General features: G+C 40.9%; 1 protein-coding gene across 4 annotated transcripts; it reads left to right on the forward strand.

Moving 5' to 3' along the window:
* The first annotated feature begins 3,252 nt into the window (after positions 1-3,252).
* Positions 3,253-113,265, forward strand: TBL1XR1 (TBL1X/Y related 1). 4 transcript variants are annotated; one of them, XM_058843827.1, is made up of 17 exons: positions 3,253-3,498; positions 51,119-51,187; positions 73,968-74,035; positions 90,585-90,687; positions 92,832-92,977; positions 94,478-94,697; positions 96,672-96,804; positions 97,805-97,946; positions 98,234-98,297; positions 98,399-98,496; positions 100,228-100,288; positions 101,464-101,585; positions 102,068-102,142; positions 104,599-104,726; positions 104,902-105,067; positions 105,956-106,057; positions 107,758-113,265. In XM_058843827.1, the coding sequence occupies exons 4-17, from the start codon at positions 90,630-90,632 to the stop codon at positions 107,782-107,784; spliced, it is 1,542 nt and encodes a 513-aa protein (XP_058699810.1). In that variant the 5' UTR covers positions 3,253-3,498; positions 51,119-51,187; positions 73,968-74,035; positions 90,585-90,629; the 3' UTR covers positions 107,785-113,265. The 4 variants fall into 4 exon arrangements, with proteins under 4 accessions (XP_058699810.1, XP_058699809.1, XP_058699812.1 ...); XM_058843828.1 differs by lacking the exon at positions 3,253-3,498 and adding an exon at positions 4,512-4,528; XM_058843826.1 differs by lacking the exon at positions 73,968-74,035.
* Positions 113,266-144,179: the final 30,914 nt, after the last annotated feature.

Genomic DNA, 144,179 nt, shown 5'->3' on the forward strand with positions numbered 1-144,179 from the left:
AGTAGAATGCATGAATTATTAATTGTTGTTATTGTTATTATTGCAGTGCATACATACCTCACAGGGCATTGTGAGGATTAATTAATTCTTGTAAAGATGTAAAAGGCCGTATAGGTGTCAAGGGTTATGACTAAAGTGCTTTGAAAATGGAAACCACTCTGCAAGTGCCAAGTATTATTATTTATGGAGTCCAGGCAGTGTGCTTGGTGCTGTGCAAACACTGGGCCAGTTGTTGCAAATATTTGCTTATATGTGCTTGGTAGGCTGAGCACTCCCTGTTACAAGTCATTTCAACTATTTTAAGGATGCGTCTTAAAAGTATGGGTGTGAGAAGACTTTCCTGTCATTGGGATGACGGAGCCACTGGCCGTGAGCAGCTGTGTCACTGAAGAACTTCAGAAGAGTGCTTTTATTCAAACACGGGGATGAACCAAGACCTCAGATCTGCTCCAGTTATACATCTTAAAGTTATGGTATTGTCCAATCTTTCTTGCTACTTTCGAAAGGGAAATGTAACAAGAGTTATTGTTTAGAAGCGGCTCTCCCAGGAGGCAAAGCCAACTCCCTGAGCCCAGCTTGCTCACCAAACAATCTGCTGTAAACCACAGCCTGCTCAACTGCCCTGTGTTACCCAACATCCGTTCTTGGAAACCTCGGAAAGCGAGAACCTCCTTCCCATACGCTCTGGAAGTGTCCCCTGTAGCTCAGAGTCCAGCTGCACGTTTGGGCAAGAGAACTGCAAAGGCTAAAGTTCAGCACAGAGAGTGAGAGGCTTTTGTGCAGTCCTGCAGGGTGTTCACCTTCATGAAAAAAAGGGAAACCAGAATAAAACAGAGTGGGGACAACCATTAAAGCATAGATCTGCCAGAATGCACTTTGCAGATCCTGCAGAGCAGAACTTCTCCTCGGGAAATAGCCCAGTTGAGCACGTCATCATGCTAAAAAAGAGAGCCTGGCACCCCAGAGCTGCGACTGAACATTTGGAGAACACCAGACCACGGAAACCTTCAGCCAGATGACTTCAGCTCCGCGCCTTGTCGCTGCTCGGCAGATGGATGGGAAGACAGTGTTTGTAGTTCCTGAGGGCCAAACAACGCACTCTTCAGGGATTCTCCCTCCCCCGTTTCTCACACAAGCTTTCTGAATGTCACACCTCTCACTCCCGTTTCATGGACTTCTCACATATCCTTCTTTGGGCCCCTGCTGTCCCCCAGTCCCCCAGAAGAGTTCCCTTCCCTCTTGCCTTAGGCTATGTGCATACTCCCATTCCCCTGCCTCCACACACTGTTACTGCTTATCTTCTTTCACCTGGGAAATAAATCAGAGTATCAAGAGGTCAAACTCCATTAGAAACATCTAAAGGTCTAAGATTATAATGTGTGAACGTGGTAACAAGTGCCTTGCCACTTTTTCTTCCCCTCTTAAATATTTGTCTTTACTTTCAGCAAATTTTGGAGCTGGATATAGTCTTCAAAATTATACATGCCTCTTTATGTTCTAAAGCAGACAGCCTACACACCATTTGTGAGAAGAGAGAATTGTCCACTTGGGCCACCAAAATTATTACACAAATAAATGCTGGACACCAAGTGATTTGCAATTACAAATATGTTTCCTGGCTTTCTAGAGAGATTTAGGTTTCCTTATATAATTCTGGCCTCTTCAAGCAAATGGTCTGAAGGGATAGGGTTTTCTCAGAATTAAGTAATTTTGCAATGCAATGCAATAAAAAAAAAAAAAAGAAAATCTGCTCTCTGCAAGTATTTCTTTCTATTCATAAAGGAAGGAAAAATGCATTGGTTTGACGCTGAAGAAAATGAGTACTATGAGGGGATCCTACCCCCAGAGAGCCACCCAAGGTTTTGTGGAGCTGATGGGCCCCATCTGCTTGTGTGATGATGCTCAGGTAGGTAAAATCTGCCTATGGTATATCCCAGGTGTTAGACTGAAGGTAAAATCCAGAACTGCTGCCTTAGGACTAACATAATTCTCTGGCAGTGCCAAACTCTAGCCACAAAAAAAAAAAAAAAAAAAAAAAAAAGCAAAAAAAAAAAAAAAAAAAAAAGGCACTACATTCATGGACATCTCTTTATCCACTGCCAGCTGCAGTGAAATCAAGCTCTGAAATTGAGTGTGGTGATGTAGACACCCTGCTCGAGCAGCACCAGAGCTGGGCTGGGGTGCATGGAGAGCCTTGGAAGGAGCTGGGATACCATCGGATGTTGCCATCGGATCCGCGCAGGGTTTGTGGTCATTGGGACTGCGCACGGGTGCCAATGTCCGGACATGAGAGTGCTGGACCATCGCCCAAGAGTGTGAAACGCTGTTGCAAAACCATTTTAAGATGGAAAGGGCTGCCTGGTGACGAATGTGGTTTTGATTAACAAAGCTCGCTTTCAAAAACAAACAATGCGGCCATATAGATGACAGGCAGCATTTCAGATGTACAGATGAGCAGCACCCAGGTGGGACATTGCATTAGCGCAGCGGAGGATTATTTTCATTAAATGAAAGGGCAGAGGCGGGAGCGGGGCGCCTGCACGGGGCTGGATCCCGGTGCCAGGTGCCATCGCCAACCGCCACGGGCCGCGAGGAGAGAGGCAAAACCACCATGTTACATCCTGCATTTACATAAGCTCTGTCGGCAGCGCAGTTTAATGTCTTTCCTAGAAAAGCTCCGCGGCCTGGGCCCTGCCGTGCCCGGGCGGCCTCCCCTTCCCTTCCCTCCCTTTCCCCGCGGCCGCCTCCCCTCCCGCACTGCCGGGCGCGGCGGGGAAGGGGTCAGGGAGCGGGTCCCCCTCCCCGACCCCCGCTCTGGGCTCGTGTGGCCGGGCCGGGCCGCTCCTCCTCGCCTGGCCTCGCCTCCCGGCACCGCTGCTTCCCTTCCTCCTTCCTTCCCTCCCTTCCTTCCCTTCCCTTCCCTCCGCCGGCGCCCATTTCGGCGCGGCCGGGCACCCGGAGTGTCTGCGGGCCGCCGGCTGCTCCGCGCCGCTTGGCTCCTTCCCCCAGTAACAGCTCCCACATTCCGCCCCGATCCCTCCTCAATCTCAATCACACACACACATATTACTTTTTTTTTTCCCCTCCTTCCTCGGGACTTAATCTCCAGTCCCCCCCCCCCCCACCCGCCCTCCCCACCCTCCCCTCCCCCGGCCCCTGGCTCGGATATAATTGAATATCACAGCGCTACGCGCTGGGTATTTTTTTTCCTTCCTCCTCCTGTGTGTGTGTGGTGGTTTTGTTGTTTTTTTTTTTTTTTTCCCCCTGGTGTTTTTTTTTTTTCCTCCTCCTCCTCTCGGTGTGGACACCTTAAAAATACATATATATATATATCTATTATCGATAACTCTACGCGTGTACACACACACACTCACACGGGCAGGGATGTGCGCGTATATACACGCGGCGGTATAAAACACACGGGAGGAGGAGAGACAATCCAGGGTGAATTCCTCGTGCCTCCATTCCCTGGGAAAGGGGGGAGCAGCCGCTCGCAAGGTAAGAACCGGGGGGCTCCGAGCCCCGGGGGCGGGCAGGGGCCGGGGATGGGGGTGGGGGGCGGCCGCCCTGTTTGTGTCGGTGGAGGCGGGAGGGGGATGGGACCAGAACGCCTCTGTCACCCCCCCTATTTTATTAATATGCCTATATATACGTATATGTATATAGAGACACACATATATATACACATATTTACCCCTTCCCCTCCCCCACCCCGCGCCGCTGGCTTCCCCTCCCCCACCCGCCTTCATTTTTTTAAAATTAAATTTAAAAATAAAAAAAAAAAGGTTTAATGGAGCGGGGGATGGGGGGGACACCGGCCTCGGCAGCGAATGGCACACGGGAGCCATGGCGAGAGGCCTATTTTTAGCCCGATTTGTGTGGAAGAGCGGCTTCCCCTCCCCCCTTCCCGCATATTTACTTATGGGGGGGGAGGGGAAGGGGGGCAGGGCCGGGTCGGGATGGGGGAGGGGAGGCCCTTCCCCTCCCCCACTGCCCGGAGTCCTCCCCCATCCCGAGCCGGCCGTTCCCGGGATGGGGATACACCCCCAGCCCCGGGCCATTCCCCGTGTGTCTCCCCCCACAGCCAAGTTATTGATCAGTTTCCCGGCGAAGTTCGGGGCGGAACATGCAATACCCCGCGGTGGCAGGGAGCGGGCCCCGTTCGGGGCATAAAATAACCTTTTATTTTCCCATTTCACAGCGTCTCTCCTTCCCAGGGCTTATCCCTGTCCAAAACCCTGGTGTAAATTGTGTGTTGCATCAATTAGAGGTGCTCGCACGGTTGCTGCAATGTGTACTGTTTTCTTGGTGGAGGATTTAAGTCCTGAAATATGTAGCTTGTTGTTGTTGTACCCTCGAAAGGGTTAAAATTTATCGTGTTGTTCCAGGTGAATTTAATCTTTCATCACCGAATTTCCTTTTAAGGCAGCTTGACAGAATAAAAGTCTCTTCCTCGCTTGTCTTTATCCCCAGAACAGCAAAACTTTGTCTGTGCTTTATGGCAGGGGCTGCTTGCTGCAGATGACACGTGAGTCTGGAGGAAAGTTTGGTTTGTAGGTCGCTGTGTAGGAAAGTGAAGTTTGCTGGTGAAGTTTTTACTACTCTCCAGTGTGCTCGACTTCCTCGTTTTCCTGTCTGTGTAAATCAAATTCCTAACTGATTTATGGGGGAGGGGATCACAAAACATATTCCTTCCTTATTGTTAAGGCATGGGAGGCATGATCAGGAGAGCCAGGTCTTTGTTGCATACAAAAAAAAGAGTGTTGTGGGCTGGTCTGACTCGCTTTGCTGTCCTTTCCTGCTGAAATAAATGTCTGAGCGCGTTGTGTGCATTAAGAAGGTTCTTTGCTGTTGGTGGTCTCTACCCCTTTGGGTGTTGTGACCTGTGCTCTTTTAGCAGCGAGGGCACCACATGCAAAGTTGGTGTTTGGGGTTTGGTTGTACCTGGGCTTTGGGGCTGTTCAGTGCCCTCGCCTTGCTCTGACTGACCCAAAGGCTTGTCCATGTGAGGCTCACGTGTGGTTTGGGGCCTTCCTTTGGACACGTGTGTTAACGGGCTTTTCGGGATACATTCCAGATGAGGACTGGACCTGCAAGCTCCTGTCTGTGTCCTTAAATTTAAGTGAGTTGGTATGTGTTTATGGGTGAGCTGTGAAGGGTTTTTCGCCCTTGTCCACTGAAAAAAGGGGCTGGTGATGGTGCTTAAGGCACAAGTGGTGTAATTGATCGAAACAAACTTTCTGTAGCTTTCGCTAGTGGGTTTTTTTTTTTCCTTTGCTTTTGTTTAAGGTCTCATGGAATGGTAACATTTTGTATTATTTACTAAGGTCACCTGAGCTGGTACACTGTCGCTGTCTTAAGTTTTCTTGGGGGAAGTTGGATTTTTCTCCATGAGAACTGTGTTTTCTGGTAGTGTGTCTTGGGAGCGTGGTGGCCTGCCTCCCAAACTGTTACTGGGAACACCTGGAGAACATTTAGCTTTCGTTCCTTGAGGAAAGGAGAAGGAAATGTAATTTAAATGTATGAAAGGGGTTGGGGTTTGGCTTTTGAGCTTTATAATTTATTTTTAAGACTGTGCAAGAATGTATAGTTTTTGTTTGTTTGAACGTGCACAGCCATAACGCGTGTGTAACATAAAGAACACAATAATTACAGAAGATTCTGTTGCTTAAGCTTTTTTCCCCCTTCAAACAGGTAGTTAAGATTTTTTTTCCTGTGAGTTTCTTTTTAATATGAATACTTCTTTCAGTTTTACTCTATATATGGTAATTATTGATGTTTGTGTAATGCTTTGAAGTTGTAAGGCAGGGTATAAGCGCTAAGTACCCAACAGCAATACTTCATAGTCATTTTCCCATCATGAAAGAGTTTGATGCTAAAAAGTGCTACAGCCCTAAGCATAAAGAGGCTCTGGATGGATTAGGGGAAATGGCCAAAATTGCTGATAATGTTGTTTTCAGATAATAGTTTTAAGTTAGGAAAAACAGATCTGAGTAATGTAAAGCAAACTGAGTTATTTTACCTAACTTCATTTTGGTCTGGAATTTAATAGAATGTGGACTTCACATTTGAGTCAGAATGTGTTTGCTGTTACAAGTTTTGTAGTGGCAGTAAAGACCCACATCCTACAAGGATGTAATCGTGCAGAAGTCAGGAAGTCCTGTAAAACACATGGCTTTGTGAACATCAGCGCTCTCGTTCAGCTGAGTGAGCTCTGCAGCTGTCTGTGAAGCTGCTTCCAGAAGTTGGGAGTATTTTGCATTAGCAGTGGGCAGTAGGATGTGAATCTTTCATTACCCTGATGCTGTTTCGGTACAACAGCACTGTAAAGTGTTTTGGGAAGGCTGAGGTAGTGGCAGGTGGGACACCTTTTCATCACTAATTCCTCTGCTCATTGGGAGTCCCAAGTGATAGTCACTCCTCCAGTTTTAGCTTGCTTTGCCTGTCTCTCCTGTCCCCTGGTCCCACAGCCGCTGAGGATCGTGGTGCCCGTGTGAATTCTGACACCTTGCTGGTGAGGAAGACAGACACCAACCTCCCAACTGGGATAGCGTGGTAGTAAAGTGGTTTGGTCTGTGCTTTGGAGAGGGCAAGGACAGGGTGTGCTGCAGGTCAGTGTTGTGTCGGTACTGAAATATTGTGATACTGAGATGTATCGTAGCCAGGTGTGATTCATTCATAATCTAATTCACGTTGTTCTTGTTGAGCGGTGTGATACTGGTCTGCAAGCTGACCATCCTCACTGTGTGTGTGTTTGCACATGTGTGCACCCAGAGTTCAGGCTGTAATAATGACTGTATTTAATGCCCTAAACATCAGCTCATGCAAGTAGCTGCAGGTTGGGAGAGAAGTGAAAGTGTGTGTGTGTGTGCACACTCTGTAATTATGCATGTTTGGCTCCTGCAAAAAGTAACTGCTCTGAGAATATACTCATTGCATGTTCATTTTTAAATACAAATTTAAGTGTTTGTGTTAGGTGAAGAAGTGTCAGTAGCTTTCCATTAGAAACTATGACTGACAGCTCTTCTCTCTTTTTTGAGTTGCATTGCTGCATTAATGTAGTAGCTTCAAATTAACAGGTGATGAAGAAACCATTTCAATATTCCTGCTATTGATTTAGCTACCCCGTCCCAAATGTGCTCAGTTTTTTTAAGTGATGAAGTTAGATGGTCTTAATTTCTGTAAAGTCACTTAATGACTAGTGACTATTAGAAGGTTCAACCAATGATTCTGAGCAGAGTAGATGGAGACAGCTTTATTCATTTTGTAATTGGTTTCTTCCAAGATAAAGTGTGACAATGAAATGAGGAATAAGGAGTATCCTTTGATATGAAATTGTAGGGGAATATATTGACTTTCCTTTAATTTTGCAAAATTAAATTAGCTAACTGGAGGTAAGAATCAGTGAAAATGAGGCAGCATAGCTGTCACTTCGGGAGAGTTGATTGCTTGAGTGAAAAGGTTTGGAAGTCTGGTCTGGAAATTGCCAATTTGTATGAAAACTGACAGACTACTTAGGGTTCTGTCTTGTGGTATCTAATCCAAGATGAGAAGGCCCTTTTGTTCCTTCTCATAATGAAAACAAGGCTGAACTTGTTTATACAAAATGCCCTAGAGTCTTAGCGGCCTTGTTTGGGCTCAGGTTAAGTGTTCCTTTGGTTCTGAAGGATCTACAGAACCGTAATTCAGCTTACACTCTGAAACCTTTAATACCTTACCACTTACCTTTCTGTGACATCCTTTTGACTTGACTTTTTATATTGATAAGGGATATTAAAAATAATTCTGCCTTGATAAGAAGTAAGCGGTAATTCCAAGCTGGAGGTTGTGTAAATGTAGGGGAAAATGCACACACTGGTTGGGTGTGTAGGATTTTGCTGGCTTGGCTAGTCAAGGAGTGAAATTGTTGGTGTTGCAGTTCACCCCTGCTCGCTTGCTTCTCAGATGGGCTGATTGCAGGGAAAACTTTTGAGTGTATTTCCTTACCTGTAGAAATAGTAACCAGAAAGTCTGGTGAATTGGTGTAGCTTTCTGAAGAACTGACTGAGAGAAGCTCCAAAGCCATGAGGAGGAGCATTATGGCATTGTCTTGGCCAATATATGCAACATCTTTCAGAGTCTCCTTTTACTTTGAATGTAATTGTGTGTGGCCAAACTCAGTGCTAAGTGGAGATGGTGAGGTCCTTTAGAATATGTTAGCTGGAATGCCAGGTATGCTATCAGCCTAACACGCCATTTTTTGAGGATGAATAATGCAGGCGGATTGGATGTCAACCTGAACCTGGCTGTGTGGTTCAGTCCCTGCCCATGGCCCTTCCTGGTGTTCCATGTATCCTGCTTGTCTCCAGGAGCTGGAGGCGTGGTGGCAGTAGGGATCCGGTCCTCGAATCTGTGCTGTAGTTGTGCTTGGTGCAAGCATGACTCCTCTTAAGAAGAGTATAAGCTGGCATCTGTAAGTAAGACATTAATAGTCTTATTTTCAAAGATGCTGAGTCCCTGCAGTTGAATGTGAAGTTGGCAGTCTCTGTGTATGCTTAGCATTTCTAAAAATCAACTCTTGTGTGTGATTTGCCGGCTTTTGCAAACTCCCGTGAGGGTGTAGTTTCTGTTCCTGGGAGCAGTATTAGTAAAAGGCTATGTTGTGTGCTCTGACTTGTGTTTATTGTTGTAATTCTGAAGTCTCCATGTTGCAGAGGAGCAATCTTGCTTACTAGTAATGTCTAGCAGTAAAAAATCAGAATCATCCAGAGAAAACAGTTTGTGGGTTTTTTTGTTTTATGATCTGAGGCTCTGTTCAATCTCTGTTCAATGTCAGTGTGTTACAGAACGCTCTCTACAGCCGTGTGCCATATGCAGACACGCTGGGCGTCATTTCGGATCGCTGGAGGTGTGTTGCTGGAAGTTTTAGCTGGTTGGGGTGTGAGTAGCAGACCTTCCCTTCCCCTTCAGTGGGGCAATAGTTTTGGCAGCCTGGCAAAGCAGGTGAGGGGCTGTCCCTGCAGTAATGCTGGTGATCTTTTTAACCCATTGTGGGTTTGGGGAATGATTCAGTCGCTTCTCTGGCTGCACGCAGAGCTCCCTCTCACCTGCTGACGTCAGGCCAATGGTAAATTTATGAATTGGGACTGTGGAAGTTGAAGCTTTGCTCTGTGCACAGCTATGTGCCTGTTGGTAGTGACCAGAGAGCTGCAGAAAAGATCTCTGTGTTACCTATTCCTGGAGCATATTTCCAAGGTTATGAGTTAAGGGTCAAATATTTACTGTTTGTGAAAATGAAATGCTGAATACTATGCCCAGTGCCAAAACCACAGAAATTGTCAAGGTGTAGAACCCTAAATAGAACCAGTCCTAAAAGTTGCATCCAGTTGACATTAAGAGTGTTAAAGTTCAGGCTCTACACGAGTGACCTATCACCAACAAACTGATTGGGGAATTACGGATGGCAAGCACACATGAGGCGGCTTCTAGTCCCCTGATGGTTCCCTAAAAGTACCAGGCAAAGAGGAGACAGTTTGATTTCCTGGAATAAGTTGCCCAAGCTGGCTAAGGAGTGGAATAACAAGTTTCATAGCTCTTTAGTGGTTTTTGGACAGACTGATTCATGCTCAAGTGTCAGCATGACTTCTGAAAATACAAATTTGCTTTGTAAAAATAGTATTAAAAATATGTAGTTATTTTTCATTTATTATTGATATTGATCTAACTTACAGTCCTCTTGGACAAATGAGCGTTTTTGCCATTAATTTCAACAGTTGAGAGAGGAGCTTACCTTAAAATACTGATGGATCTTAAGAGAGATGAGTCTGACCCTCCCCCCTGCTTCCTGGTCTCTCTAGCTCACAGTAAGCATGAGAACTTTTCCTCTTTTAGGTTATGTCTAAATTTGTGGGGAAAAAATAGTTTTGATATTGCATAGACCTATGGGGGAAAATAACAAGAGATCTGGGTCAAAAAAGTAGGACGTGCAAGATTTAGAAGCTGTTGAAGTGTATTTATTTGTCCTATATTAGGTTAAAGGAAGTATTGGTGCTCTCAGTTTGGCAACGTGTCCTTCAGTCTGCGGTGTGCTGTAAAGGGAAGACAACTGTTAAACAATGAATCACCACTAATTTTTGTATGGATGTCCACATTCTTCTCTAGTGCAGAAATTTCTGCTTGTGTATCAACACAAACACACTTTCCTAAACACAGACTCTTGGAGATAAATTTTAATTGGGAAGTGCTTTGTAAAAATACAGATTTTTGCCATGATGATGTTTGTGATTCTGTAATGTGTTTACTTTGGGGTTGCATTTCTTCAGATTTTATACTTTTTAGTGTACTTATAAAGCAAAGTTAGCATTAATGTGTATGGAGGAAAATGAGGGATGGTGTTGTCAAACTATCTATTAATGCTGACATCAAATAAGTTGTGCTGGAAACATATCTTGTGTAGCAATGGATTAGCTGTTTCCAATTGCTAGTGCAACAAATCTGGGGTTTATAGAAGTGGGGTCTGTATTTTCTGAATAACACGAATGTTTTCCTGATGCCGACATGGTACCTGATTTTTCCACTTCATTTTGAATGCACAACTAAATTTCACAATCTGGTGTCTTGTTTAGACTGTAAGTATCTAGCATTGTGGGCATAAAAAAAGTCAGCAATATGAAACTTCAATATGTTGAGTTGTGACAAAACTTGAACACAAACACAATGAAACAACCTGCTAAGCAGTTTTGGTGAGCTTGGTCTGATAGCAGGAAAGGATATCTAAATGTAGCTGATTAATAGAAACTGACTTATTTTTCTTGTTGTTTTGTTTTTTTTTTTCTAACAACTTTTGGCTTTATAGTAAATATTTGTCACAGTTGTTTGAGTTGTAAGAAAAATGCTTTGTATTTCTGTGAATGTCTTCCAGGACAGATTGTGAATGGCCTTTGATTACGTTAGAAATATCAATGTTATCTTGCTGTTGGCAAAATCCACGTTCGTTGGTTCTTGTGCTGTCTACACGTGCAAGGTTATTTTGATATGGATTAGTTATTCCTAGTTCATCAAGGTCCTTTGTAAGATTCTTTCTTACAGTACATAAAATAAAACTTAATTTTTAATGTATTTAATGTGTAAGAGTCTCTTCTATTAAAATAAAACAAAAAGCCCTCCTGACCTCTGGGTCATCCCATTGAGGTGCATGGGCACCACAGCCCTCCCCAGGTGTATTATTTTCTGGTAAGATGGGAATTGCTTTTGTCTTAAGAAATGAGCCCTCTCTCTGTGTGGTTCTGTGGGCCGCTTGTGAAAGCACCAAATTCAATTTTCCCATCAGTCTGCTGTTGTCCCAGTGCCTGGAAACAGCTGGGGTCCCATGTTAGAGAGGTACTCACTGCTTGCATGTACTGGGGACTTCTAGAGATCCTGTGTGTCGACAGAAATGGTGGGAAGAATTAAAAAAAAAAAAATACACAAAAGATAAAGGGATGGAAACTTTCAGAGGTAGCCAGGGAAAACACTCTCGATGTGTTTTGACTCGCTCTTTGACGCTACGGGTGACTTCATACGCGAGGCTCGGAGGGTATGTGAAATGCAGTGTCAGACTCCGGCTAGGAGAGCGTCCCTTACGTAGGCTGAGATTTGTCTGTTGTGCCGGCAGCAAGGCTTGTGTATGTTGGACACTGCTGCAGAGCTCCAGAAAGCTCCACTGATGGTGTTAGAATATGTGAAATTTCATTTGCGTGCTTAATGTGCCTCCCACTTTCCCAGCTGTGGCCTGTAACTACCTGCTTGCGGAACGGAGTTTTTCAAGGTGAAATGAAAGAAATGCACAGGTTTTAAAAACACATTCAGAGATCAGGTTAGTCAGATTTCATTTCTGTTAATGTTGCTGTAAATGGTGAAAGTTTGGAACTGCAATGTACTTCCGTGTGCCTGTTGCTGCCTACTTGTATTTGTTAATCTGGTGCTGCTTGACCTACTGCTGTTCTGTGTAATTAAAATAACCCCCCAAGCCTCCCCCTATGTGATAAAAAGACAAATGGTGCAAGATTATGCTGCTTTTTTTCTTTCTGAATTAACCCCTTCCAAGTGTCAGGGTGGCTCTGCCTTCTCCTCTTGGCTCTGCTTCCTTGTCCGCACCGTAGAGGGAAAGTGGCAAATAAGTGTAGTGAACTGGAGTGTTTTGTGTCCACCCTGACAGTTTGCACCGTTTTATTCTTCCTAAGGCTTTATTTCATTTTTCTAATCATTCCCCACCTATTTTTTTTTCCTGGCCTTTCTCTCCTTTTCGTTATTTTGGACTTTTGCTTTCTTCCTGTCCGTTCTCTTGTCAGTCCTTTAAACCAAATTGGTGCCTTTTTGTTTCTGTTCTCTGGATTTTCTCTGCTTTCTTCCCCTTTCTCAAAATGTTAGTTAAGTTTATGTGCAGGACTCCGTCCTAGGTAGCCCTCTTGGACTGGAGGGGTTGGATGGGTTTGGATGATGCAGCCTGAGTCAGTGGTGGAGCAAAACCTGCTGGGCTGCTGGGGAAGTCTCATTTTCCTGTGCGTGCCCCTGGCAGAGAGCAGGAGGTGAGCGAGGGGCCTGCCTGCGGGCACATGGGTGCTTGGGATGGGCACACAGGGCAGGAAATGCGGAGGACACATTTTGGCAGTGCTTTTATACTATAAAAATAATCTTGGCTCTAGGCATATAGCATTGATCCAACTCTTGTTGAAGTCGGAGGCTTTGGAGGGAGGTGGTGTGAGCATTTAGTAAAGACACAAAAAGCTAAGGAGGTTGGAGTGAAAACCTCGGCGCAAGGTGGGGTTGGCTTTGGGCTTTTCAAAATCAGGGTTTTTATGCAAGAAGTTTTTATTGACAGTGTGACTTAAAATTAGTGAAAACAAAGTCAGTCATCGTGAAATCAGTGGCAGCCTTATCTTATTGTTTTTATTGTGGGTAGTGTTGACAAGTCACATGCCCCATTGTTCTGGGTGAACAAACAGGGCTTTGAGGCTGCAAGCTGGGACTTGCGCACTTTGTCCTGTGTGGAACTGCGACTTCAGAGCTGAGATATTTGTCTTTAAAGAGTTCACATTCAGAAACTACATGATAAAATACTCTCTTGCTTGATATCTAAGCACCGTTTTTGTTTCATGTCCTGTGGTCCAGGACCTGAGAAAATAAACACAGGTGACTTAATGGATCATAAACTCTCTCCTACCTCATTGCCCAGTGAAACCTATGGATAGCAGGCTTGTGTTCAGGCTCCAAAGTGGATGTGCTTGGGACAGAGAGAATGCAGAATGTGCTTTTGAGAAAGTCAGTAGAAGATTTTTGCTTTAAAGTCTTCCAGGTGTAAGTGCTTTACCACAAAGCTGGTGACACTTGAGACAATAATAGTGAACCTTATCTCTACTGAAGTTATAGTTTTGTGGATCATCTCTAAATTACTCATGCAGTTTATAAATCCCTATAATCAGGATATGTGTAGTGTAACTAAGATGGATGCAGTAGAGACTGGCTGCAGGAGCAGACTTGGCACGTGTAGGCTGTGGATGTAATCATCCAGCCGGATCTGGGGGAGAATTCCATTGAAATTGCTCTGAGTTTTGCTTAAGGAAGAGCAGAAAGATAAGTCTTCCCTGCCTACAGTGATTTTTATTATGTTGTTGTTTTTAGTACATCTTAACAATGCCTGTGTAGCTCATTGTCTCGTCCAGTATTTTTGATTTGTAGAATAAATGTGGTTTTGGTTTGTTTTTTTTTTTTTTCATTTGTTCATTTTGTTGTCTTTATTATTTTTTTTTTTTTTAATCAGCTTATAGTCTTGCTTTTTCTTCTTTGGAAACTGGTCCTTGCAGTGTGTTTTATACCTATTTATACCTATACAGGACTATTCACCAAAATGATCTTGAATTGTCAGGGCTCCACAGTAGGTATTACCAAGTAACTTTCATATATAATGGCACGGAAGGTGGTAGAAACTTTCAAGCTGGTAGAAATTCTCGTAGCAATCTCGACTGCGTGTCGACAGTGTCAGCTGTGTGTCCATCTGCTCTCTGGTATTAGAAAACTTCCTCAGTTTGGGTGGCTTGCAGGCAGCCTGTAAAATACTGCTTTAATTTTGGTGCAGAATGAATGGCAAACTTTTGGCATCCTAATGTGGGTGTAATACAGCAGTGGAATATATTCTGTGGGTTACTGCTCAAGGTTTTCAGACTTTTTTTTGAGCATGACTGCAGTTTGTTTACACAGTCTCTTCATAGGAACTGCTTGATACAGGGAATTATGGAATTACTTTCTGGTTATAAATTCTCTGAATACATTTCCACAGGCCTCTCTAGCTTTGTGGTGGATCCCCAGACTCCCCACACCCACAGTTTTGCTTTTCTGAGTTGACCTAATATACAAGTATGTAATAGATAACAGTGTTTACTTTATTTTTCGTTTACATCACTGAAGATTTTCTGTCCACATAATGATTGGGACAGAAAGCTGGTGTCAGGATTATCTGTTATTTCTGCCACCGTGTGACCTTAGCAAATGGATTAACAAATTTGCCCATGCACCAGTGATTTAATACTTAACAGGAGCTTTTTCAGACTAGTTCACTGCCCTGAGATCTTCTGATGAAAGGCCATGTAGCAGTGTAAAAGTGGCTTTTGTTTAATTTCCCAGTTTCTGGTTACTTGGAGTTTTCAGTTTAAGCAAGAGCTCCGTTTTTATTTATGGCTTTTGTGTGTGTCTTTCAGTTTTCCATTGGACAGAATGTGGTCCTTCACATTGGAAATACTTTCTACTAGTGCCAGGACATATTGGAATTAGGCTGCTTGGTTCATAAAGTTAGTCATGTTTGTGTCCTTAGTAATGTGGAAATGCAACCTTACATGAAGTTTTGAGATACCTGCACTTTATCTGGACCTTGGCAGTGTTTTGGGAGCGAGGAAAGGTGGGACTTTCTTGGTGGAGCCACTTCGCAGCCCCTTGTTCCAGCACTGGGAGTGGTGGGACACTTGAGCTGTTCTTGATGGAACACAGGCACAAAAATGTTTGTCCTCTAGTGTGGTATATTAAGTCCTCTGCCATGCTGAGACAGATTTATAGGTCCTAAAAACATCATCTCCGGAAGGATGTGTTAGACCCATCAGCTGTTTTGGTGGGGGTAGGGGATTAAAGTCCAGTTTTGCTGCCTGGCTCCACAAACAGTGGGATTGCTGCTGTGAAGGCTGTGACCGACCCATTGGAGTGAGCCCAGGTTAGGTAAGGGTGGGCTGTGAACTTGTTATCTCAGCTCTGCTATCAGGCAGAAACTTCAGAGAGTGCAGTGGGCCAGCCGATAGCTCAGCCAGTCTGTACACACAGGCTTGTGCTGACTGCTTGGGTTCACCCATACATAAAATAGACATAAATCTTTCTCATGTGCGTATAATTTCATTTGGGTGAGTCTTCCTTTATAACTTCCTAAATGATTCTTGTTTATAAGTTTAACTATAAACTAATTTACAAGCTTTTGTGAAATCTTTTTTTATGCCCTTTTCTGAAAGCCAGTGGTGTTTTCCTGGTCTGAGGACATTGATTTCTGGTGAATGTTTTCCTTGTTGGTATAGGTGTCTCCTAAAGCACATCTTGGTCCTGGCTGTCACAGCTGTGTTTGTGATCTGATGAGCAGACATTTGCTGTTAAATTATCTTATTTTCATAGGTTGTTTGGACATTTTTCAGCTGCTGAAAAAATAAAATTTTAGGAAGTGTTTTAATTCTGAGGTGTCTCTTCACTTTGGAAGTAGTACTTAAAGTTGTATACATTTGGGTTTTGCTATTATAAATTGTCCTTCTATATGGTGACTTTTCTTATTTTCACCATACTCTGCCCTGAGAAGTATCTCTGGTTAATTTGAAAAGAAAGTCCTGCTAGTACTTTAATAAATACCTTAAACTTTGCAAAAATGTATTTACACATACTGGCAGCATGGATTGAAGTTAAAAGTGGAATTTACAGTATGCTCACATTTTTTTTGGAATGACTCCAGGAAGAATGTGTCTCATTCCTGTTTAGTGTAATATATATCTATATATCAGCTGATATAGCTGTTGGTGTAGTCAAGCCCTAATTGTTTGAAAAAATATCACTTAAGTGTGATTCTTTGGTATATTTAGAAGAGCTGAGTAAAGCCCTTTCTTGGTTGAACCATTTTCTTGTGATCTGAGGCAGTTTACATGTTCTTCCTAAGAAATACATTATCGCTCCACTGAAGTCAGTTCAGGTTCTCTGGAAGTAATCCAACCTTCAGGAAAGAAAAATATTAGTGTGCATGTTGAGGGAAAGGGTTTCCCTTTATTTCAGAATTTGCTTGTCATGTGTAGCAAATAAGCCATTTTCAGACGCATTAAGGCTCTGTGAAACTAATTTTCAGCGTTGACAGTTTTCTAGTCCTGGGTTAAGCAGAAAGATTTAAATTTAATGTTTCCAATTTTTTTGTTTGCTTGTTTTAAATAGGAAGGGACATGTATATTTACTCAGTTATAATTTGGGTGCCCTGCATGTTTCAGGATAACAGAAAAATGAAACATTTGAAATACTGAGGATGATGGTGATTTTTTTTAGCCAGTCATTTATTTCAGTGTCTGAAACGTTTTGTAGCCAATTTAGATGTTGGAATTTACGGAAGTAACCTTTGCTTGGAAGCCTTAAATGTTTGTAATGTGTTGTTTATTTGGTTTATGAAGTTTTGTGCCATTTGAACGCTGGTTTTTGTTTTAGCAATGAGTTTTGGCAGAGCAAATTCTAGCATATGTAGTCGGTCATAAACAAACTAGAGACCACTAATGCTTTTGTCCTGTGGCTGTATCAAAGCATGTGAGGTTAAATTAAAACTGTCTGACTTGGCTTCTTTGGGCCTGTGCTCCACTGAGACCTTCAGGATGCTCATGTTAAAATTCCGTGCCTTCTGTCATTAAAGCAGTCACTCTCTTTAAGTTTTTGCGACTTTGATCTTTCAGTCGAGGAGGAGTTTTCAGGTTTCCAGGCTCGGTTTGTGGCTGAAGACCAGCGCTGTGCACGCAGGCCTGCCTGGGTTGGGCGCCTGCTCTCCAAAGCGAGTGGCGCTCCAGTGATTTCTGGCGGATTTAATTCGCTTCCCGCGGGAGGGCAGGGATTTGGCAGAAGCCTGCCCTTCGGTAGCTCTGAGCTCTTGCAAGTTACGCAAGCCGGGCCATTGAAGCGGGCTGTGAAGCCTGCGGCCGGCCGCACGAGGCGGGTGAGGGGCGGTGGAGAGGAGCCCTCAGCCCAAGGGCTGTGCTCTGGAGGCTGCCGAGGGGCAGGGGCGGCGTGCCCGGCTGAGGCTGGCACCCCTCGGCAGGACGGTCGGGATGGCCTCTGGACGGGGTCAGCAGGACAGGATGGAGCCTTCTCCTCATCACAGGGGTCAAATAGGGTTCCTTCTCCAGGAACCTGCCACCCGCCCTGTGACCTGCCCTTCATTCTGTCCACAGATTTAGCCACCAAAGCCATGGCATTCTTCCTACACCTGTGCAAAGCACTTCTTTCGGTGTTGCTTCAGAACCAAGTGCTGTCTTCGCCTCCCTGTCATTGCAATCGTAGAGCTACAGTTTAGAAATTATAATTTTTTTTTTAATATTTGCACATATTTCAGTCTATTTTCCTAAATAATTTATGTAGACTTTTAATACCTTAATGACTCAAAACCTCAGCTCGTTTTGTTTGGAGCTATTTCTTCCACAGGCAGAAGTCAGACCTGAAATGTTTTTTTTTCTAAAGTTTGTGAAGAAAAAGCTCTCTGGTAGCATTTCTGAATTGTTGAGATTAGCTCTGAATTTCCAGATAATGTAATTTTCTTTTTTAAAAGAGGTCCCCTCCCCCCTCCCCAGCAAGCCCTAAAGTATTCTTTGTGTGAATGTACTATATGATCTCTAATTATATGATCACATACCATTCCACAAATAGTGCAATACAATAGCATAGAATTATTTCTAGGATCTGGTAGAGGTCTATTCACTAGACTACCTTAAACCCTGAGCCTGCAAGTTGTTTTGTGTAAATTGACTCCTTTGCCTCCCAGAAGCCCTGTTTACTGTAGCTCTGCCATAAGCCCAGGTTCAAAGCTGGCTATGGAATCAGGGTTTGGGATGTCAGCCTTGAAAGTTGCCATTTAACTGCTCTTATACAGCACATGCATGTTAAGTAGGCTAGCAGAATAACAGTGAAATTGCTCACCTAGGTCTGCAGATGAATTACCATAATTAACTGCTTCTTCCCATGAATTGCACCTAACAAGGGCTGTGCTGTTGGCTGAAAATAAATTGCATAATGCATTGCTGTTGACTAAATTATTTACGTACCTCAGAGAGGAGATGGTATAAAAAGGCTGCAGAACGAGAGTGCTGGACCATTATGAAAAAGAAATGGGGGAAGGGAATCACAGCTAGAACGTGGTGTAGCCTTCTCCTGGGTCACCAAGGAGCTCTGTGTCCTGTTTGCAACACACTGTGTGCCTCCATGGTTACATATTTATCACATTGCATTGCATAATGTATGTGTGGAGAAAGCAGAGTTAGATCTGTGCACACAGCCTTGGGCCTGCTCTTAAAAAGAGTGTGGCTGTGTAGTTATAAATTGCTAAAAATGGCTTTTTTTTTTTTTTCTCTCCCCCTGTGTAACTGGTCCCAAAATATCTGAAGTCAAAAGCAGAATATGGCTTAAAAAAAAATCAGTTATGAACCAAACTGGACAATTTTTGAAATGCTTGCTGTTCCGTGTTTATCCATGAAGTGTCCTTTGTGTGCCTGTTGTGAGGTGCTGAGGATTAAGCTATATCCATTATGTGTTTTTCTTAACTTCTTATTTAGCCAAGAACTGTTTTAAAAGAGCTATATTTGGATCTGCTATCCTTTTGTTGTCTTGTGGAATGCTGTGCAGCCCTATTTATTGCAATTTACTAAAAAAGATGGCTCTACTACATAGAAATTACTTACACTACCAGAGGAGTCAGACAATAAATACACATGTGAGCTGCTCCATGAACACACAGTGGTAACACCAAAATAAGTGCAACAACTGGACATGAGCTCTGTCAGAGGTGGTGTTTTGTGTTAGAATTTTCCAAAATATGACTTGTCACAGCTTGTGTTTTCCATAGGTAAAAACCAATCTGGAACTGTAGATCTCGATTCCTAATTTTCTGTAGGGTTTGCTTTGGTCTGGGACTTTGTTTTGGGCCTAATCTTGACAGAGTCCTTGGCAAAACTTGAAAATACTTTTTGTTCCCTGTGCACAAGGTTGTCCATCCATCTGCCTCCATGACAGAGGTGATGGCTCAGGATGGACAAAGGAAGCTGCAAGTGGGGTCATGGCCCTCACAGAAACTCAGTTGTTTATGTGTTCACTTCTGGTTATGATCCCAGTGGAAATGTGGTTGCAGTGGGGAAAAGCTTTGTAAAAACAGCCCTGCTTAGGAAATTGGATCACAAATAATTTTTTATAAGTAGGCCAAAACATTGCGTGATAAGGTTTGTATTGAGAAGGCTCCCTGTTCTTGCCAAGTTAGCTGGAATAGGTCAGCTTTTGCGATAACAGCAACAAGGAAAACCAGTCGGTTGTTTTTAGGTTGGTTTTTTTTTTCTTTCTTTTACCTATTAATTTTTCTTGAAAAGCTTTATTTCCTGTTTGAGAACATGTGCTTTAAGTTTGGCAAAGAAGTGATCTTTGTGTCAGCAGGGGTTATTTTTGGTTTGGTTTTGTTTTGGATTTGTTTTGTTGGTTTGGAATTGTTTTAATGTTGGTAGGGCTATTCTGTAAAACATAAATCTGGCATAGGCAACCTTAGTTTTTGCATTTCTAATAGACTGTTCACACTGGTGAACCACTTACTGTGGAGAGGTTGTGTTGTAGTATTAAAAAGCGATAAATGACAGGAACCCATTAATTGGTCTGCAGGCAAAAGTGTAAAGATATGAAAACAGGCTTGGAAATAAAATACATCAATGCTACCTAACATTTGTTAGGTACCTAACAAATTATGACACAGCATTTTTAACAAACACTTTTCTGCAAAATTTAAGAATGCTTTCAAACACTTCACATGTGGTTCCTGCACTGTACACTTCATAGTGATGAGTGATTAACACTGCTGCAAATACATCCTGTCCAAAAAAATGCCACAGAGGAAAATTTGTTTTGTCTGTGTAGATTTTGGGGTTTTTTTTATGTTGTGTTTCGTATTTATATTTTTAGATAATAATCCAAATTTATTTCATGGAAACCAATGTGAGACTCCCCTAGGAAGGTTTTGAGATCTGCAGTGAACAGAAAGGGAATCTGCTCATGGTTATTAAAGTCCTTCAGACACATGGTGACTCTTGAAATCACTGCTGAAGGATGGAGCCTTTTCTGCTGTTCTGTTGTTGTTTGTCACTGTACTGTTATTGTTGTTAAAGCTGTTATTTAGGAGGGAGGGGTGATCAGAAAGGACAGCAAAGACCTTGGAAACACCCTGCCAGAATTTGAAATCTGAACTGGGGTGTTGTAAAGGCATATTTTTTTTTAGAGGACTGGAGGAGGAGACCAGGGCCATAAGAGTGTAGAGGAAGGGGAGACTAGCATTAATTCTGTTTCTTGCTCTTCCCTTTGGAGCGCTGAATGCCTGAGTTCAGTTCCCTGCTCAGCAGCTTCCTTGTTCTGTCTGTTAACAATCAACTGATTTAGGGTCACAAGTGCATTACAGGACAGGCCACCTGACGTGGCACTGCCTATTGCCTGTGGGACAGGGACCCATCAGTGTTCTGGGGTTTAATTGTGCCTTATGGTGTGCAGGCAGAACTTCAGTGAGAAAATTGTGCAGTAGGGAAGGGATATAGAGAGAGGAAAGCTTGCATGGAATTACTGATGCTACGTTGTCTGGGAGGAGAAGTGGTAATTTCAGAATGTGGCATAACTGTCTTATCTGTTTGGTTTTTTGGTGTGTTGGATGAAGATTTTTGTGTGTTACAGAAAAATTTTAAGAGAAAGATCACAAAAGGAATAAATGAACAAATGTTGTGCAAAGCCTTGGGGCAGTGAGAACCTGCTGTGAAGCATGAGTAGGGGGGCAAGGCTTCACATTTAATGTATAATTATAGGTATGGAACAATTGTAAATTTGCAGGTGAGAAAATACTGTACTTTGCATCAGGCTTTCCAAGTCCCAGTTGAGCACGGATGGTATTTGTCTTGGCTAACATCTGTTCCTTTCTGGAGTAAGTGGCTTTAAAGGAAGGCATGAAACTTTAATATGATTTCTGGTTAGCTCAATCTATCTCTTTCTTTATATTTTCAAAACATGCTTTATTTTATTAAATTCAAGAATACAGGTTACCTGTACAAGCTGCTGGCTCCTTACATAAATAATCATATGATAAATGCAATTAGATTGAAGTTCAGCAATATTGAAATCACTTCCATAGGAAGCTGGCTGGATGCCCAGACATCTGACGTCATCTAGGAACCACACTCTCGGTCTTGGACAAATGTCTTTGGCACAGCCCTGTGAAAGTCACTGTGGTTGGGATCTGGGTGGAAATAAGCTCAGAATGGCTGAATGTTTATGCCTGATGCCTTCCCAGGCATCTCCCTCCCCTCAGACACCTTCCTGCACACCTCTGAGGATCCCTGCTCTCAGCAGGCACAGGGAGGAGAATGCCAATCCTTAACCATTAGGAATTCTTTCATGTATAGCAACAAGTTTCCACTCAGCCTTCCAAACCCTTGTTATGCTGTAATAATGTGGGAGAAGGACTTCATTGTGGCCAACGTAATTCTTGGTAAACAGAGACGAGGAATGATGTCTCATTAAAAAATGCAGTGTGGCAATAGGAAAATCATGTTTATTACCAGTTCTAGAGTTGTATAAATAGAGATGTGAGACATCTGCTGAGCATTGCTATAGTAGAAACACTGAAATCACTTTTTTTCGAGTTAATAAATCTCAGATTTAGGAAGGAGAGTAATGGAGTGAGGGCTAAGAGCAAAGCAAATGAAATGAGCAAGGGTGGTGGAATGAAGGGAGGCTTTTTCAAATATATTTTCCTAAAGAGGTAGTTGTATATCAGTGTTCAATGTTTTAGGATTTGTATCTCCCTGTGCTTGTTGAAAAGCAGGACAGACTAGACATAACTAGGAAAAGCCTTGTATCAGGCCATTTGATTGGTTGTTTATTTATTTATTTTAGAACAATTAATGTTTTTAAATAATTAAAGTTTTGAAAAATAATAAAAAAACCCCACCCTCTTTTTGTGCAGTGTAGTTCTTAGCTGCTATGGAGCAGAATCATAGTTTAGATTTAAATCCAAAAGTAAACGAGTAATTTATTGCCTGTTAAACATGAGCAAATAAAATCCCAGTATATTAAAGAATGTTTTGAATCTATTTCCACGGGAAACGTAGACAAGAATCTCTCAAAAATGGTCACCAGTGGCCTAAACGAGGTAATTGTGTTTGCTGTGTGACAAGTGTGTGTTCTTGCAGGATCACTGGTTTTACCTAGTGGAGCAAGAATAAATAATAGAAGGTGCAAGTGCCACAAAATGTAGTTCCACAAATATACGCCAATATTTCTCTTTAATACAACAAACTTGGTTGAAATAAGGAGAAACTTCGAAATTGCATCAGGTGTATTTCAGACTGGTTTAATAGAATTCTTATGTTTCATTTTGTTGTTTGGCTTTGGGGTTTTTTAATACTCCAAGGTAGACTGCTGGATGTTTTCCTGCTGTATTTATGTACTGAAATTTGTGAGGTAGTCAGCTGACCACCATCACCTCTCATCTCATGAATATGTATTCCGATTTTCTTTTGTTTAACAAAAAAACCTGTAAAATAATGCTGTGCTGTTTTCCACTCAAACCCCTTCTTATTCCCTGGTTCTGATGGTAATAATGTTACCTCAAGACCTGTCCCCTCCCTTTCCAGTGTTGGCTTTCCTCAATAAAAACCCATTCTTCATCTATTCCCAGTTTAGCAACCAGTTCCCCAAACCCATTCAACTTTATCCAAGTCTGATGCCAAACTGAATTCTGTGTGGTATGGAGCATCCACCAATTTCTATGTTCTGACCATAGTGTTAGTATGAGGATTTTCTTTAAGGTTATTGTTAGAAATTTTTTAACAAAAATCAACTGTGAACAGCTCAAGAAGAGCACGGCAAGACTTTTTTTTTTCCAAACTCTAAATCATTCTATCTTGAACTTTTTTTTTTTTTAAATAGATTTGTACAATGTGTGTTTTGAGGTGGAAAAATGAGCTAAGATTCTGAATATTGTTCAAACAGACCTGAAAACTTGGTGTTTTTCTGACTGCAGGCTGACTGCTCTCATGTTCTGTGGACATTTGTGTGTGTAAATGAAATGGTCGATTCTGTTTAATTTGAAGGTGGAAATTGCTGTAGTATTTAGTGAACCAGTTATGATTGCTGGATTGGGGTGGCATGGGAAGTTTGAGGGACTTCATTATTTATGGGGAAATTTTTATTTTGTGGTTCATTATATTGACTTGAAATTAATTCACTGTGAGGTTCCTGTAAAATTGCTTTGTGTGAAATAGTATTTATTTTAGCTTTTAATAAAACGCCCTGACTTCTATGAAAGGCATGAAAATAATTGAAATAAATTATATGCAAATAATTATTTAAATAGTTCAGAAATATAATGTGTGGTCCAATTAAAATTCGTGGACTCCCATCAGTCTTCCTAAGTGAAGTCCCCATAATGGTGTTTTTCAGCTCAGTTTGTCCTGCTCTTGGGTTTTTCCACGTGAAATTCAGCAGCAGCTTGGGTCAAGCAGAGCATCCCTTTGTATTAGAAACATGATGAGGATTATCTTTCTAGTGATGGCATGGTGAGGATTTTAGGAACACCTGGAGAGAGCTGTTCTCACTGCTGCCTGGATTTCAGCCCCAGAGGGTTTAAATCTCTAACCCTGCTGGGGTCAGAAGCTGCTGGACTCCTCCTTGGTGCCAGGCAGGGCAGCAGCTCCAGCTGTGGCGTTCAGTGGGGAGGATGCCCAAATCAGGGTGTTGAGGTGGGTCTCAGCTACACAGCAAACTCTTACTGGGATTTTGATACACACAGGAGTAAGGAAAGCTCATCAGGACCCTGGCTGTAGGCAAGAAATTAGGCTATAACCAGATCTATCCCTTTCTTGGGTGTCTCCAGGTCTATTTTCCTTACGTTGCTGTGTTTTCTGAAGCTCAAAATAATGCCTTGCTCTCAACTGATACTAATCATCTTGCATGCACTGAAGTGTGGATCTGACTGTGACTCAGAACAATTTAAAATCAGGCTTCATGTCTTATGAAAATAAATGGTTCCCAGAGGAGAAAGGACTTCTGTTTTCATTTATTGCTCGTGATGGCGAGCTGTGTCTCAGTTTGAGACGTCCCATCTTGCGCTGACTTCCTCCGTGTCCCAGTTCATGCTGACAATGCCATTGGCTTTGATCCCAGCCTTTACTGGGAGAAAATCTTGTCATGGTTTGGGTGGCTTGTGCACAGATCTGATAAGAGAGGGTTTCTGATGTTTCGTCAGCAGGTCAGGCAGGGATTGACAGAAATATGACTGGCCTGTGTTTTCAGCCTGGGGAGGGAAAGGTAGCATTGGAGGGAAGAACTGAATTGGCTTTGGGAACAGCCCTGGAGCAAGGAACTACTGAAATAAAGGCTGTGGAGATTGATCTGTGGGGGTTATTGCTGGAGGGTTTGTGAAACATTTTGCTATCATTAAAATAAATTGTATTTGAGTGTTTTCTAACTGGTACCTTATCTTTACCCCACAATTGAAGGAAGTTACTTTTTGTCCTTTTGGATTGCACTGGGTGTGTCTGTTTCAGGGGTTTTTAGCCAGTTTCAGGGGGATTTTTTTTTTTTTACTTGGATGAATGATCTAGGTTAGTTACTTAAGTAACAGGTTTCAAATGGGAAGGGAAAGTTAAATTTTCAGCCCTGTGTTTGCCTGCCGTGAGCTCAGCTGAGAAGAACGTTTAATGGTTTCATTGAAAACTGTCGAGAGCTACGGGAATATTTGCCTAAATTAATTCACCACATTAATTTGTAGCTGACACTGGGTAGTGTGGGTAATACAGGATACACTGTAGTTCCACCTTTGGGCATGGGCTAGTGGATTTTTTTTTAAAGCATGATCTTCCCCATCAGAGGCAGTGTGTAAGATTGGTTGCCCATTTGTCAGAATTTTAGATAAACTAAGACAGAGTTGCTTTTGTAGACAAGTCTATTTTTGGAATATCTTCTGGGAACAGTAAGTTGGGGTGGCAATTTTTATTTGTTTTTGGATGCTCTCTCATTGTCCTCATCCTTGTCAAGCTGGACAAAATGGTTACATTTTAAGACAAAAAATGTAATCTGATTTGGGAGCTAATGCATTGCATTATTCAACAGCAGCCTCCACCCAGTTAAATGTAGTATTGGCAGTTGCAGTACCACGCTTCAACGTATTGAAGATTAAAATATGTGTATTTGTGGGAGAGCATTTCTGGTGCTTTTTATTTGATACATGTAATCATCATAACCCATTTGTTGTTCATCTGTCTAGTTTCACGTGTATCACACCTGTGATCCTTCAGAGAACCTGTGATCAGTTATACCTTACTGCAAAAACAAGAGATTTTTGGTAGCCTTCCCTTAAAAAGTGGGAAACATGCATGGACACTGGTGCAGATTTAGAGCCTGCAGTGTGATTTTGTGTTATCCTGTATAGCTGCTGTGGAAGTTTGGCTGCCTGTTCATTAGATTATTTTTTTATTTTATTATTTCACTTAGGAAGCTTGTTTATTTTTATAACACTAGTGAAAGCAAAAATCTCAGGAGGCTGTGCTGAATGGCTGCAGTTATTTGAGAAAAATTCAGAATGAAATTTACCTTCTTTTCTCAGCAAGCAAGAATGCAAGAATTAGTACTGATTAAGACCTCCTATATTATCATCTTGTTAATTATAATTTTCAATTATGGCTTAGGGGAAGGGGGTGTGTCACTTTACCCAATGAATTAAGGAAAGAGCAGCAGGTGGAGAGGCTGAATCTTTGAGCTGTTCAGTCCAGCAAACAAAGTCATGTGTTTGTGTGGAGGGGGCTGAGTTAGTTCTCCTTGCTTGTGACATCTGGTTCACCTCGTGCAGCAGCGTGCGGCTGGGTTTGGGGCAGCTGTTGGATTTGTGGTTGGATGTGTTCTTGACTTTCTGTTGCATTTCATTGGGCTGTGTGTTCCTGGAAATGATAAGCTCTGTGTGGCAGTGGGAGATTCCGGTAGTTTTTCATTGTTCTGAGCAACATCTGTAGTCAACTGTACAGTTTCAGAGGGCAGGTATCTGGGAACCCCAAATCTCTTTGTATGCTGCCAAATGGAAAATAAGAATCCTATTTGCATTCTCGGTCCTGTTTTCAGTCTGATGGGGAGATTTAGTTACCTAAATGACATAAAAACCCAAGCAAGACTGGCCATAGGCCAGAGCTCCATCTTTGTGCTAATGGGCGAGTGTGCTTTTTGTAACTGTGCTTGTTACCAGGAAATCAGCAAGAGCAGGGCTGAAACCCTGCCTTTGGAGGAGCAGTAGTGTTTGATCAAACCGGGTGTGTGCCGGATCACAGCTGCTACTTTAGGGCTTTTTTTGTGCAAATCCAATCTGGCAACATAATTTTGTACCAGCTCATCCTCTTGCCTTGCTTGGTGGTTTGATGTGGTGTTTCATGTTCAGCCCTTGACCTGCTTTAGCCAAAGTCCTTGGTGTGGTTGCAGAGAGAATGGGTAAAGGTTTGCATCTGTAAAAAAAATCCTAAACCCTTGCAGTACAAGCAACAGTATTTGCCATTGTAAGAATTTCAAATTATTGCAGTGCAGAGTGCAAAGGGAAATTGTCTCTGGAACAAGATGTATTTCCCCAGTGTCCTTCTCTAGCTGTTCAGCCGTCAGACACATCAGGAAAAAGCATGTGGAAGTTTATCCTGGCAGTTCCTCTGTGGTGGACCAATGTGCTGCTGTGGATTTGATGTGTTGTTCACAGGTGTGCTGGGAGAGGTGTATTTTACAGTCACAACCATGGACCATGTGCACTGGGTACAGTTCCTTTGTGATCTAAGCATGCTGGTAGTCTGTGGTTCCAAGCTCCATGGATTTAAAGTAGATTTATCTGCTCTCCTCTAGAGCCACAACAGCTGAAACAACTTGCATTAAACTTGAGGATAAATATGAGGGTGTTTGCTTAGTAAAGAAAAAAACTCCATGATGATTTCTGGATGTGAACTTCTAACATAGGAGTGTGCAGTTAAGGTAGTTTTAAAGAAATGAAAGTTGCTTTATGTGAGTGGCAGACTCTCACATCTCCATATGATTTCCTCATTGGTTCCCCTGTTGTCAATTCACAATCTGTCCTTCAGGCTTGCACTTAATGGGTGAGTGTTCCCTGCATTTTCTGCTCCTGACTACCACAGGCGCTTACTTGCTCCTCTCTGGCCTGTGGCACTTACAGGTATGCCTCTGGAGTGAGGAAATGAGGAGTCATTAAACTAGAGGAAACTTGAAAATAGCTTGCTTCAGGCATCTTATTGCAAGGTTGTTTAGTGTTTATTTTTTTCTCAATAGCAGAACAAAGCCACAACAGTACAAACGTTTTAAAGGCCTTTTCCTCACTGCTGTGATTTGTTTGTTTCTTTTCTTCCTAATTCTTTTTTTTCCTCCCCCTCATGTCATATTATGAAATTTTTGGGCTGTTACCTTACCATAGCTACAGCTTTAGGGAAGATGAAAATAGTAACCTGAGTAATACCATATGCCAGGGATGGCAGCGACACTTGCGCTGGATCGCTGCATGAAGTCCTCACTCTCGGGGTTAGCCGTGGCACAGGGCTACGCTGACCTCTCCTCCAGGTTTTGGCACTAAATCCAAGCTGGCCTTTCCCCCATGGGCCAGCTCAGCTGCTCTCTGGTGGCATTATCCAGGCCGTGCTCGGTGGCTGATGGCACGGCTGGGCAGCAATCCGTGTCCAGGTAAAGAGCGGGCAGAGCCAGCCCCTGTGCTTGGTGAGCAGCTCTTGGTGGTACGGGAGCTGCATTCCCATGGGGAGGTGTTTGGGATGCTGGAGCTGAGGAGCAGTCTCTTGGAAGGGAGAACCCGACTGTTTGGGGATGCCAGGGAGGAGGAGGAGGTGTTGCCCCTCTGGATAGAAACCAGGGAGTTATCAGGCATTTGGGGTGGCAGGATTTGAGAACAAAGGAGGTGGCAGCAAAGGCCGGGGAGGAAAAATGGCTGGAAAGTGTCAAGGCAGTAGACAGAGGTGGCAGAGGGTGAGTAGCTGGCAGAGGAGAAGCTTCTTTCAAAATGACTGGGACCATTTGGTTTATGTTAACACATTCTACTTCACAGTTTGGGAGGAGTGCAAATAAACTAGGTCAGCTCATGCAAGCCTTGTTAAGAGAAACATGAAAAAATGGCTAAGTGTAGTGAGAGAAACTATGGGAAACGTCAAAGATAAAATTGTTGGAATGATTTTATAATTTTTAAAATTATTATTTTTATTGGATGTGCAGTGTTAACTTAGTGAGGCAGCATGGATTTTATTTTCCCTGCTGCTATAGTTAATGATTATCTTGCTTCTTTTGGAGAGTGAAAAATAACAGTGGTCTAGTGTGGCTGGGGCTCTGAAAATATCTGTGACTCAGGAGGCAGCAGTTCTGTAAACAGATGTGAGACATCTCAGAAAAGGACATAAAATTATTAAACCATAAAGCAGTGAAACCATAGAACCTTTCAGTGTGTTTACCAAAGTTCTTATAGGTTCATGCTCAAAGGAAATAAAACCACTGCTAGAGAGTCTCATTAATTTATGTCTCAGTCAGCTTCAAATCTGTACCAAAAATGTGTTTCCTGACTTAAAAAATATGAATTTATTAGGACACTACTGCTGTGCTGTGGGTATCATGGGGAAGTTGCTCATCTAGTAAATTAATAGAGGCATGTGTGTTGAACTTCCTTACACAGCCATTCCCTTTTGCTACCCAAAGCAGGAACTGATGAGTTTTTTCCTGCTGTTGCAGAATAAGGAATTGGACCAGAGGCACATTAGGCTCTAACAACAGTTGAGTTAGAGCTGCTACCAAATGCACAGGAACCAAGTCTGTGGCTTCCCTGCAGGTTTCTGGTTCGTCACAGCTGCCTCATCATCCTCAGTAAAGTTCAGCCCTTGAGAGAAAATCCAATTCATTTTCCATGGTAGTGAAATGAGGTGTGGAGGTGGAATGACCGCAGCAGTGCGGGAGGATTTGACAGTCCTCAGTGTCCCTCACTGTCTTTCCCCTTCTGCTGCCATCATCTAGGTGACATGGAGCATCTCCTTTCCTGGCAGCAGAAATTAGTAGTGCTGACACCTTCCTTTGTACACTGGACTCAGCATCTAATGTCCTTGAGGCAGAGCAATTCTGGAAGCCTCTCCTGCTAATGAGAAAAAAACAAAGTGGTTCCTATTAAAGTCCTTTCTAGAAACTTAACTGTCTGCTTGGGTTTACAAGTTGGGTCATCCCCACAGTCAGAATCAGCAGTGGAAGAGTTTCATTAGGCAGTGGAGTCTAATCTCCAGTTTGAGTGGCAGGAACCCATTAACAGCTGAGGGAGGGGATGGGAGAGATTTGTAAATTGGGGAGCACTGTGGTGAAGGTAATTAGGGAGTGATTGCTGTTGCTCTAATGTAAAGACTAAATGCATCAAATGAAACTAAAAAGTGATATCCAAAATAAACACAGGTATTTTTTTCCTAGACTATTCCTGCAGAATATTTTGCCTCAGGACATGGTAATGCTAAAAGTTTATGTGCATTCAGAAAGCCATTATATATTCATGGAAGAAAAATTGACCTGGAGCTATTGAACATTCAGTTTTTGAGCTGACATGGAAAAGGGAGACTTTTGAAAAGGGATTGAAAGGAGACTTGTGAATTTAGGAACAGCTCTCATAATGAGCACTGTGTGAGAAAGCATGCAGATGCTCCTCAGAAAATACATCAAGTGCATCATTAGCCATTTGGAGGGAGCTGGATTTGCTCTCTGGTACCAAATCAGTGATAAGCAAAGTGCAAAGGCCCTTCTTGGCTAATATAAAAGAAGCCTGGTAAGTGTGTTTTGTTTGAGGCATTAGAAGGTGAAGCTGGTGCAGGACTACAAAGAGACGTGGCAAGACAAAAGCCAGTCACCTTTTCAGAAGGATTTTATGTGGTTCTGGGTGGGGAGAGGCTTTCTTTGCCAGGAACAGAATAAGCTCAAGTGTGAGATAACAAAAAACTTCAGATGGATGGATGGAGTAGGCCGTGTTTTACTGGTGCTAAGCAGAAAGAATTGCAAAACTTAGATATAATCTAGTTAAATCTATAGTCTAAAAGACAGAGGCATGTACACCAGTAAAAAAATGTCATTTTTAATGAGTGGCATTGTGCATCTTGTGTATGTACTTGAGCATTTTGAAGATGGAGAGTCACAGTCTCTGAGCCCTTGGAAATGTTTTCAAAATAAGAATACCTTTGGTTTTTATTGCCATTTGCTTAAAGTATGTACATTGAGGCTTCAAGAAGTAAAACAATCTTGCTTTGTGGTTATTTAAAGAGTAAATGCTCCGATTGTGCAGGCTTAGTTAAGAGGGTTCTTTGAAGAGCAGTGGAAATGGAATGGTGGTATATATCAGCCTTTCAGCTAATATGCCAACTATATGTTTAATTAATTTTTTTTCTTCCAAAGTGATCATTACATGAGATTGTGGTTACTCTAATGCAAAGACTAAAGGCATTGCATGAAAATAGAAGGTGATGTCCAAAATAAACACAAGTATTTTTTTTTCATAGAATATTCCTGGAATCTGCCAAGTATTGCTCAGATACATGTCATAAACAGTTTCCTTTTTAACCTTGATTTGTGAATGTTTGATATTTTTTCATATTTTTATGTTAGGAGTTTGAGTTTCATTGTAGGAAGAACTATATTAAGCAGATACTTAGCTAAAGGGAGGAATTTTGCAGGTATTCAAAATTCTAAGAGCGCTATAAGCATCACCCTGCCAAATTAAATTTTAACCTCAGGATGTGGTTTAAACCTTAATTTTTAAGATAACTCCTTTTAACAACTCTGATTTTTATCTACAGAAAGGTTTGATTAGAAGCCTTGTGCTCCCACAATTAGAATATGTCCCGTCTATGGTGAATGTTACATATTTGAATATTGGCAAGGTGAGATGGGATGAAGTTAGGGCTGCTGTTGAAGCATGGGAAGACAGTCATGCTAAAGTTTCTTGCCTCTTTTCCCCCCGCCCCTAGATGTTAACAGGTTAATCTCCAACTTTCTCTCTGTGCAGCTGCTGTTCTTTTTCTGGCAGAAGATAACTTGGGGGTAGCCTTGGTTATGGTATGGGTGCACGTGTTTAGCTCCCCTGGTATTTAGGGGAAATGAAGCTGGGCTCTTTATGTCCCCACCATGCTTTGCTTTTCATGTTTCAAAAATGTGCTTCTATATAAAATATTTAAGAGTGTTTGTGCCTATACACATATATATAAAATACAGTGTTTATATGAACATGCTTCTTGGATAGATTTGCCTTGGTTTAGGTTAGAAATAGCAATTATGTGCTAACAAATTGCCTATTACATATGCCCAGTATACAATTTTTCCAGTAAATTTGTAACAGTTTGCTCAGTTCCAAGCCTGTGTGAGTGTGCGCTGCCTCTCCAACCCATTCTGGTTTTTGCATGCGGAAATAAATTAATTTGGTTTTGCATGCTAAGTACTGTATTAATGAAAACTCAAATAGTCACATATATTTATGGGACTTTGCAATTGCTTGACTTTTAAGATGCTTGATAACGAATTAGAATTAAATACAAACTCAAGGAGCTCCTTTGGCAAATAAGCATAGATGCTCATTGCACTCATCATGTGGCAGTTTTTCATGCACACAGTATTTACTTTAGCAGCATGAACTGTAGAGTGTGCCCCTTAAAGTGCCAATTGTGGCTTAATTATAGACGCAGAAATCACAATTTTAAGTTGTTTTGCTGAAGGCTATGTGCTGGCATTCTCAGAAGACAGAGTGCACATTTTGGGAACAAAAAATCCACAACCAGCAGTACCTGTTGGAAATGGATGTGCTGGAATCGTGCTTTCTACCAGGGCTTATTTTATAAAAGAGCTGCTGAAACCATGTCATTAAGGTTTCAAAGTCAAATATCCCAAATGCAGTGAAAAGACAGAATAAGCCATTGTATGACCCAAGATGTCCAAGCAGACACAACACCACTGGCTGGTGCTTGGCCAAGACCCATGGGTTCTTCTCAGCTCTGGGTGCCTGGATTGGTAGAAAGGCTCTTCCGTCCCTGGATCAACACCCTGCATTTGTCTGTGCAGAATTCCTGGTCTCTCTGGATGCCAGCCCTGCTTTCAGGTGTAGCTGCTTGTTGCCCCCAGACTGGTGTTACCTACAGGCTCGATGAGAATGCATTCCTGGGCTTCCTCCAAGTCACTGGTGGAGACATTGGACAGGTCAGGTCCCAGAAGGGATGGCTGCAGTATCCCAGATGTTACTGGCCTCCCGGTCACCAAAGAATGGTTTGTGTTGGAAGGGACATTTCAGACTTCTCTCATTTTGACTCTAGCTCAGCCTGAACAATTCCAGGGATGGGGCATCCATATCTGCTCTGGGAAACCTGTTCCAGTGTCCCCTCACAGTAAACAATTTCTTCCTCATATCCAATCTAAACCTGACCTCTGTCAGTTTAAAGCTGTTTCCCCTTTTCCTGTCACTATGTGCCCTTTTACAAAGTCCCTCTGTTTTTTGTAGTTCCCCTTTAGGTACTGGAAGGTGCTCTAAGGTCTCTCTGAAACTTTTTGTTCTCCAGCTTTTTCAACATGACTTCATAGCAGAGGTGCTCCAGTCTTCTAAACAAGTTTGTGGCCTCCTCTCAGTTGGTGAAGGACCCATTAACTGCTGTGTTTGGAACCCAGCTGTGTTTCCACACACGTGGTGGTCATTCATCCAGCTGGCCACATCCCGGACTGGACAGGTCCGTATTGTGGAGTATAAATTAGGTTTATACCCTCTGCTGCTCTCCCTTGTTATTTAAGGGTGGCAGGAAAGCTGCCTGTCTGCGGCCATGGAGGACCCCTCAGTCTCCACGAGCTTTCTGACATGGCAGTGGTGGCCTTGCTGTGACCTTGGTTCTCTGCACCCTTGGACCATCTGGTCCCATGGGTCAAGATTAAACCATCCCTCATATGAGCCTCAGCCTTATCTCCCATCTGCTGCCACTAAATCATTCACCTCCTTCTGCAGCAGGCCCACTTTTCCCCTGTTTAGCCTTTTACTATTACTTGCAGCATTAAACGTCAAATTATTTTCCAAGCATTTCCATGAAACGTTGATTTGAAAAGTTATGGTTTATCAGTGAAATGTAATGCAGTGTGCGTTACACCCCAATTAGATGTGCATTAAGCGTTCCCATAAGAAGTCTAAACTGAATTTTGCAAATTTTTATTTAATTATAGACTTACATTTCAGGATGTATTAGGCCACCCACTAAGTGTGAGGGCGTTGTAGATTGCTCCCAAAGAGCTACCGGTTGCTTCGGGAGAACTTCGTTCTTGTCAACCTGATGAAGTTTACAGGAAATCTTCCTGCAAAAATGACAGGAGAGCGGTGCAGCTCTCCTCTGACTTCTCTATTGTAACCAATAATTTAATTCTAAAAACATAAAATCTAGTATTTGAAATAGCTTCTTGTTAGTGACAAGTATAAATATTTTTCACTTTTTATTCAATATTTGAAACAAGTGCCATGACTGTTTGTGTATGAATGTGTGCATTTGTACACTGCATAGAAAAATACTCGGCATTTATGTGTGCTTCATTCATTTTACTGTTATGAAAAAACCTCTTGTATGTCTAGCCAGAACAGAATTTTACTGTAAACCTAATGCAGTGTGCTCATTTGTATGGGTTGCTGCAACTGGAATTTTTCAAATGCATAATGTGGTGGTCATGATAATGTGTTTACAGAGTGTAAAATTTGAGCTTGAATTATGATTACTAAAATAATTGATCGTCAGCATTTGTGCTTTGCATAAGAAGAGTTCAGGAAAGCTGAATATTAAATAAACAGCATGTTGGATGAACAGCATTTCTTTTTCAACTCATCAAAGGAACAAAAACTTAAAGAAGAGCATGTATTCTTATTGCCAATTACTGTCCAAGGAGGATAATGATACAATCTTTATGACCTACTAGAACTGTATTCTTAAAATAAATTTCCCATTACATTCCTCTCAGTGTTAAAATATAGTCTTTCTACCAGCAGATAAGTTGTGCCAAAAATAAAACCAGAAAGGTCTCTCACACATAGTTTCTGGTTATTAAATAATGTGCACTCTCCCTATGCCTTCCCAGCAGGATCTTCTGGTTTCTCCAAAGGCTTAAGGAACTCCTGCAGGAACTCAAGGAGCTGGTGGATTCAAGGGGTGAATGAACAAAATTAAATTTCTCTCCTTAGAACTTCTCATTTTGATCATCTTGTAAATGAGTAGAGATGTACAGAATTTCTGTTTGTCATAAAACAATATTTGCACTTTGTCTCTGATACCTGCGGAAGAGCGCTCAGACATCAGAGGGGATCTTCCTTTTGCGGGAATTTTAAGTTCTGTAAGAAAATTATTAGAGAAATCATTAGGACTTAGAGGCACATAATTAATATGTGGGAGTTAAATGCGTTGTGCATTCAGTGTGTTTGATCAGCCCAGATTCTGGGAGTGCAATCTCTTAGAGAGGCCCCGAAGTTCTCTATAGTGTGTGTGGGCCAGGGAAAAGGATGGAGCAAACATCTCTGATCAGAGCAGAAAAGCACAGTGAGCCTCCCGCTTTGTTTGGATGCGGAGCATTTTCTGCTCTGAGGGCAGAAATAACAGGAATAACGCTGTGCTGGGGCCAAGGCCACGGCCAGAGCAGGCAGGGGAAATCTTTGAAGAGATGATGCTTTAGTCTCACCGAGATGTTTACGCTGCCGTGCCGTTGTTTTCCTGGAACTGTGTGGTCTGGCAGTGTGGGAGTGATGCAGCTGCTGCAGAGCCAACAGGTTGCAGGGGTTTGGATGCAGTGGAAAAAAGGGGAATGTGTCTGGCATGGCACAGGCAAGAGGAGTACAGGAATATACACCCTCTGCCTTTTTGGGTTTTGTTCCCTTTGGCAGTCTCTACCGTCCCCAGTACATCTCTGTTTGTATGCTAAAATGATCAAATCAGTAATGATCACTTTCTTGGGGTTTTTATGCTTTTTTCTTGTTTCTTTTCTGTGAGGAGTCCTTCAGGGCTTCTGAAGATCTCATTTTTATTCTTGTGGTAGCAGGTGCCTTTGATAATCTGTTTTTCTCCAGTCTTGATTATTCTTTTTCTGTGTTGTTTGTTTCTTCCTTTTGGCAATTACATCCTCAATTTTGGATTATTTTAGATTTCTATTGCTAAAATCAAAACATAGTCACTAACAGTCTTCCTGCATTTGCTGTTTTATTTTTTTGGGCAGCGAGGCCCCTGCTCCTTTGGCATCCTAGTTGTCTGCATATGGTAATTTATATTGTCTCTTAGCTGCAAGATATTTTTTGTTCAGCAAATTATTCATGTTTGTTTGCAGTTGATCATTTTTTGTTTAAATAGCATTTTCTATTCCATGGCACAGCAGTATCCTGGGAGAAAAGGATTTTCTTCTGATGCTCTAATGAGTTATTTTCTTAGCTCTCCCAAATGGTGTCCCATTCTTAGGATGTCCAGCAAGTGTCCTTGTGGTGTGGACATCCAGGAGGGTTTGGTGGATTCATTCTGCCTTGTCTGGAAATTTCTCAGGCACTGGACTGAATCGAAGGGGATCCGGCAGGACGTTGGTGGGGCCATGTCTTGGTTTGAAAAGACAGGTGTCTGCTGAGGAAGGCAGAAACCTCCCTTGAAATAAATAAAAATGTAAACCACCCCATTACAGTCTCAAAATCAAGGTGCTCTCAGGCAAAGATATGGGAATAGGAATAACAGTTCTTCACTAAGGAAATTAAAATGAAAATGCAGTAGTGCAAAATAAAAATAAAAACAAAAAACCAGCAAAAAGCCAACCCATTGACAGAGTCAGAATACAACCTGACACCCTGTTGGTTAGAGTGTTGGTAGCAGTCCCATTGAATGGTGGCTGCAGTCCTCCTGGAGTGACAGGTGTGGTTCTGTCGAAGGAGTGACCCTGTAGAAGGGTGTAGTTTTCCTCTGAAGGTGCAGTGGTGTAGATGGGTCTGGTCTCTTCTCTGGGAATCCAGTGGAGAAAGGCTGCCTGTGATGTTCCGAGTCTCAGATTATATCCAGGTAGGAATGCTTGGCTCCTCCCCCTGGGTGCAACACCCCACCATGGGATGATGGAATTTTATCAGTCATGCAATGAGATTCAACAGCCCATTAACAGAAGATATCCCCCTGGAAGGGCGAATTGATCTGGAAGAGATAAAGAGCACTGCCCCACCTGGTTTTAACAGCTGGTAACAGAATACAGGTGTTTGCTTACATCTTGCCCTGCAGGTGACAATGGGATGCCAGGCTCCCGGATCCTCCTGTGCTCTGCTCTGCTGCTCCACGGGAGGAATGACTCAGCAGAGCATAACCCCCAATGTCTCCAAACCAGGAGTGATCTGAAACGAGAGTTTTGGTGCTATGATCAAAAGGATTTTTATTTTTTTTTTTCTTTTTCTGTTTCTGTAAGTAAAATCCCTCCAAAACTAGCAAAAGGGTTGTATCTGCTGATCAAAGGGTCCTTTGGCATCCCCAGCCAGCGAGATTCAATGCAAAGGGAATTTTCAGAATGTTCATTAAAAATTAACAGTACTGGGGGGAAGAAAGCCCAGAGATAAATCCTTAGAGATCATGTTCCTTTAATAGAAGTTTTTACTTGAAAGGAGAAATACCTGAGTGCCCACTAGAAAACAAGTTCTGTAATAAATTCTTTGTACCATATTCTCTATTTGAGGATCTAGGAGGTTTATAAATTCTGGATTTATAACCTGTTTTGTTTCTTGTATGGAGATCTCTTTGATTTATCTCAGTGTTTGCTACTGTACAATTTACCATATTAAAAAAAAAATCAAATTATGGATTTCTGCACCTTAGATTCTTATGGGTTGTATTGATCTTTCAGGGCCTTTCATGCCTTTGAAGTGTATGAGACAGTGAAACCTAAATTCAGAAGGTGTTTCTGAGGTTTATTTTTTTATAATGTATGTGTTTTATATTATTGATTCCTTATTTCCTACTGTACAAATGGGAACAACTTTATTATTCTTCTGACATCACTTGGAGTTAAAATCAGCCCTCTTGGTCCAGTATTTGGTGTTTCTTACTGATGTTCCAGAAGAGATACGGAGGAAGCACTGTGAAGAAACTTCTGGATGAGATGTACAAATTAATTAGCAATGAGCTGAGATTTTTTGATATCCACAGTGAACTTGTGGGGAATGCTTCCCTGCAGAAGCAAGAGCATCTGTGGCACTGCTGGAGTGAATTACAGAAGTGAAGTGTAAAAAAAGCTTAGTTTTGAGTGCATACTGAATACAAAAATAATTGCAGGCACAATTAAGATAGGTGACTTCCTATGGGAACTGCCCTCTTACTCTTTTTTTCTCAGTGTAGTTATCTGAAGCTTACTGTAGTCTGGATGCCACTTTGTGGTTAATTTCAATATATTTGCTGGTTTTGAATTCAGTGGTAAAGCTAAGCTTAAAAAACAAACAAACAAAAAAACCCACCCAGGATTGAATGATTAAATTGCCTTTATTTATTTGTTTGGTGCTCATTGTTCTGTCTCCAAAGGAGCACCAAGCACCTCAGGATGTGGGTTATATCCTGCTAGGGTTTTCCTTGGATCTGTTTCCACTGACTTTCATCCAGAGACAGAGGGACTACCTAGTGCTGCATGCTTTTGCTGCCCTATTTGAAATCCTTTTCTTTTGAAAGTAGTGAATATCAAGGCTGGTTGTAGATGTTGTTTTAAGGAGGTCTTTAGGCTTCAATTTACACCTTTGACTATTTAATGGCAGAAGAAACATCTACTAGGCCCAGGGTGGATCGAAGGGAAAACAATTTAATCAACAGGTAGAAGCTCTTGTTTGAAGTAATTGATTGTAATTTTGCTTTGGATTTAGAGAAATCAAACTTTGTCGAGAAAATAGCTGTGCTGCAATCTATTAAAATGTTTGATTTGCTACTAAGATTGAATTGTTGTAGTAGAAGTGGTATTTATTTTGCTAATCAGGCTGATTTACTGCTTTGCTCTGCTTTTGTTAAAGCGCATAACCTTTATTTATACAAATTATTTAAGTTTTTATGACTTTTTAGGAAGTTGCATGTTGATGAATAGCATGTTTCTAATTTATTGTGTCAAACTGCATTTAGAGGAAGGCGTGTATCTAATGCACAAAATCTTCACTTGGCTTACTGTTGCAGTGTACTGGATAAAAGAGGGAAACTTCTGCATTTCAAACTAGGGAAAAGTGCTCTTTTGACAGTAGTGAAATGAACTGATTATCTTACTCGGTATTTTGGAATTAGTGGGGGTTTGTAGTCTCATAACTGGCGGATAAATTTCTTTTACTTGAGTATCTGGAGTGCATACAAAGCACTGAAGCTACTTGAATGCAAAATAGTTGTGGTATTAAAAATAATTTCTATGCCACTGTAAAAACTGGCCACTTAACATTTTTACTTCGTGAACATTCTGCCTGTGATTTCTAACAGTTCCACTGATTGCTTAGTTTTCTTCAAACTGTAAAATATTGCTTGATTATTTCATTTATCTGACTTTTTTTTTTCTCTAGTGGCTTCAATCAGATTGTGCTACAGGTTGCCAAAATTTGAAATTGAATTTGAAATTAAAATCTAGACTCAGTTTGGATGTGATATTTCTATAGTATCTATAGCTGCAGTGGGTTCTGTTGTCTAAACACTGAAGAACTTCAGTTAAAGAACTGCAAAAGGATTTTTTACTGGCTTTTTTTTTTTTAATAGAAATTCTTTACAAATATATATATATAAAAAAATCCCTGATTTTGAAAGAAATAACCAGAAACGCTTCTGTAGTATTTTCTTGTGTTTCCCTTATGCTGTGAGACAGCAGCACTGGGCAGAAGACAGCCCCACTCTGGGGAGGCAATGGAGATATTGCCCTCCAGTTCTCTTTAGGCACCATTTAGCTGGGTTTTGTTCTAGTTGGTTAAAATAGTAAGCAGCAGGGTTTAAAATTTACTGTCTGGTATCTGTAGGGGCTTGTATTTAAATCTTTCTTAATTTTAAGCATATTTAATAATAATGTCATGGAAGTGTCCTATCTTCTTTACCAGAATTTTTAAGTTCACATTACCTCTCTTCTGGCTTTTTGGGTCTCTCTGGTCATGAGTAACTCAGCTACTCATCTTGGGCAGTGCCCACAGTTTTTCTTTGCAAGAGATATGGTTAATTTAAAAGGGAGAAGTAAAAGCCTCAGGAGGGTTTGGGTGGAGTGCCTGAGATGGGACTGCTGAAATGACCTCACCAGGTCAAATCTGCTGCTGACTGAGGATGAGCAGGAGTATCTTTCTGGTTTGGTAATCAAAAGAAATGCAGATGTTGGCTTTAGTGCTCTTGCAAGTACACCTCTCTATGTGTTGCATGAGAGACATGACATGTGTTTGTACACGGAGAGTTACACGTGAAATGAGATTGCCCCCTCGGCAATTGTAAATGCTCCCAAAAACGAGAAGCTGCTGCAGTGTTCCATTGCACCACACTGCTGGAATCCAGGCTTGTTTCCTTATCTTTCCTCTTCATGGCTCTGTAGCTTGTGCTGGGACAGAGGAATGCCATGCGGTGATGGGAGGTTCTTCGATCACTCTCATACATGTGTTACTGACAATTTACACTCTTGTTGCTTCTCTGGCATGAATTATTTGCACTTCCCTGTGGCTGCCTCCCTTCATCCACACCCTGGTGGTCTCTGGCTGGTCCATGCAGCCGCTGTCTTCAAAATTTGGTAAGAATGTTTGGAAAGTGTTGTTTTGAGGATTGGCAATTGTTCAAGTCAGTTAAGAATTTTCTGGTGATGTTGTTACGCAATAAAGTTATAAAAATTAATTCTTCATATGCAGGCTAAAATAAATGAGTGTAGTTAGATTTTTACTGCTTTACTGGAAGATACCAGGACCAAAAAGCTAAAACTAGCAAAGTTTTCTGAATCACTGAATTAATGGATTAGCTAAAAATGCCCCAAGGAAATTATCTTGACCAAAGAACAAATAGTGCTAATTGCTCTTAAACTGAACTTGTTTAGTCTGCAGATGTTGCTAGCAAAACTGCATCCTTTTTTTTGTCCTGTGGGAGAGGGAGTGTCAGTGTGTAGGTGGTGAGCACACCCAGCCTTCATGAGTCCAGGAGGGTCAACCAGACTTCTCTGAAAAGATGTCAAAACCAGTCCAGTAGTAGTATTCCTGGGAGAATATGGCAAGTGGATTTATTTCTGGGTGAAGCTGGTGTAAAAAAAGAAGGGGATATGTTAAATGGGTCAGAATTGGTAGTGTTTGAGATGTTTTTATAATTCCAAGATTTTGCTTGTTCCTTAGGCAGTGATAAGAAAGATAAGACACAAGAAAAAGTCTGATAAATGATTGCAGCTGTACCGTGTCATACAACAAAGAATATATATATTGAAGCTTGTTTTTATCTGATCTGGTAAACAGTCTTTTCTGAAGTGCAGTAGCTTGTAAAAACCCAGTAAACGTGGGTTTTTATTACTTGTTGGTGATGGAAGATGCATCATTATTGGGCTACAAAGTCTTGTGCATTTATTACTCTGTGTACGGGGTCTGTGTATTTATTAGTGTTAAATACTCCATATTGTTCCATGTCAGCATTATGCCACTGACTTGGAGAAAAGCATGGCATAAAAGTATTCTCCAAAAATCAGGGAAGAAAAGCCCTTGACTAGGTGTGACTGAAATAATATCCACAGTGTTCTGTTTGGAGATGAACCAGACCCCAATATTTGGTATTTGACACTGAGGGGAAATTCTTTTGCTAGGTGGAGTATTTTTGACAAGTGTGTTTGATACTCCTCCCCTGAGCGTTTGTCACTTGCTTCCTTGGTTAACCAGTGCATGTTAGCGTGATCACAAAACAAAACAGTAAAATTTACAGGCCTTCTGTTTGTTCTCCATCAATAAAAAGAACTAGATATCGGTAAGTTCCAATGGAAAACAGAGGCATAGGTGTGATTTTTTTGTTTGTTTTGTTTTTGTTGTTTTGTTTTTTTTTAAAGTTCATAAACATTGAGCACTTTTTTCCTATTACAAAGGAAAACTGAGCTGGATGCTTTAGTGAATCTGTATCAGAGCTGCGAGAACCACATCAGGAGCAAATCACTTCAATGACGGTACCTACCTGGCAAATTTTAATATTAAGATGTGGGTAAATTTTCTATCTTCAACAAGTTAAAAGATTATGAAAGTTTTTCTTCCCAAAGACCGAGAACAGAGGTCTTGAGTTTGTTACATTCTCTGACCAGTCTAATAGATCACATTGATTAATGTGAGTTGATTTAAAAAATAGAAAAAATGTCCCAAACCCACCAGTTTCATGAAGCCCTGGCAGCAGTTGGAGATAATGAGAATTCTGTAGGTGACTGCAGAGGCAGAATTCTGTAACTGAAATTCCCAAACGGTGAAATCCTATCCCCAGCCTATTCCAGTTTGAACTAGATTTGCAGGATGCACAGCTCAGCCAGTTTCAGATTCCTGGTGTGAAACAATCAAGATAAGAATCAAAAAGTAAAGAAAGTGAAAAGCCCTGTTAGATCAAACACTATACACTAATCTTTCTCCTTAGGCAGAATTATTCCTTCCAGAGTCCTTACTACTCTTGTTTAAAATAACAGAAGCCCCATGGCACCAGAGTTTCTCTTAACTTGTCTTCAGCCACATGACTTCGTTATGTGGAAGATTTTCTTGGTTATTTAAAATGTATTTGCAGCTACCCAATCTTCACCAGACAAACCTAAGTCTTCTCTTGCCCTTGACATTTGCTCCTGTGAAATTTCTGGTTTTTCTCCTGTCAGTAATGTTACATAGCTGTACTTGAGGCTGATCCCTTAACTAACATAAGCATTTTTTTTTCTACTTTTTAAACTGTTTGTGAAGTGCTGTAATAAGTTATCTAATCCCACTTTAACTTGTTTATAAGATAAACACCTGCTGTGTGTTGCTCTGTATGTGTAACACATAAGTTCAAAGGGATGTGAATTGAGCTGTACAGCTGCAATGACCATAGGAAATCCAACAGAAAATATTTCCAGTGAAACAAAAATATTGACTTCACTCATTTTGGCAACAAATTAAGTTTGCTTTGGGGTTTTTTACAGTCATTTTCAATGGGGAAAAACCTTTTCCTACAAGCAGGAAAACCAACATAATTGAAATGTTAATTAACATATCAAACAGTATTTTTAGGGGGAGTTTTTTGATTTTTAAATTTTAGGATATACCACCTAGGTCTATCTTGGAGGTACATAGTTCAATAGTTCAAGTGTATATTATACTATATAACTCAGCACTCTTTGCTACTTAGAACAGGCTTGAATAAGGGCACTGTTAGGTTGTTACCAATTAAGCATGGCCTAATTGATGATCTTTGTAAGACCTCTGTGCTGTGGTTTCGTTTCCTGATGCTCATCAGTTCTTTTGAATATGTTGTCTTTGATGAATCAAATATGTGTTTACCTTGGTCATGCTTAAGTCCTGTTGTTAAAAAAAAAAGAAAAAAAGCAAAGAACAAGTGGCATGATTATATTATTTAATATAATGCTGTTGATTAATGACTTTAGCCCATTTATTTAATAGATGCTGTTCTCCTTGACCATAGAGCTAAAGTAAATATTTTGCTATGTTTCTCTATACTGTAAGCTCCTTATTCTTTGGAACAGGTTTTGGTGTCTCTTACTCCATGTGCAAGTCTAATATTGATGCAGCTATGTTGCTCTTCAGTCAGTGTGACAGACAAACAGCTCTGCTATCTGAATGGTTTGAAAGGACAACAGAATAACAGATACATGTTTTATACAGTTAGTCTGTGCTGTTTCTGGTACAGCTCATACCTAGTACATATTCCATGCTTGCTGAGAGCATTTTGTGCTGGGCTCCCTTTTGCTGTCCAAGGCACCAGGCATCCTTTGGAAACTTGTATTTTGATGATGGAGCTGTAGGGCAGTGCTGCTCCCGCGTCTCTTCCCTTTCAGGGAAGTGTTCCCTCCTCCTTTCTTGAGCCGCTTCTGTCCTGCTCTGACCCTGCAGTGGGATGCTTCAGGAGCTGAGTAGAAGAAAACTGTTAATTTTTTTTTTTTTTTTTTAGAGGAAAGGAAGTGTTGAGAACACCCAGCTGGGAGAGGGTAGATGAGGGTAGACTGAGGTCTCCCCACGCAATAGCAGTTAGATCTTGGCTAGGAGATGACTTGAGCATGAAACTCTGAACCAAAGCCTTCAGATCAGCCACACCTCTGAGCTCTTAGGGACGAGAGACAGCTGGCTTGGGAATGAGTGTGTCCCTCTGCCTTCTGTGATTTTAGCCCCTGCTGCAGGGCAGGCTTCCCTTCTCAGGAGGCAGGAAAGCTTGCCATGGTAATGAGGAGCACAGGCGTTTTTCCTATACCCTGCTCTGCAATTTGCCACAGCTCAGTAGCTGCTGTGTAAGAATAAGTTGTCCTTTTAGCAGGGATGGCTGGATAACCAGTGCATGAACAAGGGCAGCCCTCTCCAGGTAGGTTTTAACTCTTTGTGAATTAGAGACCTCATGTTAGAGAAATGATGGAGACATGGAAAGAGCAGAGGCCAAATGTGGTAGGAAAGATGGTATTGTCTGCTGGTGGCATGGTGTGAAGATTTGGAAAAAGGAAAAAAAATAAAAATCCTTGTGTTGCTTGGTCTTGGGCACTTGTCTGCTATTTAGTCACAGGGTTTGCCTGGACAGGAGGAACTTCATCTGTAGGTTATTTGTGTGAAAATGTGACCAAGATGCGGTAGTTGTTTGGAAAGCTGATACAACTGCCTGAGTACATTGTGCCTCATGTGACACTCAGTTTTGAAAGTTCCTGGGCAAATGAGAGGGGACTTCAAGCAGAAGTTCACCAGCTTTTGTTGACCAGTATTTTTTGGGGAGGGAAAAAAAAAAAAAATTCCTTGATGCATTTAATTGATGATTTCAGGGCATTCAATGTTACCTTTTTTTTGGCAGTGTGAGAGGCTTATGTTTTTCTCTGGCTTTGCACAAAATAATAATAGTAGCAATAATTTTAGGAAGACTCTGGAACACTTTATAAACATCTTATTTTAGAGGAGCTGTAACCCTGGAACACCTGGAGTGTATGAGCTTAAGCTTCAGTGCAAACTTTGCTTTTGGTCTCTGGTATGACGTAAAATGTTTTCACAAGAAACGATGAAAATGTTTCAATGAGAAAAAATGTTTTCATACCTGTGGATTTTTAAGTGCTTTTGAGTTTTAAAAGTAACCCATAATTTTGAGGGGCTGTTTTAAAGGCATTCTTGGATCCTATCTCTTCAGCCTCTATGCTACTACTATTACATACCCAGTATCACAAGCAAGGTAGATTTTAAAAAACATTTTGGAATACCTTTGTTTTTAAAGCTGACCCTTTGCTGCAAGGGCAGGCATCCTGGGAATTATTCCTCCAGTGGGCAGACAGAAGGCAACCAGATTTCCTTGTGTGTCCTCAGCCAGGGAGAGCAGCAGTGGGTGTACACAGCGTTCGGGGTCAGTGGCCACAGCAGGACAGCCTGAGCCTGTTTGACGTCAAGCTGTCTGCAAACACCTCCTGCAGCAGCAACCAAGCTCCACTGCATCGCCTGAATGTCCTCAGCAGCTCCTTAGCTTGGCTTGGCAAAAATGTACATCTGAGCTGTTACTCTGAAAGAATGCCCTGTTTGACTTCTGGGTGCCCAAAGAACTAAAGGTGGTAATGGTACCAAAGCTGAGGGAAACCCAGCCAGGGCTCCCATGGTGGTTGCACTCATTGGGGTTGAAAATAACACAATATTGTCAAGTCCTTTTGTAATTTTGGGAGATTTCCTTATTTAAACATTTTGAGGCTAGTTCCAAATGTGATGTCTGTGTAAAACATGAGTCCCATCTCCTTGAATCATGGCAAATTTGAGACAGAATTTTAATTAATTCAATAAATTAAGCTTGCCATAATCTACATAAGCTGTTCTGCAAGGCTACCACGAATCCCAAAGCAGAAGAATATATTGTTCTGAAAACACAGGATCTGTCTAAAAACACAGATGAGGCCCAGGCACTGTTAGCAGAAGAAGGCGATTTTCCCAGGAAAGTGGTTTGAGCTTTGTTCCATATCCCTGCATTGGAGACCAATTTACAAGTCCTTCTAACCTTGCAACTATCAGTTCCCTGCAGACCCATTTCCATGTTGACAAAAGCAGCTGCTGCCTTCCTTCAGCTGTGAAGGCTCATCTGAGTTAGCTGGGTCTGAGTGGAGAAGGGAAGGGTTCTCACCCACCAGTGCAGCTGAGTTGATTTAGTGAGCTGGAGAAGGCTGAATTAGTATCATGGGAAATATGTCAGTTCTTATTTTGAGGAAAGGGAATGGGGAAAAAATTTACTATATTTTTTTGTGTGTGTGTTTTGGTTCAGATTTTTAGGTATATATTTGAAATCTGTAATAACAGAGTGGCCCCTAAATGTTACACATCAGATAATTTTTTTTCTTTTTATTTTTTTTTTAGACCAGGAAAAATCTTTTTCTCTTTCCTGTTTGATGTGTCTGCTGAGAGCACCCAGTTTGACAAGCTGTTTTAGCTGATTAATATTACAGTGATGAATTTAAACTTAAAACTCAGTTCTAGACTAAAAACACAGAAAAATTATTTGTCAATGTGTTACTGATTTGATCAATGTGTAGTAGTCATCATGTCCACTGTTTTTGTTAGAAAAACCCCTCAAATTGGAAAATACCTTGAATTTTCACAGATGGGCCCCCATCCTGCAGGTAGCAGTCTGTGAAAGAGGGGTTTTGTGAGTGCTTTAAGGTCCTTTGGTATAAGAGTGCTTTGGATAATAACTCTTTATACTCCTTCCCAGTCTAGACTGGGTTTAACTTCATTCTCTAGGCCCTTCTAACTTCCAGTTTATGTGAATTGGATTACTTGCTAATGAATTTCATTTAAATGCCTTGCAAGTGAAATGGTGCTGCAGCACTGCTCTCCCTCCTCCCCATTGGTACCAGCTGATTGGTATTGACGAGATTACTGGGGTACATCATGGGTTTTTAATGGAGCTGCTTGACTTGGTTTCCTCTCCAGCAGTTCAGCTTCCTTCCTTTTCAGTGGGCTATGAGCTATTTTCTGTGATTGCCTCAATTTTTTGACTGTTATAGAAATTGGTGTTTAAACTTCTGCAGTGTTCTTTTGCTCTGCCTGACTTGTCCTTTCCCATTGCACAGTGAATCTTGTTTCTGTGGGTTTACAGTGAGTGGTTTCTGTATCTGGATGAACTTTTCTCCAGAATAGTGATATCTGCTTGCCCAGTTCTTATTCTTTATCCCCTCAGATACCCTTTGTTTTAGCAGTTGGTTCACATATGTCCATAGACATACTTCATCTGTGTAAGAGTATTCCTGAAGTGTGGAAAGTAGTGCAGCTTTAATGTGATATGAATGAACAAGTTAAGCATTTCATCTTTGAAACATCTGGAAAGTCAACTTACATCAGGTTTTTCTGTATTTCTGATGGAATAAAGATAAAAGAACAAAGATCAGGAAATAAAAATTTCTCAATTGACAGAGAACTGTTTCAGGTAGAGTTTAGGAATTTGTGTGGCTTTGTCTCTGGACAGGTCTTAGATACTTTCATTGCTTCCTGATGAGGCTTCTTGTAAAACATCCTCGCCCATGCCGTGCTCCCAGAGTGAAGTACTGGAGCAGTCTGTGCATGTTATTTTGTCACTAGGAACCCTATTGCTACCTACCAGTTTCAAGTAATGACAGTTTTTAACGACGTCTTGTGTGTGGTGCTGATTTCCCCATCACACACTTGTACGTGTTTGTTTCTCCTGAATTTTCCGAGCTGGTGTTTGTCTCAGTTTAGCTTCTCTGTCAGATCTGAAAAGCAGATGTTGTTGTAGACGTGCTGAATTGCTTAAAAAAAATTGCCATACATCACTGTGGAACTGTGATTAAAAGAAATAACTTTGGTTTTTTCTGTTTATGTTCCAGGCACAGCAGTGGTAGAATCACCATTAGCTTTGTATGTGCCTATTAACCAAATGAAAGGAAGGATTCAATGGAGTGATTAGTTTTCAATTTAGGCTTTTAAAATTATTGTCTCATGCTTTTTGCAGCCTAGTTACTGAGGGGAATATCCAGGATTTAGTTATTTTTAATTCTGTTTTGATTGGGACACTTTTTCCAGATACTGAATTGAGATAAAAGCAGGATACTCAAGGATTATTCAGAAGGCAAGATACTGTGTCCCTAGAAGGCCTTTGTGATTCGGAAAGCACGACATCTAATGACTAAATTTATTTGTTAGAGCTCAAATAGCACCAAAATCTCAGAAAGTAGTATAAACAGTGTGATCCTAAGAGGATTAGAAAAAAAAGCACAAGTGCACAAGTTCACATGGAGAACAGGAGCAATTCAAAGCTCACACAAAAAACATTGGTTTAGCTGTAACACAAACGCAGTGTGATGTCTGAGAAGGAGAAAGCAGCACCAATAGCAGCATTTCTGGAAGGAAATGGTTAAACATTTCTGCAAGTAGCATTTAAGCTGTGCCAAGGAAAATACAGGTTGGATATTAGGAAAAAAGATTTTACAGGAAGGATGATAAAATGTTGGAATGGTTTTCCCAGGGAGGTGGTGGAGTCACCATCTCTGGACGTGTTTAAAAGAAGACTGGATGTGGCACTCAGTGCCATGGTCTAGTTGAGTTGTCAGGGCTGGGCTGAACTTAGTCTTGAAGGTTCTGTGATTTAGAGAAATCCTTGCTTTGATCTGATCACGTTTGGAAACAGGTAAGGACTAACATCAGTGTACACGTGGTGTTTATAACCAGATCTGTCACTGGGTTGGTGCCAGTGTTGATTTTATCCTTTGTACCAGACGATTATTGCCTGGTTGCTAGCAGCAGATCTGTGCAAGCAGCCTGGATAGGTTTTTGCTGCTGTGGTGAAGGTGGTTTGGTGTGTTAGTTTTGGCCCTGCAGGCAGGAGCTGCCTGGCTCATGCAGGCTGGGTTTAAGGCCTGGAGCGTGGCTGGTCTCTGTAGCCCACAGCAGGATAGGATGCTCCTCACAGGGAGAGGATGCTGTACCGAGTGCTTGGCCCCAAATCTCAGAGGGACATGGGCATCAGGTGTGTCATTTTGTGCAGAAAAAAGTGGTGTGGGCAGGGCTGGTAAGCACTGGCTCTGAACACACGTGTGCCAGTGCACACATGGCAAAATCATCTTTCTTTTCAAGTTGAGGGGAGCAGTTTTCAACTGATTTTGAGCATGTTAGTTATCAGGTAGTGGTGAACCATTCCCAACCCCTCCAAGCTGAAGGATCCAAACTCACAAGCTGCTGTTGCATTCCCCAGGTGTGCCTCAGCAACTTAAAGGGCATCTGGTGGATTATTTTTAAGTGTCACGTAGTATAGCTGTTACTACATCTGGGCACCTGTTTAAATCACTGTAATGTGTTGGAATATAAAGGTGAGAGATAGTCTGAAATCAATAAATTATAACTGTCACCTGCATTGTTTCAAGGTACATGCCAAAATTCAATAAGATAAATTTGGAAAGAAAAAAAGCTGCTGATGATGCGTTTGTACTCAGCAATTGATTCTGAAGAAGGACATTGCAGTTTTCTTAATGTTTACACGTCTCTTCAAGCGCCCTTATTTAAAACTGGAGCCTACAACCAATTAACATTGAGTGAGGAATGAAGCAAAGTCAGTGAACCCTTTCTTTTCTCATTCTCTGCTCTCTTGAGTCTTTGCTTCCAGCTTCTTTCCGTGTCACTGCCCTGTTCAGACGTGAAGCAAAGGACAAGAAGCCTCTTCCACGGATCAGGCAGAAAGGTTTCCCTCTCTGGCTTCGATGATAAGTACTGCACTCGAGATTGCACAAGGGCAAAGAGGCGTTGGAAGGAGACAGTTTGGGCACTGTGTACTGAAGAAAGCCTTTTTTCCTTGAAGAAAATGGTTTATGTTTGTGCAATCATCCCTTTATTTATGTTTGCAGTGTTCCTTCCCAAATGGAATAACCCAAACCAAGCGTCACACTCAGAACAGGGTAACAGGGCTGTCCTCTGCCTTTCTCTGCGCACAGCTTTTTCTTTTGACTGTTCTCAAAAGAATATTGGTCAGCTGCTGTTTTATTCTGTCTTTCAGGAAAACACTTGTTATAAGGAAATAATGTTTTATGGGGTCTGCAGACAGGGTGTTACGGCTTTCTCTTCTCACCTGGTCAGCAGCTCCAGCCCTGGAAAAAAACCTTTCTGAGTAGCTTTGCATAGGATACTGTACCTCTCAAGGAGTGGAGTTTCACTCAGCCTATTTACATATTTTCTGCAGCACTGGTACAACTAAGCAAAGAAATAAGAGCATGTTTGCAAATTCTTTCAATTCCCAGCATTCCTTCATTCCTCAGCATCCTCTGCAGTGCCTCTTGCTTGCACAGTGAAGGTGATGTTTCTGCCTGCCTTGTGGGATCTTCTAAGAATAAAAGGAGCCCAAATGCTGCAGCTTTTTTCTTTTTTTCTTTTTTTTTTTTTTTTTGGCTGGGTCCAAAAATGGGTCTATAATGAATGTTTTTCCTGCTGGTTGAGCTTGAAAAATTGCACGTGAGAACCTTGTGTTGATCATGAGTCCCATAAACTATAGTTACTCTTTACTCATAGTAAAAGTTTATTGGCCACAGGTTGCAGATGCTTGGTAAAGAATTTAATCTAAAAATAGTCTGGTAATACTTCATTAGTCACCCATGTCCATCTGTCACCCTTCCTGCTCTTTGAGTGGGTGATTAGATTATGTCCTAAAGAAAAGTTGTCTGGCAAGTATTTGTATGGAGGACAACCACCCAGGAATATTAGTGTGGATAAAAATCCTTTGTCACTGCTGAATAAAAATGAATGTTGCAGTGGATGGAGTTACCTCATATTTGGATGTCAAAAGCTGTGTGCTTATACTTAGTAGTTATTTTATTGTTGGGTGCATAAAATTATTATATATAGTTAAAGAAAATTGCTAAAATATAGGAGAGTGTGGATTTGTTTGGATTATGTTTTTGTTTGGGTTTTAAAGGTAGTCAAGATTTCTCTTGAATATTGCACTAGGAAGATTTCTGTTGTTTACATGTTGTCAAGTGTTGCTAGCAATTACTGTGAACTTGTGGGTTTTTTTTAAATTACTGAGGTCACTACTGGAGTTGGTAACTCTTTGGGCTCATGGGTACACCTGTGTATATAAATTGAGTTATTTAGTGCAAGATGTGTTAGGAAAACAGATTTATTTTTCTTCTTCTGCTTCACAGTGGATGTAACCATTTTGAAAGCTGTGCCACTGGAATGTTGACTTTTGTTTGGGGCTTTTCAAAGTGTTTAGATGTCGGTAGCTGTGGTTTATTTCCAGAAGAAACTTGGCATGGGCAGGTGATACTGTAAGTTGCCTAGTTGCCTTCCTGAAGCTTTTTGCGGAGAGCTGAAGCAAAATGCAGACATCAGGATGCTTCCACCCAGGTTGTTGTGCATGTGTGTGCTCCTGCTGAGCGGGTCCAGGAGGTGCAAGTGTTCATCCAGCAGCAGGTTTTGTTCAAAGGTCTGTGTGCTCCCTGCAGAGCCAGCTCTGGGATGTGGGGATGACAGGATATGTGCAAAGCTCCAGCTCTGTGCTGTGCTCTCTGCTCTGGGCTCAGCTCCGGGAACTGAGCAGGCTGGGAGAGCCAGGAAGGTTAAATGATAGCATCTAACTGTGTGTTAACAACAGTTTTCAAAATAATAAATACTAACATTTCCTATTTTGTCTCCTTATTTCACTGTCAGCATCACCCTTCTGTGGCAAGAGGCACCCGAAAGGAAAACAAACTTCTGCATATCAATGCACTGCCAATGGTAAGTACCTTTTTAACTGACTAAAGGTGGTATGGTTTCTCTCTGCACACATGCCATTAGCAGGCTTACACTGCAAACAGTATTTTTAGAATAACTACTTTTTAGTATTTAAGTGGATTATTTTAATTTTTTAAGGAACATCTAGACCATTATGCTGTTTGACAATATATTACAATTGCACCTGCTTTTATCCTATGGAAAGCAGGCAGCATGTCAATTTTCATGTGAGAAGTGTGACTTGACAGTAACATAGCTCATCCTGTTGGTAACTGGTGTTGCTTCCTCTTTTGGCCAAGAGCCTGTTTGGGGTGAGCTGTAGCCAGGCCAGGTGTTCTGTTGCCCCCACTTGGGTGCTCTCTGCAGTTTGTTTCAACCAAAATCAGCTCTGCATTGTCAGGTGTATTTTACTTCAGCTCATTTGTCAGTGTAAGACCAGTGAAGTTAAAATCTTAGCTTCTGTAGAAAGGGACAATCTTCTTATTCCACCTCTGGAATACTGCAAATTCATATTTTCAGGCTGTCCTTATGAGGTGTGCTGGTGCTTCCTGATCGTTGTGCAGATGGAAAGCAGAGCTGAGGCCTGAAGGGAAGGGCTGGAACTTACTGCTTCAGCTTTGATCAAACAACCTCTTTTTAGCAGTTTTGGTATCTTACGTCGTCACAGTTGATGAGTACAAGAGTGGTACCTATAGCATTAGCCTTGAGAATTAAATGCATAAAGTGAGTTCTGTATTTGAAGCATCTCCAGATCATTGTGCTCAGTACAGAAATTAAAGGGGTAATATTTTGAACCGCTTGCTTTGAAAACTCAGTTTTGGATCTGAGAGCTGAGCTGGTTTCCTTTGGCTTGCATGTGGAAATGGATCTAAAGAATATGTAAATCAATTACAGCCTTGCTTATACATTTGCAACTCCACTGTCTTTGCCCTGTGAGGAAAATGATGCTCAACGAGAGGTTGCTTGGATGTAACTCCTTTACTTTGAGGTAGTAAGCACTTCTGTTAACTCCCAAAGACATCGTGAATGGAAATGTAATATATCTGTCACAAAGTACAGTAAATATACCTCTGAAACCAGAAGATCTGCACCAAGCATATATGTTGTTTAATAGTCTGGTTTTTTTAGGCACAGAGTTGATATGAGTAGAGTTTTTATTAATTTGGGATGAACCTCAGCTGGTGAATTTGTTGAGTGAGAAAGAATAGAGTTTACCTGGTCAGTCAGACTGGTATTTTAACTTCTCATTCCTGAAATGACCAGTGCTCTCAGCCTTTTCTAGTATTGTTAAACCTTCATTGTTGTTGTTGACCTTTTTCCAGCAAAAAGCTACTCTGTTATGTTTTTATTTTGTAGTGGTTGAGTTTTATTTTAGTTATGATTTAAGATACTGATCTGCCTCTCTTAAAAACATGACTCATTTCATATTAACCTAGTCCTTATACTTCATAAAATTTTAAAATACTGTGAGACTGTACTTGAAATTTTACTGCATTTTATCCTAATTTTCCCCCTACAAATTATATTAGAAATTCAGAATTGCACAGACTCAAGGGCATGTTAGTTGTTACAGTGATCATAAAACATACTCAACTGTTACTTGTAGTGAAGTACTCCCCACTCTTTTCTTTGAGGGCTGTTTTTGTGCTGTAAGTTGTTGTACTTTATTATTCAAGAGATTTCTAAACCATTACTCACCTCTGATTAACTTTGAAATGGTCTGAATGTAGATTTAAGAGACAAGCTAGACACATTTTTTACCATCCCCAAAGTAATCGTAACTAAACCTGTACAGTAAAAAAGACTTTTATAGGTTTTTATTGTCTTTTTCTCTTTGCTGTGTGTAAACAAAGTGTAGGCCAGAGGATGCTGAAGAAAGCAGGTTGTGTACATCTCTCAAACAGGAATTGCTTTAAACATGGTTGTCCATGTTCCCACATATATTTGAGTAAAAAATTAATTTCTGATTCCCTTGAGAAATGGTTGTAGCATTTTTGGTCATGTTTTAATCCTGATTGTCAGTTCCACTTCTTATTGGAAAAAACAAACAAACAAACAAAAACAATTTACACCTATTCCATCCTCTTCTATTGTTTTCTTAGATTTTCAATTTTCAAGGTAATTAGAAGCAGCTTATTTTTTGCATCATAATATGTTATGATATACATACATATGTTACGTATATGTTAACTGATTAACCAAATAGGGTAAAATACTAGTTGCTCCTTGAAAATTATTGAAGTTGTTGGCAATTCTTTAGAAAATTAAATATTTATATTGTGATACAGCATGGGTGTGTTCAGTGGTTGTGAGTTCTCCTTCCCATTCTTCCAGCCAAATCTCATGCTTCTCACAATGTCAAAGCAAAGATGCAAAGGCTTAATGAAAAAGGCCTGGTAATTGCAGGAAACTAAGTGTCTGATGCTACTTTTCTAGGATTTTGAAGGTTCATTTAGAGGCTGATATCTGGGTACTTAATCTGTGGTCACAAGATCTAATGAATGTTTCGGAAATAAAAATTTAAAGTCTTGGATTTTTGGTCTAAGCAAAAGATGACATCAGGATTTCAACAAGGGCTTTAGCAAATAAATTTTCTTTTATATGATGAAATAGGTAGTTTACCCAAGGGAGATTTTCCATTGTATCTTGCAAGGCTTTTTTGTAAGTTTTGGAAGGAAACCAATTTGCCTTTCTGCCTTTGCAAGTCACTGAAGCAGGTTTATGTGTGCACATAAATATGTGTGGGAATATAGGAGTGTATTATCTGTGCATGTATTAATACACACATACAGTGGTATATCTAAATTTAGAAATACAGAATGCACTGTGCAAAGCCCAGGAACTTACAGAAAGGTGGGAGCTACCAGTTTGTGACTGTGTATGACAGCTTGCTGGGATGGGTTTGATTTTGCACAGGTAACCAGAAAGGGCTGTGAAGGACTCACCTGGGCAGTGTGGTGGCCTTCTTACAGGCATCCTGGAAAACACTGGTGTTGGCATTCTGAGCCATTCCACGGGCAGTTTGACAAAGATTGACACCCTGATGGGTTAAAAAGGTCTCAGAAGAGAATAGAGGATGTTATTGTTTATTACAAGCTGGCACAGGTGAAGTCTGAGGCTAGGCAGTGAACACCAAGCAAGCAGTGTCATCAACAGCTAAGGCATGTCCTCACAGTCTTGGGGGAATACCAAGTAGGTGATTTAAATCCATTCTTTTCAGCGCTGCCTCCTTTTAGGTGAACACATTATACTGTGTTTCAAGGGTGTAACACACCTATTGTGTGTTATGCCAACTGTTCCTACACATCAGAGATGTTACAGAGCAGCTCTGCAGGCACTGAGTCTCTTGGGCCAGGAAATTCCATGGGTGCAACATTTCAGCGTAATTACCTATGCAGGGCATTTAGCTCAGATCCAGCAGGAGGGCTTGGAGGAGCTGGAGAGAATGAATACATCACTCCAAAGTGAAGGGACTGGAAGGTGTCTGCAAAAATTTCCCCAAGACTGTTTTTAGTTTTTTTTTAATTTAAATGCCTTTGTGGTACCTTCAGGTAATGCTGTGACCTTACCAGTCCTTAGAAAACAGGTGAATGAATAAATGGATATAACTATTAGCCCGTGCTTCCCCAGCAGCTAAACACATCCAAACACTGATCTGCCAGGCTGTTATGTTGAAATGCTTCCATGCAAAGGAAGACAACCAAGGGAGGGGATATGAGCTGGAGTTTGGTGTGGAAGCCTTGTCTCTGCTGGCACCTGCCAAGGACAGCTGGAGGTCTGTGCTGCTAGCTCCAAGGTTTTTGCACTGGAATTGCAAAACTGGCTTTGTTTCAAGAGGAGCTGAATGGCATCTCTCAACTATAGATATATAAAATGGGTATCTGCAGATGAGCAGCTCTTTGTAAGGTGGTGGAGCTGAAGGTCGGTTGCCATTATACTGCAAACAGGCACCCCTGCTTTTCAGAGTTTATGAAACTTGACACTACTAAAGATGTTGCCCTCAAGAGCCTAGAATAATTGAGTCAAAATAAATAACTCTGCAAGACTAAGGCCCTCATTCTCTGAAATACAAATGCATGTGCACACATGTAACTTTTAGTGTAGGAGTAGTTCTTCTGAGATATAAATAAGGAGCACTTGCATGCATAAAGCTAACCAAGCTTGAAAGCACTTTGAACAGTAGGGCCTAAAAGTGCTCATGAAATTTATTGTTGAGGCTGTTGGTTGTTCAGTTTATGCAGCGTTAAAAGGAAAAAAATAAATAAAAATATTTATTTCAAGCAAGTTCTGAAATTGTCTAAAATATCTGACAGCATGAAATTTTGGACTGTTTTGCTCCCTCTGAAATCAGTGAATGCTATTATCAATGAAGGAAGGTGAAGTGCAGTGTATTTTGTGATAATTTGTTGTGGCTAAACAATTACATTTCAAAATGTTCATACATCAGTTCTATTTATTGGATCAGCATGAATTAGCTAATCCAGTGGTTTATGTGTGGAAGAGGAAATACTACTAATAACATGATATAATAAAAAAAGTTGCTTTGTGTGGTAGGGTGCAAACTGTGATAAGCATTAAAAATTGTATGTACACTATTCTGAATAATTTTTTGAAGAGTTTTTGAATTTTCTCTTTCTTTACAGAGAGCAAGTTAAGCAAGATCCCTTTCTGACTGAGAGGGAAAACACCCCTTTTCTCCTTTTTCTGCCATTAAAGTTCACCACTGAATGAATAAACTGAAACGGAAATGAGCGTCCTTTAAAAAAATATCAGTGTTGGCTCTGTTTTGAAGTAGCATTTGTCAGAGAAATTTCTCTGCTGTTTCTCTAAGCATTTTACAGTTCAAAAATAAGCTTTGACTAAGAATTCTCGGCAAAATCATAAATATGTAATTATCTAAGCAGCCAGGATATTTAGCCCCTGGCAGGTGCCCAGTGCAGTGCAAGAGCAAAGGGAACTGGGCCAGTATCTCAAGCTAGAAGAACATCTTCCAAAACAGGGTGAGGACCATTGCTGTTCCTTATCTACTGCCATTCCTAGGTTTTCAATCTTAAATGTACCTGAAAAGAGGCTGTTTCTGCTGTAATGGGTTGTCTTCTCTTACAGCTGGTTTACTCTGATTTTTTTTTTTATTGTTGTCTTCCTCTGCTTCACCTCCCCTGCCTTAGGTTTTTAAAGTCTTTCTTGCTTTATACTGGTGTTGGTTCAATAGATAATGGTACTGCAGTTAGCATTAGATTCTGTCTTGATCAGCATGCCATCTGCTTTAGAGGAGAGGGAGATTGTGTTTCTGCTCTGGGTTCACTGCCATCTGCCCATGGTGAAGTTTTATAACCTGAAATGACCCTTTTCCTGCTCTGTTATATGAAAGAATGAGAAATACAGCATAAAGTCTTCTCAACATTGACAGAGTTTGTTGTGTAGTTAAAAAATGAAACTGGCTTTTAGGTGTACATGAAGTAGGATGTTGGACAGAAAGCCCAAGGACAGGCTCTTCTGTGTCCCAGCACGTGAGTGTTGGCATCTGCAGAAGAGCAAGGCTGGTTTCACAGGAGACTGTGTCAGTGTGTCACTTGTGTCATGAGGCCTTCATCTTGGTTTCCTTCTTGTCAACAGAGAGTTGATGTTAGCTCAAGTTAACAAAAGTAAAAGCTGCCCTTAGTTTCAGCAGTGCAGGACAATGGGAAGTCTGTAGGCTGTGTGGAATGACACTGCTGGTGCTGACTTCTGTTTACCCAGGAGAAACAAAGACATGCTGGCCTTCAAAAACCAGGACCCTGTGTGGCCATCAGTGTGGAGGGCATGGCTACAAGCCTGTATTTGCTTTCCAAGTCTTCAGTTCACCCAGTGATTAGAAGCAAAAATTGGAGACAATGGGTTAATGCACTCATATTCATAAATAAAGGTCATGTGTTGCATTCTTATTGTAATTTAGTGAACAAAGTTAAGAAACTATTCAAGACAAGGGACTTGAATCCCATACTGAGCATATAAACGTAGGATTGGCATCCATGAATTTAATATTCATACAAATGGAGGGTATTGATGTCAAATGTGAGCCATAATTAGAATCTTTGACCTCATTAATGCTATTAATGATATCTTCCCCTTTCACTTAATTTCTCTGGGCTGTAGATGGATCATATTTTATTACAGTCTACACGTGTTTTAAAAATGTTTTATCGTGTGTTCAGGTGTTTAACAACTTTTTTTGAAGCAAGCGAAGTCCAGTAGTATAAGTTAAATTCAGGTCCAATGTGACAAGGGAAGGACTTGAATAAAGTAATAAACTGGGCACGTGGTGTGACTTGGGAATAGTTCTGTGCAGGGCAAGGAGTTGGACTCGATGACCCTTGTGGGTCTCTTCCAACTCAGCTGATTCTGTGAAACTGGCAGATGAGGTTTTTTCACTCTCTTATAACTTGTTTTCTCTTTTAGCTTAGCTGACACTCTTTATGAGAACAGCCGTGCACTTCTGGTAAAGAGCATACAGTAAGCCAAATAAGATATACTATGAAGAAGTGGTTTTAAGTGTGTGCTTACTGATGAGAATCCAGAATAAAGTCACTGGTGGTTAAAATGAACAGAGGGCAGATCAACCATCAAAGCACAGTCTTTTTTCATGAATAAAAGAAACAAATTTAAAACTATCAGGTACATAACACACAAATTAAGGGGAAAATAGATGGTCAAAGGTTAAAGAGGGGATGAAAACACAAGTTTTATGGTCACAAGATCAAATGAGGCATTAGTTAATTTTCCTTTTTTTTGGTGCAGTTCAGCAGGAGTTCAAGTAATTCAACTGAGTGATTGAACTGGAACAGGAAAGAGTGCCAGAAAAACTGGTTGCTAATAACATAAACAGAAAAAATAATCAAATGAAGTTAAGACTTGATGTCAGCATTTCACATTAAAATGCATTTGAAAAGTCTGGAATTCCATCCTAGTTCATGGAACCTGATTTACATAAAAAACAAATTTGTAACAAATAGTATTTTAACAGCTGATACATTATTCTACTAATAAGCTGTCAGAATGGATTTAACCAAGAAGTGGCTGAGGCTCAGATGGTGTTTTCTGGAGAGTGACCATCTGGGAAATTGGAAGTAACTTGAGTAGTAAGTAAGGATGTTTGAACTGTGAGGAGGTGACTTAGTTACATAAATAGCAAATGGGAACCACATTGGGGATGCTGGGGTTTTGCTCTTAACAGAAGATAAAATACAACTTAATATTTCCTACCATTGATACCCTAAGTGATGTGCTGCTCTTCAGGCAAGATAATCTTCAAAACCAGAATTTCATACTTCTTGTGGTAAGCAAGTAACTGGTACGTGTTTGAGTTTGTGACTGTGAATGCAGCTTAGAATAGATTGTTGGCATACCTTTCCACTGGCCTAACTCCTGGCTTCTTTTATATTTAACTTTTTCTGAAAACAAAATCTTTTTTTGCTGAACCGTTCAATTTTGGTTATTATTTAGATTTCCCCTATGCTGCTGCAGTTTATAGTTTCCTGTTTTAAAGTCCTTCCCAGGTGATCTGTGAGCAGACTCTTGCATGTCCCAGTTCTTGGCTCAGACTGGGAGCTGTGATCAATAGGCTGTTGTGGAGCAAAATTGCTTCCACTGACCTGTCCAGTTTTGTTTTAACATCCTTTTTGCTGAAGCTGATAGAAATTTCTCAGCAGATTGGCCTCCTCATTGCCCACAGGATCAACTGTTGCCATTTTGTTTTTTTGTTTGGCTGATTGTGTTTTTTTTTTATTCACACGTGTCTCCATGGTGGTCCATGTATTTCAGTTGAATTTCCTTTTCATCATAACGCAGATTAAACTCCTGATTTTTTTTGTCTTTCAAAATGCCCATGTCAAGGCAGTTGTGGGGATAACCCTGTCGAGGTTGACTTGCATTTGGACTGTCTCTGTTAAATTTTATCAGACTGCTTTTCAGTGTGTCCACTGTTGGATGTGGATTGTGGCATATTTGGCAGAGGAATGAGTGTTATATGTAATCCTCTGAAATATCTTAGTCCTAATGTCCAGGTGTCTGGAGTTCATGGGAGTTGGGTCTAAGGGAACCGGGAATGTGGGGCAAAAACTGCAGCCTGAGAGAAAACAGTGTAATGACCAGGAACATTATTATAGTTCAGCAAATTCAGCAGCACATAAGCAAGTCCTGGACTCATTTTTTGTCTGATTTGGAAGACAATTTAATCCGTTATGTAAATCTTTAAATTTATGCTTTGAAAAAGGAGTGTTATGTGCGCAAATTCTAAACCATTCCGAAAAGAACTCGTGGCATCTATACATAGCAAACCTATGGGGAAAAAATAGTCATTTTTAGGGTTCCTGAGGTTCTGTTGTTACCCTAAGAGAGATGTGGGACGTTTTGCAAGTGCATGAGTGGAGAAACATCAGGGAAGGCAAGTCTTGAGCAGAGTGTTACTAGAAGTGCCAAGTTACAGCTGTGGTGGGTGACATCAACTTAAAAAGATGTTAACTATGCAGGACTCATAAGTTAGGAACCTCTGTGCTTGCTTTTGAAGAAAAAAGCATTGTAGCTTAAGTGAAGTCAATTGTTCCACATATTTTTGTGACTTGTAAGTAATCTGGTGAAAATTCTGCAGTGGTTTGCAGGCACGGTGCTCTGAGTAGGGAAAGGAGCTTGTGGATCCCAGGAGGAGGTCTGGGTCACAGAGTAACACTTCCTTCCTTATTCTCTTGCCCTGGCAGCATGGCATTTGTGTATTTGCAATGTTACATCCCCAGGAATCTTCCACTGGAAAATTAATTCATGTCAGAGAAATTATTTGTTTAAAATAAATCCAGCCTTGCCTCATGCATCTCTCTGGCTACACCCATTAAAATTGCTAAGAGGTCAGCTGAAAAATTGCCTAGAGGTCAGCTGAAAGGGCTTGTTTGGGAAGTGGGTGAATTCACAGCCCTCCCTTGGATGGTTTATGGGAGCTGAGTAGCACTTAGGACAATTGGGAAGATGATGCTGTGGCTCGTTTCCACAAGCAGCTCACTGCACACTGTGTCAGGGTTGAGAAATGACAGTGCAGTCTTACCGTGTGTGGTTTTGGGGGGTGAAGAGCAGTTTTGTGGCTGCCTCCACTTTAAATTCAGTGTGGTACACAGCGCCTCTGCCAGCTTATGTTGAAATCCTGTAAGAGTGCTATAATTAGGAAGCTTAGTTGAAGAATTGGGTGAAGGAAACACTTGCATTCCTTAAGTATAGAGGATTTGTCAAAAAAGCAAAGTGTTCCCTAACTTGCTATGAATTCCTAGGAGGATTTAATGACAGACATCTTGGGTTAAATAAAAAGGATTATACTGGAAAGGGGGAGGGGGACAATTGTTTCTGTTGTAATGTGTGAATGCCATAAAATCCTCCAAAATGCAGCAATTTGAAGTAGGGGTTTTGCTTCTTTTTCCTTCCCTCATTTTATCCTAGTACAGGAGGATTGTAGGATCTGTAAAGCATGGACTTCACTGTAGGAAATGCATCTATTTATCACTTCAAACCAAATCTCAGCGAGCTGTATGGATTGTTTCAGTAACACATAGGAAAAAAATAATTTGTTTTGGGAACCTTAAATCTACTAAATATTTGCTGAGTGAAGAAAGAATCATAGCCAGGCAGAAGTGCCTGTGTAACGTTTTGCCTCACACCAGGATAATGGCTGCAAATTTCTAGAGCTTCAGCTGTTTAATAAGGCATTCCCTAACTCAGCCCAGCAGCCAGAGCCAAGAACAGAAAGAAGTGCCTTTTCTGAGATGCTTTTACCTTCCCTCTCTCAGCCTGTTCCTGCAAAACACCTCCCTGCTTGCTCAGCTCTGCTGTAGCTCAGTGCCTGTGTTTCTGCTGGGCTCACTGGGGCTGAGCAAGGAGCTGCCTGTAGGAGGCTGGTTGCTATATGGTTAGAAAAGAATCCCATTCTCTCACTGCTGCCTCTATAATGTTTGTTTTTTTCCAGACACAATTAGACCTGTTACATAGCTCTTTATCTAGCTCTTTTTCTAAAATAAACCATTTAATCCTCATTGGGTACTACAAATATTTCATTCCACTGGCTAGAGAAGTTACTGAATTCAGATAAAGGTGACAACAGTCAACATTGTATTTATCTCAACTCATTAACAGCTGGCACTTCCAGGAATTTCTAGAAAAGCTGTGTTACATCTCAGCACTTGCATTATCATTGGAAACTCTTAAGTGTATTTTGTCTCCCACAGAAGAGGGATATTTTTTATTTTTTTTTCATGGGTGTGCTAGGAGGACAGACCTGGCAGCAGCAGTGACACTGACTCTCTGGAGGACCTTGGTCAGTAAGAGATCATCTGAGGGTATATATATGAAAACAAAACAACAAAAGCCCTGGACAAGAGACTTTGTTGTTGACCTTTGGTGGTGTTTATTGACCTTGTCTGGTGAGATTACGATCTCTTCAGCAAAGTCCGACGTTTTTATGCAACCTTAGCACAATGGGGGCCCCATCTTAAAAAGAGATCTTTTGGATGATGCGGTTATTCAGATAAATGGTGGTGATAATAATGTTCATTAAGTCTGGTTTTAGTTGTTGTGAAGGTTCCTTGAGCAAAGAGGGACGTGCCTGAAGTAGAACAGCAACATTTTAAGTGAAATTAGTAAAGTCCCCGAGATCCCCTGCATGTGTTGCTTTTTAATTGTGTGTTTTGTAGATGTTTATGTGCCACTCCGTTTTATCCAAGTGTGTATAAAACTACATCAGAGATTTTACAAGGGTTTGTATCAGTGCATTTTGTGATTTATACTCAGTAGTAAAGATGATGACTGCCAGAAGTTTTTTGGTTTTATATAATCCTGGATTTGCAGTCCTGTAATTTGCTTGCTGTCTGTTTTAGAGTGCAGAACAGTGATAAAAACTTGGCACATAGGCTTGTTTGACTTTCCCTTCTCTACAAGTCATGGAATCACAGCTGAGGGGGTGGCCACCCCTCCTCAGCACGGTACCTGCTCGTTTTCCTCCCAGGCACTGAATTCTGGTAGCCTTCTTTTGTTTTGTTTTGTTTTTTTTCTCAGATTTCAGAATTACAAATGGAATTGAGGGACAGGGTAAATAGAGATGAATTTGGTTACATATGGCTGTGCTGTGGAAAATGCAGGTCTTTTGTGTCCAGAAAATGGGTCAGGTTTTAATTGCATTGTCAAGGGTAGTTAATGCTTAAACAGTTTCCTTCTCAATATAAAAGGGAACAAAAATGGATCTGCTATTAACTTTTCAAAGCATTTCTAAAATTAGAGTTTATATGTATAAACCTAAAGTACAACAGGCCTAAGAAGCCCTACAAACCTTTAACTGCCTGCAAGTGCTCTCAGTTTTCTTCATGACAAAATGAGCTATTTCTGTTTTTCAATGCTGTATCTTGTGGCATATCTACAGTGAGCCTCTTCTCATCTGAGTGTTGCTATGCTGAACAGACAGACCAGTTCGCATGACCTGAGGCAGAAAACAACATTTTCGGTATATTTTGAGTAGTTTTTCTAGCAGATTAAGGAGCTGAAGTTCAAGTCCAAGATAGTTGACAGTGCTGCCTCATCCTTGTGCCTCTGACTGCCTTCCATGCCCCGTACCCGTGTTTGCCTGGCGTTATCCAGAGGCTGTGTTCATGAATAACCCTGTCTGCTTTTCTTGCTGTGGCACACAGGGTCAGTGGATTTTGCTCTTTTCTCAGCTGCAGTTCAGGTGAAGAGCATGATGGCAAAGGATTTATTGTTCCTGTGGTTATATAACGGGATAGTCAGTGACAATAATTTCAATTAATTAGGTTAAATTCAGCGGAAAGGCAGCTTCTGGGGCATCTTGGAGGGAGACTCTCCTTACCAGGAGACCCACCTTAGGCTGACTGTGGAGTCTGTGGTTTGGTGGAAATTCATATCCCTCAGCAGTGTCACAGAACCCATGGGATATGTAATAGCAGTCAGAAAATACACTATTTACAAACGGATGTTCATCTGTCAGCAAAAGCTGGTAAAGTGTCCATTGTTTGCTTGATTATTTTTTTTTCCCCCTGTGATTTGAAGAAACTTTTGGTGTGGATTTTTTGGGTGATCTGTATGAGGCAGAACTTACTAGAAAACCACTTTTCTTCATCTCCATGACATACCCAAACCTCTAAATTCTACCCCTATTTCTATTAATGATTAAATGAAACCATAAAAAGTAATGTTAAATGTCCTTCCCTCTGTAAAGCCAGTTTTGCCTAGGGTAAGTGTAACTAACAAAAAAACCCCAATAATTAAATAAATAAAAGAAAATAATGTTTTCCTACTGCTGATAGTGTTTGCAAGTTTTAATATGGGTGTAGCAAGTAAAATAATTTGGAATAGGAGAAAAATCAGAAGATATGAACTAGGTCTTGACTTGGTGCTGGTTTTATATAAAGCAGGTGGTGTGAGGGTGGTTGTGGTGTTACAGCTACAGAGGCCAAACTTACTGATTGCTTATTGATTGCTGGGCTCCAGTTTTTATTCATAACTGTAAGACACGTGGATTCCTACAGCTGTTGCTTGAATAAAATTTCCTGATAATAGAAACTTTTACTTAGCTGGTCAAGCCCACTCTAATCCCATTTTAAAATGATCTCCTTAATGTTTAAGTATTTTTAGTATATATAAAGAAAAAAACCTGTCAGGGGAAACCACATTCATGTCTTTTTTCTTACCTTCTTTCTGAGTATCTTGCAGCTTTTTTGCTTACAAGTCTGGCAGTTATTAGAAAAACTAAAGTGTACAATGGATATAAAAATAGCCCACATGATGAAAGTGGCTTTGGATCCCAGCTAGCTTTCTGTTTGTTTTCTTGCAGATTTTGTTTCCTTTTCTTGATTGTTTTCTTCTAGTTTTTTAATAGTCAATTTAATAGTGTTAGAGTGAATTTTAGGATAAAAAGAAAATTTAGGAAATGGAAAACCATAGACAATCCTGTTCCCAGACAGCAAATGATGATCTTAAAAACTCAGGATTCTCTTCACTCCCCTTGGATTTAAAGGTGAATTGGCAACGTGCAATATTAGTTACAGCTACAATTGATTTCTTTGTGCAAGTACTTTGGTATGCATAAATACATGAGAAATTATACAGCTGGCACAGGCCTCCTGGTTTTGTGTAAATCTTAAAGCTAGGAGGATGAATTTTTTTATTTTTTTCAAGATTCAAAGAGCTAGCTGTAGAAGGAAGTTCTGTAAATGGCATTATTAGGAGTGTGCTCCTGCAAGCTGATGGGAAGTGATGTGATTTTATACCAAGAGAAAAGCTGAGCAGCAGTGATTTCTGTGTTTCTCTTCAAGTCTGTCTTTCCAACATTCCTGAGTATTGCAAATTATTCTTCTGTACAACTGTAGAAATGGGTTATTATCCACTGAAACATGAATACAGGTCGCCTCTTGGTGTTCCCTAGTCTTACGTTTGTTTCAAGAGCTGTTTCTATGTAATTCTGTCTCCATTTCTGTTTTCTCTCCATGGCAGACATATCTGAAACAATGAGTCCTGCTTTTCTCTCAGCAGAAGGCTTGAGGCAATTTAGTGTGTGTTGGCAGGGTTTCTCCTGCCAGCTTTCCCTCTTCACTGAGCATCCTCTGCAGGATGCTCTTTTTTCCGCTCTTCTGCAGATAGTGTCAGGCATCTGGAGAGATAAAGGGAGGAGAACTGTTTTCAGGGCAATTCTCAGTGAAATAGGTGATATTCTTGAAAAATGGAACTCTCCTCTTCCAAAGTCCCCAATGCAGTCAAATTTTGCCAGAGGAGTTTGTGGTTTTTCCACTTTTTTGGTTACTCTTCCATTTAAATCTAGACTAAAGATGGAGTAGTACTTTGTATTGCATCTCAAGGTGCCCTGCTTGTGGTACCAGCAATCAAAGCTAGTCTTTCTCTGGGAAATCATAAAATCAGATCCAGGAATTTCTTATTACCATCTCCTGGACACTCACTCCTCCTAGCATCACTGTGTCCAGTGTCCCACCCAGCTTCATTCCAGGATATTACTTAACTCTACTTTTTTTATTTTATTTTCTTTTGCCAAGACTTCTAGATGGAAGAATGTTTGCCCCATTTTATGTGACGTGATAAGGACTATTAAAATCCAGCATGGCTTTTGTATGTGTAGTTGCCTGTAATGAAAGTTAGGTATTAATTTGGGAAGGCACACAATAGGAGTATTGTAATTGAGCAGTGGCTGACATGTCGCTCAAAACTCAAAGTAGGTTGTACTATAAATATAGTCTCTTGTTTTGCAATTGACATTTTGCTAGTGGGTGGCTAATTTGAAAGGAAATAGACCAGTGATCTAATATTAATAACTAATTAATAGTTATGTGGCTATTTTAAGTCTATTTTTCTGCTTATTTATAGGCATATATTATTCATCTTTGCTGTGTATCCTTCTTTGCGTATGTGTTTAATTCTGAAACTTTTGCTTCGGTAACATTTAGGCTTTGCAATCAAAAGCTTGATAGCAAAGTTGGTATGTTCTTCAAACCCTCTTTTTGAGGATAACAGTTTCAAAGTAATAGCACTTCAACCGAGGGAAGTCTCCCTCTTGAAGCAAGGCCTAAGAGGAAAGCCAGTGATGAATTGTCTACATCTCACCTGCATTTGTGAGTCCTAAATCAGCATCACTCCTGTATGTTTTCCTGTGTTTAAAGTAAAATACACAGCAGTTTTTAGGCTTCCATTGAAAGTGTGTAGCTCACAGACAAAACTGCAGAGGAATAAAATAAGAAGGAGCATGTCACAGGCAGCTTGGCCCTTTGGGATGAGAATAAAACATGCATTCAAGTGCTCGTTGCTTCTCATAGCATGTGTGTTACTGTACCAAAGAGATGTGGTGTTTTTGTTTGCTCTGATGGGACAAACTTCAGCACAGGGTTTTGTCTCTTCTACCTATTCCCCATCTCCTGCCTTCTCTCTCACACTCACGTTCATCTGTAAATTAATAAGCAGGTGTGACACTTGTCCTTTTAATGAATTCTTAACTGAATTGATAATAAGGCAGGAAGACTATGTGAGAGATTCATTGTACTTTGTATATGCCTGATATTTTTAGATCTGTTTTGTCAAATATCCAAACATTTTTAAATGTATTCCACCAAACTCCATGGAGCCAGTGCTGTGATATCTGGGCCCTGACTGTTAGCTGTGGACTTTGTGTGCATCATCTTTACATCTCATCTCTCCTGTGTGAATAACTTTGCTATGAGTGCTCAACTGACAGGGAACACAAATTGTTTCCCCACTATCTCTAGATAGTGCATTACTCATTTATCTACTGTCCTAGGAGGTTTATGCTGTGTCCTAGAAAGTGTTTCCTGTCATTGGATTAAAACCCTGCTGCAGTTACCTGTGGAACTCACCTGTTAGTGGAAGCACCCACGCTCCCTTCAACCACACACTGCATCTTCTTCATTAAGGTCTTCATTAAGGTACTTAAGGTCTTCTCAGTATTTGTTGCAGGTGTGAGGAAAAGCCCATAGTAACAGCAAATGTATAACAACAAGCAGATACAGCACTCTGACTTTAAATACCCTGCTCTGCAGAGGGTGGGTAGGGGTTGCAGCTGTTTGCTTGTTGCAGGGCATGGCATTGATGATGGAGGAAACCTTGTGTGGGGTTTTCAGCTTCCATGCCTTCCCAAAGGTGCTGAGCTCTTCTGTGTTCGGTCTCCCCAAAGCTGTGTCTCTGTGTTCCAGCATTGTTCACAGCGTCATCGCTGTGAAACAAACAGCTGTGCACAGACAGATCCCTTGGAGCAAGCTCCATCCTTCCATTTTCTTGCAGATAACCAGAGATTGCAATTTCAAAGTGCTTTAGTTTGTTTGTTTGTTTGTTTTTTTGGGGGGGGTGGTATTGGTGTTTCTTTTTCCTGGTTCTTACGTACTTTGCTGTACAGAGGGCAGCTCTGGGCAGAGAAGCAGTCCCAGAAATCCTGAGTCACAGGTGCGGGGATCTTACCTGGGGAGGCTGGTGTTTCAGGCATGGCTTGGGATCCAGACCATTTCCAGAAGTGCTTGAGGTTGTTGTCCAGTGATGAAATGCAGCTGGCAGTGTTTGTGCAGCTCAAAGGACAGAGCTGACACCAGTGATGCACTGGTGTGCACTGGTGCTGAGGGTCGTGCGTGGGGGTAAACGAGGCACACATTTAAATTCTGCGGGACACGTGAAGTTTGATTTCTCCGATTTCAGAGTCAGTTTGAGGCATGTTGGAAGTGAATGCCAGGGGGTTGTTTTGAAGGTTTTGTCCCTGTATATTTTTCTGACTCTTTTTGTGTGACAGTGCATGTTTTTATTTTCAGTTGCCTGTGACTCAGGAAATCTTTTCTTTATGTATATGCTTACTGCAGGCAGTATTTAATATAGTCCTGTTGATTCTAATGTAATCATGAGAACCCATCACAAGGTGCAATCTTAGTCTGCCAAGATTTATAGACATTTCATTATTCTCTAGCAATTAAAAAAACTCTTAATACTTAAAAAAAAATTGAAAAAATTCTCTTGTATCTCAAGTGTTGACATGGTGTTAGGTTGTAGGTTGGACTTGATGATTTCAGAGGTCTTTTTCAATATAAATGATTCTGTGTCAACTTCGGTGTTTTCTCCTCTGTAAAAAGCATATCTGCACATGGGCAATCCTGCTTGCCCTTGTAATATTTACTTGCTAACCTTTTGTATTAAAAATTGTAAACCATGTTTGTCAAATAATACAGCAAGTCACAACACTTAAAAATGACCTGTCGGTCCTGGTAGTGCACCAGAAGTGTCTGTCAGACACTGGGAATATGAAGTAATGGTTCCTGTGCTAAGTTCTTGTGTCTTGAGCGGCTTCTGATCTACCAATAAATTCAAGGAACTTCACATCTGCCCTGTGAAGGGCTGTGAGCAGGAGCAATAGGCAGTTCATGTGTTGGAAGTAAAGTTGATGAGTGATTCTCACACATACATGAGTTCTGAAGTATGGACTTTTTTAATGGCTGGAATCCTTGTTTGGTTTGGATGTATAGACGTGGAATACAGTCTTCCATCTGAATGGATTTTGGACTGGTTTTGTTTTAGTTTGTCTTGTGTTCTGTAAGCATCTTGGTCATGCTGCTTTGGTGTTTATAGGTTTTGAGGTTGTGTTTTCCTACATGAGCACACAATTTTCTGAGTTCCACCACAAATAAATGTCCTTTTGCAAACTCCCTCCCCCTCTCCCCCCATATTATTAAAGGCCCATTGAGTCTGAAAATGAAGTAATGTAGCTTCCCACAAACATGCATATTTTTCAGTGTAATTGGAAGATGTTTTGGATTACTGTCTTTAGGCCTGTGGAGCCAAGAACCCAATTATAGGCATGGTTAGAACGCGATCGTGTGCGTTAGTTGGATTATAACAAGATTCCAATAACATAAAATTGCTGCATGACAAATGAGTTTGTATAGTTTTGACAGTTGTTGCCTTTAATAAACTAAATTATTAAGCAATATACAGCTGCAGCACTTGCAAAATTGAAGAAAAATAGACTCTTCTTTCCCTGTCAAGATCTTCTCCACCGAGAGAGCAGGACCGCGGGCGTGTGTAGGTCTGGTTTGAGTTGTTCAGTTGACTTTGTGAATCCATCTGTCCCAAGATGATTTTCTCTGTGAGTAGATGAGAGACAGGTTACAAGAGCTACATTTAAGGCTTTGTCAGGCACCTTCTTTTTTACTGTTAGTGCTGACAGACATGGTCACAATCTTTTGGGATGATGCTTTTAAAGCTAAGATTTGGGGGGGTTAATTGTAATTTATGGAGAAATGGTGGGTAGATGAATGCTGCCTGCTTATTTTCAGTATAAACCTGAGCCAAGAATTTACCTCAAGTCTCCTGGCAGAGTGCGAGAGTCATGGATGTGGTAACTCTGTGTATCAATTGAATTGGATCTCTGAAATCCAAGAACCTGTTGTTCCCTGGAGTAAGGTGTTACTACAACACTGTAAAACAAAGCAAAATCTACTACATTCTAGCAATCAGGCTATTCAATCAGTAGCTTTTTTACACTTTTCTGTCCTGAGCTGTGTTGCAGCTACAGGTTTGAGAACCACTGTGGCTGCCAAGTGACATTTGTATCTATGCTGGCAGGTCTCTATTTTAGTGATACGGACTTTAATTAGATATGACATAATTATGATACAGCCTGCTTTTGGTCCTGTTCAGGACCAAGTCCCACTATTTTTAGGTGCATTTCCAAGCAAATTAAAGCCCAGTTTGAGACAGGTACTCCATCCCAGCTACCTGATACCTGTTCAAAAGGAGCTGGGACTCCAGCAGTACATGGTCACTGCCCTGCAGTTTGGAGCTTTCCTTTTCACAGTCCAAGAGCAGCAAGGGCAGACCTTATTTCTGAGTGTCCTTGGCTGCTGTCGCTCGTGGTGTTTCAGCTCTTGCACTTTTCTCCTGGGAGAACATGATGGCACTGACTTAATGGGGGTAAATGGAAAGATGAAGGCTGCTCGTTTTCTGTGCGTGGTGAGGGTGAATCTCTGGTCATGAATTCAGAGGCAGGCACGAAGTACGGATCAGCCTTCTGCTCTGAGTGCTGACAGTGATATGGGTTGATGGGGCAAAATAAAGCTGCTAGAGATTGTGTGGAGTGGCAAGGGAGAAAAGGAAAAAAAAAAAGGAAAAATATATTTATTTACCAAATGGTTAAATGGAGGATTTTCAGGAATGAGAATGATGACTGGCTTTATAGTGCTTTTGAGTGGCTTACATTCTGAAGGGTGGGTTTTTTTTGGAAAAAGAGCTGCAAGCTCCAGACATCGTTTTTAATGAGTATGCAAAATAGTGGCTGTAGTATTTGCAACACCAGTCATGAAGCAGTACTATTGGAGGCAGTCTTTAGAAATTAAATACTTCTGCCTTCCGGTTTTGTAAAAATGATTCCCGTGTTTGGTTTTTTCAGTAAGCATATCCTTATAGAATGAAAATGCTTTAAACCAAGTTGTGTGCATTACAGTCAGGCCAAAGAATTAGAATATCTGTCAAATAGAAAAAAATGAGAATTTTTCAGCATCTTGTTTCCAAAACAGTTGTACATACTTCTTGCTTCCTTCACATGCCCTTGGCAGTCAGTCAGCTATAAGACTTTTTGAGCACCATCAATGTGCTCTGAAAATATCCTCTGCACTTCGTAAATCGTTAAGAAGATGAATTATGGAAATGACAGTGGATAGGGAAGAGAAGCAAAGATGCACATTCACTTGGGACATTGCCTTGAGGCTGGTGTCATTTGTTGCTTGGATGGTCTTTGAAATAGAGGCATTAGAGGGAATAAGTTGTAGCGAACAGATCAAATATCTCATTTATAGTCATACTCATAGCACAGAAAGAAAACAACATCAAATATTATTAACAGGTGGTCTAGTGGGAAGAAAGAAGTAAACAATACTTCCTAAAAGTAGATAATTCCTCTCTCCCTGATGGGTCACATTAAATTTATAAAATGCCTATCAGTATTTTTATGACCACATAATTTACTTTTTTGTCTTGTTTTCCCTAACTACATATGATTTAAAATCAAAACAAGCAAGAACCTAGTCAGTCATTAAAAAAAAAAAAAAAAAATTACTTGTTTGTTGAAAAAATATTTTGAGTAATTTTTACTTTTTTTTAATTTAAAAGTTGACACTTAAGTCCCAATCTAACAGCAGTAGGGATTTCATTTAAAAGAAATGGAAGAGAAGAAAAATCAAAAAATGTTGTGGAAAAAAGCCCCACCAATGGAATGGGTAAATGGACACTGTGCTGATCAAGGAGCAGGATTTAGTGGCAGATCAATCCCACATGGCCTTCTTGGGTGCCCATCCTCCACCTTCTCTGACACTAATCAGCTTCTTCAAGAAAGTGACATTTTCACAGAATCTTTTTAAATTTACCATTTCTGTTGCTCTCCAGTGCCAAAACAAGTGCAATGTGTTTACATGTGGCATCATCACATGTGTTGGTGGTAGTGAGATGAAATTCCTGCTCTCTAATTAATTTTGCAGTGGGGAAGTATATGTCTATTTTTGCAGATGGTTTTTAAATGCATAGATATTTTAAGCTGAAGAGGGAAAGATTTCATGCTCACGATGCACAAATTCTTATGGAGTGTGAGCATTTTAGTAACAGACACAGTTGTTAAGCTTGCCTGTTAGCGTCACGTAAAATGTTGGGTTCTCAAAACCCTGCACATTTTTGCAGTGTTTTCTGTTCCAGTCTTCTCCCTAAGACTGGAAAAATTCTTTACTCCTTCCTCTCTCGTTCAACTTTTTTTTTCTGTAATGATACTGTAGGTTTGCTTTGATTCTCTTCAGATTTCTGAAATACACATAGATAAGCATCTTGTAAGAAAGAAAAATAAATTACTAAGTTAGTAACTATGAAACAATCCACAGTTGAAAAATAGGTATAGTAAGGGAAATTATGCCCTGTGATTAGAGGTGAGCACCTTGAGGTATGCTTCATTTCATCATATCACTTGGTAGAAATATAATTGAATGTGAAGTTTTTATCCTACATCCTTCACTGTATGTGAGGGGTTTTTTTCCACAAATTCTATTCACATCACTAACATACATTTTAAAAACCACAAAAATACAGTCTTTAAGTAATGTGTCTGCAGCACATGCAATGATTTTTTATTCTTATTTATTAATTTGGAACAGGCTAAAAATATAATTTAGAGGATTCTCTGATGGTTGTGTTATGAGCTGCAAGTGCCTGCAGAAGTAGCTGACGTGCAGGATCCCTGTGAAAAAATGACTTTTGTTGCTTAGTCATTCCTAAAAGCCCTGTTAAGTTAGGCCATGCATTTAATTCTTGCTGTTCCCTCTGCCCTCTCCAGCTGTGGTTGAGGGAACTGAACAGGTTTCTGCTGTTGTAGAGAGGTAAAGCAGTGGGGAATTTCTGATGTTCAGGGTGTTTTGTGTTTTCTGTGTGTGCTTTGTGGGGAACTGTGGAGAGGAAAGGAATTCCTCTTACAGCAGCTTCTGTTGAGGGTGTGCTGGTTCTCTACTCTCCCGTAGGGCCTCCAGGTTCTTTCTCTTGTTTGGCATCATTTTGGGGGTAATTTCAGTTATTTACTTGAGCAGAGTTTGTTTCAAATGAATGAAAAATCCTTCATGTAAACATAAAGTGTACAAGGTTCAAAGCATAAAATTGAAACTTACTGCTCTTGCTCTGTCTTGTTTGTTCAACCAGCAGGATCAACATCCCCTTTTAATGACCTTTTGCACTTGGAGTTAAAATTTTATAAGCTTTTTAAACTTCTGATTATTTTTTTCCAAATTAAATTTTAGCAATGCAGTTGGCATATACAGTTAGGTTTGTAGAAATGATCAAAGCAGTACATAATAGCCTAGCAGAGAATTAAAATAACATTAATGGAGGGTCAGAACCTTTTCACTTAGTTCTTGTGAACTACTGTCAGTGTTACAGGGAGGACCAGGATATTTTCCAGTCCAGTGTGGTGGTATCTTGGTTTTGGAGATTAATTGTCCATTTGGCTGTTGGAGGTTTTTCAGGAGGGAAAGAGGAGAAGTTTACTTGATTCTCTTGGGAATTTAAACATGGAAAATTATTCCTGACCAAAATACCTTGTGGTTCCCCAATCAAAAGAGAAAAGAACATTTTCAAGTCTTACTGAGATTAGCAACAGACTAAATAGCAGAGGGTTTCTTAGAGGTCAGTGGCTTTTAAGACGATGGAAAATCTGAAATGCTAAGTCCTGTTTAAGGCATGTGTTGCCTTCTCGGTTTTAATCCTCGTATTAAGGAGGTGCTTGGGAACTTTTAGTGTTGTTTGTAATGTATTTTTTGAGCCTTTGTAGCTGGAGTTTAGTACTTAAGAAACCTGTTTGTTCTTTTCCAGGTCCTCTTCCAGAGGGCAGAGTTAGCGGTTTTACTATTGAGTGCATCCTGCTTCAAACAGCATTTATTTGACATGTGGATTCTTTTCTTGTGGTGCCTAGACAGTGTTCCTGTGCTTCTGCCTTCAAATCTTCTCCTTAATCCCTTAGTTTACATAAGATCACTTTCTAATGATTTAATCTGTAATGAATATTGGTGGTAGGAATCACTATGTGACACATATACAGGATCAGTAATTATTCTGATTGCAGGTGTGTAATGTGTTCCTAGGGACTGTTTAAATTTTAACAGTCACCTGTAGAAATTAACTTCTTGAGGGTATTTTAAGGATTCTTCATATAATTCGCTCTTTATAATTTGTTGGTGTGAAATTCAGCTCCTGAATGGTCACTTTTGAAAACACTCGATGGTTTGATCATGGCCTTGTGTTTCCTACTTTTTATCTTCCTATTGAATCATTTTAGTATGTATTGGTTAACACTGCAATATCTATTGCTTCAATACTTATCCCTTTGTAAACATTTTCTGGAGTCTCATAAAGTTCCCCTTTGTCAATGTGGACAGAAAAAAAGAACAGAAATTACTTTGAAGCCAGTGAGCTTGTGGTGGGGATTTGTTTTCAGCTAAAAGAGTGAGAAGACGATAGAGTTGAAACTGGAATTGTAATTTGTTTTTTAAATAAATTCCATGTAAATAATCAAGGTCTCTAATTTTTGTTTGTTTAACTTCTTAACTAAGCATATATTGTTATCAGTAGGAAACTGAATGTTGTTTTAATTCTTTCAGTAAAAAGACTGGTAGAAAAATAGCTTTTATCCTTTTTTCATCCTTTAAAATAAATATTGATAGAAACTATCATAATATGGTTTGTGTTACAGGTGGTGTAATACCAAGGGCTGTACTGCTGCCACATCACAATTTTGTGGGGTTTCAGAGAGTAGTTCTGGTAAGGACACTCAATGATTTATCTATTTATTTGTCATAAAAGTGGACTGTAGTTCGGTACAATTTAGAATTACGTGCATTTACACTATTTGTTAGGTATCAGTTTCTGCAGTTCACTGAATCCTTACATTAAGTGTTCTTTTATTCAATGGTCTTTAACAGCTCCTTTTGGAGCTGTTAGTGTCTCATGTGTAAATCAGTATTCATTTTGTTGAGAGTTATGATATAACACATCAATTCACAGTATGGAAATATTAATAAATAGACCTTTTGTCAAAAGAGATTGTAAAAACTGTATTGTCTCCTTGAAGTGTGGAGTCACAATTGCCTCAGTGCTTATCAGTTCTTTAAAAAGGGTTTAAAATTACAGTATTTTGATTATAGTATGTTTTTTTCAAGTGCTAAAATCTTGTCTTCCTAGAGGAAAATACAAGTGTGTGGTTCAGAGGGCAAATATCCAGACTGTGTGCTGTTATTAGTGTCTTCTTAAATGTGATGTACAGTCATGATTTTGCAGTCGTTTTCTTCAAATGTACAGAACTACAATCCCTGTATCATTTATTTTGATTTTGGAAACTTTCCTTAAATATGTTTTCTTATTTCTTCTCCATGGCTGGAGTTACAAGGGAGATGAGATTGCCTATTCTTATTCTTAGAGAGGGAAAATTCGCTGTGCACCAGGCTACCAGCAGCCACACTCAAGTATTGTGCAAGAACACAAGTGAGCATTTGTTCTTTCAGCAGGAGATAAGTGAGACCACATTTGTATCTGTAGACTTTTTAATATATACCATAATTTAACAAATGTCTTGTGGGTGTAGCAGATGTCTTTTCTTTCCCCAGCACCTCCCTACTTTTTTCTGTTGTTGTTGTTGTTTTTTTAATTCACAATTGCTTTACATTTTTGGCAGGCTCTCTTTGTGTGCTATCTTAGGTCATTAAAGGGCAGTTAAAGACAGAGGGAATTTGTTTTAACAAACCTTACCTTGCAAGCAGACCCCCACAAGACAGAGAAGGATATTGCTGATGTTCTTTGTAGCCTTGCAGAGTAGTGTAGTACTGGCTGTGCTCCAACACATCACTTAAGCAGTTGAAGACAGTGGGGCTAGAATATGTTTAAATATTCTTCTGGATTGATCTGTATCCATGTGTACTTTCTAAAAACAAGGTGGGATCCACAAGAACTTCTCAATGGGATTTTCTGGTCAAGCAAAGAAACAAATAAGGTCTTTATGTGTTGGAGATACTGAGTGGAGAGAAGGGATGTCCTTGCTTGAGAAGTCTCTGGACTGATAAATGAAGGAAGCAAAAGATGTTGGAAATTGTGAGTGATTAAAGACTGAAGCCATTTTCCCTTCTGCCATTGCATTAGGTTGGTTTATCTAAAATAATTGGGCATGGTACTACTCAGTGTGTGTGATTTGCAGCTCTTTAAGTACATAAAGCCTCCAGCATTCACCACTCATGCATGTAGGCTTACTTCAGAGTTTCTAAGTCTTGGAGTGGCAGAAAATGGGCTTTCAGATTTACAGGAGAGAAATAGCTTTGGGAAGGTTTGAGTAGCATCACTCAAGAATGTTAAATGGCAATTCTGTAAAGTAAAAACATCATAGCTTTATAAATATTGTAAGAAAAGAAAGATGATGGGAGCTCTTTGGAGTCTGAGAAATACTGAAAATTTTTCAAAATGTTGTGAGCAATTTGTGCGGTACTTATTAAAGTCTAATGTAATCTGGAGAAGTCATGGACTTCTTTCTCTCTATCATCTCTTTATTTTCAAATAATGCTTCCATTACTGGAAATGGGTGAGCAGAATTTTATGTGCATAGAATCTGTTTGAGGCGAGATAAAGATAACTAAAGATGGTGAGTTTCTTTCTGTGAAAAGCCATCCTGTCTAATTTGTTTGACTCTGATCTAGCAGAAGTAGTTACTGTGGTTAATTCTGCAAAAAGCAGAGTAGAGGTCACTTGTGGGACAAGCTACAGACCATTCAGTGCAGCTGCCTGTGTAATAGTGGCCTGCAGTTACAAGACAGGGTGCATTTCCATCTCTGCTAATGTTTTTAGCTTGACTCAGCAAAACTGGTTTTTCTACACAAAGCTATGGTTGTGCTTCCAACTGCATCAGTGGAGGAGCATTTTAATTCAAAATAGCACCTTTGCTGGAGGGGGGTCCTTATCGGACAGATGAGGTATTGTCAGGTTTTGAATAGTTTGCTTCAAAGGGGATTAATTAAAAAATTAGTGAGAACAGATGTCTGATGTTGGCCTGAGCAGTCAGAAAGAAGAGGAAATGTCCTGGGTTTGAACTTGTTATCTTAATTGGATCCCTTGTGACTTTCAGCCCATTTGATAAGAGTTTCTTCAGTAGACTCCCCTGCTTCTACTGCACAAAGCCAACAGCTTTCAATTTTAAGGGTTTTATGTGTGGGTATAGGCACTCAGGCAAGTTTTTGCATACAGCTTGGGAGGATGATTCCTTCACAAAACAAAAACTTTGTATACCACAGGCTGCTTTAGTATAGCTTTTTTACATCCCATGTGCTATACAGAAAAGTAAAATAGTGTTCATTTAAACTACTTTAAAATGTATTTTTTGAATGTCATTATATATCTTCCTACAGGTGTGTTCAGTCTCCTTTTACCAGTTAGACCTTCTGTAGAGTGCCAAATTAGCAAGGGGAACATTTGGTATGCTGCTTTAATCTTCTAAGATCAACAATGCAATTACTTCTAGAGATGCAGGTGACTTTGCAATGTGTAGGAGCCGTCTGGGGCTGTGTTATGGCAGGCACAATCATCCAATCTCTGGGAATTTTTCCTTTACAGTAGTATAAATATGCCTTTAGACTTAAGCACTGCTGAAGTATCAGAACTTGGCATTTATTCAAAGTTGTCCTTAGTGTGGGATAATTTGAGTTAGGCAAAATATTCCAATTTCTACAGGCAAGGAAAGAGGCTTGTTTTTATTTTTCAGGGCTTTCTGTAAAAGAAAAATCTTCTCTTGATGATTCAGTTATTGGAACAGTTCCCAGTTAAAAAAAAAAATAAATAAAAAAAATTGCAGGGTATGGAAAATCTGGTCAAGGAAGCTGATGACACTGACAGTGTTGCGTGCCTTTTCCATGTATTATGGGAATATCACCTTAGCATACATGCTATTCTTAATATTCTGTCAAAAGACCCTTGGTACAGCTTCATTTTGAGAATAAAAAAAAAAGCAGATACTGAAGGCAGAAGGGGGATTAGCTTAATGCCTAGACAACTTTTGGAGACATGAGTGAGTTTTTCATCAAATATATATATGCTTGAAGGGAAAAATCAATACGACTTCTTATTGAACTTTGGGTATAGCTAATATAGATGGAGATGTCTCTGCCAAAATACACAGCAGTAATACCTAGACAATACAGGTTTTGCTTATGAAAACCTCCACGGTCAGATTTGAGGTATGGTACAGAGTAGAACGTAGAGATGCAGAGATGGAACGTCTGCATTGAGGGTGGTTCCTGTAGCAGAAACTGAAAATGGTATAAATTAAGGGAAGAGATACTTGCAGGTTTGGAAAAACAATCTGTCCCTCGTTGCAGAGTTCCTGGAGGTGAGGTGTTTTTGTCAGAGCTGCTGTGTGCCCACCAGGGTCTCGTGTTGTGCAGTCCAGTCTCACAGTGGGACTGGGCCGAGGGTCACTGCGCCGCCCCTCTCGTCCCTTGGTTGTCACCACGCTGCCCCAAGCCCTGTGCAGGAGGCAGTGACAGCCCTGAAGGGACCATGATGGGCAGAATGGTGGCCCAGGAATGCTCAATCTTTCATTTTGGAAAAGTAAAGCAGTGCTCTGCCCTAATGACCGACCCCTACCCCACCTCTGGGCCACTTTTTCCAGAGCTGTCTCAGGAGCACACTCCTCCTTCCCGCCTGCCTTGGCAGCTCTGACGTGCTGGAATTGCTGTTGCTTTATTCCTCCATTACTTCGTGATAGATCACACCAGTACTGCAGATTGGCATACAGAGCAGTGAAAGAAGAAATGGGAATTTTTACATTGGTCTGACATTCCTGATATTTTCAGTTGCAAGTGGAAGATAGGATGAGTACAGTGATGATGCTGTGTCACTGCCTAGGACAGTGAATCAGTGCTGTCTGCAGCTGCAGTCGCTCGTGTTCCCGAGTGGCTGTGCCCAGTGTCTGGAGCAGGGCTGAGATCATGGCTATTAAACCCCTTCTGTAACATTTGGCTGAAGTTTGACAAATAAAAAGAGCTTTGCCCCTTTGAATACCATAAATAATGTTTGTCAGACAGTGTTTGTTTCTCAGTTTCTTTCATGGCTTTTGATTGATGGGTCTTGGTAGGAAGTTGCCACAAAAGGCAAGAACTTCACATCCTGTTCTTCATTAGAAATAATTCTGATATGGCATCTAAGTGATCTAGGTGCTTCTGGAAAATTTAGCTGCCTAACTTCAAAGTTCACCTGAAATCAAATCTTGAGGTGCCAAAGTGAATACAGTTGGCTTCTGATCCACTTCATAGGCCCTTTTTCTAAAATAAATGTTAAGTGTTAAATTCATTTTAATTGGTACATCTTTTTTAAAATGAGGAATATCTGACTTCCCCCCCCCCCATTAATTAGTCTTTAATTATTAAAAACCTAGGTGAAGATGGTTTTGTACTGCCCTTTTACACCTGATATTGTTCACACTGGTAACTGATTTCTGTCACTTGTCCTCAGATACTGCAGTTTGATTATTCCTATACAAAAATGTGCTGTAGTTCTGAGATGGCTTCTTAAAGACTCACAGCTGTGGTTTGCACTTTTTAATACTGGTGGTGCTTTTGGCTTTAATTAAGAATAAGATGATGTTGTAGGTGGCATTGGTGGAGTGGTATGAGGAAAGGAGGCTTTTTTGGCAGATTAGCAACCAGTAGGGCAAGGATAGTGCAGGAGTGTGGGAGTACACATAGCTCTTGGAGATTCACACGTATTCTGGTTTTGCATTCATGTGACCAGTTGCAGAAACACATTATCTATGACTTTTGGTTTTGCAAAAAGTGTTTGTGGTGGTGGGGGGTGTGTTTTGCTTTTTTAAAGATCCTGCACTCATAATTGGTTATTTACCTGCCGATTCCCACAGGCTGGCTTCAGGGTGCTTTAGTGAACAGAGGTGGATGTGAAAATGCTTGGGCAAAGCAAAGAGCTGAGTTTTTAATCTGAGTGTAAACTTTGTTAAGCTTTCTTTAGAACTCCATTCATGCATAATGCTGCAGTCAGTTGTGAGTTACACGTCTTTAAATCTCTTGAGGTGAACACATTGGGGCTAGAAGAACTTGTCAGTTTACATTTAATTTATTCCAGGCTTTAGGATATGTTTCATGGCTGTGGAAAAGTTTGAATACTAAATATGATGAATGTTAGCCTATATTTTCAATACCAAATTTGCTGGCCAACTGCATTAGATTTTTAGCATGTTTAATATCTGGGTAAATGGAGAAAAGCTTGTTTAAAGTGCAGGGTATTTCTGCTATTAGTGTTCACAAGTGCCAGTCTGCCTGTTTGCCATTAATCCACAAGTCATGAGTAATACTGGCCTTGTCCTAGGAAGTCAGAGGTATTCAAGGCTTTTTTGTTAAATAATCCACAACAAACCCCTGCATTGCTAGTATGACTGACTGATTGTTTTCACTGTCCAAAGGGCACTCTCTTCTTCATCCCAAATTTAAAAATAGATAAGAAATCTTGCCTTCTCTTCAGTAAGTAGCAGGTTCCAGTGTAGTGCTCTTGAGCTGATTCTGTGATTAATGGCCACTAAAGCTGGAAATTAGCTTTCCTTGTTAACAGCTCATATTTTCTTGACTTGAAATTTCAATAAATTGTAACTAAATGATCTTCTCTATGTCCTGTGGGGCTGTTAGGTTGGATTTTTTTTTCCTTTTTTCACCCCATTATGGTATTCCCTCACAGGGGTTTTATGTTTCATCCTTAATTTTTCAGAAACCTGGGACTCAGAGCTGCTACTGTTCAACAAGACATCTGCCTCAGGAAAAGAATTGGCAGCTTTTATGCACTCACAAAGGAATTTCAGAAAAAATATTTGTTATTCCCAAACTAGATGCTGCCAGAGTACATAATTCCAAAACTTCTTTTCTCATGGGAAAGGCTTAAAAGACTAGGCTTAACAATGGGGAAATAAGCTGGGTTTATTTGTGTTTAGAATGGATCAAAGCCTCTTCAAGACCTGTTGTGTGCACTGAGCACCTCATTACTGCCTCTCTCTTTTTCATATGTTTATATCCTCAACTCTGCTGAAGCTGTAATGTGCCTGATAATCCCTGATCTTTTCTAAAACAATGTAGGGGGTCAGGAAAGATGCTCACACAGAGCATCCTTCCACCCCAGGAAATGCTTCTCTTGCTCCATTTACGAGGTCAGTATTATTTATGCCGTACTTCTGTCAACTTCTTATGCTGAAAATAATGCCTGCACTTGAAAATAACTTTGTAGGTGCTTAAAAAGCTGAGGTGAGAGTGTTCAGGCTCAGACCTGAGGGGCAGGGTAAATGAGGGAATGGATCTTTGTTAGAAAAGGTCATGTTCATGGAGCTGTCTGTGCTCAGACTGATGCATGTTTGGTTTTTAGTTTTTAATTTGGTTGCTCACTAGGAAAGAGAAACCAGTCTCCAAAGACCTGCAGAAATTTAGTGTAGTTACCCAAGTGATATCAACCTTAATAAAACCCCAAAATGTGGTGTTTTGCAAAGAAAGCCTATTCCAACACCATCAGGCAAGAGTGGCCACCAGTGAGTGTTTCCCAGCTTGGACTCTAGCAGAATTCACTGCTCTTAGAGCTGCCAGGCAAGGGCTGCTTGGATCCCTGCAGGCTCAGCCTTGCAGGTCCCCAGTCACACCACACAGCACAATTTGGAGCCTTTTTATTTTGCTGCTGGTTGTGCAGAAATTCTAGATGTGCAGTATGAAATGGACCTGAGGAAGGAGGTGCCCAGCTGCCACGCTGTGCTGAGCTGTGGGCACCAGCCTGGGGCAGAGAGGAGCTGCTGGTTGGCTCTGGCAGACCCGCTCTGCTCCCAGTTTGTGCCCCTGCTCAGGTGCTGGGAACTCAGAGCAGTGCTGGGCTTGGTTACTCTGAGCAGCTGTCACTCCAAATCACCTCAAATTCTTGTTGTTATGGCAACATTAAAAAAGCTTCCTTATCAAGAGTGAGGAAACCCATTCTGGTAAATACACTGAAGTGAGTCAGACAAAGGCCTTTCCCCTGCAGGTTGTTCAGAACATGACTCAGGGCACCAGGCTAAACAAACAAGGACAAATAAAATGAGCAGGGGTTTACATGGACTAGAAAACACTCTTGTTGATGATGAATTTTTTTTATTTTTTTTAATTTTTTTTCAACCAGCAGAATTTATTTGTGCAAAATGTTAGCAACTTGTGTTGTAATGGAAAAGTAATGAAAGAAGGACATAGAAGAAGGAGTGACAAGGAGGTACAGATGAATGCTCTGGAGAGCAGATGGCTTAGGAGATGGAGAGAGATGGGCTTAGGAGTGCAGAGTATGTGTAGGCAGTGCTTGGTGAGGAGGTGAAAACCGGGCCAAATGTGTGACCACAGGCTTGAGATCGGATGTCAGATCAAGAGATGAAAGCTTGGAAGATGAATCACCAGCTTGGGAAAGATAGCAAGAGCACTGGACAGAGGCTGCAAAAGGGTGACACTGCATGAAAAGGGAAGAGGAGCCCATACAGCCATATGAAAAAATCCCCAGTTAAGATAGGGCTGCTGTTGTAGGAGTGCAGAAATACCTTCCCACAGCTGCTTCTGGGAACTACATCTGCTGTTTTATTACTAGCAGGTAGCAATGTAAATATTTTAATCATAACAAATAGAATCCATGCCAGGCTATACAGTCACTAATCACCATTCCACAATAAGATTTACAGAACACACAACCCCCCCCCCAAAAAAAGCCACAGACAGCTGAGAACTGACTAATTGCAAAAGTCTGCCCAAACTCCAGAGGTTTTCTGTGGAGAAATAAGTAGCATTAGTTGGAGAATGACTCTTGTTTTGTAAGCTATCAGCATCCAGCAGCAGCCTAGTGGAAAACTGTGTCACTGTTAGTGCACCAGTATCCATCAGCTCAAGCAATTGATGTAGATGTAATCACTGTCTCTAATAGAAATAAAGTCAGGGTAATGGAACATTGTCACAGGATCAATGTCTCCTGTTTTGAAAATAAACCCCCTCAGCTTTGCTTTTGCATTTATGTAGCAGCAGGCGACCACATCATTCAATTCAATTGACACAGTCCCTTAGAGCCCTGAATGATCTATTGTGGGAACATCAGGAAGAACATATTGGAAAAAATTGAATGTTCCTGATCAGACTTACAGGCCACATTATTTAGTGGGTTCTCTAGCAGTGAAAATGAGAATAAATCAAGTGAGAGCAGAAACTTGGCACGGTATGGAGATTTTTAACCCCATTTAACTGTTAATTTCTACAATTTCTTGACCAAAAAGATTGAACTGCAGAAGCAGTGTGTATTTTCAGGGGTGGTGTTTACAAATAAAAAAGCATTTTTGCACCTTGCCCCTTCCTACCTTAGTCTCAGCAGAAACCCTTGATAGGCCTCATTTTGACTGACTCAAGGGCTCTTCTCAATCTGTTATTTTCTCAGAATTTTTTGCACAGTTTGATCCAAGCGAGGTTTAATGGGTGTGCTCCCACATTCATCCATAATTAATTTCTTGCAAAGGCTTTAATGCGGCACAGGAGATCAGCAGCCATATAGTTGCATACTTAAACCAGGTGCATGCCAAAAAGGCATATAGAGGATTTTGAACAATTTTGCAGAAAAGGCTTTTTCCAGTTTTCACCTTTCTTGGCCTTGATTCCAGCAGCTGTTCTGTGTCTAGATCCAGGCAGCATTAGCAGGAAGCTATTTTAGCACTTAGTAAAGCCATTGAACAATTTCACAAAGCCTTCTTGAGACAGGGTCTAAAAATTTGATTACAGAAGTCTTTATTTATTGGAATTAGGTATTCCTGAAGGACTGTAGCTCTGTCTAAAGGGACATCCTTCTAATGGCCTAAGAATGGAAGCTGCAGAGCTTGTTTGATGTTAGCACTGATCCTGGGATGCCCCTCTAATAAGATGATTTTCCCTTTTGAGGGACAGATGGACAGATGTCTCTCCCTGGAGGAATGCCAAGTATTTGTCTGGTGCTTGCTTCTCCATTACAGAGATAGATTTAGCACACAGAGCCTGGAATTTGGACCTTGCAGGTCATCTTGAAGTAATCCATACTGGCCAAACCCACACTAGTGTTCCCTCAGGTGATTCTGCTAATTCTGGTCATCAGGACCAGTCACTTCCTAATCAGTTTTGCAAATGCCACATTTCCAGTTTTGCTGCCGTAATCATCTGTCCAGCTTGTGTGTGGGTAGGACAGTCTAACCCTGAAGGTCATCCCATCAAGCCACAGGTTCTTCCTTTCTGAAAATGCCTTTGGTCTGGATTAGACAGTTGATCAAGGAGCATTTCATAATGTTTAGCTATATTTCCTGGTGTGTTCTGATAATTATTTAAGTATTGAAAGAGAGAGGCGGTTTAACCTTTGAACTGCTATGTCTGGACAGTTTTAATTTAATCCCAGTTTGTCTCCATCAGGGAGCCTGAGCTCTGTGATTAAAAACCCTTCACTACACAAGATGTTTGGGCTTGGGATCTTGTGGGGAGTCAGGGAGGGGTGGCTTTAATGAAGTAATCAAAAATGATGCAGGACTTACTGCTGGAGGTTTTACTACATACTCTGAGCAGCTGAATTTGGCTTTTAAGTTATAAAGGAACATATTTGCATCTGCAGAAGGATGTATCAGGACTAGCTGCATTTCAACAAGGTTGTAATTGTCATGCAGGAGAGTTGTGCCTTTAAAGAGATGTCACAGAATCACAGAATGATTGGCGTTGGAAAGGACCTCTGGAGATCCTTTAGTCCATCTGTGTCTCTACTTTCATGCTTACCAAGAGAGCTGAAAAGTCTTTAAAATACTAATAAACAATATGGCTTTACTACTCTGATACAGGAAATAAAGAGAAAAATCTTCCCCAAACATAATTTCTTCTGGTGTTGCATTGTAATAATGAAAAAAAAAAAAGGATTAAGAACCTAAAGTGTTGAATAAAGTGTCAATACCAGAACTATCCCTTTATCTTTGGTCAGCTTAGGGATTTACAAGATGTGGCTGCCAAGAATCACTGCAAGATGTCCTTTAGCTGTCCAGGAAGATGCATTTTCAACTCTAGAAAGCACAGAAGTTTGCAGCTTTGTAGCCATGGCCGTGGAAATCCAATGCTGGGTATGCTGTCACTTGTGTGTGTGCTGTAACATCCGGAATTCCTGCCTCCTGGGTCACACAGCATATGACTTTGGGGAGGAGAGTCATAGTTCAGTAATTAAATACTACTTTGCTCTAGGCAAAATCAACAAATGGGCTTTATCTGCAGCATATTTTGTAACTGTACTCAGGACTGGGCTGCATTTTTCAGATAAGTAGACAGACAGTAACTTACTTTTAGCCAAGGTTTTGGGTGGTTTTGTGTTTTGTTGTGGGTTTTGTTCGGTTTTTATTTTTTTCCTTCTCTTCGCTTTCAGGGTTGTAATTCTTTTTCTTCTGAAGATTTCAGACTGGCTTTGTCATGTTGTATTCTTCATACTCCCAGATTGGCATGGAGAGGCAGAGACTGTTGCCATAAATTAGGTCACTAAAGCTGAAGTACAGAATACAAATATTTATCGCCTGAGCTAAGGAAGGCAATTCACATGAGGAAAGGAAAAGTTATTTTTTTCAGTGTTCAGAAATTAAGCTGTATTCCTGAGGTTAAAAGCAGAGCAATAGAGTTAAACAATGAACATGAGAAGCATCTCTTGGTTTAAATTACTAGAAGGAAAACTAGCAAAGCCTGATGATATGAGAAATCAGTAAGAAGGTTCATAACATAGAATTACAGATAATTTTTATGCAAGTGCACATCTGACATATTATTAAATCTTAAACAAAAGGGCATTTAGCTAATAGCAATTTGGAGGCACAGGTAAAAATGCAGAAAATGAGAACACTTGGGCATTTAATTTGAAAAAATATTTTTCTTTTAATTCAGAATGTAAAATTCCTAACTGCAGATCACCAGATAGTAGGAAAGCTTTACTAAGGGTTCAGTTGTACTGTGCCTGATAAAATACTGGCCCCCATTGCTCAAGTGAAGATGTGAAAGAGCTGATGGGAGTGTTTAGAGCAAGTAGCTAGTACACTTGGAAGAAAGTAAACCCTTTTTTTGTCTTTTTAGAGTGTGACAGAATGTTCATTTTGATTGAAACTGGTGTTTAATATATTCTTACACAGAAGGATGTACAAAACAAGTCATAGACTGCATGCTTGATATAAAGGAACCATTAATTAATTTTATGAGTTTTCCTTTATAAAGCATTTCTAAAGGTGTATGCAGAACTCTTCTTTGGATATAAACTTAGGAATTTCATCAGCCGTTGGGGATGGACGCACCATGTCTCAGAGAAGAGCATTTGGAGAAAGCTTTAGTAGAACAGCAGCCACAAGGAATGGTGTTGTGGTTAAATCTCCAGTTCTGTAACCTATGGTGGCTTTGGTATCTGAATGAAATCCTGCTGAAAGCTCACACATTCAGGAGTTTGCCAGGTCCGAGTGGCTGGATTGAAACAGCACCCTTCGCTCTTTTAATTATTGTGGCCATTAAAAATGAGAAAGACTCTTAAGCAACAACTGATAAAATGTCTATGTGCACATATGCTAGCAAAATATTTGTCTGGATTTCTTGCAAAAGAGGAAAAAATAAAAGCTCTAATGGCAATATTTTTGTTGTAGGGGATTTATTGTTTCTGTAGCCAGACTTCTGTTTTCCATGGATAAATGTAGCAGGCTGTTTATGTCTGAGCATTAAGCATTCTTCAGAGCTACCCAGAGCATTAGCTGCTCCTTTTAACATATCATATTTGGTATCACACTAATGATTGGTATGTTTTTGGGGAATTATTATTCACTGCAGCCTGTCAGGTTTTCCTGTTATCCTACCTATTGGGAATGTGTTAGAGCCTGCCTACAACTGCAGAAATATCACTTTCTTAAGCTGTTATTTGATGATACAATAACTCTAATTGTAGTGTAACTCCAGTATACATTATCAAATGATGATTGAGAGATACCCAGTAATAATCTGATGTATAAACTTTCTCTGCCAGTTCAGGTTTGTCTAAAAAAACCCCCTAAACACCCAAAAAACCTATTAGGCCAGGAGCCATATCGGGTGGCATCTGTTCTCCAGCATTTGGCATGAACCTGGACAAGGAGTACAAAGCTAGCTCAAACATGTGGAGTGGAATAATGATTTGTCAGAAACACAGTTGGGTTTGCACTGTTGGGCGCTGATTAGCTTGCAGATCTGGTGTTGGTGAGAGTGGAATTCGATCTCCTTCTTAATGGATTTTAGTTGTAAATTTTACCCCAGGTATGAAGTGTGTGAATGGTCCTCAAGGGACAGAGGTGCTGGGGTGCGACCTGCCCTGTCTGCCTTGGGGCAGGCACAGAAACACACACTTCTGCCAGGCTGGAAGCAAAGCCACACTTGGTGTTGTCTCTGAGGTAAGAAACCAGGTTTCCCTTGAAAAAGGTAGCTTCCAAATGAATTTTTGTGTGATTCCTGGCATGGAATGAGTGGGTCAGTCTGTCTGAAGCACAGGCGTGTGTCTTCTCTGCTCCTGACCTGTTAGTGAGTAAATCTCAAGGCCAGCATCTCTATGGATAGTTGACTTTTATGGCTGATATGTGTTATGCCTGATAAATTTTGGGACTTTAGGGACTTTCTGTAGCAGCATTAAAAATTACCTGGGATTACCTGGCTGTTGTGCTGATTGTAACTGAGCAGTGGTGTTACAAACCACAGGCCCATCCTCTGGGAAGGGAAATAAAACCTGGGAAGAGGCCTGCTGAAATGGACTTTCTTTTGAGCAGGGAATATTGATCCTGGTGTGGTCCCATGAGCAATTTGGGCATCGTTCATAAGCTCTCATGCCCATCCCTTTTTTACCTGTCATGGTGTATTTTATATATTTAATCCTCATTTTACCAATGAGGAATTCCCTTCACATGCACTGTACCTGCTCCAGGGCGCAAAACAAAAGTAGAGGCAAATGGGAGACATTTCCTTTAAAAGCATAATTGGATCTAAAACAGCAATGTGGATGCTTCATACTTTGCCAAGTAATTCCACAGAATGTTTTGAGGAAGACCTGAAATGTTTCTAAGGGCAAGGAAAAAAAAGGGCCCTGAGAATCTCATCACATTTTTAGAATGGGTTTGGGACATAAAGCTGCAAATATTTTAAGATATTTTTAATGGTCCCTATGTAAATTAGGCTACATATCTATTCCTAATTCTGCTAGGAATTGCGTGTTAACTTCTACTTATCTTTGTCTCATTTTTATGTGTCTTTTTGGTGATTTAATTTCTGCATATAAAATGAAGAGCAATACTAATATCTTTTAAGGTGCCCAAAAATAAGTAGTTGATTGCTTGTGGAAACAGTGAATTTGGGGGGAATTAGCCAGCATCGATGAAGTAATTTTTTTAGGATGTGGGGTACATGTGTACATGCATGGGTCCGTTGTCACAAACACTTTGAGGGTTGGCAGCGTAAGCCTGGTGTTAATTCAGAGTGTGTTAAAGGGAAATAATTATTGTATCCTCTTCTACTGTATTTTCTCTTTAACGTGACATTTTGCTTTGGGTTGGAAGGAAGGTGGTTTGGTGTTGCTTGTTATTCTCATATTTTTTGTGTCACTTGGCTGTGGGACACAGCCCCGAGCCACAGGGCCTGGGATGGGGGAAACACAGAAAACACCTTCCAGAAAATGTAAATAAGCACTGAAAACATGCACAAAGCAGTATTTTGGTAAAATGCAGGAATCTTTTGCACCCTTTCCAGTTCCAAGCCCTTCATCAGGCAAACTGTGTGTTTCTGGAGCTGTTTCTGTGTTTTTCTGGTGGCCAGGGTGCCACAGCCAGTGCTGCAGTGCCACCTCCTGATAGCCGGGCAGGACCAAAGCTTCTTGTGCAAAACACTCAAACCAGCCTGGAAGAAATGAGGCTCCTTTGATTGGGCCAGGGTGAAGAACACTTTTGACAAACAAGCAAAACATTAGTTTTTTTTTAAATTTCCTTCAGCTACCCAGCTACATAACAGGTGAATTGATGTGGCATCTCCAGGGTTCTGCTTTGAGGGGGGAGCCCTCTCTGTATAAATAATTCAGCACCTCTCAGTGTGACAAACAGCACTTTCATCAGATTTCTGTGGTTTGATCTATCGTTTTTGGTGATGCAGCAAGATTTTGAAAATCTGTGACATACCCATGAAACAAATACTGCCATTTGTGTGTGTGTATGTACATAATGTTTAAAAAAGCCCTTCGTTATGAGTCTCTTTAAACTTAATTACCTTCTCCTCTGAAGGAAAATATTGTTCCTCTTCCTACAGCAATTTTCTGTAAAAAACAGTCTTAAAGACAGATAATTTGCTCCACGTATGGCAACAAAACATAGCTGAATAAAATTAATGTTTGGTCCTGCACATGGTGGAATTGGTTGCTAATGCATGAAATGGCTAAAAATGCCATTCATTTTATATTCTGTTCAGTAAACAAGTCCTCAAAGTATGTCTTGGAGTTTGGCAGGGATGTCTTGTACCCCAGGTGTGGCTGGGGCTGTGGTGGGAGTAGGGTTGGTATCAATGTGCCTTCCTTTACCAGTCGTGTTGCACTTACTGGAAGTCATTGTCTTGGGGCAGCTTTTTCCTTTAGAAATGAGAAGGGTTTAAGTAGAACTGCAATTTTATTTTTTTCCTTAAGAAACTAAAGCCACCTCCCCAACATCATGGCTGTGAGTTGGGTGACCACATACCTGGGGCAGGCTTAGGGGTGTCCAGATGTGGTTTCAGGAAAATATACTCTTCATACCCAAGTTCATCCTTTAGCCTCTCTTCTTGAGGGGTTTAATTGGATCATGTTTGTACAGCATGATGGGACTTGTGGGAAAGTCACATCCTGTCCAATTTAGCTGCAGATGAATGGTAAAACTCAAAGTTAGGTTATCAGAAAAACAGTGTGGTCATTTCCTCCTGTTACCTTGGGAGTTCTGGCTAGGAAAAGATACCCAGGGAGAATACACATGGCAGCCTTATAATGCCAATCATGACCTTGTAGTTGTTACTTTCGATTGTGTTCACCACTTTCCCACTTGGAGCAGCAGTGGCAAGTGGCCTCCCCATGCAGCCACGTAGCAAGAACTTTTTATTTTGAACAGTGTAGGAAAACCCATTTTCTAGTACCTTTTTACATGAGAATCCAAGTTGATCTTTGTCAAATACCAGTAGGAAAGTCACTTGCTTTCTCAGACTCCAGTTCCATAGGAGAAACAATGGTGGTGGTCAGCTGGGTAAAAACCTGGGAAGGTTTGCTGATGAAAAGTGCTGGACAGATAATAGGAACAGAAGGTGGACATTATTCCATAACATGTTCTTGAAGCTGATGTTTTCACATGTTTACTTGGAAAGGTCAAAGTTTTCAAACATTCAGACAGCATGAGGATGTTCTCAAAAATGAGACTTAAAAAAAGCACTGTATTCTGTCTCTTCATGTTTTAAAGACTGTTGTTGCCTCATATTTTCCAAGTTTATAATCAAAAGCATATACAGTCTGATACATTATTTTTCTTGCTAAATATTTGCTATTACTAAAATCAAGGAAAAATTGTACATGTATAAATATATATATATCTCACATCAGTATTTTCAAAGCACTGACTGAAAGCCTATAGAAATGTTATGAAAAATGGACTGTATAAAGTTTGTTTCTAATGTCAAGAATTCCTTTTGAAAAGCCAAAAGATATGGCTGAGATGTTTTCTGGTCTTCAGTGGGATTAGCTGGGCTTGCATTGAACGGACACTATGTTCTGTATCTCATACTGTTCTGTACCTTTTCACTAGGGCGGGAGTACCTGAAAACTGGAGTAGATTAGAATGTAAAAGTGAGAACCTGCCTGGATGCCAATGTGAAACCAAGTTCTTGGTCTTTGTTAACCAGGCAGAAAGAAAGCTATGTTATAAAAAATGTGTTCCATAGCAGTAATGTAGATTGGATGAAACTCACTTGATTATTTTTTAAAACCTGTGAAATAAGGCCTTCTTTAATACTGGTATTAAACAGCAGAGTTTCCCAGTCCATACCAACTTGCCTCATATGAGAATCCGGCCCTTTAATATTTAATTTACTGATCTTTATTTTGTGGTGAGACAAATGACTTTTTAATGATTCCAGTAGACTTATTTGCATTATAAAATAAAGCCATTGTCTATGCTGCCAGGGAACTACTTACTTTTAAATATAACATTTGTTGGGAAATACCTATTAGCTATTAAAAATATTTAATTGACCTACTTTTTTTTTATTTGCAGGGTTGTGTCCTTTGTTGTGACCTCATGGTTTAACTGGGAATAAAGATGAGTATAAGCAGTGATGAGGTTAACTTCCTGGTATATAGATACTTGCAAGAGTCAGGTGAGTTTTTACAATTCTGGTTATTAAACAATGCATAATTTATTTGATCTTCATCTGCAACTGGCTTTAGCAAACACAGGCTCATTTAATTATTTTGCCAGTAGGCATGTGCTTCTGTCTGAACTGTTTCTTGGTGTTTCTTCTCAACAAGAGAATGAATTCCTGCCAAGTTACCTTCTGTAACTTAATCAGATTTAGTCATTTGGAGTCTTCAGATGGCAGTCAACCAGCCAAGGACTCACTCGATTGCTAAAATGCATTTTCCTGGAGATCACTTCTCTGCAGGGTGATGATGGCACTTTGCACCATTTTCTTCAGGGCTGCTTGAAGAAGAAAATAGAATGATCAGCAAAATGCTGTTTTCTTCTGTTGTCTTGGAGTGATGGTGCTTCTGCCAGCCGGTCTTGTGCAGCCGAATTCCTTGCCTGAGCGTGACTGTGGGAGGGCAGATGTGGCTGTGTTTCAAAGGAAGATGTGACAACTGTGACTGTGACTTGTATCACTTGATTCTAAATAGAGATGAACAGATTTTTTACAGGAATAACTCTTTGGGTTCTCAAAAGCCTCCGTCCCTGCAGGACCTTTTTTTGGAGGATCTTGTCCTTCTTAGGACAAAGAGCAAAAGACACTTGAATATTGCCAGACTTGAAAAGAAACATTTTTCCTGTCATCTCCCTCCACACTGACTGTGTCTGCACAGCATAAGAATGCAGCAGTGCTCCCTTATTTTTAAAGCTTCCCCACCCCAGTCGGATCAGCAGTTTGTGTTGCATGTTTGGGTTTCTAGATGCAGCCATATGGCTGCAGGGAGTTTTGTGGTGGTGGTTATTCGTGAAGCTCTCTAAGAGACAACATCATCTTTTACTCACAACTGTGATATTGATTGCTTAACACAGCCTACATTTAGAATGGGAAGATTTGACTGGAAGTCAGGCCATGCCTCAGTAAATGAACAAGTGATGATTGTCAGCTGGCAGGAGGGAATATGATCTCAGCAATACATAAAAGAAGTCTGCATATTAAAGCAAAAATAAACTTCAGTCTTAAGACAACAGTGTAAGAGATCAGCTTTAATACATATATGTGTAGATATATAAGAAAATATACACATATATTTCATATTTTACCTTGCTGTTTGAACATTTATTGATTCGTAGTTTTTGTTTAGTGATTGCTGATGGGCGGCTTCAGGCTTACTGAAAATGCATTTGACTGGTGCAACGCATGTCCACTGCTCATGGACTTCCCAAATTGAGGCAGAGAAGAACCATAGGCAATGGTGGATGGCAGACTGTTACAGTTTCTGCTTGTCAAAAAAAAGCAAAACCTCATTTTTCTGCCTGAATTTACTGAAAACACCTACACGTTCTTATTCCAGTTGCAGATTGCTTTTGTCATAGAAGCCAAACTTTAAAAATTGCTTCATCTTCATTTTAAAGTTTGCAGGCAGCTTCTTGCTTACCTGACAGGGGAAAAGAAAAAAAAAATAGTGGTTTAAGAAAAAACGCTACGACAATAAAGTTAATTTCCTGAAACAACTATTTTTCTCTAGCTTAAATTCAATTTTTCAGGGTGATCAAATAAATAGCAAGCAGCTGCCATTGCTGCACCATAACATGTTTGCCACTTCTTAATCAGTGCACAGTGCTGATGTACTTCTAAATGCCAGAGCATACAAAATTATGGCAGCACTGTTCCATGAGCTGAGTTCTGTTCACATACAGATCCATTTCATTTTCATGGGTATCAAATCAGGGAGTGAAAATAGCAGTCTTGTGTCTTGGATATATTTTTTTAAATTAAATGCTACATAAGGTGCAATACTTACATGTAGTTTGTGAAAATATAAACACATTTAAATGCTGTGGTGAATTATTTATTTTATATTGACTTGTGCACAAATGTTTTGCCATTGATACTGTAATAATTGCTGTGTTTATATATGAATTTAGCTTTTCTCTTTTTGTACACTTAGACTATGAGGGAATTGAGGTGTTTTGACAAGTTTTTGGTAGTTCAGAAGCATGCTGTAGCATTACACTTTGTATAATTTGCTCAGGTTTTAAACAGAAGGTCCTACCGTGGTACAGCAAGTAGCGTTGTCTGTCTGTAAATCAATTCTGATGTCTTTGCCTTGTCTTTAGGGTTTTCCCATTCAGCATTTACCTTTGGTATAGAGAGCCATATCAGCCAGTCTAATATAAATGGTGCTCTGGTGCCACCAGCTGCTTTGATTTCCATCATCCAGAAAGGTCTGCAGTATGTAGAGGCAGAAGTCAGTATTAATGAGGTAAGGAGGCTTTGCCTGCAGGAGCATTGTGTCCTTGCTTGCAGTAAGTTTGAATGTTAGTATATTTCCTTAACTTTCTTGTATCCTATTTATTTACTTTTACTTCAGATTCCTTACTGCTGGTGTTCACCATGACTCCAGTGGTGGAACCAGAGTGGAGTGACATAACTGGGTGGGGGTTCTGCCCAGTGCAGCCACACAACACCAGGCATGGTGTTCTGGCTCATTGCTTCAAGGTCCGTTATCTGTAGAGTTTTTACCCTACTCTAATGTTGTAGTGCATCCAGACAAGTGTGATAGGATAATAATTGAGACCAGTAATCTCTTCATTTTTTGTTTTTGTAGACTGGGACTAGGGAGATGGGAGAGCACTGTGCAGCTCTTGTTTGGGCTCTGGTGTCATCACAGTGAAATGATGTCAGCCCAAAGGCAAGGTTTCCAAGGAGAGAGAGGGTTTGAATTTGTGGCAGAAAGGCTGAAGGTATATGCCAGTTTGCCTTTTGCCTCTGCTGGCTAATTCATCTTGAGCAAGATCTGTTAAATTTGATGTTTAAATGGTTATTCCAGCAGTACAGAAAGCTATGTATCTTCCTGCCTGATGGTGCAGACACTCTCCCTCAATTTCCATTCTCATTTGTGCCTGGAAGGTGAGAAGCCGTTCTGTGTGTCAGTTAGATTACAGAAGGAAACTTTTTTTTCCATTAATTCTGCTCACTTTCCAGTCTCCCGTATGTCTGCTGTTTGTGTGGCTTTCACAGTTCTAGTGAAGCAAATCCTTTCCCTTAGGAAGCCTCAGGAAAATAAAGCAAATGATAGGAATAGAAGACCCTATATTTACTGCAAGGAATCCTTCTAGTCCCTAAAAATAGATCCTTACAAAGCCCTAGCATATGTATAAGGGTATTTTTAACTGGGTCTTGTCCATTTCAGGATAAAATTCTTCCTTCTTGTTTGAAAGCATGCCAGCACTGTTTGAAAAAAGGAAGAAAACTAGTCAACTCCCCAGATAATATGTTTATGGAAAGTATTAGTCTAATAAGACTATAACTTCACAAGTCAGTGACCCGAGTTGCAATGTTTGCAGCTCTCTCTTCAAACAAACCATTAGATTTTGCTGCAGCCACTCATGTTTGAAATCATATTCATAGATAGCTTACAGAATTTTTTGCTTTAGCAGACAATTCAGCAAACTCAAAACAAGTTGCTTTTGATTCCACAGGCTCTCCCAGAGGTCTGCAGTGGCTTTTTTTTTGCATATTTATGGTGGCCACTTAACTTTAGACTAAAATTCTAACCACTAAAAGTCCTAACCACAACAATGATGAGATATCACTTCCAGCACCATATGTAAACTGCTTTATTATATTAAATGAAAACATTTTCTTTAGTTTTGCTTGGAATCTTTGCCCATAATGTTAATTTGTACTTGGTGTTATCTTTTTTTTTTTTTTTCTTTTTTTTTTTCTTTTTTTTCCCTTTTCTCCCTGTGCTGTAATTTAGGATGGTACCTTGTTTGATGGTAGGCCGATAGAGTCTCTCTCACTGATAGATGCAGTGATGCCTGATGTGGTACAGACAAGACAACAGGCCTACAGAGACAAACTTGCACAACAGCAGGCAGCAGCTGCTGCAGCTGCAGCCGCCACCAACCAACAGGGATCAGCGAAAAATGGAGAAAATACTGCAAATGGAGAGGAGAATGGAGCACACACTATAGCAAGTAAGTCGAGATATAAATGACTTTAAGCTGGGTTAGCAGTTTCTAGTTGTTTAACATAGTATGAGCTTGTAGACAATGAGGTAAAAATGTAGAGTTTGGAGTGACCCTTCAGCTTGCAGAGAATTCCTTCATCATGGCTGATACTTGAACAGATCGTGTCTCACCTTTGGTTGTCTCTAGTTTTCTTATCTGGGGTTGCAGAAGTCAAAGTTGTGAATTCATTAATTCACAGTATTCCCTTGAGTGGTCTCACTTCCATTACTGCTTCTTTTCCACCACCTGAAGGTTTTTCACAGGGCCTTTGCATAAAAAGGAAAAAAAAAATTGACACATTCCTGTGCAAGGAATGAGGAGAGGAGTCTGCCAGTCCATGGCTGGTTAAAACTGATTACTGCTTGTGAAGCTCTGCAAACTCCCTCTAAAAGGTTCTGTAAATCCCATGGATCCAAGAGCTGTACCTGGCTTTTCTAGTGATGTTGAGGTCAGGGTTACTGGGACAAGCTCTGTGTCTCTTGTCTCTTTTACCAGTATCAGTTTTCACTGTTTGCTATTCAAATTTGCTCGATGGAACTGCTCTCAGGTTTTCTTTATTCATTAATTCCATTTTAGTTGTGATTGGTGAAATAAATGAGTTCTGTTTGTCATCACTGGTCAAAGGAACATGCTGTACAATGAGGCTTAGTATGGAAGAGTTTGGGTCGGGCATTAAACTGTGATTCTGAAAATACTTTTCTGGAAGTCTGAATTGCATGTTTGAGTGTGGGACTTACAGTTTTTCCTGTAAGAAATGACATTTTTAAGAGAATATTGAGCCATGTACAAGTTTTACAGCCTGATTTCACTAGCTTTTTTGATTAGTGTATGTGATAAAAAGCTAGAAATAAATTCTTTGGCTGAAAGAAATGATCTCTACTTTGATGCTTTCATTTGAAAATCTCAAAGGGGTATTTACTTGATTACTGTGAACTGGATAGAGGGAGGGTAGAGCTCGGATCTCAGCCCTGTTAAATGTGATCTACCAGCAACCCCTGCTGGCTGTACAGTGCTTCAGACTGGCATCGATCCTCTGAAGCAATGCTTTATATGGTGCTCCTTCTGAAAAAATACTCACGTTTTAATAGTCTTTTCTGTTTTCTCACATGCACAAACAGTGACAGAAACCCTTGATGCTAAATTAAGCAATAGCTGTGAAATTATTTCTTTAACTGCAGTGAATAAATATGGAACAGGTGAACTGTGCAGCACTTCTTACATTCTGCATTTGCAGTCATTCTGAATTTATTTTTAATAATAGAAAATGGTTGATGGTAGATGCCAAGAAAACTGTTTTGTCACTTGAATTACCCCCAGACTGTTCTACAGAACAATATGGTTTCAACCTCACTTCCATGCAGAAAGTTACACTGCCATAATTCCATGGTAATTGCTGATGAAGTTTGAGAAGCTTGGTTATGTTTGCTCTGTCACCAAATGTGATTATATTTATTAAAGTCATTTTGTAAATGGAGTGTTGGAGATGTAGGTTTAAAACCTGCTTGACTGCAGTTGGTGAAAAGAGGGATTTTTGAAAATGAATGTGTTATAAATGCATTCTTACAGCACAAGCTAGACTAGTAACATATTGTGCTATGCAGTGTTGGGCCTGAAAAACAGAGTACTTGTAACAGCATTTATTTTTTAGCATAGCAAAAAATTAACTTTTGGCCCTATTTCTGAAGCTCCTAAATTAAATCCATTTGGATGTGAAGGTTTACAGGAGCGAGGAGCTTTCTCACATTTTCGAAACTCCCCATCTGTTTATAGCTTCATTAATTGGAACTGAAAAAATAAGAGCATGACAGCTCTATCAAATTTTTGAATCGCATAAATTGTGAATTCTTGCACTCATCACAGAAGAATCTGAACCATACAGGAGTCACAATGTCCCAAAATACTAAAATTCACCTCTCTATGCTGTTGTTTCCCATAATACAGATAATCACACGGATATGATGGAAGTAGATGGAGATGTGGAAATCCCTCCCAACAAGGCAGTGGTGCTGCGTGGCCACGAATCCGAAGTGTTCATCTGTGCCTGGAATCCCGTTAGTGACCTTTTGGCCTCAGGGTACGTGCACTGCCCATGAGTGTCTGTGTGTCTGTGTGTCTGTGTGTGTGTCTGTGTGTCTGTGCTGCTGCAGGGCAGGGCTGCAGGCTCAGGGAACACCTGCCCCAAACATCAAATGCCACAGTGCTGATTAGAAAATAGTGCCTTAAAATTAAATTTATTATTATTATTATTATTATTAACATTAACATTAACATTAACATTTTTAACATTATTACTAACATTATTAACATTATTATTATTAACATTATTATAAATATTATCATTATCAATATTATCATTATTAACATAATTATAATCAATATTATCATTATTATAATAAATAATATCATTATACTACTATACTATTAAATAAATATAATTTAATATTTAAATACAATTAATATTAATAAAATAATACTAAACATACAAATTATGTATAATTATTATATAATTATTCTATATATGATTAATCTATTATAATAAACACGTAATCACAACATATAAGTATAAATTATGTATAATTATAATACAGAATCAATATATGCTATATCACATATATGTTGTATAGCACATATATACATTGCTACATTATATAGTATATATTCTATATTACATACTATGTATGTAATATATATAAAACCTATATGTTTTACATAACTATATATATAATATATATTATCTATTATTTTACATACCATATATTCTAATAGTGTATATTATTAGTATGTTGTATATTATCAGTATATGGTACATTGCACATTATATACTCTTACAGAGCAAAAACTGTATGTTTTACATAACTATATAAGTATAATATATATTATCTATTATTTTACATACCATATATTATAATAGCGCATATTATTAATATATTGTATATTATCAGTATATGGTACAGTGCACATTACATACTCTTACAGAGCATCATTCTAATGATGTATGTTAATATATAGATGAAATAAAAGGGGTTGTCCATGTGTAAACAGCAGCATTTCCATCCCCACGGGGTGTTTTGCAGCTCTGGCGATTCGACAGCGCGGATATGGAACCTCAGTGAGAACAGCACGAGCGGCTCCACGCAGCTGGTGCTCCGGCACTGCATCCGGGAAGGGGGGCAGGATGTGCCCAGCAACAAGGACGTGACATCGCTGGATTGGAACGTAAGTGCTGCAGATGCTCCCAGGAGAACCCTGCTCACAGCACCTCGTGCTGTCAGACTTTAAGTGACAGCAGCGGTGTGTGCTCCATGGCAGAGCTCAATATTTCCCTTTTGAGCAGTGTTGTAACTTCTGTTGTACTTTTGGAACTTCTTTCTAACGAGTTGTGATCAGTGAAATTGAATGTCGTAAATCCTATGCCGATCAATTCTCCCTCAAATTTGCTTTGTGCTCTTTAGCTTTGAGTTAAGCAGTAAAAATGAATAAATAAATAACCTCTTTGCTGGCAGAGTGAAGGTACACTTCTAGCAACTGGGTCTTATGATGGCTTTGCAAGGATATGGACTAAAGATGGTAAGCAAAATACTTCTTAATTTACGATATATTTTCCTATATTGTGGCTCACGGCATAGTTTTTTATTTTTTAATGTATTCATATCAATATAAATTTTCAGGTAATCTTGCCAGCACCTTAGGGCAACATAAAGGTCCTATATTTGCGTTAAAATGGAACAAGAAAGGAAACTTCATTTTAAGTGCAGGAGTGGACAAGGTGAGATAATCTTTGGTAAAATTAAAATTCTTTCCTTCACCGTTATAATCTAACTGTAAGCAAAATAGAAAAACTATGCAAAGTAAGTAAATGAAACCAAAGGCATGGGATGTAAATATGTGCTTACAAAGATCTTGTTATGCTTAGTTATGTTTCCTCGGGTTTTATAGTAGTTTATTGACATATTTTAATTTCCTAGATTTCAATGTCTGTGGATCTCTTCCCATTTAGGTTAGTCTGAGTTGGAAAATAAGTGTATTGAAACCAGAAACATGAAACCTTTGTAAAACCTAATCCTAATTCAGTGAACCACTACATGCAAAGCCTCAGGAAAAAAAGAGTTGTACTAGAGGGATAGATTCAGGCTGAGTTGGATATCAGTCAAATCAGAATGATTATAAAGATTAGAGCTGGAACATAAGGGAAGTTGATATATGTGACTGGGGAGGTGCCAGTTGTGTAATGCCATGGAGCTCATTGTTTGACTGTGTTTTATTTCACATCTCTAAACAAATTCAGGTTTACAAGGTCTTTCAGTTCAAAGCTGCTGTTAGTGTGAGAGGTTTTATTTATGAATGATAGGAAGGGCACAGACTGATGGGAAATGTACTTAAAGTGAATTCAGAGACTCAAATAGACTATTGCAAGAGTAAGGAGAGTTGATTTTTTCCTCTGTAACAGATTCAAGGTGCAGAAGTCAGCACAGGTTTTCTCTTAGTGAGAGTGGCAAACTGCAACCTCAGTACAACCACTTAAAACTGGCAGTGTCACTGTAAAGTAGTAAATTTTCTCCTTTGTTTTTTTGTTTTTTTTTTTTTTCCCCTGCATGCATTTACTTGGTTTGCTTTATTAGCCAGCTTTATAAATGCTTGTGCTGGCACAAAGGAAGGAAAATTTAATCTCTCAAAGCATGGAAAAGATGTGTTTACTCTTTTGGCATCTGTGATGGTTATGCCATTTTTTAAATATTTGTGGAGGTACAGCTTTCGTTTGCAGGAAAATAATGAAGGAAGAAATAGAAACCTCATTTCAGTCAATAAAACTTCTTAAACAAACTGAGTTTATGCTTTGGAAAATATTCTGCTTTAGCAGAACCTTGGGCCCCTTTTCCATAATTATTTTGTGTGATCAGTTCATGCTTCCATGGAATTCGGTGTCAAAATTTTCACTGATCGTTGAGGTAGGGCAGGGATGTTAGCATATAATACACTGATGATATGATACTAATTCTGTCACATAAGATTTCTTTAACCTTTCAGAAGGTTATGAAAGTATTGGCAGAGAACAACAGAATAAAATTACACCCTTAAATTTTTCAGCATGTGACTAATTGCTAATAACATCTCCTTAGGAACAAGTGAGTAGCTGATACTACAATTTGAATATACAAGTATTTGAAATTAAAACAGGTGTGTGGAATGGATTACAAGAATATAAATAGGACTAAGGGGATAAAACAGTTTAAAAGCCCACAAATTCCTTCTTCCCTCTAGACCCCAAAATGTTGTGGCTAAACACCTTTCTAATGCAATCTTAAATTATCTACTGTTTTCTGTACATCTGCTACTATTTCTTTTAGTACTGGATCAAACTCTAGAAATGTATAATCAAGAGCAGGTTTGGGTGATGGTGAGCAGGGTAGGTATTCTTGTACTTGGGTGTGGTGGTAATTGTGGGGAAATTACCAATTTGTACAAGTTTGTTTATTGTTTATTTATCTGTTTAACACAGACCACAATTATTTGGGATGCCCACACTGGCGAAGCCAAGCAGCAGTTTCCATTTCATTCTGGTAAGTCTTGATTTCATCATTCAGATTTGTCATCTGAAAAGACAAAAAGCTGTTATTTTAAAAAATAAATTTAAAAATCTGATGTTTATGGTGCTTATTATTGGCATAATTTTAAAATCTTACAGGTAGTCTTTGGTTACTGAGTCCCATACTGGAATTTTGAGAATGTCAACAAAGATGGATTTGTTCTGATTTTATAACTCACAGTTTTATTGCAGTTCCACAAAACTCATAAGAGATAAATAATCCAAGTATTCCTGACTTTCTGTAGTATGGTGGCAGACAAATCAAGTGAGTGGGCCACAAGGGATTAGTGTTTATCACCTAAGGACTGCATTGTCATCCTCCTGCTGCAGTGATCCTCCCCCATATCCCATTGTTCCACTGTCCCCAGATTGGCCACAAACCAGCTGAAAGCTGTTCACTGGCCAGCTGGGGTGGGAGTGCAGGAGGTCAGACAAATTGCTTTGTGGGCTGCCTGCTGAGCAATCCTGTCAGAATCAGCTGGAAAACAGAATGGAGAGGATGACAGACGTGTCATTGAAGGGCCTTTAAGAAACGTGTCCTGGTCCATTCTTTATTCCGCTTGTGCCACATTTCCAGTGGCATGACAGCAGTCAAAAACATCAGCTCAGCATTTACTGCAAGCAGTTCATTCTGTGCCATCTGCCATAAATAGCTGGCTTGAGCAAATGGAACATGTTGCCCATGATTAAGCTTCAAGTTACCACACCTTACAATGCTGGAATTGAGAAAGGAAATAAATCCTTACCCTTCCCAGGCTGCCATCCCTGAGCATGAGCAGGAGATGTTGGTGGAGATGAGCTGATGCACAATGATGTGTGAAGTTGTGGGAACCTGTTCCTTGTGCTGCCTCCTGAGATTTGTTTATAGATGCCTTAGCTACAACTTGATGTCCTGCTGCACTGTCTTCTCTATAACTTTGATTACAAATATGTTCCATATTATGATGTCTTATATTAAATTTGTTCCACTTTGTGTAAGACTTGTTTTAGCTGTGTTTCTTACTGTTCATAGTGTTTATCTTCAGAACTGGTCTAAAGTTACGATTGCTCTTTGTTGGCTTTTGTTCCAAGGTGGTGAATGCTAAATTTGCACATCAAATTCCTGCAGAGTGCGTATTATAGCTTTAAATATCTTTCTTTTCCTTTTAGCACCAGCATTAGATGTTGATTGGCAGAGTAACAACACATTTGCCTCTTGCAGTACAGACATGTGTATTCACGTTTGTAAACTAGGACAAGATAGGCCCATCAAAACCTTCCAGGGTCACACAGTAAGTACTGCAAAAAGGGGGCTGCTCTGTGATATTTTTATTAGTGAGAGATTGGGGGCCTAATAAACTTAACCAGTGCCCAGCACCTGTGTAATGGTCATTGGCTACAGGCAGTAGATGCACACAAAGGTAGTTGTGTGTAAGGTCTTATGGTAATCACAATCTCTGTGATTATCAGAACAATTCTCACCCCCGTGTACAGCTTGTTTTACCAGTGCCAGGATGCAAGAGTGAGCTCTAGAAGAAGAAGCAGTATGATAACTTCAAGATTTTACCACATGGTGTACAAGAATGCATGGGAAGTGTGATAAATGGATAGCAAAAAGCTGTTGTTATTGAAGGCAAAGCTATGAACAAAAATTAAGTGTTAAAAGCCTGACAGCTATGCAAATGCTCATAACTGCTGTCCAGCTTTATCTTTTGTAAGTTGTCATTTATGATGGAAGGAAAGTCTCCAACTTACTCTCACTGTTAACTTTTAGAATGAAGTAAATGCAATCAAATGGGATCCAACTGGTAATCTGCTGGCATCCTGCTCTGATGACATGACTCTAAAGGTAATGGGAGCTCTGGGGCTGGCACTTGACTTTGTAGGACTCTGGAATACACTCCATTAGCCTGGATATTCCAGCAGTATCGCTGTGATTGCTGTGTTGACCAGTATTTGTTCTTTTTTTTAATATAAAAGGGTTAGGCAATCCTAGAAATCCTTGTTAATCAGGTCCAAGCTTTGGTCCAGAGAACTTGTTACAGGCTGCCAGCCTGAGACTGGGAGCATGATTTATTAGGTGCTTTTAGCTGTTTGCAGAATCAGGTCATTAATCGTTAAGCTGTCATGCTTGATGGTTGCTTTTGTTTAAAAGAAAAAGTTGGAATGCATGTCGGGTAGCACATACAAGAATGGGTGACTTGCTCCTTTCCTGGTTTTCTTCTGCTTTCCCCTTCTTTCTAGTTAAAATCTTTGGCATGTTGTTTCTTCCTGTGCACTCCTGGATTTTTCCAGTTCATCAGGAGTCATTTTGCAGTTTTCAATCACACCAACACTTGTCCTCCAAATCATTCACAGCTACGTGCTTTCTTGTAGAACAGGATCAAACTTGTGAGTGCAGAGGACACTGCAACTTACACATGTGACCTCAGGCCACTCTAGAGATCCTTACAAACCAGCAGAAATGAGGCTGTTCATGCCTGGCAGGCCTGTGCTGCTTCCATGGTACAGATGCTTTCCATTACTCCTGTCCTGCTTTACATTCACTGAGACCTTCAGCACTGTGCTTGGTAGAGTTTCAGGATACATTTTTTACATTGACAGCACTGTCCTGCTAGTAACCCTTGGGACAGTTAATTCCATCCAGCTCACTGTTGTTTAATCAGGGAATGGCTGAATGAGTGAGTAGCCACATATCTCTCCTGCTGGCACATGGTCAGGCTCTGGCAAGGGAAATCACCTTATCTAAATACCAACACTTAAGCATTAAGCCTTCAGTCTAAAGCTGGATGTCTAGACATCTCCAGTCAGCACTGTTTAGCACTGCTGAAGAGCAAGTTATCCTTTCCTAAATTAAATGTCTTAAGTCAAGTGTCATCAAAAAGGAATCCCTCTCAGGATCTCAGGAAACCCCTGAGAGCATCAGTTGTTCTCCACTGGCAGTGGACGGAGTCAAAATAGCCAGCTTAAGCCAGGTATTTAATACTTAAACAGCTCCAGGGTGATGAATTCCAGGCTAGAGCTGGAGCTGTTGCTGCTGCCTCTCTGTGAGTAGAGGTGACAGCTGAGAATGTGTCAGCATTTGTGGGATTCCAGCAATTAGCTTCTTGGTGGCTGTTTCAAATGGAGCCCAGTCTGCAAAGAATGTTATTGTTTTGTTCAATATTAGCTCAAATGTCAAGTGCTGGAGGATAAGTCTACACATCACTAATCACTTGTGGATCCCTTACTTTTCAATGGCAGAAGGAATAAATACCAGGTTTGGAAGCACATGGAAGGTGCCTAGTGATTTATTTACTTGGTTAGTTTCTATCTACAACTTAATATTCACTAGGGCAGCTGATAGGGACTCTTTCATCTATGTTAGTTTTGGGAAGAGAAGTTAGATTTTGATCTCATCAATTAAAGTGGAAATACAATTTCAATTTTGTCTGCACATTGAAAATCAATTTCCTCTTCAGCAAAGCAGCAGTGCTGAAAAGCAGTGCTGAAAAGCACCATTTATTTACACATGCACCTCAATTGCATCTTAAATACAGTTGGGCTTAAACATGCTCCTGGTAGCTTTTTCTAAAAGAAAAAGTGAACTAAAAGCATTACTGAGACACATATTATTAAAAATAGCATTCAGGTGGTTATCTGCCTTATCAAATTTAACATGTAGGAAAAGGTATAAAAGCCTTTCCAAATCCCTTCTGTAGAAGCAATGTAAACTCTTAATAGAATAAAGGGGTTGGTTTTTTTTTTGTTGAGCATGATCTTAGAGGAGTTGGAGTCCTCTAATGACCTCTGAAGTACTGAACACTGAAATCTGGCAATGCAAATGCTAATAAGTCAGGAAAATGCCATAGTGGTATTTGTGTCTCTGGATTTTTAGGAAAACAGAAAATTTCTCTACTGTCCCTTTATTTTTCTCAGTCTGTGTAGCAAGAAGTTAATTTAAAAATAGGACCGTGATATTTTATCAACTCAGACATGAGCATTTACATATTGCTCTTCTCATTTCAGCATCTGCTTTCATCCCTGCACTTTTCAAGGGGTTTGCAGTTCCCTCAGGCAGTTTGGTTTCTACAGGCAGCACCTTTATTACTCATTGACCTTGTTGGGGGCTTAAAACACAGAGAATGAAAGGTCCTGGAATAAAATTTGGCATAACTACTCTAGAAACCTAGCAATCATAGCAAATATTTTGAGTGGCCTAAAATGTAACAGTCAGCCTGCAAATGATGAAGAAGAAACATGTAAAATGTATTTTAGTACAATATTGTGCTAAATTACTTGTGTGTTCCTCTCTTTTTATCGTAGATCTGGAGTATGAAACAAGACAGTTGTGTCCATGATTTACAAGCACACAACAAAGAAATTTATACTATCAAATGGAGTCCTACAGGACCAGGAACAAATAATCCAAATGCCAATCTTATGTTAGCAAGGTACTATTTAATCCTGGTTTTAAATGTTTATTAAACATTATTTTTACCTCACTTTCTATAAATGTAAGCTCACAGAATGTTTTGAAGCATTTAAGATACTTTATCATATTCTGTTTGTATTAGCAACAAAATATGTTTAATTGAGATGTAATTAATCTGTTTTTTTTCTTGACAGTGCATCCTTTGATTCTACTGTTAGGTTATGGGATGTAGACAGAGGAATTTGTATTCATACTCTGACAAAACATCAAGAACCTGTGTACAGTGTAGCTTTCAGTCCTGATGGCAGGTACCTGGCCAGTGGCTCCTTTGATAAATGTGTACACATCTGGAATACACAGGTATTGCTCTTCTCTGTGTTGAGAAGTTTGTGTTTTGGTCTTTTCCATCCTTTCAACCTTTGTTTATCCATCATACTTCAGCCACAATGAGATTTGTCATTCTTAACACACTGGTTTTCTCTTTGTTCTGAGATTATTTCTTTTAATGTTTGTACATTTAATTTCTCACTTTGAATGCTTGCCTGTGGTGAAGTAATACTTGTCTTCACATTGTCTTATCAAAAAAAAAAAAAAAAAAAACCAAACCAAAAAGACAAAAACCAAACAAACCAAAAACTCACTGACAAAACTCCAAATTGAACAAAGTTCCTCCAAGAACATATTTCATCCAAAAATAGTCTCTGTTAACTCTGAACTTCAAATTCCTGCTAAAACAGGGGCTTTTGTGAAAAATGATGACTGGGTGTAGACATACTAATCTGATTGGCTGTTTCAATGAATTTCACTGACAAACAAGAGAATGCAAAGTGAGGGAAGATAATGATGAGAAAGTATTTCTATGAAACTTTCTCATAAAGGACACTATTACTTGTTTTGTATTTCTGCCAAAAAATAAAAGAGATTGTTATGTTTGAAACTCTAAAGACCTTGTCAGGCATGATGCAATCTCTGGCTTCTGGGCATTGGGTATTAATTTCTGAAAGGCTCATTTCAGTAATTGGAAGTAGTTGTGACCATCCCAGCTTTGCCTGTCAAGCACAGGAGCTCAAGGTGAAATGGTTGTGCCACATTGTTTAACAAGATGCTGAGACTGTCCACAATCTCTTCTGGACCACTTTCCTCTGAGAATTTCAGCTTTTAAAAGCAGTGGGGAAGTTTTACATGTACAAACTGTGCTTGTTCACGTTGATTTTGTTGTATTAATTACTTGCCTTGTTCCTTTTTTAGACAGGTGCCCTAGTTCACAGTTATCGGGGAACAGGAGGGATTTTTGAGGTTTGCTGGAATGCAGCAGGAGACAAAGTTGGAGCAAGTGCTTCAGATGGTTCAGTAAGTGTTGCTTGACTTGGTGGGTGTTCTAATAATAAACATCTTCTGGAAATCTTTTAACCAACAATGGAGACAAAATTTCCTTCTCTAGCTGAAGGTTGAATGCAACCAGCTCACCTGTATGTTTTCAACTGTGGTGAAGCTGCTGTGGTATTATAAGGAGAATATTTTTATTCCAGTCCAAAAAGCTCAGAAGGTGGAGATATCTCCAATTAATATTTTCTGTTCCTTCTCGGGCCTACTGTGTCAGTGTGTTCAGTGTGGCTGGTTTGGAAACAAATTTGTTTTTCTTTCTCTGCTCTTTTTGAGGGAAAATGCTCAGTGTAGGTGATATTATTATAATGCATGACAGGAGTGAAATACCTTCTGCATTGCATTCAACAGCCAAACAAAGTGCAGATTTCTAAATGCTTGTAATTAAAAAGTTCCTAAAAATGTCAGCAGCTATATATAAATATCAGTCTGCTTACTTTGCCTAGGAAGAGCAGGGAATAAAATCATGTTTAACTAATCATGAATGCTCCCACTGTCATTTCGCTGCAGGGTGTAGGAGCATCACCTCCTGACTGCTCTGACTGTCCTGCAGAGCTGCAGTGGGATGGGAATGTGCAGGGTCATCATAAGGAGCACAGTCCTGGGGCTTTTGCTTGCCTCTGTCTCTCCATGGTTTGCAAAGAAAGCAGAGGAGAGCCTAAGGAAAAGCAAAATTAAAATAAGGCTGATAAGGGAATTGTGTTTTGAAGTGCTGTAGCTTCCTTTAACAAACGTCAGCAAAAAGCAATCCTGGCAGCTCAGTAGTGCAGTCTCAGGTGGTATCTTAACACAGGTGCCAAAGCATTCCCTCCTGAGTGCTGGTAAGTAAGAGTTAGAGTTGTTAGAGTTCAAATCACAAAATAGTAAGTTCTAGATTTGAAGAGGCCTAAATGCTAGAGAATTAATTTTGATTGGTCTTCATATAATTTTAGTCTTGTAAGTATAGGAAATATCATAAAAGGACAAAAGCTCAAGGCATATCCTGAATAGAAATTATCACTCCCCCTAGATGACCCTTTTTTATACATACTGTGTAACCTTTCCAGTCCTTCAATTAATTTGGCCCAAGAGGCTGATTGTACTTGGATTAGATTTGTTTTCATTTAGTTTCTGATATTTTAAAAAATGTTTGGCTTAATTTGTTCTCTATTGTTCTCTAGCAAAAGCCCTTCTCCTCCACTCTGTTTAAAATGTGCTTGCAGGTGGTATTGTCTTGTATGTAGTTATATTTTACTAATATATTTCTATATCTGACAGACCCAGAAGCACTACTTGGTGGAGATTTTGGGAAGAGTAAAACTGGAATTTGTACACCGTTAACTGTTTTTTCTGATCTATTTAGTTCTTGTCCATGTACTTTCATTTCATTTTATTTTTTTACAAACTAGATTAGAATAAGTTCTCGGCCTCACAGTATTAAATATGTAAGCAAACAGCTTACATAAGATGTTGCTGTTCTGATAATAATTCTGGAGGCAGCAGTGCCCTTAGCACTGGGGCTGGCTTGGGGGTTCATAAAGGGCTCACCTGGTCATTTTGATATTATTTAATCATTGTTAATAGATATAAGGTTAAGCTTACACACAGGTTTTGCTCTGAAACTCCACACAGAATGTAAAGGCCCGTGGTGCTGTGCAGCTGCTGTATCTGTGTCTCTCTCTTTGCAGGTTTGTGTATTAGACCTCCGGAAATAGCGCTCTTAGTTGGAAGCCATGGACCGACTATGAATGTGTACATAGCCAAAATGACTGTCCCTGACCCATGTACTGCTATAGTCCCAATCGAACCATGGCCAGTCCACTACAGCCAAATGTAAAAGAAATATATACATATACTGTATATAAAAAAAGAAAAAAAGGAGAAAAGAAAAAAAAAAAAAAAAAAGAGGAGAAAAAAAAAAAATTACACCCTGAAGAGGATGACAGAGTTTTGTCACAGCTTGTGAATCCTGTTCACCAAGTGCTGGAATCTGCTGTGCCCCAAAATAACATTTAAAGGTTTTGGATATGAAAAACAGAAGAGCACGAGAGAGAGAGAGAGAGAAATATACCATATACAAGAGCAGACCCATATACATACCAAAATCAGAAGATACTAATGGCAGCCTTCATTACCCCTTCCCCCATGAAATCCATTCTCACGTGGATTATGGGGTATTTTTGTTTTCCTTCTCAGTAGTTGAGCAGTTTGTGTGTACAGAGAAAATGGACTTAACAGAAATCTGCAGCAGTAGGTTTTTTTTCTTTGCTTTTAAACATTGGGTTTTCTGTTTTGTTTTGGTTAAATTTATGGATGCATGAAGTAAGGGAGTGATTTAGTTTCTTGTTTATATTTTTTCACCTTGGGAAAAAAAAAAAAAAAAGAGTTTCTTTGAAAAATGTTTCGATGAATCCTTTGAAGAGGTAGTTTGAACCTGGTAATACTTGGTACATTTTGTGGCTCCCAGAGCACAATTTTGTGAACAGAGGGAGGGTGGAAAAGGGATTAGGGAGAGAGAAGAAAAAAAAAAAAATCCTTCTTTGCAGCGTGATATTTCACATCCTCATCTACAAAGTAGGATGGAAATGGGTATTGTGCTATGTTTGACTTTTTGGTGACATGGCTGGAATGCAGTAATTTCTTATTTGGGACATAATTCTGCCAAACTTAAGAACAGAAGGGCACAAAAACACAGGAAAAAAACCTAAAACAAACAGGGATGCAAAAAAAAAAAAAAAAGAAAAAGAGAAAAAAAAAGAGGAAAAACGCATCTTCTGTTGCTTTAAGACCATAGCTAAAATATGGTTCAATTGTGCACTATTGTGAAAAGGAGCAAAGTATAGCTGGGGGATTTTGTTTAAGAGGTTAAGATCTTTCTGGACAAGGGTTCATGCCACAGCTTCCTTGAGAGTTGCCCATCATTATTTGTAGGAGCTTAGATGTATAATTGTAACCAAACTCCAGTATTAAAAGTATTTCATGTAATTTTTCTTTATTAAAATAAAATCTTTGGCATATATTTGATAACACTGCCATTAAGAGGCAAAATGTTTACTACCTTAGATTTAAAAAAAAAAAAAATCTTAAACAGAGGACTTGCTTCAAGTTTATTTTAATAGCAGTGATTCAGCTTATTTAAAAGATGAATACTTGCACTAATTCCCCTGCTGCTCCGGTCCTGCAGTTTATTGTATCTTGTGACTACATTTTTCTCCAAATATAGGGTAGATGTAAGCTGCTATTTTTTTAATAATCACTACTATATAGTGTCTTTTACTCTGTTTACAATATCAAGTATTTTTCTTACAATGACAGATGTATATGGCAAACCTTTTTCTGCTCATGTGATTAAAAGTATACTAATAGTGATTTTATTTGTAAATGATAGCATGAGGTTGTGTTTATGCGTATGTGTAGTCGAAAAGGTTGCATCATGTCTTGCATAAGATTCCAAGAGTGTAAATTTATAAAAAGAGAGGTTGTCAAATTTATGTCACAGACATTTTACTTAAGGAATGGTTTATATTACAGAGCTTTGCAAAGTTATCGGTTTTATAACACTATTTCAATCACAATTAATTTTGTGGCTTATGATTGTTAGTCTCTAACCTATTTTTTTATTCGTTTGGGGTTTTTTTTTCCCCCCTCCAAGTGAAGTATGAATTCATTTAATTGAGATAATGCAGCTTTGACATTTTAACCGTTGTTCATTAGGCATTGATTTCTGCTATTTCCATGAAATAAACACGACTTGAAGCAAGTCTGAGTTTGGCTAAGGTAGGGTAGCAATTTGCCAGTGGTAAAGACAAGTCAACAATACATTGTTTATCTACCCCCCAGGATTATACTGCTATCACACACAGCGTTTAAAACCAACACCAAGTCATATCCATAAAGACAGTTATCCGTGGTGGTTCTGTGCCAGCTATTTTTAGGGTTTTGGAACATATTGCAAATGTTTAGAGCAATTACCCTGTGAGTTACAATATGTAGGAAACCTAATATATTGAGTGTCTGGCACTTGAAATATTGCTTTTATTGCTGGAGGTCCATGACTGTGGCTGACCTCTGTCATTTAATGAAAAAAAAATAAAAATAAAAAAAAAATTCTGTGCAATAATTTTAAACTGTGCTCCCAGGAATAGACACAAATGTTTTGAGTATGTTTAAGCTGCATTTTTCGTTTAGCAATGCATTTGTCAATTGCACTGAATTTAAATCCTGAAAGTCAGAAGTGATTCTTGATAGTACTTTTGTATTTTAATATGGACAGTTTATTCATTTTCATAAAAGTTATTGGATTATTCTTTCAGCCAATCTAAACAATTGTGGTGGAATTCCGTGACATAGCTGCAAAATCACACAGCCATGTTTTAGGGTATTGCCATTTTCCTCTTTCTCAATCATCAGCTGTTTTGGTTGTAATTGTAATTGCTTCAGCATAGCATCACACACACTCAGAAATAGAGAACACCAGAGCTTCAGCACGTCCAGGCCGGGGCTGTCAGCTGTGGGTCCGGCAGGAACGCCGGCTCCCTTGGCCCGAGCGCTCCGGGCACGCGGGCAGAGCCCTGCCCCAGCGGGGGCCAGGCCACGTCCCCGAGCCGAGCTCCGGCCGTAGCTGTCCAGCTGTCCTGCCTCGCTGCCCTGGGGCCAGGCCACGTCCCCGAGCCGAGCTCCGGCCGTAGCTGTCCAGCTGTCCTGCCTCGCTGCCCTGGGGCCAGGCCACGTCCCCGAGCCGAGCTCCGGCCGTAGCTGTCCAGCTGTCCTGCCTCGCTGCCCTGGGGCCAGGCCACGTCCCCGAGCCGAGCTCCGGCCGTAGCTGTCCAGCTGTCCTGCCTCGCATGCCACAGTGCTGCTCCTGCTCCCGCGCTCCGCACGCCCGGAGCCGCCGCGTGCCGGCCGCGCCGCGCGCTGCCAACCACAAACCGGACAAAACCACACAGAACCGTGACGTTCATTCCTGTCTTGCATAGCACAGAGGCCTCGTGTTCCCGGCTGGGGTGCACTGTCCAAACTGCTCCTTTCAAAGGGGAAGCCAAAGGGCAGCAAGGCCCTGACTTTGTGTAGCGTGTACGTACATCCTCAGTCTTACAATTGGAGTCATTCCTATTTTTATCAGTTCAACGCGGTAACAGGCAAATATCCCAACAGAGGATAAAAGGAAGGGGAAAAGCTGGGCTCAGAATTAATGATGGGATAAGAAATGAACTGCTCTTGAGTTCGCTGTCTCTCTGTGCATCCATCTCTGAATCCCGTTTCTCATTTTTGCATGACCGGATCCAGGTTTCTGTAGAGTTCGTCTTTTTCTATTTTTACTTTACCTTTTTCTGCATTTTTAAATTGATGTAAAGATTCCCAACCAGTGGACTTTTTAGTGTAGTTAAGAGAATATCTAGGTCTTCATAAAAGCTTTTTTAGACTCTTTGTAATGTTGGTAAACTGAGTTTATTCTGGGACTACCATTGTGCAGGGTTATTTAGCATGTCTACTAGATGATTGGAAATCTTATATGAAACACTAAAAGTGCCTCTTTTTCTGGGTTGGGTGGAGGGGAGGTAGTAGTTACCAGAGTCAGAACGACATGGCATTTCAAAGCATGTTTCTTGATTTCGTGACACTTTAATGCATCTTGAGAGAAAGGCCAAAGATTTCTACCGATTTTAATTGATTTTCATTTTAAAAAGCACTCCTTTTTCCTTACACTGCTTACCTCATGCTAGGGCGTCTGATGGGGCGTTGTACCTTGGGCATGTCCTTTGTGTTTAGGGAGAGCAGTGGGTGCCGCTTTGCCAGCAGAGCGAGCTCAGCAGCTGACGCCTTCAATTCTGCTGCAGGAAGGAGCTTTGTTACCACTGCAGACTGGGGGCTGCAGCCTGTCCATGCAAGGTTGTCTGGTTTTGTCTGTTTAGCGCAAGAGGGGAGCCCTGGGACCTGATTTTTCCAGTATTTACTTCACCAGAAATCCCACTGTCTGTCACTTCACGAGGAGCCCGTGCCGGGGTGAGCGCTGGAGGCGCCGGGGCTGTGCCGAACCCCGGTGTGGATAAAACGAGCCACATCCCCCTGGAGCCGAGGGTCCCCGCTGTCCCTGGGGTTTTGCCAGAGCAGGGCATGCCAGATTTAGCCCAGTTCCTTTTCATCTGAAGAGCAGGATAGCGCCTCCCTTCCCAAAGCCCTGTAGAGCCATTCCCCAGTGGGATCACTTCCACCCTCTCCAGACGCCTGAAGAAAGCAGAAGCAACATTGTGGCATGTTAGAAGCAAACACGGCTTCGGGAGACAGCAGTAAATCTCCATCAAGATCCCTGACATTTTCCGTAGGGAGAGAGACATGGAGCAGTCCTCACTTCTCCCTCTAGAGAAAGCTCTGAAATACCACGAGCTGTGAAAGTGTGACTGTCTTCACTGTCAGTCTGGTGGGAGGCAGACGAAGCAGGAAAATCTGCCGTTTCGAGTGGATTGCAGATTTAGTGTTAATAGTGCTTCAGATCAGTAGTTTTGAGTACATAATTCGCTTTCTCTGCCTTTAAGTTTGAAGCTTGACAATAACTTGAGGCATGTTTTTGTTTTGTTTTGTTTTTTTATTTTTAAATAATCATTCATTTTTACTTCATAATGTTTTTTGACATTTGTGGGTAAATACAAGAAAACAGTCTGCATGTTGTTGCTAGTCCAGTGTACTTTGCAATCTTGTCCTCAACAGACTGCAGTGTGCAGAACAGTAATTCTAGAATACAGAAGTAATTTTCTCTCTCTCCTGACATTGACATTGTAGTTGTAATGGTTTCATTTGGAGTTACAAATCCTTTGGGTCTAATTCTGTGAGCCTACCTATAGCACTGGATTAAAATGTCTGCATCATTTCTTCAGTTATCCAGTTAAACTACAACTGTTGTAAAAGTGTAAACCAGCCCATGACAGTTTTTTGTACTTGTTTAAAGGACTTTTATTGTTCAGTTTTCATGATTATTGTCTAAAGAAGACTGATAATAGATGTTCTATACTGTCCTGGACCATGTTAATTACACTTTATGATGTATTTTGGTTCTACATCACAATGATTTGTCCCCAAGGCCCTTATATCCCTTCTAGGCACATTTTCTGTTGCAGTTTCCCTTTGCATTGTATTGCTTTGACAACTGTAATTTGAATCAGATCTGAAAGAGGTCCAGAATAAAATATATTTTGATATTACCTTGGCTGAATGTTTTATACCAATGATTTTAAACACTTGGGATGGAAGGTTTGCAGATCATTAAGCTGGGGAAGTGACAGACTGAAACACTATTTTTAATGTTTAGCTTGGCACATGTAAGACAAGGTGCAAACAGCAGCAGGAGGTAAAGCAGTGTGTGGCTGCAGCATCTTTGGGCTCACAAAGATCCTGTGACGGTGACACCGTCCCCTGTCACCATGTCCTGCTGTTCCATTCAGGGGAACTGATTTATTTTGTGTTTTACATGCTCCATCTTCCCCTCACCCCTGCACCTGTGAAACAGAAGAGTCCAGTGGTGCTTGCAGCTGCAGCCCAGAAGATTCTGGAGGCGTGGGAGCAGCTCCTTCCTGGTGATGGAATCTTATGTCAGGGAGATCTGGTGTTACAGAGCGACTCAGTTTGGCTGTGCAGAGCAACATTGTTTGTGTCACCTATTTCAGATGTGTGAAACCATTCAGATTCACCTGTTAAATACCATACATGCATCATGTGTATAATGATCTAATACCTTTAGAATTGTGAGTCATGTCATAATCCAAGTGAGGGAACTCAGACAGTTCCTTTTCAATGTGTCTAGAACTTCATGGTGAAATAGCTGCTTTCTCTTGTAGATTGCTGGTTTGTTCTATAGTAGCCTTCTGCTATCAAAATTGATTCCAATATTTTGAAACTTGCTGTTGAAAAGAGCCTGTAATTAATTGAAAACAGAGGAGGGACTGTTTTACAAGTGTAAAACCAGCCTTGCCTTCCCTTCACCTGGAGTCTGAGTGCATTGCAGGATTTCTGCATCACCTGGATTTTGAGGCAGCAGTGTTGGAGCAGTTTCATGGTTCTGAGACAGACTGTGAGTTGATATTTCATTAGTTACAAGTGCAAGAACCACAGAGCAGTGTTGTGTTATGTACATATTGCTTTCACATGGTAGTGATGGCCAGATCCATCCTGTGAAGAGGAGACAGCATTCCAGGTAGGTGCCTTATTCCACTGCTTCCCAAATCTTCCCTTTGGACTTCAGTTAGAGCCTGATTCTTATAACTCTGTAGGAGCTCGTGGTCTCAGGTATTTATAAAGTCTGTGTTCTCTGCCTCCCAGGGAAATGATTTAATGGAAGTTGAAGCAATATCTCTGGTTTGCTGATGTCAGCACAGGGCAGCTGTAATGGAATAATAATTTGGGAGGAATTTATTGGTGATTCTGTAGAGAATGATGATGCCCTGGTTAGTATTTTGTCCTTAAGGAAAGCTGACCCAGGAGTTCTGTAGTGCAGGGGCTTTTGTGGTTATCTGACTAACTGAAAATTTGTGCCATAAAGGCTTGGTTGAAGGATTAATAAAGACAGGTTAATAACCATTAATAAAGGTTTTCTTAACAGATGCCATATGAAAATATTCTGCTTCCAGATTAATTCTTCAGTTACCAAGTCAAGATTTTGGACTCAAAAAAATGTCAAGACATCTCGGTAGAAGTTGAGTACTTTCAGCAGACTTTTATCTTTTCCCCCACATTTTTCTGGCTTGTTCTAGATGCTGAGTGCTCTGACTTTAACCTTGAGAACGCTGTACATTGAACTTTCTGAGTTACATGTTCTTGAGCATTTTCACTGGACTGGTGACAGCTCAGGCTGAGTGTTCTGCCTTTCCAATGAGGGAATCAAAGGGCCCAGCTCACAGTGATGCTGATGGGAAATTCCCAATTACTTCAGTGCAAGCAGACCTAGGGCAGCACTTCTGAAAACAGGTGTTGGTGGATGAAGGATTTTTTTTTATCCTGACATATCAAAAATCCATCCATGAAAGATCAGTGTGCCACTGTGCTGAAGTGCTCATACCACAAACCCTCTGCTCCTTGCATGTTGCCTCAGCCTTGGTGGAAACCATGAACTCTGCAGGCTCCATTTAGTTTAATTTGTACTTTTGTCCTTGCTTCAGATGTTTTCTGCTGACAAGAATATCTGAAGGTGTGTGGCCTGCCTTTAATAATGCCAGACAGAGGGGCACAGGTTGGGGTTAAGCCATGTGGAATGGCTGGGGGCTCTCCAAAGCTGTGCTGGGTCTCCACAGCCTCCTTCTTGCTCGGGGGATGTGCTGCTGCATCATTTGCAGTTCCAGAAGCCACCTGGAGCACAATGTCTGCTGGCTGTTACACTTTATAAATATAGAAAAGACCTTTTTTATGACACAATAACCATGTATTCATATTACTTGGGAGCCACAGTAATTTTGACAGATATCCCTTAATTTCTCATAAGTGATTAGTTTTTAAAGTAGCAAATTCCCACTACAGGACAATAGTGAAGAATAGCACTTAGTTTACTTCTCAAATAGTTATTTGAAGGTCTTGCAGTTCTTTCGCTTTCTATTGCTACAGCCCATCTGTCTTCAGTTTGCTTAAACACTGCAGAGAAGTCAGGTGCTGATTAGGTGGATGGGAACAAACTGCTTTCTAGCAGTGAGTAATTTGAAGCCAGGAGCCAATTCCCAAGACACAGTTTGTGTATTTTGTTGCAATTGTGTTGTTTACCATCTCATGCTCAGATTGGTAAAACTTGCTGTGTGTGCTGAATTAAATATTCTGTTATTTTATTCTATTTATTTATATCCAGTTCCTGCAGCTAATTCTATGGGAAAATCATTCAATAGAGTTTTCATAGGGAACAAATTATAACTTTACCCTGTGTGTTGTTCAAGCAGGGAATTCTCCAATAGTTCTTGGAAATGTCAGCTGTATAGAGGTGTAGTTTGGTGCTGTTGTCTGGACAATGAGTGATCTCCAGTTTTGGGCTTTAGGTGTATAATTTATCTTGAGCATTCAAGAGCGAAATACTTGTTGACCCATTTATTTATTTTATCTCCTGGCTTATTACTGTTTGCTTGGCTGGGTGGATAAATTGACTCTGTGTTTCCACCAGATGCTTTTCTAGTTGCAGGTAAATTGTGCCTCTGAATTGGACAATAAGAAACAATAAGGATGAGAAATCTGTGCCCATAGTGCTCTGTAAGTTTGAAATCAGCACATTGGGACTTTCCTTGCATTTGCAGCTGGATCACTTTTTGCATGGATATAAGAATTCCAAGAGTTCTGTTCAGCTCTTCAACCATTTTATTTCATTTTCTCTAGGAGGACTTGTAAATGAGCAGACTAAAGGGGAATCCTTTTGCTTTTGGAGTTTCTGTTTGAAAATAATGTGAGTCACCGAGTGATGAGGAAGGTGAGGGGAAAGGTCTGAGGCTGTAGGTGTGGAAGGACCCTTGGCAGTCAGGGAGCTGCACATGGTCCTGCTCTCCAAAGCTTTCCTGTTGAAATACTGCAATAGCCTTAATGGTAAAGCACTTTCCTCTCTAATCTGAATCTTCTGTGCAATTAAAAACTTAGCATTTTGTCCACCCTGAATGTGGGGGGGAAAAAAAGCTGTTTATTGTTCACAGCAGCCTTTTACATCTTTGAAAACTGTTGTGCCTTTTCTTTGTTAAGCTGAACCATCCTCAGAGTGCCTTAATCAATTCATCAACACCAGCTGCTCTCCTTGACAGACAATCTAATGAATACTGAAGTAAGAATCTTGTTTATAAGAAATACAGTCTCTGAAACAATGCAGGGAGAAACTGAAAACAAAATAAGATTTCTGGTTTCACAGTTCTGCTATAACTCTGAGAAGTAGCTCAATAATTTATAGGTTTTTGCTTTGCTGATGTCCCAGCAAGGACCCTCCTGGTTTTGGGGGGTTTTTACAAAAACGCCCTTTTTCCCTTCTGCAGCCTTTGCACTGTTCCCCATTCCTGGTTTCCAGTCAGTGACAGATTTTTGTCCAAGGCTGCCCAGCAGGTCTGTGGCAAAGCTAGGAATTAAACTCAAAATTTCCCCCAAAATAGGACAGAGGACCAGGCTGAGAGTTGTCTTTGCCCATGGCTTCCACCTGGGACCCTGCTCCCAAACCAGCATTGTGACAGAAATGTTCCAGAAACAGGGAGAGTGGAGACAGAAGAGCTCCTGGAAAGCAGGGCCTGCACTGAAACAAAACAGAAAAGTGAATTCAGGAAATGCTCCAGTGATACATTAAGACACTGGTAATAGTGACAAGGAAGAGAGAAAAAATATTAACTGCTCTATATTAGACATGCTTTCAGGCAGTAAATGCCTTTTAATGTGATATAAAAGTATTTCAGACAAGGCTGCTTCTGTCTCATGCAGACCCACATATTTGGTTTCTGACCACTGTCTTATGAAGGACTTCTTTTAAATAGACCAAAGTCACGAGGATTCAACAATACCCAAATTTATTGTGAATAAAAAGCTTTAAACACATACCATGTTTTAGAACTGGAAAACCCCAAGCACCTGCAGACTAAGTAGGGGCCATTGCTCAAGTGAGACTGCTGCTGCCTTGGTAAGTAAGGAGAAAATGCATCTCCTTTTACAGCCCTGTTTGAGAGAGGAGTTTTAAGGATCCAGCAGTCCCAGAGGTGATAGAGAGGGTAGGTGTGTGCTGTATTTTCAGCTGTTTCTATATCCCCAAGGAGAAGTGGATTCCAGAAGAGGAGATCTTATTAGCATGGGACCATATATCACGGTACATGTTCATTAATATTAAGAAATTACCATTACTGCTGCTGAGCAGGAAGGATGTGCTCTTTTTCCATTAGACTTCTGCATCTGCTCTCTTTTCCAAAACTTGCAATTCCAGCTGGGATGGCTGCAGCAGTGCTTGGTTCACGGTAAGCTGGGAGATTTCAGGATTTCTTTCTCGCAGTGCTAGGGTGGGAGCTGTGCTCTGTGCAGCTCTGTGGTGAGCAGGAGCATCCAGCAGAGCAGTGCAAGCTCAGCAGCTGCTGCTGTCCCAGCAGGACTCACCATGTGTTGAGGGCTGTTTCCAGAAACACAAAAACCAGCTTGATCTGGACTAATAGGGCTGGATTTTAAGTTTCAGGGTGTGGGTGAGTGAGTGACACGAAGTATCCTGGCAGCTCTTCTGACCTCGAGTGATGCTGCTGGTACTGAACTATCCTGTGTGGAGACAGGCTGAAAGGACAATGTGGTGTTGGAATTGCTCATGTCATCTGAACTGAGCTACAAACAGGTAACAGAAGAGTGTCTTGGAATGGGAGCAAGTGTAGTCAGTCAGATTCAGAGCGTAAGTGGTGTTATTATTTCCCATTTCCTGCAAGCCAATTTACTGCACTTCCAGCCTGCCTTCCCCTCGATAGAAAGCAGCAGCCAGAGGAATCATTAAAACAAAGCTCAGATCCCAAGATTGCCTGTAATTCAGATACTTCAGTGATAGAAAAATGTGTAGTTTCAAGAGAAAGCATGTGCGAGTTCCAAACCTCCCCCAACTGCAGAGATGTGTGTCTGTTCAAACCAACCCCTCTGTGCTTTAGAGGAAACAATTTACTACTTAAGTAAATAAACACAGCTGTTAAGAAGTTAAGATTAGACTGTCAGATTCATCGTCCGCTGAGTAAATGATGGTGTGCAGGCCTTCCCTGTCTGCAGAAGGGAAGATGGAGCATGCCTCAAGGGTGGAAAAAAATGAGATTAAAAGCAGATAAAAGAGCTGATGCATTGGGACCATGATCCTTCCAGCTGAAGGGTGGATGGAGTGCCCCTCCAAAGGGAATTATAGCAGGTGCAGGTCTGTGTGGGTGTATGGGGGATGCAGGGAAAGGTTAGGATTTCAGGAAGAGCACCAGGCTGTCAGCTTTGCAGAACAGCAGGGCAACTTCCCCAGGCACAGTTGGGTGTTAGAGCTGGCTGCTGTGCAATTCCAGACCTTCCTTTTGTTTCCTTGCATCAGTTTGTCCTGCAGGAGTGCTGGCTCTTCCCACTGTCCTGACTCCCTGTGGCACGTGCCATAGGCACTGGTGCAGGATCTGAGGTGAGATTGGTACCAGAGAATCTCCTAAGCAGCAACAGGGAGGGGGATGCGAGCAATGCCGTGTTTTGCCTTTCTCACCTGTAAATGTCATACCCTAGGATGGTGGAAGGCTTTTTCCCTCTTGGAATTACAGATATTTCTAGGGTGGCTGGCAGAAATTCAGCAGCCAAATCTCTGGGAACTTCAGTACAATTTTAGTACAAAAAAACCCAACCCCCATCTCTGTGACTTTGGCTTCAATCATATCAATACAGACATTCAGTGTAACCTCAGACAGTGGTTGCAGTTTTGTATGAAAACCCACTGCTTTTCTCTCATTTTTGATGCTGTCCTGTTTAACTGTGCTACACCTTTTCCTAGTGCCAATGCCATGGCTGAAGTGCACGTTGTAGGTATTGTTTCATTTATTTTTCAACAGCCCAAGAGACTTTGCAGGTTGCAGGAGCTGCTTGGGAGCCTGGTTCCCTCCTCCTCCTTCCTTGCCTTCCCTTCCAGAGCCTGGCAAAAGCTCTTTGATTTTCCTATGAGCTGCCTGTGCCTGTACCCTTCACCAGTACAATTCTTCCCTGGCCTGTTTCTATTCCTGCATCTTCTGCTGCTTTCTGTCAGCTGCTGAGTCAGTGATTCACCTTCCCAGCTGCCTTAGGAGGTGACATTTCAGTGCAGGTCATCAGTAACACCCACCCCAGGCGCTTTGGCACCCGAGGGGTTCTGCTTTTGGAAGCAGCAGTGGTTCAGCCCAGCCAACAGGTCTTGCTTCACAATCATTCCTTGCCTTTTTGCCTTGAAGGAAGATGCAGCGTTGAGGTTTTGGTGCTGTTAAATCATGCCTAATTGCTCATTTTTTAATACTATATATCCATATAGAAGTGCACAGGATGAGCATCCATAGTTAACAGCAATTTAAAATCCACAGTCATCAGGTGATTTGTCTAACTGATGCACATTGGATGTTTTTGAGATACAAGTTGACTGAGAAAATGAAGTTGTTCTTTTTCACTAGAAAATGCAGTAGTTACTTATTTGCCTTAATTATTCCATATGTTAATGTCTTGCTGCTCTTGCAGCTGCTGGCAGAGAGAAAGGCTCCTTTCAGGCAGTGCTGTGCATGCTAATGAACCCCAAGGTTTGTTTTCCTTGCTTTTACACTTGTGATAGTGCTCCATCCAGCTGTGTATGGCCCTGGATAATAACTACAGCAGAGAACCCTGTACTGAGTGGAAACAAAATCTATTGATGACAAACAACTTTCCTGTTATGATAAGGACTGATGTGAATTCAGTGTTGCTGGGAAGACAACCATGGGACTTGTTAGAGAAATCAGATGTGCCTTTGAAAAGCATGGGAGAAATGCTTAAGGGAGTTGATTTAATTTTTAAGTCATTGTCATTCAAAATGTCTCCAGGAGGTTCAGCTCTTTTTTTTCTTCTTCTACCCAGGAAGAAGCTCCAGGAGTCTTGGACATGGGTTATCCCTGTAGGACCCTGATGAGTCCCCAGCTCTTTTAATCCATGTCTCTGTTACAGACACAAGCTTTGATGGCAACACTTGGTTCAGTTCTGTTTCTGTTACATTTATAGCCCCATCCTTGTGCCTAGTATCTGCTTAAAAGGCTATTTCTGCTCTATGTCCATTTGTGGTGTTATTTAAAGTGCAGCTGCCAGTGCTCCACTTCATTGCCCAGAATACCAGCAGAGTTTAACAGGTGTGGCTTTTCCAGCTGGTGCAGAATCCTTGGAATCTGGCTCAGCACATCCACCAGGAGCCTGGGGCTGTGCCTGTCCTGGCACACACACACCAGCTCCTCTCTTCTGGCTGCACTGTTTGGGCCCCACTGCCTCATTTCGGGCTAGCTGGCCTTTAAAAGCAAAGTACAAATAAATAAATTTGAAAAAAGGAAGGAGGGGGAGGGAAGAGAGAGAGGAAACAAGCCAGGCTCTGCTCCTGCTTCTTCCCAAGCTGTATTCAGCCCTCACAAATCCAGCACAGCTCTTCAGGGGTGTGTAATTATCTGGCAATGCCATGTACTTTGCTCTCCCTTCTCTGTGCTGAGAGAAAGCTGCTGAGCCCGTGTTCTTTTTGAAAATAACAGTAATAAAGGAGACTTTAAAGGAAAAGATGCTGTTCCCCTGCAGAGTGTGCTTGTTTGGGCAGTTCGATGTCCTATTTTTATTATAAATATAATTGAATTTCCAATAGTTACACACAAACAACTGTCGTTTGGGAATAAAAAGAAGAGACGTATGCTAATCGAAAGCTCCCATAATTACACAATCTTCAAATTAATTAACGAGCCAAAGGCAGCCAAACATTAGCATTTAGAAAGCGCTTTGCTGCATTAACCACTAATGAGTTCATTTAAATACATCATACAACCCATTTTGGAAAGCATGAGCCATATTTAATCATATTCAATCAGATTTAATAATGGAATTCCTAGCACGAGGCATTGTTGATTGTGAAATTACCATAGAATTTTATTTGTTAAATACAGGGGATAAAATGCAGGTATTCATTGTTGGCTGAATTGTACCTTGAGAGAAATGTGAGGAAAAAAAGATACACGTGCCCAGGTAAGTATATTCTTAATGTAAGTGAGAAGTGGCACAGGAGTTTGGGTGGTTGGTTGTTTTGGGTTTGTTTGGTGGTTTGTTTGGGGTTTGTTTTGTTTTGTTTTGTTTGTTTGGGTTTTTTTTTGGTGTTGGCTTTTTTGTTGTTGTTGTTTTTAAAATTTGTTGGTTTTGTTATTATTAAATGAAAAGAAATGATGTCACTTTTGAGAAATTCATCAGTAGTTTCCCAAATATATTTGGGAATTCCATGATAAAATATTTTTGCTTGAACTGTTTGATGGCTTCAGCCTGGGCAATTAGCCTAGGCACAGCTCTGTTCCCTGTCCTGTTCCTTTAGAGCAGAAACAACACAAAAGGAGTCACAAGAGCTTCTCTGCATTTAAATCAGAGCAACTGAGGTGAAACCTCCATTCTTGTCTTTTCACAGACAGGCCAATTTCTGGTCCCATTGAAAGCACCAGGGCTTTGTCACTGTTTTAATAGAGCAGATAAATCACCATCAGCTCAGAGAGGAGACTTCTTCCACCAAAGTCAGGGCAGTTACAAAACTCAAGACACTCCTTTGAATAAAATATCTTTCTCTGTGAAGTCTTTTGTTGAACATTTCAGCCAGATAGAGCAGTTATGGGAAATTTCAACCCAACAGATCCTTGAACTCCAGGCTGCACTGGCACATGGAAAGGCCAAAGTTTGGGCTGCCCACCTGGCACGTGTCAGACCAGAGAGGACACCACTAGAGAGCTGTCCTAGGATAGAGGCTGTCCTGGCAGGGGATTCTTCTCTTTTTTCATGAGAGGCTTTGACAGGGCTCAGTTTTGTTCCCATATCTTGGATTTTCCCGAGTATTTGGTGTCCAGGGAAAGGGGAGACCCCGGAGATGAGCAGTGGTCCCCCTGTACTGGTCCAGCACCATCCTGGAGTGGCACCACTGGTGATGAAGCTCTCACAAGGGAAACAAGCAAGGCCTACAATGCTAAAAGACAATGGGATTCCCCAGGGAATTGTTCATATCCTTGTCCTTGGGGATAGGTTTATTAGGAATAGAGGAAGAGCCAGAGGCTGAGATTAGAACAATCTCTGGCTGGAGTTACCTGCCTGGCTCTCTGCAGGTGTGGGAGAGGAACCTGGATGCTGCCTCTAGGCTTCCCTTGGGATCTCTGCAACACCTGGAGCCGTGTTCCTCTGACACCTCTGCTGCCTGCTGTTCTCCAGGGGATCCCACTGCCTGTCTGCCCTGCCTGTTCATCACTGCTGGGAGTGAGGGATCTAGCAGCATGAAGGTCAGATGTTCTTTTTTATTGAACAAACAAATCTAAGATTGTATTAGAAATTGAGAAGTTTTCAGTCTTTGGGTCTTGGAGCAGTAGTGGTTTCATTTTCTTTCTGAAAACTGGATAGTCCAGAAAAAAATAAATCCTCTCCCCAAATAAAAAGGACTTATTTGAAAACATCTTTAGTAACAACTCAATTTCTCTTTGATTTCCCCGTAAACTTCTTTGTTTTACCTCTTATCCAGTGTTGTTGCTTCAAATTCAACTTCTCAGCTTTGTGACCCAGGTCAGAGAGAAAGGGATTAACTCATTAACCACACATAAACAAACACCAATAAAACTGCTCTGAAGACCTCTAAGAACCTTGCAGCAGTAACATGCCCCGGAGTGAGAATGCAGGTGAAGGGATTAAATGCCAAAGAAAGTCACCCTTTTATCAAATATGTTCACAGTAATTCCTTAGAAACATTACCGTGCCTTCAGTGGATAAAGGAATCAAAGTGACTCCCTTTGGGGACAGCACATTATGTCTGTCCCATAGCTCAGCAGAAACCCAGGAATTCCAGTTCCCAGTCTCTTGATGTAATTACAAAACTTTCTTTAGCAAAATGTTAGTTGTAGGAGTCACTTCTCTGCATCCTAATGCATAAATATCCACCATTAATAGCAGCAAAATGGAATAAATTTGCCAGGTCTCATGAAAATACACTGACTGAAACATTTGATTAGGACAGGTTTAAGACTTCAGAAGATGTCTTCAGCTGCTTGTAAAGATAAAAGCAATCATAAAAACTAAGTGACTCTCAGTTAGAAGCTGTATTCTTAAGCTTTTAAATGCACATTCCCTCTAATTACTAAGTACTTCTGAATGCAATGCACTTTACAAGTAACAGGACAAAGTTTCAGAACATTTGTGTTTTTGCAAGTTGAAAACCATTAACATTTTAGAACTTGGTAACAAAGGGAAAATTGCACTGGTAGAAGGAGTGATTTTCTGTGAGTGTACTCAAATTTGTGCCAGCCAATCTGTGGGTGTTCATTTTTCATTTAAGAACTGTTTATTTTCCCCTAAATCAATCAAAAATGCATTCAAGTTGAGCTAAATTCATTCTCTTGAACCCTGTGGCTGTTGTGCTGCCTTAACTTTAGGGTTTCTGGGGCTGAGGCAAACCAGGTTGATGCAGCCAAATGCAGAAAAAGCCTTTCCCAAAAACACCACATTGCCTCTGTCTGCCCCAATATCAGTGCCTTTTTTGGCTGATCCTGTAACAGGTTGCTTAAAACATCCCTGACTAGAATTCCAAGGAATGCTCTCATGTTTTCAAGGAGGATTATTTAAGGGATGTGTGAGACAACCTCACAAGACGCTTTTATAGCAGGCATTGCGTGTCACACTGTGCTCAGGAAATATCCTCCTCACTTGAGTACAAAAACCAAATTAGGTAGGCCACTAAACACCCATTCCTTTTGCAAGATTTCTCTCTCACATGTTCCTCTGAAGGGATAATGGAAAAATCCAAGGCCTGCTAAGTTGAAGCAGGAAGAGCTTAATTTCTAAATCAAGACACAGGAAATTTTCACTTCTTGATGAGGGATGAGCCCTCATCCATGTGAAATAGGGGAGCTGGAGCCTCTTGCTCTGAAGTGAAAACCTGTGTGCCTTAAAGGCCAGGATTTCAGAGGTGTTTGAAATCCAAAGCAGGAGTTTAGTAGCTTAAGCCCTGTCCCTAATTGACATAAGTGAGAGTGCCTATATTCTTTACTAGTGTTGGTGTCATAAATATCTCCATTAAGTAGCAATTAAACTGCTGGGATTTGGGCTGTATGCCATTATAAGAGGTAATTATAAAAGAATTGGATTAATTGGTTCCTGAATTATTTATGTAGACATAAATTTTGCACATGAGATCAGTGTTAAAGAGGATACTGCCATGAAGAGAAGAAATTATTGATGTATTGATTTATGCTATTTCTTTAGTTCTTCCTCCCAAAATTATTAGAAAGGTGGAGGCTGGTTAAAGACTATTCCCACATTAATGTGCATGCATCACCTTATCAGCTTTTACAGAAATACACTCCCCAGATAAAGCCATTCTGTGTGCTTTTGTAATCTCTCCAAGTCCCCACAAATAATAAGTGTTGAGAGTTCTCTCTTGTCAATACAATGAAGTCAATCTTCTGTCTGTTGAGGTATAATTTAGAGCTCAGGGAAATGACTGATTTCACAGATATTAACTTTATCGAATATACAAACAACAGATGTATTATAGGAGAAAGAAGGAATTTTGTGTGAGCAGCACAAAGAACTCCAGCAATCAGCAAATTCAATCTGCTTTTGACACTGCAGCATTCTCACAGTCTAACGGTGCTTGTCAGCTGTAAAAATAATCTAATACAAAGAGGTGGCAAAGTGAAAACAAGACAGGCTGTTTAGTATGCAAACAACCAAGAAACTTAGAGACGATGCATTTATAAAAACAGAGATTAGCATTTGAATTAAAACTGTCATCTCTAAATTGATCTATTTTTGTGTTTCAGGGCGCTATTTGATGGGGTCAGGAAGAAATAGCCTGAAAATTAAAACACAGTGTTGAAGTTGGAAAAAGCAGAACTGGGGAAAATGTATCTGGACCTCTGTGGTCCCTCCTACAGCTGCCCTAGGGAGGTCAGACTGGCTGATGGGAGGGCTTACCTGCCATAAACATATTAAGTGAATGTTTCATGGATCTCTCTTTTGCCATCCCTTTTGAAGACAGATGGAGAAACCATTTAATGTCCCAGCACTGGGCTCAGACAGGGGAGCTGGTGCATGCAGTGGCTGGCACTCTGGGGAACCCACAGCCAGGGGAGATGGAAAACAAAATGTCAAAGGGAGGATCCTTGCCTTGTCAAAATGGTCTGCAGTGGCACTCATGTGATGTGTGCAGGGAGCCAGGCTGCCTGCAGACTGGTTTTGTGAAAATTAAAATTTTCTCTCAATCCTTTGAGCCTGCATTGTGTTGTAGCTGGTTGGCCTTGCTGCCTGTGGGAGCTGTAACCAGTTTTTGAAGCTTTGTGCATTTCTTAAAAGCAGGGCACAAACTGGGGTAGATGGGGAGAGGATTTTTTTGTGTTCTCAGGAGGAAAAGACATAGGGGGAATATTTTGGGCCATGTCTTTGCGGCATCAAAAAACATAGTCTCAGCCCTTTCATAGGAGCTGAAATACCTGAAAATTACTTGTGAAAGAAAGGTGAGGTCTGGAACAGCACAGTCTGGATTTTCTCAGGTAGCAGTAACCACAGAGAGAATGGAAATTATGACAGACTCTAACAGGATGAGTTTTTCAGCTTCATTTAAAAGAGATGCTAATACAATAAATCACCCACTCCTAATTACAAATTAACATAGACTGAGTGGTTTGGTACAGCTTCAGAAGTCGAGATTGAAGTGTCCAGTCTCAAGCTGTATGTGCTCTGGGTGATTCCACAGAGGTGACAACAATTCTTTTCCAGCTTCTTGCTTCTGATGGCCACAATTTTCCTTTGAGGTGTCACCTGGGTGCCATTTTCTTCAGTTTTACCTGCTCAGGCCCAGGTAAAGTTACAGAAAGTTGCAGAAAATAAAACAAAGGCAGCCCCGAGGGTTCAGGATGGGTGTTGTACACACACACCATAACTGCACTCAGTTCTTTACCCCAGGCCCCCAGAAGAGTGGGAGGTGGGTGAGGCAACAACAAAACAAAACTGCTGGGGCTGAAGTCAGTCTGGCTGTTATGTGAAGAGCTGGTCTAAAACAGTCTGGAAGAATTATCTTGTATTGTTAGGATTGAAACCTCAGGTTTCTGGTAATTTGACAATTTTTAAAGGAGGAAGTCAAAACAAACCATTTTGACTTGCTTGTGTAAATTAATTTCATTTTTCCTTATTGAAATGCTTAATCTGTTTACTATTTTGCATAAGACAGTATTTTAGGATGTTTTGACATTATCAAAATGAAATGGCTCAACCTCATGGAAACAGAGAAGTTCTGTGACTTTATCTTGGAAAAACTTGTTTTTCTCCTAATAGTGAATAAGAATATATTTTGAGATGTCAGTATTTTCCCTGAAATTTTGTAAATTCAGCTTTCTGGAAAGCTTTCATTGTATATCACTCAGCTTTGGTGAGATTTAAACTTTTAAGTTGCCTCTCCTGTTGGAAAGCAGACAGAAAATAAGCACAGGTTTAGGGCCTGGGAATTCCTGGGTGTGACTGCTGGTGCAGTTTGCTGATGGGACACAGGGAGTCCTTTCGTTGTCTTCTCACCCACCTGTAAAAGGGAACATCAGTGGTTATTCAGTTCATTCTCAGGGGGCACTGGGACTGAGATAATGCTCCCCAAAAAGCAATTCTGAGGTAAGACACAGTTCAAGAGTACAACATGACCTAGTGCTGAGCCCTGTTGTCTCTGCATCCCTGGTGATGCTGAATACCCCAGACCCTCCTGCTTGGGATCCTCCTTGGGGCTGGGAGCTCAGAGCATTCGTGGCACCTCACTGTGGGGTCTGGGATCGCCCTCTTCCCTCCCAGCTGGCTACAGCAGAAAAGCTTAAGCACACAGATAAAACCAAATGGTGTCTGCAGAGAAATGTAAATGTTTGTACAAGGCATCTGCAAAAGCAGGCTGATGGCTTCCCAACAGCTCCAGCTGGTGCCAATACAGGGAGTAGGCAGCCTCTGGGCATATCCTGTAGCATCCCTCTGCTCTCCCAGGCTGGCAGCAGGGCACTGTGGTGATGTGCCTATTCCCTCAGGGAACAGGAAGGGAAAGGTTTGTGGCCAGCTTAACTCACATACCAGAGTTTCACACCAGCCCCTACAGCAGTCACCTGTCATTCCACTGATGACTGGGAAACTGAACTACAGGTCCACTTATCCAGAATCACAAATACTCCACTGCTGTGGAACAACTGGTGTATATCCATGTTGTGGTGCTGGGGAGGGCCTCTCAGATCAGCCATGGGAGCCTTGGGAATGGCTGAGAATTATATCTGAGCCTCCAGTTTGCATTTCAGCTCTTCTTACCTTGAGAGCCGACGATGCTGCATAGTCAAATCCTTCAGTTGAAGATCTGACCCTTAGTCTGTGGAACTGGACAATTCCTGTTACTCACCGTCCTTCCCGAGTAGCTTCAACCAGTATCTTTCACACTATCTTTACTGAAGTGATTTTAGCACTGATGTGGCCAGGTGTGTCTCAGATGGTGTGTTGTGATTGTTCAAGCAATGCAAAATGGTTTGTTTTGCTTGGTTTTGGTCAGGTGTTTTGAAGTGGAGGAGTTGAGGGGATGGGGGGGCAGACAGCAGCAGTCAGCAGCTCCGATGGGGAAGTGATATTGGTAATTACTGGTTGCACATGTTTGCAGTGTTGAGGATATCACTGACTGTCTTTAATTGCTGGAAGAGCTAAGTTCCTGCAGAGCAGGAATAGAACACAAATGCCAGTAATGCTCATTTCTGCCAGCTTTTATTCTGCCGCTCTGTGGGTGAAACAAAATCCATTGGGAATAAGGAATGGGCATCCCCCAGCTCAGCTCCCTGTCACCTTGGCTGGCAGCTGGTTCTCCAGGGGTTCTCACAGTGACTCTCCAGAGGAGATGCTGATGCTCAGCTCCCTGTCACCTCGGCTGGCAGCTGGTTCTCCAGGGCTTCTCACAGTGACTCTCCAGAGGAGATGCTGATGTCCAGCACCGATTTCACCCCAAATGTGCCAGAGCCCAGCAGCCACAGGCTCACGGTGCGATGCTGGTCCCAGCCCAGCAGTGCAGCTTGCATGCACAGCCCAGCATCAGCTGGCCAGCTCAGCCACCGGCAGAAGTGTCTCATAAAGGCAGTGCAGGTGCTGTTGGCTCTCCCGGGTGGGCAGGTGTCCGTCTCAGGAGCCAATTCCCGCTGGCCGACCGTGACCACCCTTGTGTGTGACAGTGCTTTGGGTGCTGCCGGGGCGTCCCCAGCCTGCAGGGCTGCCAAAGGCGAGAAGGCGCATGGAAGGGTTTGATAACTTAGCCTGTGGTTCTGGAAATAATGCAATTACAGGGGGCGGTGAATGGGTGGCTGCCGGAAAGCTGCCAGCCACAGGGCGGCCGTGTGGGTGGGCTGAGGCCATACACACCGCTACAGGCCTTCGGGCCTTCTCTGCCAGGCGAGGGAAAGCCCGGGCGTGTGCCGGCTCTTCCCAGCGCCAGGAATGCCGAGGGCCGGGAATGCCAAAGGTCGGGAATGGCCCATGTTGGGAACGCCGAGGGCTGGGAATGCCTCATGTTGGGAATGTCCCATGTTGGGAATGCCCCATGTTGGGAATGCCGAGGGCCGGGAATGGCCCATGTTGGGAATGCCCCATGTTGGGAAGGCCGAGGGCCGGGAATGCCCCATATCGGGACTGCCCGCGCTGCAGCGCCCGCCCGGCGCCGCCAGGTGGAGCCCGCGCGCCGCTCCCGGCCCTGAGACCGCGCCGGGCGCGTCCCGGACGGACACGGACGGGCGGACGGACGGATGGATGGAAGGATGGACGGACGGATGAAGGGACGGATGAAGGGACGGATGGATTGATGCCCCTTGTCACCGCTGAGGATGTCTGAAGGTGCAGGCTCACACTCGCTCCTCACTCGCGAGCCCCTCACCGTTGCAGCCTCGGAGCCGGAGTGACTCCCTGTCCCCGTGCTGGGAACAAGGAGCTGGGCTGGCCGTACATGTTTCGTCTTCAGGACTCACTTCACTCCTAGAGGAGCCTGCAGGGATGGTAATGAGCTGAGTAAAAACTCAGGAGGTGCTGGTGGCCAAAACCCAGCATTGCCTTAGTCAGCAAAGGTGACACGAATCTCCTGCTGCCCCTGGGGAGCTGCTCCTGGGAAGAAAGGGTGGAAAAGGGAAACTTTCCTTTAGGAGAAGGGATGGCTCTGCCAAGGTGTGGACATCTTTTTGTTTCTTTGCCCGAAATCCAGCACTTCCATGTGTCATCCATTCTGTGCAGATGATCTGCTGGGGGATCTCCAGGGGGCAGAGCCAGAAGGAGGTATCACAGGCAGGAGCTGGGGTGGTGTCACCCCTGAAAGCCCTTCCCAGGAAAGAACCTCATCCAAACTACCCCAGAAAGGGGCCAAGGTGATGTCTCCCTGGCAAACCTGCAGTGCCAGGGATGTGTGGGGCACCTCGTGCTCCAGCTGCAGTTGGGCAGAGCCTGGACAGTCTGGATGTGCTGGCATCTCCAACCCTGTGGCTGTCACTTGTCCAAGTGCAGCAGGGGCAAAGGAGAACAAAACCATATAACACACAACAGTGCAGTGCAAGAGCCAAGTGTAAATCAGGAGCTCAAACTCCCAGTCCCAGCCTGAGACTTTTAGGAAACCTTTCCAAGTGCTGCTTCACAATGAAAGACTCTTTCTTGCAGTATTTTTAGCTTGACTGGAAGAAGCAGATTTTACCCAGAAATTTTCTGGAAGAGGGGGAAAAAAGATCCCTGGTCTGCCTGTGAGATATTTCTAAGGCCATCTCTAACACTCCACAGGAGGCAGGGTTAAACAGGGAAAATGGGACGTTCTGTATTAAAATTGCAGCTGAAATCTCCTATCAGTCATTGTAACCACAATTTTTTTTTGTACTGTGATGAAGGACTAGGGAGAAAGTGCACAGAAAATTGTTGAACAGCCATCTAAACATTTAATAGTGCACCTGTGGCAAAAATTAATTGTAAACCCCTACTCTCCCCCCTTTCTTGTGGCTGTGATTGATTACTGCCAGCACCTAACTCAGTGTCCCAGTGCCTGACCTGCCATCCAGCAGGAGCATGAGGCTGCATGCCCAGCCAGCAGTGTGCCTTCATTTCTGTCTCAGCATGCTGCTCTGTGGAGAGGGCTTAGTACTCCAGAAAGGAAAAAAAAAAAAACCAAACCAAAAAAAATTGCTAGATCATGCAAAAGTGGAAACCCAACTCTGTTTTCCAAAGGACCTGGAAAAAAGGCATGCCTCGCTGCCTCTAAATTAGATCACAAATTTTCTGGCTCTTGGCAGCATCTCGGTGTTCACCCTGAAGGCAAAGATCTGAACAAATTACATTTTGCTGTTGCAGGCCCCTGTACCTGTGCTGTGTTCCCACTGAAGCACGGGAAATGTGCCTATGTGAGATGTGGGGGCTTTGGGAACCCACAGGAGCTGCTGTTCTTGGGAAGGCACAGGGGCAAATGGTGAGGAAACCACTGCTCCCTGTGGGTGGTTGACAGCCTGTGGCACTTAACACTTGTCACCAGTTTGGTGAATTATAACACTGGGGAGAGAAGAGGCATGTCATGGGCTCTGTGTGCTGCAGACTGCAGTCACTCAAGGAGTGTTTTGCCAGATCTTTTATTCAATGAAATTCTTTGTAAACACAGTGAGTGCTGATGTTGACATATGTGCTACATAACTACAGGTGTGCTCCTGCATCCCTTCCCGTGTCAAAAGCATTTCCAGTTGCCTGAGATGTGCTCTGGCAGTGTTGAGTGATTTTCCTCTCAGGGTCTCTCCTTGCCATGTTCTTGCAGCTCTTGCCAATGCTTTTGCACCGAAAGCAGGATCAGACCCTCAGGAAGCACAAGGTGACACTGGTGACAAAAGAGAAACAAATGCTGATGCATTTGTGTCCTGGCTCTGAACTCTTCCTTTGTTCCTCTAATTGATTGTTTGCTGCCCATGTTTTCTGTAGCAAGGATGTTTCCTGAGCAGGAGGCAATGACACTCGTGCCCTTGGCCAGTCTCAGCTCAATAAACTGCTTGAGTTCTTCAACAAGTGCCAGCATGGGACCAGGATTCCCACAGACCCAGGTGGGGACATTGCCTCCAGCTCCCAATGCTGCTGACCTCTGTAGAATTAAGGTAGGTTTGATTTTATTGGTTTCTGATGCTGCTGGTGGAGAATGCTCAAAATTAAGGAGTTGGATGACCCCAAACTGGGCGAAAATGCATTTGTTGTTCTGAATTGAAGCCCTCACTGGACAATAGCAAATGTAATTAAATGTATTACACTCTTGGAAAATGATTCCTCCCTGCTCCAACACCCTCTCCTGCAAGGCAGAATCTTCAAAAGGCCTTTTCTGTAGAGTTCTTCCCCAATCTGTTGCTTATCTCACATGAAACCTTGTCCTTACCAGAGCAAGCATGTTGGAGAACTGATGTGAGAGGAGACCCTTGGGGAGGGGTAAGGCAGTGCAGGGTTTTCAGGAGAACCTGTAGATAGCTGTGAAGCTCTGTTCCCTCTCAAACATGAGTTTGGCCACACAAATACAATGAAAACCTTAGTCTAGAAAGGTTTTTGTTAGATTTTCATAGTAAAAATGAGTAAATGCACTGGTGATTTTAGCCAGTGCTAAAACCCACCACATAGATTTAAGCTCTTGCCTGTTTAGTTGATCTGATTAAATAGCAATTTTTCCCCTATTGAACACATACCCCAAAACTTCCTCTGCCTTTTTATCCCTCCCCCAGGCAGGTATGACAGGTCTGTGTCCCCAGGGTTCTCACCAGACCCCCGGAGCAGCTCTGCTCTCACAGATCCCTGCAGGATCTTGGTTGTGCCTCCAAGTCCTGTCCTGGATCTGTTGGGAGCCATCTCTGTTCCAGAGTGATTTCCAGATGTAGGAAAATGGTTGTGGCTGTGACTTTTGGCTGGTAGACAAATGGGCCAATGCTATCTTTAAAGGAGGGAGGGTGTGGAGTAACTTTGCCCCTCTGCCCTGCCCCTGGGCAGGTGTGTGCCGGGGAAAGGGATGTTTTCGTTTTTTAGAGGAAGAGAAACCATTTTTGCAGTGCTTTGAGAAAGGCAGAGATAATACCTACTCAAACATCCCTGAGTAATCCCAAATAGTGCTGCTCTCTGAGTTTTTCCATTTGTTTTACATGGATGGGCTAGGGATTTTCACAACCAAACTTCAAAGGTTAAATGCAGTGAAGTCAGCAGGAAAATATGTGTATTTAACCTTTGGCTGTGGCTAGGTAAACCACTTAATTTCACAAAGTTTGCACTGGAAAAGCCTGTATTTTATGATTGTCAGAAGGACATAAATTGAGTGTGGGCAGGAAGAGGAAAACAGATCAGGAAAATGCTCCTCAGAGTTTGCTCGTGACTGCACTTCCCTGGTGCAAATATTTTCATGGCCATGATCATACAGATAACTTGGCCTTCTGCAGGACTGTGCTGTGGGGCAGGATCCTCGAAAAGCTGGACAGAGCATGGCCCTAACACTGAAATGCATTTTGCTGTGTGCCCATGGGACACAAACTCCCCCTGCACAGTGTTTGGGCACAGCACAAGAGTGACCTGACTCAGCCCTGGTAACTCTGCTCACCTCAGAGCAAGCAGGCAGTAACAGGGTTGTTTTTGGCTGTGCCACAACAATAATAAACTGGGCAGGTGGCATCCAAGTGGCTCTGCTGCAGTTGTGTCACCTGGTCTGCCAGCTAAAAATACCCCCATAATAAAAACTAGTCCGGTTGCTATAGTCACAATATTTTAGGCAAATCTCAGCTTTCATTAAAAAGGAAAAGGAAGGGAAGGAAAGGTTATGCTCTCACCTTCCTGAGCCAGAGAAAAGTTTAAAACATTAAACAAACATGACCCTGCATTTCAAAGATCAGGAGTTAGGTCCTACCCAGAAAAACACCTTTCATCTGCAAATTGTTATTAAATGCTGTCATTATTTATTGAGTGGGTTTTTTTCATTATTTTAAAGGCTGCACCATGATGGTGGGCAACTGCTGCCAAGATTTTAATCATTGAAAATTGGCAGAGCTTTGTAAACTGTTACACAATCAATGAAGGTTCTTCACAGCAGTTGGGAAGATCAAGATAGATATCGGATTAAACTTGCTAATTAGTGCTAAATACAGAATGCATGTGCACTGACCACCTTGCTAGATTTCCATATCAGGATCAAGACAAATTGAACTGTTATTCCTGCTTTTTTTTTTTTTTTCTACTTGCTGCGTGTGTACTACTGAGTTTTCCAAAATATCCACTGAGTTTGCATTGATTATGCAGTTTCCTATGGTGTATATTTGTTACAAAATTTATTATATTTTCTTATGCTTGCTGACTGAACTCATGGGGAAAAAAAGGTCCTTTTGTGCTTCTACCAAATTTAATTTTGGGAGAAGTCTCTTCTGGGGACATGAGCAAGAATGTGATGATGTTGTTATGTCTGGGACCATACTTAAGTGTCGGAATTTATAACATTTAATGACTACCTAGAGATTACTTATCATGTAACACATTTCATTCTGTTTATTGAGCAGCAAATGGGTGAAACGTGATGTGAGCTCTTGAGCTGCACAGTTTGCTGCCCCATGGCAGTGAGCAGGAGGGACAGACAAAGTGTACTGCTCTTAGTAGTAGGTGGGATGTTTAGTGGGATGTTTCCTTGCAGGAGCAGAGCCCTGCAGCAGGCAGGTGGCTGGAGCAGGACCATACCTGGCTCCCATTCGTTCCTGGTGTGGCTGCTTCGCTGAGCTTGGGCTTGTTGGGATGTGACTGCATCTGGGGAAATGGGGGATGAAATTGTCATAAGCAGCAGAGGTAACTTAGGTTGGGAGTGTTGTGGTGCACAGAGGCATTTGGATTTCTGCAAAGGGGAGTTGTTTCATCAAATAGCCACTGTTTCATAGCCTAAATCAGGTGCTTGAGGCTAGACAGGGCAAACCAGCACTGAAGTGTCAAAAATACCTTTGAAGCATTGTGCTGTTTTGTCTACAGCCCAATTTCCCTGTGTTGTGCAGGAATGCAGATGTACCTGCCCAACTGGAGAGCAGGGATGCTAAACCCATTCATATTTAGGAGTCTCCTCACTGTACATTTGGGTACTTAATGTCTTTTTCAGCATCTCTGCGCCTGAATTCCCTCATCCATAATTCAGCCATGTTTTGGGACTGAGGCGTTCTGTGATCCTGCACAACTTCTGCACATCACAGCCAGGAAAGTGACTGCGAGCAGGGGTTGTTTCTTCCACAGTGCTTAGAAAAATGAACCTGCACCCCAACCATGAGGCAAATTGACTGGAACAGTAATTCTGATGGTGTTAAAGACTGACTCAGCTGCTGACAGAGTTTTACACTGCTGTAACCAACAGCAAGGCCCGCTCTTTGCTCCTCTCTTGGCTGTGACCATTCCGCTCCGTTGCTGCAGGGAAGGGAAACTCTTCAGGAGGGCTGGCTCATCCAAGGACAATAATGATAGCCATAATATTTTCCATGTCTTTTGTTGGCAGGAGGGAAGGGGGAGGATGTGATTTTTTTTAAGCAATACCTTCTTAAGTGGGGAAGTATGACTGAAAAAGTGAACTCAATTTACCATGAGCAAGCTGGAGTTTATTATTAATGTTGATTGGTTTTGTTCTTTCAGCATTTTGGAGCATGTGTCTCAGTGATAAGGAATGTGCAGGAATGCTTACTTGATTAGAACCAGCAACCAAGGCCAGAGGGTGGTTTCTTTTGCTTGGTTCTTTTTTAATAACTGAGTAATTTCTTTGGTATCCTCTCACAGACAGCCAGTATTAGTTGCATCATTTAAGTCAGTCTTCTATCTCCTGGGGTTGTTTCCAATGATGTGATGATTTTTTCCTGGCTTGTTTACTCCTTTTGCTTCATGAAGAAGTGGATTCTTGCCCTCTGAATGGAAAGAAGGTCTGAAATAGCTGGCTCTGGCTTTGCTGGGAGATCTGTAGTAATTAGAAAATGAGAAGTCCAGTTAGGTTATAGTATGTAAACATTTAACTCTGATTTCTACTTGAAATGTATCAGATAGATTTGCAGGAGAATTGACTGCTGAGTGACTAAAACTATTCTACTCCTGAGGTAATCTCAGTCTGTAAAGGCTGAGTTTCTGGTTATGCAAAGACAGCTGACCCCCAAAAAGTGCCTCTGAGGCAAAATCCTAAAAAGACCTCACTCATGTTCATTCTATGGAATATTACCATCATCTTCCAGTTTGTCTGTGAAAAAATAGTATCAGGACTGGATAAGGAGCAGCTGTGCAGGAGCTGAATGGTGCCTCAGGGAGGCTGGGGGCACTGAATATCTGCTGGGGGCAAATGCAAACCCTTCCAGGATGTCAGCAGAGATGAGATGAGATGTATTTGGTGTTGTTGAAGGAGTTGAGAGGGAGGTGTGACTCAGACATGCCATTTTTTTTTTTTACATGCCTGCATCTGGTGTCTGCAACAGTGCCCTGCTGGGCTGTGCTGGTTTGGAAGCTGATCCTGTCAGTGGGATGCCCCAGCCTTCTGCAGGCAAGTGAAGGTACACTGTGCATGGGATTCCTGCTTGTGGTTGTTATTTAAAGGACAAATTTCCTCCATTTTTATGTGGGAGCAGCAGGAACCACAGAGCTCACTCCTGGACTTGAGCTAACCCCTCTGGACTAGCTCTAACACTTAGATAATTTAACGTACAAAGCTTCAGGTTGTCGTCATTATGTCCCTTCATGTAAAGTACTTTAGGAACAATTTGGCCAAGGCAGCAGGGATACTTCTGTGTAAATATGTCATGAGATCCAGCCTTTTAATGTTCATAAAAAGGCAGGATGTCAATTTAAGCTCTCATCTATCCAATGCATCTGAGGTCTGCTGATTTATGGAGTACTGAAAATTGCAATCATATAAGCCTGTAACACTCTGGCAGCTATTTAAATAGCAAAATTTTCTTCCAAAAACATGATATATGGAAGGTATAAAAGTTTTAAAGCAGGAGCCTGCCTTAATAGGGAAAGAGTATTAGCTTTCATTTACTGACAAGAAAGAGCTGATTTTCCTTACAAGAAATGCTCCTTCTATAGCCACCCCATGCTTCGTATTAATCAAGTCATTGCTTTTCTGCTGCCAAGATCCTGGGCAAGATTTGCTTGTAGGGGAATTGGGAAAGGTTGATATTCTCTGAATACTTGGTGACAGAGCTGAGCAGTCAGGGCATAGATTGAATTCCTGGTCCCCAGTAAAATCAAAGGCCAAACACTCATTTGCTGGTGAAACCAAACGAGGTTTCGTGACCAGGAGGGAAATGGAAGAATGACAAAATAAATCAAGCTGAAGTGTCAGTCTGCAGCGGGAAGGTCCAAGGGCCAAATGTCACTCTCAGCACTCTGCCATTCACCATGGAGGTGCTCATGAATCCTGCCTTCCACCAGACATTTCCCGTGGCTCCCCTGGGAGGGGGATGCCAGCAGGCAGGAGTGCAAGTGCCTGCCAGTTTCAGGTGCATTGGATTGGCACTTCTGAGATGATAAAAGACACAGGAGCCTCATGAGAAGGGAATAGGGGATTTGAGCAGTCAGGCTAACTCGCTCGTGGTGGCGCAGAAAGCTTTGTTTGTAAGCTGAAGTCTTCAGCATTTAAAACAGCTCTTGCCTTGCAGGCCACAAGGAAGTGACTGTTTATAGACAGCTGTGCTCCTGGAGCAAGGAGGAATAGCAGAGCATGGTCAGGAAGATGCACTGATGTGATTTTACTGTCAGAAACTAGTCACATATCAGAAAAGAAAGATTCTGACTTGCCACATAGCAAATATAATAAAAATATCAACACAGAGATGACTACAAGCTGCTTCTTGCTTTTTAACATGTCACAGTAATTGACCCTAATAAAGACCCTGTTAGAAATAAGAATATTCTGTCAAGCTGGGATCTCTACTGGTTCTCTAGATCAGCTTATAATTTTAAGTACCTTAGGAAGATAAATATCCCGTGTAAAAGGGTATTAGTCTTGTTATTTTTATCTTGATATTTTCCTACATGTGGGTTTATCTTTCTCCAAAGTTCTGGTTTTACCAACTTCTAAGGATTTGTGGGCTATTACAGGTGAGAAGCTGCCAAAAAGCATGTAAGGCATTGTATTTGAAGCTTTTTTGTAACTTCTCTGACTTTTTTTTTTTTTTTTAATTTCTTCTTGGCTGTGTTTTATTATATCCTGTTTGCACAGACATGAACCCTTCCAACACAATTGGGACAGTGGTATTAAAGCTGGTAGTATCCCCTCTATGATAATGTGTGACCACATCTCTCAGAGACTGCTGAAGAAGTATTTTCAGTGGCTATTTTATTTCAGGTTTATATTGGAGTCTGCCCTTCATAACATCCTCTTGAATCCAGAGCATTGCCATGGAGCCAGTCCTGAAGGACTAGATGGATCACTTTAATAAAATAATGACATTTCCCTTAAACCTGTTAGGAAGAAGGATATTGTTTTGGGGCAATGATTTTTTTAAAGCTTTAGGACAACTTTCAGTGTTGCTTATAATCCTGTGTTTCTTCCCATGGGATTTCTCTTTTGAACACTTTCAAATATGTGTGAAGGCCTTCCCACAAATGTGAATAAGCTAAACGTGGATTCATTCCCAGTTCACCACTTTCTGAAGTGTGGCATTTTCTGCCTTTTGAGCTGGTCTTCCAGTTGGCCACAGGAAGCATCACAATCGAGTATTAACTTTATTGTCTTGAGAAATCATCTCTCTTTAACAGTTCCAGTGTCCAGTATCTTAAAAGCTTTTTCTCACAGCTAGATTCCCAAGCTGGTGGATCAGATGGAAAAAAAAAGAAAAAGAAAAAGAAATTTCTTCATTTGAAGCTACATGCAGTCATTGTTTTCAATTACCTTTTATTTTCTGATGTGGTGTTCATTTGCAAGAATGTATAGATTAGATCATAAAGGAAAATAGGAATGCTTGTGCTTGGTTAGAATACACTGCTTTGCCTGGCAAATCATAAACATCCTGTTATCTTGCTGCAATTGGTCATTTTGTTTGCTCCCTGATGTCTGGAGTTTTGCTGTGGCAGCAGCTGAAGCTTTGTGCCTCATATCCTTGAGCTTCTGATAGTAAATCAAGAAGAACCTGAGAAGCAGCAATGGTTTGTGATGCACAGATGAGCCTGGTGGCACAGTTTCACAGAGACAGGAATCTGAGAAAAATAAAGTCCTTAATGCCAGGCAGTGTCAAGCTAGGACATACACACAGAGCTGCTTCATTCAGCTAGATTGTTGTATATTACTGTCTCAATAGATATGCATTGAGGTTTTAAGTTTCCTGTGGCTGTGAGCAATAGGTGGGAATGGCAGCTTGGGGAAGTGGCCTCAGCTGGCAGAGCAGAACTCAAATGTGCTCGTGCTGGAGCACTCACTCGCATGAAAACTGGGATTTGAGACTGATATGGTGGAACTGCAGCTATGAAAACGTGTCTAGATATTTTTCACTCCTTGCAAGAGACAGAAAAAAAGCTTTAACTGGGCCTTGGGTGTTGCAAGTTTGCACTCAAACTCCTGAAATTCTCTGAACTTGGAAGGACTTAGCATCTCAGAATGCAGATTGTTTGCAATTGTTTGCAATGCAATTGTTTGAATGCAAATTTTGGCTTCACAAAAAGCTGCTCTATTTTGCTCTGCTTCAGAGCTTAGGCTGGTTTGAACACATTCTAAAAAAGCCTTTTTGAGGCACACCACAACCAGGACAGCAGGGCTGTGGCACTGCATGCAGAGAGCAAAGCCTAATACTCCAAAGAAGAAGACTAAAAATTTCCTTGGTGGAGAAAAGTGTATCGTCACCTACTCAACATGAGAGAGCACGTTCATAAGGAGAGGGAAGCTGGTGCCTTTATCAAAAATGAGCCTGTAAGTGACGCTTACCCCTTTTAGCTCAAGGTAGCATGTACCCTATGAGAAATCTCTGCCATGGACTTTCCTTTCAGGAGTTCCCTGGTCATGTAAAAGGGAGGATTAGGACCCTGCTCTAGTACCTTAGTGATTTACACTAGACTTGGAATAAGATTTTGGGCAGTCCTCAGTTGCTTTCAACACCAGCCAGACTGGAATAATTCCTTTGCCCCACCCGTATCTCAAACCCCACGCAGAGTTTCTTTGTGTTAGTTTGTGTATGCACTGCCAGTATTATCAAATTCTCTGAATTCTTGAAAGCTGCTGTTTTTCAATAATCCTTTGCTTGTTTTAGTTTTCAGCCAATGCCTTCATTTTCCATTGATCTGCAATAAACAGCAAGCACATCTCCCAGAAGAAAAAGTAGTCCTTGTCCTATAGCAGCTGCCTGAGAGGAGGCTGAAGGTCACTGCAAATGAGGGATTTGGGGACAGCAGCAAGATATGTGGAGGTGAAATTGGTACTTGAACAGAGTGAGAGAGAACAGTTTGATCCCAAATCAGTGCTGGCTTGACGGTCTACTTATATTACAAAAAAATCCCTACAAAACAACAACCAAAATTCGACCTCAAGGATTTGGTGTTTAGGACTTTTGCAGTCTTTTGGATAAGGCTAACACAAAGCAGGGGAAGGTGATGCTTGCAAACTCTCCTCCCATTGAACCCTCCCAACAGGCTACTATTGCACAGCCCACCTTCACCAGGTAGTCCACTACCCTCAGACTCACTTAATTTTATTTGTTTAAAGGATTTCTGAATCTCAGCAGTTGATTATTCTATCTAAGGTAAGCAGCAATGTGCATGTCATGGCCAAATAGCAGAGATATTTTTCTCTATTTCTTAAAAGCATTTTGAATTCTGGATGTGTCATTCATTCTGACCACAGTGCTTCCAGACATCCCCTCACCTGAAAATTTAATAGCATACTCCCCATTCCATCACCTTGATAATTAATGAAAATTTTGATTACAATCTGAGATTTGGGACAGGCCCTGCAGCATCCACAAGTAGATCCTTGTGCATTGTGATTGTTCCATGGGGGAACAGTTTTTGGATACAGCCACCCTGTCACCCTCTGCTTTACCTATCACAGAGAAAAAGTTTAGCAAGACATTTTCCCTGGTTTGTTCCTGAGACTGGTGAGTGAAACAACATTGAAGGTCTTGCTTTGAGATTGATGATAGCTACTGTTTTTACCTCCAGAAGGTTTGTTACCTGCTGTAGAAATAAAATACATTTCTTTGCCACGCTTTTCTCTTAACAAATCTACTGCTGGCTGCATCTCATCTCCTTGTTATCTTCCTGATTCTGACAAATGGTTTGATTTGTTTCTGCAGGAACTGGAGTTAATCCGATTGATTTATAAATCTCCCAGCTACTCCTTTTTTCTGTCTTTAAAGAACTGCACTATGCTGATCTTTTTTCAGTCTTTCAGTAGCTAATCCCTCCTCTGTAGGATCACAAAGATGAATGCTAATAGTTCTTTGATAGCTTCCACCAGCTCTTTTGGCAGCCTCAGTAGTGTTTGTCAGGCTCTGTCTGTCTGAAAGTTTGCTCATTTCATTACCAACCATTTACTTGCAAAGTAATGTTTTAAATAAAGGTTCATTCAGAAAGGCCACTGAAATTGCAGGGCTCTCCTCTGTAGATCGTTTTCATGTGTTCATTGTTGACTTTTTCTTTGGATTTTCTTTTCTTCCTGATGTTACTTGAGTGATTCCTTATTCTTCACATCTTTTACAACTCTTTGCCTTGATCTCTCTGATTTTGTCCATACACTCTTTTTTAATGAATAAACTTATCATTCTCACTCTTTATAAATTCTCTATAACATTAACTACTTAAATGATCTAAAGGAAAAAAGAAAGCACCCTCTCTCTATGCACTTCTCAAGCCTTTCTTGCACTTTCCAGGGTTGTCCTCATCCCACACCTATTTATGTGAAGCTGCTAATTTTTCTGCCACACCATAGATATTTTCTGATCATTATCCATGGTCTAGCTTCTCCATTCTTCTCCTTCCCTCCAGCCAAGAGTCAAGGCCAACTGCTTCCTGCTGGCTGCCAGACTGGGTGACTTTAGTGCCCAAAAAAATGACAAAACTTAGTGTTCGGCCTTCTCTAAAAATGTCTCCTTGCTCTCACTTTGGCAGAATCTGTTCCCTAAACTGAAATTGAATTTATGAGAATTTTGATGCTTCTAAAACCATACTCTCTAATGGTCTTACTGCTTTTTGAAAAAAATCCACCCAGATCTAATTGCATTATTGGAAATGATTGGAGCACTGTAATATATGGGGGAGAGTTTCTGTGGTCTCTGAGAAATCTTTTATTCAGAAACAGCCAAAAAGACATCTAATGCTTACAGGAAAGATACTTTGAAGGGCTTTTTTTTAATTAAAGGGAGTGGGAAAGAGTCAGGAGAAGACTAACTCTGGGGTGCATTCAAGAGAGAGACTTGGGCTACGGGGATGGAAACTGCTTGTTGCAAGGCAAAAAAGTATATTTAAAGGTCAGGAAACAATCTGTAGTTCAAGAGCAAAAGCTTCTGAAAGCTCTTAATTCCTGATGTAATTACCCTCAGTGAAGCAGGGCATTAGCACTCCATGTTGCCCTAATTAGTTTACCAGACCACATATTCCAGGTAAATCGTGCTTGCAATTGGCCTGGTGCTTGTTTGTGATTAACAGGCATTCAGATGAAAAATTGAATGTCATATGAGCACTACTCCAAGCTCAGAAAATGTCAGGCAGTTGAAATAGTCAGAAAGCAGCCGCAGCAAAACACCAGGAAAAAAGCATAAGCTGTGCATAAGAGGAGCCTTCTAGAATTCCTGGCCTAAAATAAGAGGGTATGGAAGCAGAGACAGTCTAGTGAGGAGCTGTAACTTAAAATATTAATACTGACAAAGAACAGAAGAACAACTCCACTTACTTTATCTCAAGCCATTAGCTTTGATTTAGTGCAGCCAGGGAAGCCTTTCGGTACTTTCCGTGCTATCTTCACACTCCGGCTTAATAGCATTTGTTTAAATGAGGAGTGGTCCCTCAAGCAATATTTCTCTTTAAGAGGCAAGTCCCAGCACAGAGTAATAAGCAAACTGGGTACAATATATTTTAAAAGAAGAAATAGATTCTGCCAGCTCAATTTAAGGAAATATTTATTACACACAATTTCTCAACTGTTTTCTGAGTAAGCAATATAAAATGATCCTTATGAACAGCAAAATGGAAGGAAGAAAAGAGTGTGCATCATTATGGGGGGTTTAATCTTCTATGTGTCTGCCTGTTGTTCTGAATGAAGTCTTTACTTACATGAACTAATGGCACCTACTCTGGATGTCTCAGAAATTTTAGTCCCCAGATGACCTTGTTTTTAACACTGCCATGCACCTACGTCCTCCCTTTCATATTTTCCTATCTAATAAATGGCAACAAGCTCGGTGACTTTAAGGGAAGGAAAGGAGTGCTAGTCTTGTCTTGTCATGTCCATGGAAATGTTTTCCATCCCATTGAGCTGCAGGTGTGATGACACTTGGCAGAGTGGGAATGGAGCTGCTCTATTTTATGCTGGCATGGCTGCTTTGGTCCCAAGTGAGAGTGTCTGGTTGCTGTAACTTATTAAAACCTGCATCACCAGCTCCTTGCAGTTCATAGTTTCTTGTGAGTTTTCTGCTGTTTGCCTCCTCTGAGAAGCAAATAGGCCAAGTGTGAAACATGGGCTTAAAACATGTGCATCATGTAAAAGTAGCATAGTTCAACAGCCTCAGAATAACTGCTTTTTTTTTCCTTCTTTATATAAACATATTAAATTGGTATTGAGTTTCCAGGGCATCATTTTAGCTGTAGCTAAAAATACAATCAGTGTACATTTTGGCAGATTTAACTCAACAAAATTGTTTATATGAGAAATGTTTCCTGCTGAGTGTCACAAATAATAATTTAGTTTAGAATGGGCACCCCACAGATCCAAAAAGCACTGCTGTGGAAGGAAGATGTTGCTCCCTCCACCCTTCCAAATGTTCTGGTATCTTGCTTTCCTGCCACTGCAAGCCTGGTAATCCCATTGCAGACTCAGACACAGATATTTTACAACTGCATTATTAAATTAGTTAAGTTAGTTATTTTACCTCCACAGAATTATGACAGAGTGCTCTACCTCTTGTTCCGTTTTGTATTACTTTTATTACTCACAGGAACATCACTGAACTGATCGACGCAGTTTGTTAGAAATCTATGCAATTCTAAAAAATCCAGTTACATGTGGTTTAAATTCTATTCTTTTTGTTAATGTAATCAGACATCATGTTTGCTTTGCTTATTGGAGAGTGTTGCTCATCTCAGAGCTTATGGCTCCAAGTTGTCACAATTGCCATTTTTTATTTCCTGTGACTTGTTCATATTTTTTATTTCTCTTTTATGGGAAGACTTTCCAGAGTGTTTATCTTTCTTAGCTTAGTTCTTCGTCTAAGAACTTGTGCAAATTGGACAAGGATGGGCAAAA

This window comes from Poecile atricapillus, chromosome 8, assembly GCF_030490865.1.
Source record: "Poecile atricapillus isolate bPoeAtr1 chromosome 8, bPoeAtr1.hap1, whole genome shotgun sequence".
Lineage (NCBI taxonomy): Eukaryota > Metazoa > Chordata > Aves > Passeriformes > Paridae > Poecile > Poecile atricapillus.

Bases quoted from the DNA above. Each gene is read 5' to 3' on its own strand.
- TBL1XR1 (XM_058843827.1), top strand. From the start codon at position 90,630: ATGAGTATAAGCAGTGATGAGGTTAACTTCCTGGTATATAGATACTTG. The intron at 98,497-100,227 runs GTGAGATAATCT...TGTTTAACACAG, and splicing joins TAAGTGCAGGAGTGGACAAG to ACCACAATTATTTGGGATGC. The intron at 106,058-107,757 runs GTAAGTGTTGCT...CTCTCTTTGCAG, and splicing joins CAAGTGCTTCAGATGGTTCA to GTTTGTGTATTAGACCTCCG.